Source organism: Varanus komodoensis, unplaced genomic scaffold (assembly GCF_004798865.1).
Source record: "Varanus komodoensis strain SLA01 unplaced genomic scaffold, ASM479886v1 scaffold21, whole genome shotgun sequence".
NCBI classification, from domain to species: domain Eukaryota; kingdom Metazoa; phylum Chordata; class Lepidosauria; order Squamata; family Varanidae; genus Varanus; species Varanus komodoensis.
The window spans coordinates 13792108-13932750 of NW_025335589.1; the positions used below are offsets into that span (position 1 = coordinate 13792108).

General features: G+C 41.2%; 1 protein-coding gene across 1 annotated transcript; it reads left to right on the forward strand.

The window, feature by feature from the left end:
* Positions 1-21046: 21046 nt before the first annotated feature.
* CPE (carboxypeptidase E) lies at positions 21047-90700 on the forward strand. Its single transcript, XM_044430809.1, has 9 exons — positions 21047-21377; positions 70719-70915; positions 73891-74058; positions 77181-77298; positions 77902-78084; positions 82619-82758; positions 86437-86536; positions 88282-88400; positions 89860-90700. Exons 1-9 carry the CDS (start codon positions 21047-21049, stop codon positions 89956-89958), a joined length of 1455 nt encoding a protein of 484 aa, XP_044286744.1. The 3' UTR covers positions 89959-90700.
* The last annotated feature ends 49943 nt before the right edge of the window (positions 90701-140643 follow it).

Consider the following 140643-nt stretch of genomic DNA (forward strand, 5'->3'; position numbering starts at 1 on the left):
CCCAGGGCCTTCAGGAATCCATCCGGATCCATCCAGCTCCGGGGGCGGACCCCCACAATCGGGTCCGCACCCTTGCAGAGGGAGAGGTTGCTCTCAAGCACAAACCTCACCAGGAAGTGATCTGACCATGACAGGGGAGTCAAGCATAAATTCCTCACCCTCAGACCACCCTCCTCCTGCCCCGTCGAGAAAACCAGGTCTAGATTGTGTCCACGTCCATGGGTCAGGCCGGAGACATGTTGAGACAGCCCCATGGCTGTCATGGAGGCCATGAAGTCCTGAGCCACCCCGGTCAGACCAGTCTCTGCATGGAGATTGAAGTCCCCCAGGACCAACATCCTGGGAGTCCTCAACACCAGGTCTGAGACGGTCTCCGTCAGCTCAGGCAGGGAGACTGTTGGGCAGAAGGGTGCACAGTACACCAACAGAATCCCCAATCTGTGTCGGTCGCCCAACACCAAGTAGAGGCACTCCAGCCCTGGTCTCAAAGGGACCGGAAGTCCCATGAGAGAGATGGAGGCTCGGTAGACCAAAGCGACCCCCCCTCCCCTCCCCTCCTGGCGTGAACAGTGCTGAACCAGATACCCGGGCGGGCACACTTGGGAGAGGGCAACATCCCCCCCCCTCCCGCCCAGGTCTCTGTTATGCAAGCCAGGTCGCCCTCCTCATCCACAATCAAGTCATGGATGAGGGAAGATTTATTATTGACCGACCTGGCATTGAGCAGCAGCACTGTCAGGCCTGAGGGGCGGTTGACAAGACTACCTGGCACCCTCTGGCTGGGGGCAAAACCAGAAGGAGGGATAGGTGTCAACCATCTGTCCCTCCTTCTTCTACGTGGACACGTTAAGCCCCCACCGCTGTTACGTCCATTGCCCAAGACCACCCCAGTGGCGGCGCCCCGTGCTCCCCAGGAAACATAAACGTTGACATGGCCAGGGACGACTCCATAAAAACCAGATTAAAATAGAATAAAATTATAAAAACAATTAAAAACTCCCCCTTCCCTAACGTTCCTAATGGCAGGTGGGCCAATTGCAACAAAGCCCCTGGCCAGCCCAGCCCCCCACTCGGCCCCCGCTTGGCTCCCAAATGGCGGCCACCACCCTTTGGCTGTCACCCTTCGGCCGCCAGCCCGAGGCCGCCGGCCCCGGCCGCCGCCGGCGCTTTAAGGCCGCAGGGCCCTCCCAAAGTCCCGCCCTGTCCCGCACTCCTCTCACCCGTGTGAGGGGGTGGGCAGAACTGGGTCCTGGGTCCTGGCCGGTGCTCCTGGGCCGATGGTGCTGGCCTCCATAGGGTGGCGCGGCGCGGCAGCCGGCGGGCGCGTGCAGCTGGTGGTGTGCATGATGTAGTTACTTCAGTTACATTTTTAAAATCTTCACCTTTTTATCGTCTGTTAAACTATATTAGCTTCATAATTGAGAGCTATTTCATTCCCATTCCTTTTGTCTCACTGACTTCTGTGGGAGACCCTGCCAGTTTTGTTCCCTGCCACTTCAGGTATCTTACTGGTGCGATTTTTATTAGGCATCCTAATATAGGGCATTGATCTTGCCAAATGTCACACTGGGAAAAAATGCATATTTGGTTTGCTTCCCATGGTTTTCAATAGGAAAAAAACAGGTGCTCCTGCTTGTAGCTTTCAAAATTTGCATCTAATTAGGATAACATGCTATGGCATCATACTATGCACACATGGTACTAGAGCTACCAAATTTGAGGCACATAATGTTAAGTGCCCCTATTTTATGGGCAAGTTAAGAAAGCACAGAAATCATCTGAATACCTCTTCCCCCCTCTCTGTAATCTTTCTGCTTCTTTGTGCAGGCTTTTCCAGCAGGTTCCCATTTTAAATAAAAGAGATGGACATACTTGGTGGGTGTGTGGTGACATCAACGCTATTCAGCATGCATGGTACATTTTCCAGAGTAGCATGTTTGGGATCCAGAATATGCCAGAAGACTAAATTCTGGTGAATGCACTATTTTGGAAACTGTTGTGCAAGATGTAGCAGAAGACTCTGCACATTCTGGCATACCACGAGCTTGCATCTTGAAATTTTGTTGCATAAGATCAAGTGGTGCCTTGTACAGGGACATAGGCTAGTATGGTTTCTGGAGACTTTGTGCCTGAAATTGTGCAACAACTTGTGCGAACAGAAGCAAAGGACTGGTTTGCCTTTTCTCTTGCAAGGATCTAGTGTTCAGAAAATTCCTTTGATGCACCAAGGAGCACATCTAGAACCAACTTTACATGCTTGAGTACTTTGTAAAGAATATTTTGAAGTATGGCTTGCTTCTTATGAAACTCTTAAAGCACCTATATACTGAGAGATGTCAGGCATTTTGCATATTTGTTAAAGTTTTCCATAATCCTAATAATGCTATTTGGAAGCTTTGTCTAGCTTTGTTTTCTTGTGTTCTTCATTGTGGCCTCTGTGCATCACACATATGGGGGTGCTGCGCCTGCGCAGTGCCTAGGCTGGAAAGATTGAAAGCTAATGGTTTTGGCGGGAAAAACTCCGCTCCCCCTCCCCTTGGTAGTATATATAGAGCGGAGTGTCCGCCATTTTTCTCCAGTCTTTTGCGACCGCCGTTCGCTGTGCCTCGTGCCTGTTCGTCTCTCGCTTGACTCAGTATTGTTCATTACTTACTGTTTATCTTATTACTCTTATTCCAAGTTATTATTCCCTCGTTCCAGTTTATATCTTCTTTTTCTCTTTACTTGTTCCTATAAAAAAAAACAAACCAAAAATATATTACTTTTCCCTGTTTTCTATATTCCATTTCTTCCTTTTCTGCGATGGCGCAGCGAGCGGCCTTCCGCAAATGTGCAGAATGTGGGTCCAAAATGTCTCCGGCGCACCCACATGACTTGTGCCTCAGCAAAGGAGGGAAGAAGGATGGTTCTGACCCTACTATGACTACCCGAGGAGTTGGGAGGACTACCATTCCTTTGGATTTCGTCCTCACCCATGGGATCACTCTTTGCCTTCTGTTCATGAGGACCTGCCGTCTACTTCCCAGCATGTAGAGTCCGAGCGTCCCACTTCTCCAGGGACCTCCTCATTGGAACCATACCATCCCGGACCTGACTCAGACTTGGATGCTGACTCTACCTCCCCAGACGGCATGATTACATCGCAAGGTCCATCATCGCCTGAAGAACCCCACATTTCATTCGGGGAGCTTATGTCTAGACTTGTTCGGTTGCTCAAGATCGAGGTGCAACATCAGCCAGATCTGAGCACAGACAAGTTCTACGACATTGTCCGGAGAGAACAATCACCAGCAATCGTCTTGCCGCTTATTACAACTCTGCGGCAGGCGACGATGCAACCCTGGGACTTGCCTTCTCAAACTCAACCTACGGTGAGAAGATATGAGTCCATGTATCGGGTCCGAGAGAGTGACATCCCCTTTCTGCTTCACCACCCTAAGCCAAACTCTGTGGTGGTCAAATCATCTCAGGGAAGGGAAGCTAGAGGCCATACCACCCCCAGAAATAAGGAGGGGCGCAAGATTGATACCCTGGCGCACAGGGTCTATGCAGCTGCAGGACTCGGGCTTCGGATGTCCAACTATGAAGCCACCCTCGCTTGGTATCAATTCTTTATTATGCAGAGGCTGAATAATATCATCGCCCCCCTGCCTGAGCAACAAAGGGACCTTGCCAGAACCTTCATTAAAGAGGGGATGCAAGTTGCTATTCAGCAGTTATCCACAGCATGCCACCATGTGGATATGGACTCGAGAGCGCTTGTGGGAGCTGTCTCACTGAGAAGGCATGTCTGGTTGCAAAACTGCAACTTCCCCAATGAAATGAAGTGTCAAATAGAGGAAATGCCTTTTGACGGCTCTGGGCTTTTTCACTCCCGCACTGATCACAAGTTAAAGTCAATCCATGACTCCCAGATGATGGCTAGATGCATGGAACTGCCCGGATAAAACAAATGTAAGTGGTCATGGTCACGCCCATCCTGCCGCTATCAGCTGCCGCAGTGACAGTACCAACAGAGGCCACAACGCAGAAGATAACAACCTCATCAGCGTTTTCCACAAAATTGTCGGCATTTCGATACCGTGAAGCGTCAATGCTGATGGGACGTGCGAACCTCTCCTCCACCTCCATACCCACCCTTCCCCCTCCCTTTTGGAGAATGGTTGCAAGGCTGCTTCCCCATTTGGGAGTCCAGGATCGGTGGGTCCTGTCAATTATCCAGCTCGGATACAGAATAGAATTCGATACCGTTCCTCCGTCGAGCCTGATTCGATTTACACCGCGCTCCCCGGTGTTAGTGAGTGAAGTGCGACAACTGCTTCATAAGGGAGCGATTCGACGGGTTCCAGTTCAGAGGGACTGCACGGATTCTACTCTAGATATTTTATGGTTTCAAAACGAGACGGTGGTCTTGTCCGATTTTGGACCTCCGGAATATCAACAAATTTATCAAACCAAAGAAATTTCAGATGACTACCCTCCAAAATATTCTTCCGCTGCTGAGGAGAGAGGATTGGTTTGCCTCCCTTGACTTGAAGGATGCCTATTACCATATTTCGATTCACCAAAGTCATAGGTGTCTTCTACGTTTCACTGTCGGAATTGACATTTATGAGTTTAATGTCCTTCCATTTGGCTTGGCCATGGCTCCGAGAGTCTTCATGAAATGTATGGCTCCAGTCTGTGTTCATCTTCGACTAAACGGCATCCAAGTCTACCCTTACCTGGGTGACTGGCTTGTAGTGTCACAGACCCGTGAAACCCTTCTGTCAGCTGTTCATGCTGTTTGTACATTATTGGACAACCTTGGACTTTGCATTAACAGTGAAAAATCATCCCTTGTTCCTACACAGGTGATAGACTTCATCGGAGCTTGACTCGATTCTACGGTGGTGAGGGCTTTCCTCCCCCAGGCTTGTCAAGACAACTTCCGTGCCTGCATCTCTTGGATTCGATGAGACTGCGTAGTCAAAGCGCTTTCCATACAAAGACTTTTGGGTCACATGGCAGCCACAGTCGCCATTGTCCCACATGCCAGGTTGAAGTTTCGTCCACTTCAACTCTGGTTCAACAAGAACTTTCGTCCACAAAGAGATTCACCGAACAAACTTCTTCGTGTACCCCGCGCCGTTTTACAGACATTGACTTGGTGGGTATCCCCACCCAATCTGAATGTGGGAACCCCATTCATTACCCCTCACCTGGCGAGGACTCTATACACCAATGCTTTGTTGGTTGGGTGGGGCGTGGTATGCACAGGGCTTCGATCCCACGGCATGTGGAACTGCCAGGAATCGCTGAGCCACATAAATTACCTCGAGCTGTTAGCGATTTTCAAAGCTATGGTCCTTTGAAACCGTTCTTCACCAACGAGTGATACAGCTCACATCAGACAGCATAGTGGCGGTATTCTATATCAACAAACAGGGTGGCACAAAATCCACCGCCCTGGCCTGCCTGTCCATGGACATTTGGGAGTGGTGTATCCCGAGAGGCATAACCCTTAGCCAGTCCATTTGGCCAGGACCGACAATGAAGAGGTGGACTCCTTGAGCAGACATATGTCGATCACCCACGAACGAGAACTAAACCACCAAGTTGCACCCAGTTGTTCCAACTGTGGGGACATTCGGACATAGATCTCTTTGCTACCCACAGAAACAAAGTGTGCAAAAGGTTCTGCTCCAGGGCGGGAATAGGACTGGGATCGATGGGAGATGCCCTTATGATTACATGGACAAATCTCAGGTTCTACGCATTCCCACCTATTCCTCTGCTGACCAAAGTCGGCTCGAAGATCATGCAAGACGATGCCACGGGAATACTCATAGCACCTTGGTGGCCTCGTCAAGCATGGTTCTCCACTCTCCTTCGGATCTCGAAGGGCAATTTCCTTCACCTTCCACTCACACAAGATTTGCTAACCCAACAAAATGGGGCCGTCCGTCACTCGGACCTGTCGTCATTGAACCTCACTGCGTGGAGGATTCATTGACTCAGGGGACTGTTTCGGAACAGAGATCTACTAGATCACTAGGTACCTCAACTCATGATCGGTCTGACCCCCTCACTGACTTGGTACTGATGGGGATATTGTCGGGACTGAATTCTTTGGATCCAGAGGTTGTAAGGATTCTCGAGTCTGCACTAAGACCATCCACCCGAAAGTCCTACGTGGCGAAGTGGTGCCGTTTTTCATCCTTCGTGCAATCTAGCTCATTTAACCCGCTTACGGCGTCGGTTGAGAACTTTCTTCAGTTTTTGCTGCACCTGCATCGCTCGGGACTGAAACCCTCCTTAATTAAGGTTTATGTAGCTGCAGTTTCACATTATCATGGTGTAGTACAAGGGCTGTTGGTGTTTTCACAGCCGCTTATTAGGAAATTTATATATATATATATATATATATATATATATATATATATATATTAAAATTTTTAAACTAACACTAAAAAAAAATCAAACATCACAAACATTAACATTGGATTCACTGGGTCAATCTCCTACTACATATTTTTTAACATTCTAATATCAAATTCCAATTAGTTTATCATAGTTTGAAAAACATCTCTAAATTTACGCCAAGTCCCGTTTCTCCAGCCAATTATAAAAAGAGTCCCAAGTTCGATAGAAATCAGTATCCTCTTTCTCCTTCAGCGATAAAGTCAGTCTATCCATTTCTGCACAGTCCAAGATCTTTCTTAGAATCAATCCATCGGTGGGCAGCTCCTCACTTTTCCAATATTGAGCAAATGCAATCCTCGCCGCTGTAATTAGATGCAACATCAAATAGATTTCCTGTCTGTTAACATCTTCCAGTATAATGCCTAACAAGAAAACTTCGGGTTTAAAAGCAAAGGGTTTTCGTAATATTTCCTCCATCCTATTAGGAAATTTCTTCAAGGCCTGCAGAATCTCCTCCCGTCTATTCGGCCATTTATGCCAACGTGGAATCTCTCGGTTGTCCTACAGGCGTTTACAAAACCACCGTTCGAACCGTTAGCCACTGTCGATTTACACCTTGTTTCATGGAAAACGGCTTTTTTAGTTGCAGTTTCTTCAGCTCATAGAGCCAGTGAACTTTGTGCTTTTCGAATCGATCCACCTTATTTAAACTTCCATAAGGAAAAGGTGGTCCTGAGGATGGACCCTACTTTTTTGCCTAAAGTTGCCACACCATTTCACCTGAACCAAGACATTGTATTGCTTGCCTTTTTCCCGTCGCCATCGAACCCGGTTGAGAGGTCCTTGCACACCTTAGATGTTAGATGATGCCTGGCTTTTTATAGATCGCGCACGGAATATGTTCGACGTTCCAATAAACTTTTTGTAAAGTATTCTGAGCAAGATCAAGGATCGCCTGTTTCTTCTCAGAGGCTGTCGAAATGGATCGTTCAAACAATTTCGTTGGCGTACCAACTCTCAAATCTGGACTTACCTGTTGTTCCAAGGGGCCATTCCACTAGAGCAGTCTCAGCTTCCTCTGCGTTCGCTGCGGGTGTCCCGATCCAGGATGTCTGTAAGGTAGCAACTTGGGCTACGCCTTGTACTTTCGCGAAGCACTATCGTCTTGATGTGCGTGTCAGATGAGACTGCTCATTCGGGAGGGCTGTCCTTTCTGCCATCCTTCAATAGCGACACCTCCCACCACTGTTTCTGGTAAGCTTGCTATTCGCCCATGTGTGTGATGCACAGAGGCCACGACGAAGAAAAGCAGGTTGCTTACCTGTAACTGATGTTCTTCGAGTGGCCATCTGTGCAGTCACACAACCCACCCGCTGGCCCTGCTCGGTGTCGGTGAGTGGTCTCATTGTTGGTACCATATAATACTGCTTTGGTACCTCGTACTTGTAACATTGGTGGTACCGAAAGGGAATGTGTCGGTACATGCTAGGTTGTTATGCCGTCTTCTTCCATGAGATGGCGAACGTACGGTCTCCAAAGACTGGAGAAAATAGCGGACACTCTGCTCTATATATACTACCAAGGGGAGGGGGAGCAGAGTTTTTCCCACCAAAACCGTTAGCTTTCAATCTTTCCGGCCTAGGCACTGTGCAGGCGCAGCACCCCCATATGTGTGACTGCACAGATGGCCACTTGAAGAACATCAGTTACAGGTAAGCAACCTGCTTTTCTCTCCCCCACCACACACACGTGCACGCGCACACTTTTCTATCCTGTCCCAGTAAAGAAAACTTTGTCCATCAGTAAAGGGAAACCTTTTCCTTTCAGACTGGAAGGGGGTGAGGCAATTAGGCTGCTTGTGTATCATTTCAGAACAATCCCACATGCCATTGCAACCAGACCTCAGACTGAACTCTCCTGTCCAAAGTTAAAACTTGCTTTCTAACTAGCTCCTTCTGTCCCCTTTCCATTATAGATCCTCTTCAGAACCTTCTTGGCAAGTACATAGTGAACACTCATCCTTCTTAATGAAACACATAATGCAGCAGAAGCTATCCGTGCACCTGTCTGATGCATGTGTCTATGCATGCATCACCAAGTCTCAGTGCACATCCAAGCCTCCACTGAACATGATGGATAGAGATAGGGATTGTGCATCCTTTTTAGGAAACACTAGCATCATAGAAAAGAGTACAAAGTAGCGTTGAATCATGGCCAGAGAGAACAGGAACGTTTTGTGGCTGCTAACCATCCTGGTCCAGCAATGCTGTTTATAAAAGGCACTTCCAGACTAACAAATGGAAATCTTTCCTGTACAAGCATGTCCACGCATACCCATTCTCAACTCTCCATATGAAATGGATAGTGTAAACCCATCACTTTAAAAATCAACACAGAACATTGGAATCAAAAGGTAATATGAGAATCAGGCCTCAGTTTAGTGTTAAATGTTACCCAAACAGGAACTGAGAAGTGGATGTTGAGGAAGGAAGACAGATAGAAAGGGCAGCCCTAAGTGGAAGTATTATTTTATTGCAGTAATGGCCTGCCTTTTTCCCTCTTGTGTTCAAGGCAGCTTATACAGTCCTCCTCCACTCTTCATTTTTTCCTCACAACAACCCTGTGAAATAAGCTGAGAGTGAGTGACTGGCCCAAAGCCAGCCAGTGCACTCCAGTGTGAAATTGTTGCGGTCTATCTCTAAAAGATAAACCTTGCAGGTCCCTTGGTTTGGATTCTCTTAACCACAGTATTGGCCCATAATACTTCATCTTATCAGAAAGAGATATATGTTACCTTTGTCAACATTGCTGACTAGGTTTGTATGACATACGAATCCATTGATGGCTGTCCTAACCAAATAGTTTGGCTTGTCTTTCAAACCCAGAAGAATTCCCACAGGATGGCTTGATTGAATGTATCAAGCCATCCTAACAACCCATGGCTTGTTCCTGTACCATGACAGGCTGTTGTGTCATCTGAACCCAGGCGATCAGCAACTTGCTTGGCAAGAACAGCAGAAACCCCCTTGCCATTCTTGCCAAGCATTTCCAGGTAGTCCACAAGTTCCCAACTAGCATTTGGGAGTAGCTGACACTGGCTGGATGTCTTGAACTCAATTACAAGCCATATAATTGCTCATCACAATCTTTGGTGCCTGTAACTCCTCCTCCCTGGGGAAAGCTAGCCTGAGAGCTAACCTTTGGAACCCCCATTTTGGCAGCCACTGACCGCTTTGTCAATATACCAGAGTGGAACATTGGGGAGCTGGCTGTGGCTGGCAAATCATTAAAAACCCTGCAGTAAGTGTGGAAATTTGAAGCCATCACTGGGGCAGAGTTCTTTTTTTTAATTTTATTTTCTTAACATAAACAAGTACATAAGAAATATGAAACAGGCAAACTAAAATAAACAAAGCAAACTACAATAAACAAAGTTGCCAAGGGACTTCTAAACAAATAAAGTTTATATATTCAAACCCTCAAATACACTCTGTGAGAGTTTATCAAAAAAGAAATCATTAATTTATACAACAGCAAATTTTCCAATCATCTCAAATCCTCTACTGCTTTTTTTCTTTTCCAAACTTCCCTCAAATCCCATTAGTCATGCTGAGCATCATAAAATTTCCATTTATCATTAAATTCTAATGATCTTCTGTTTACACAGTTAACTTCGTCATCACCGCTAGTCTATTTTTCCATTCTTCAGTTACGGGAGGCTCTAATGATTTCCATTTAGAAGCAATTGTGATTCTTGTTGCAGTTATCATATACTTAAATAACTCCGACATATTATTTGAAAAGATCTCAGGAACTATATTCAAAAGCATATTCTTAGGACTCACAGGAAACTTAATTTTAAATTTTTTTCTGCAATTCCACATGTATCTGTTTCCAAAATCTTTTAGTTATTTCACAAGTCCACCACATGTAATAAAAAGTCCCATCCACCCTATTATATTTCCAGCATTTTCTATTCTAATTCCTATCTATTTTTTCAATATCTTTTGGAATAACGTACCACTGACAGCATCTTATACCAGTGTTCTCTCAATGCTTGACTAGCACTAAATTTAATACCTTTCTTCCAAAGAGCTTCCCACTGACTAGGTGAGGCAGGGCCATGTTCTTTGCGGTACTAGCTGCCAAAGTGCAGCAGGTTTCCATCGCTTGCCATGGTCCCAAAGAAGCTCCCAACAGTTTTCCTTCCCCTTTGCTTTCTCTTGTCAGTTGTAAAAAGGCATGCTGTCAAGGGATATCACAGGCATGAGTGCCCTTTGCTTGTGAAAAGGGGATAGAGTGAGTTACATCCCCTCTGTGGCAACATTCTCCTCCTTTTTACCCAGTCTTCAGGGTGATGGACATCTTGCACTTCCTCGGAGACTCTAGGTGCTCGAGAAAGGGCAAACGTGTGCCCCAGGCCCCTTTTCTGGGGAAAAGGAGTTTTGATAACTTGCTCTGGGTCCCTTAAAAAGGAAGTTTTGACACAGCAAAGGAGAAGATGGTGTTGACTGTACAGAATATTACCTAGCTTAACACAATTTTCTCAGAGAGAATGTATGACTAGCTTGGTTTATATTACAATAGGGTTGTGCAAGGTATACACTTCCAAACAACTTCTAAAGAGATGGATTCTATAACAATAGACCCAGAAGATGTATTTTAGGGTGCTTCTAGATGCAGGAATCCAAGCCTATCCAATCAGAAGGCACTGTGCAGCTATAGCGGGGTGGTCCAACACGTGGACTGCAGGCCATATACGGCCCCCAAGGCCTTGGCTACAGAACGGCTCAGAGCCCTCCCATCCCCCCCGCCCGCCCCAGTGGAAGGCTTCATTTTCTGGGTCCCTCATGAAGGTGGGGGAAGCGGCATAGCCTTTATTGCTTATGCTGCATGGCACAGAAAGTAACATACAAGCCCTAGCGATTAATTCTGGATTTCTCTATACATGAGAGTCTATAGTGCAGCAGTGTTTTGCTTTCCTGGTTTGTACTGCAACTTCCATAACCCCTAGCTAGCCAGTTGGCAAATATTTTGTAAGTGTTTGCTGAATATATCAGGAATACAGAAGCAGTTATAATGCATGGAATGGCAATGATCTCTCTCAACCCACTGCTCACTCTTGGAGTACTATTTGCACCATTTCCAGCCAACCAAGCACACAACACATGGGTATAGTTGTGACTTCAGTGACCTTTCCCTCCATGAGGAGGATTCTCTCCCGTTGTCTCCACCACCACAAGCCCAGCATGAAGGCTGGCTTTATTCATGAATAATCCATACTAACCCACTTTTTGAAGAGTAAAGGAAACTGTCCATAAATGTGGAAGCCTTTAAATTCTTGTGGCTGCAGAATGCAAGAGCTAATAATCAGGTGGATGTTTTCTTGCTCAGGAATATACAGTTAAGCATTGCTTGCAGCTCCTCCTGACCTTCAGGTTCTCTTGCTGGGAGCATGGCTTGAGGGTGATGTTTTGAATCATCAAATGGAGGGTATAGCCAAGAAGTTCAAAGACTGTGAAGGGCAGCAATCAAAAAACTGGAAAGCTCTTCAGATGTAAGGACGTTTCACTGGAAAACAAGGACAAGATCATCCACATTGTTGTATTCTCAATCACTGTGCACTGATGTAAAAACTGGACAGTGAAGAATGTCAACAGGAAGAAAATTGATGTATGCAAATGTCAGGGAATCTTGGTCAGTAGACATGGGAATGTAAACTTGGATCCACAGGGAGATACCTTTGCCTCGAACCTCAGCAGTTTTATTGGTGAGAACAACCCACATAAACTCCTCTGCAGTGTACTAACCTAACCTACTGGGCAGAGCTGCACCAACCAGCTACCAAATTCCAGAACATATAAAGAGTGTTTTATAGGTTTTGAGTCACCTTCAAAAGAACAGGGTTGATGATGAGTAAATAATAAGTACATAATGTATTCATACTCAAAACAGTGTGAGAAATCTGCAGAGGGGACATAACACAATAGTACAGCAAATAGCAGTGATTACAGGATGTTGGCATGACAATCAGAAAGGCAGATGAATCATTACAGGTGTGAACTTGAACATCTAAGCAAGTCTGATTACAACATGACATCAGAGCAGCTTTGCCACTGCTAGCCGGAGAATGCATTGCCAGTAGCTATCCTTTGGAGCTGCATTCTGCAGAGGAGTAACTTTGCAACTAAATGTAGTAGCCACCTTGAGCAGAGAGTTTCAGGCTCTTAAAAGAACAGATAACCAATAATGCTTCAGGGAACAAAAAGGGAGCCTGGCTTGGAATTCTGGTTCTTTCTGGACAAGAGAAGCAGGGGTGCTGCAGGTTTGGTTTTATATGACAGAGGCACATATAAGCAACCTTTCCCTATAAGGATTTATTTGGATTTTCCCGATACAAAACATGATGCTGGAGAACTTTGTAAATATCCTGGGCTGAGAGAAGGTGAACAAGTGGGTCCCAGATCAAATCAAGCCAGACTTTGCTCTGGAGGCAAAAGTCATGAAACTCAGTTTGTTGTCCTTTGGATACAAGTTGAGAAGTCAATCATGCTGGGGAAAGTTGTGCAAAAAGAAGGGAAGACAAAATATGAGATGGAGCAATTTCATAGGGGAAGGCACAACCTTTTGTTTACAAGAACTGAACAGGGTTGTCAAGGGCAGGGAAGTTTGGAAGGCATTCATTCAGAGGGTCCCCACAAGTCAAAGATGATTTTACAGCCCTTAACTGCAAAAATATTTCAAGGGTTTTGTTGTTGGAATACTGGTCTGTATTACTTAATCTTACCAGAAGGTGGCATACTTTTTCCAGCATTTTTGGATTACATTTGCGTCTCTATGTGTTTAAATTATGTATTTCCCAACTAAGCTAATACATGTAGCTGTGTAAAAAGAAGGGACCTGTGCAATTATTAAGTCCAAGGTCTAAAATTATCTAGCTGCAATTTTCTTTCTTTGCCCCAAAACAGCTTCCAGCAAAAGCTATTTCTGTAAAAGTTGGGCATCAGTTCTGAACTGCAATTGGGATGGGTGTGTAATCCTTTGCCTCATTACTGTTCGGATGTATTGAACCACTAATTGCTACTGTACATTGGAATAAATGCTAGTGGCCATGGAAAACTACTACTATGAGGCCGAAAATACATATTTAGCTTCATCTGCTTGAAAACAAAATGCTTCTAATTACCACACAAACAATATTGCCAGCCTGTAGAACTGAGCCTCTAGACACTAGGGCCTGGTTGTGCATTATGCTTCCCAAACTATACAAAAGCAACTTCCCACATATGTTCCCCAGCAACTGGTGTACATAGGCATACTGCCTCTGATATTGGAGGCACAATAGAGCCATCGAAATTAGCATCCATTGATAGCTGTATCCTTCATGAATGTGTCCAATTCCCTCATAAAGCTATCTCATTTAACTTAATTTCCAGAACTTGTAAATCTCATAGCTTAACCATGTGCTGTGGGAAGATGTCCTTCCTTTTTATCCTTCCAGAATCTTTGTGCAATCTCCTTTGTGGCATGTCCCCAGGTTCTACTACTATAAAAAAGAGAGAAGAATGTCTCCTTATCCATTTTCTCTAGACCATTCATAATTTAGAGACTTCCTTCATATCTTACCTTATTTACACTTTTCCTATGCAAAACAACCCAGAGAAAGGTTGAAGAAAGGTGCTCAGCAATCCATCCTTTCCAGTGGGGTCCCCCCACCCCCAGATTTCTGTTTTCGATCTCTGGGGGAAGAAAACATTAGTTTCATCAACAGTCACAGCTGGGCTTATATGCCCACTTTCTTCTTGACAAGAATAATGTGCAGCCAGGTACTTATATATCCAGGAAGCAGAACTTTAGAATATACTTAAAGCACTAACTATGTAGTAAAGTATAACCTTTAAAGCAGTGTTTTCAAGATCACTTGGTATGGATTGGTTTCCACTAGAAGAATATAAATCAGGAGTGGACAAAAAATAGACTGGGTTCTGCTACTAGTTCTCTGAGAGATCTCAGTTTTTAAAATAAGAACTACATTTACTAAAGTTAGGCTGCTCAACTGAAGAAGCTTGGAGTAATAAGAAATGTACTTCGGTGTGCAGGGGCTGTGAGCTCCATTTAGTTCTTGTATTGAAAACAGTTCCCATGAATAAAGAAATGCCTATGAGTTCTTTAATTCTGACTTCATCTCTTTTGCAATCTGCTCCAGCCAGATTGGGGCTTTAGTAAAACACACACACACACACACACAAACTGAAGACAATCTGGAGGTCTGCTCGCCCCCATGTAAATATATATTAGGGAAATGTAATGTTCATCATTTCTCTGTGTGTATGAAATCATAAGTTTCCAAGTGTAAGTTTATCTAATAAAAAATCCTGTTTACTTTTAGATACCATTATATTTCCAAGTACATCATCCCAAATAAATATTACAGTGTATTAAAGCAAAAGCAAACTGCTCTTGAAGAAATAAATGTCTAAAACATTTTTGGGTGCAAAGGGCTTATTGTATGATTATTTAGATTATGTCCGTTGCTGGATTTGTTGTTGTTGTTGTTCTGTACAAGTTCATAGCATGTAATCTTGTATACCGTGGGTGAACAGTTGGTGGTTCTCCAGATGCTTTGGTTCACAATTACCATTATCCCAAGCCACCATAACCAGGGGTAAAGGGTGACTGGAGATGTAGGCCAATACATAGGGAAGGACTGCTCATCTATCCTACTATATTTTCTGCAGAGTGGTGCAGAGACCAAAACAGCAGTGAGTACCAGTCAAGATGCAATCTAATGCTCTCTAGGACCATAGGATGTTTACAATCTCCTTGCCTGAAGATGCAGAGTGAGAAGCCTGCCTTGAGAAGATCCAACCTCCAAAACTGTTTCATATCCACTGCAGAAGCCTCCAATATCTTTACAGGCAAAAAGGGGTGTCAGAAGGAGAACTGGAGGAAGACTTGGATCCACTGTTTCCAAAGCTTTCCCATCCTTCTGGCATGACCCTAAACTGGCAGTCAGTCTACACTTGGCAGAATGGGAGGAAAACAGCCTGGAAAGTGAAAAACAACAACCGTGAAATGTCACTTATCCCCCTTCTGCCTTGCTGGCAGGAGCCTGGCAAGACTTCAGATATGGTGGATACACTGTCTCTGGTTCTCTCTCCCTCCCCTGCTCTGCCCCTTAGTTTGTATTCGCATGCTGTATGATAAACTTCCTGCCACTGAATTGTCAATAATTCAGCTAGCAGAAAAGCCTAGTCCATTCCTTGCACATAACCAGCAAAAAGAGGGCATTTGTGGGATATTTTTAGTACGAAGAATGAATGGAATCCCAGAAAGATTATTTTGCTCCAATCTGGCCGGGCATTATCTTTATGCATGATGAGGTTAATATTGCAAATAAATTTACACATGCATCTACAAAAGACAAATTAGCATTGATTTGATTTAATGTGCACACTGTACATGTACAGTAGACATCTACAAATATATTTAGATATGTTAACATTTATATTTGTTAAATAAGTCTGGCACCAAGACTGAGTTGTCCATCTATAATTGTTTAAAATTGCATCCCTCTGAAACACTTAATAGCAAGCTTACAGGAGGAGCATTCTCCTCAAGTGAATAAACAATTAATTCATTCTTACTCACAAATCAGGGAGAAACAGTTCTCAGGGAAAAACAACTGGAGTTTCACAATTAGGCAGCTATCCACTTACCCAGGAGTAAACCTCTTTGAATTCAATGGGACTTATTTCTGAGTAGACCTGGGAATGAGCTGTAAATCACCTATGTAAAGCACTTGAAACCCATCTTTTAGTTATGTATGTATGTATTTCCTATACTACCCAATAGCTGAAGCTTTTGCGGTAGTTTACAGCATTTCATAAAAGCAATACAAAAATACCATTAAAACTTAATAAAATACATTTGAAAACCTCTGAGACAACCTACAATGAAGTGTAGCCCTGTAAGAGTTGTCTTGGATATCTAAGTATTCAAGAGGTCATTTTGGAGGTTATAGATGGAGGGCCACCACAAAGAGTTGGCAGTCAGAGGAAGGCCCCAGATGTTGAATGTGGTCTCCACATAGGTACATCTCCACAAGGAAGATTGCTTGGGTGAAGCAGCCTCATTCATAGTTGTGGGAACTTCAGTTATGTCACTGTAATCCCTCCAGAAACGGTTACCATGAGGTGTTTTACAGAGGGTGGAGTCAATGGTACCCACTTAATCCCAAGGTATTATTTCCTTATCATTATGCTGAGATAATTCCTATTTGTAGCTACTTGGAACTCTAGAACAACTCTAGGTTGTTCTCTGGTTCCCAAAATAATGGAGCCAAAATTACTTGTAATGGTGTTCCGGACAGCAGTTGTTGTGCATAAAGGGGGCTAATGATGTGGTTTGAACTAATTACAGGGAGACTTTCTACATTGGCATCACTAGCAATGAACAAGTGAAGAGATTCTCTTCAATCTAACCATATGAAGAATGGCTTTCAAACAATAATAGTTACCCTGTGGAATGCCATCATGTATAAGTGCTTCTTAGCAGCTGCTTCCTAGGAATTGGAACCTGTGATGTGACTCTGCGAGCATTTCTAAATGAACGGTCATGCCACTACCACGCAGAAAGTGGTATAGCTATTCCATATTTTGTTTCCTTGACAGAGTTCTGTAAAGTAAGGGAAGAGTAAGGGAAAATATGGGAGAGCCACACACGGAAGATGATAGTTCTGCCCTCTCCCTGTAAAATTCCATGAATGAGACAAAGAGATGGTGCCATAAAAACCTCATTTGTATGGATCCCTGGGCCAATTTGACATGACAGCAGCAGCTTTGCTTGCTTCTTCTTGTGTCAGTGCCATCCATGTATAATGTGTGGGCTGAGGATGCCTGGTTTTAATATTAGGAGGAGTGTGCAGCTATAGGGACTGAACTCCTTCTAAACTTATTTCTCTTTGGCTGCTTGCTTAAATTCAGTTTTATACCTCCAGTAATGTGAGCTGGAGTTGAGGGGGGGGGCACAAAAACAATATAAGGGGAGGTTCTGCTCCCCCTACCTGCATACCTGCAACATCAGATGACTCCACCCCTTATTTACACATCAATGGGACACATGATCAAATCGATGTGGCTACCATAATTTATTGTTAAGTTGCATCATTTGCACTCTGGGCCTTTCTTAAGACAACTTGAGTTCCCATTCCCCTAACTCCATACCAGTGCATTTTTCTTTAGTTGGAAAAATAGAAATTCATTTAAAAAAACCATATTTTACATCAGCATTTAATACAGCAGTATTAAAAAGTGTCTCAAACTGAAAGGCCAAACATTGCCATTGCAAAATATAGCATCCCTTCCACACTTGGGAGTTTCTTTTCACATTTGGTCAACTAATGTAGCATTAAATACCCATTTAATGTCTGTGACTGTGCCAGTAAGAATTAAGTGCAGTTTTGGCAGGGGCAAAGCTCCATCACCCTGCTCTGCAGCTAGGCTATCAGCCAAGTTATTGACTAATAACTTGGAGTTTGGGGAAAAGCAGTTAGTGGCCAGTGAATTACTTTTGCAAGTTGAACAACAGGACAATAGCAACAATTCTGTTTACTTAACAGTGTTCCATTAAATAACGTGCCATGCAATCTCAAAGTATTGAAATATTTCCCAGTTTTTAGGATTGCTGACCTTGGAAGGAAAAGGAAACTTCATTTATTAAAAAAAATCCTGCCTTTTGGTCTAATTCTGTCACTGAGGCATACAGATAGTAGATAAAGCAATTTACATACATTTGGGAGATAATAAAGCATGGTGGAACAAAACAAGTTTTTAGTTGGTGTCTGAATGCCATTGTGGAGGAGGCTGGCTGAATCTCCTGGGGCAGAGAATTCTGCTGCCTGGGTGTCAAATCAGAGGAGACCCTGAAGGGTGGCTCCAGGTTTGAGGGTGCCAGATAAAGTGACCTCCAGTGGGTTTGGCCCTGCTAAGGGTCTGCACCCCAGCAGGCAATCATTTTCAAGACCCTCCTGGAGTTGTTCTTCCTTCCAGCATTGCAACCTGTTCACTGCCTCTCATTCTGACCCAGCAGTGTCGGTAGTAAGGAGGAGGGGCAATGGAAGCCAGAGGCTGCTGGTTTGGCCTGACAGCTGGAGGAGGAACAGCAACTGGTGGCAATGGCATTGAAAAGGGAGACGTGTGGAGAAAGCAGGGCCATTGAAAGCACCTTGTGTAGCTGGGAACTGGCACTGGTGATCTCCCCTCCCCTTCCCAATCTCCTTCTGCTTCAGTTATTCTAATCAAATGTACATGACAGTGAGAAGGTAGAGAGGGCTGGCTGAACTTGTTTTGCCCAAAGACTTCCAAAAACCTTGACTCAAAACTGCTCTCTCCTACTCTGAAGGTGGCTTGAGGCTGCCATTTGACTCTCTTACAATGCCCTGGAGCAGTGAACATAGTGTCACCCAAGGCTGCTGTGAGAAAGAAGGTGGCAGCTGACACACTCAGGTGGCTGACCAGGCTGGAGGGCAGGTGTCCATACTTGGTTGTTCTACGTTACCAGATTTGGACACCAGGCTTGAAGACTTTCTCCTGCTTACTCACAAGTCCCATCTCTGATGGTCCCAGGATAGGGAGCAGGTTCTTCCCCTGGTGCTCTGAGTGGGTGGGCAGGATCAGTATCTTGTTGCCAAGCCATTTGGGGCTTCAAAGGGAATAAGGTGTAACCAGCATTTTGAAATGGGTGAGGAAACAGGGCTGAAGGCAGGGAAGCCAATACAGTGAGCTACATATCCCAAAACCCAGCTACAGTCAAAGCTCCAGTTGCTGTATTTCTACTAAATGAAGTTTCTGAACACTTTTAAAGAGCAATCTCATGTAGAGCAGGAACATCCAGCCTCAATGTAAGTAAAACATGTATGACCACAAAGGCAGATCTGCCCTTTTCTTTTACAACAAAGTACTCATGGCTACAGCCAGCCACCACCAGCCTATCCAGAAGCAAAGCACTTATCTGGATAGAGTCCAGGAATACACCTAGGTTAGGACTATGATTCATCAAAGAGAATTCAGTGCATCCAGTGCTGTACCCCATTCCTGAATCAGCAATGCTACTGGCCAGGACCATTTCTTTCTTGCTTAGTTGAAAAATAGTTCTTTGTCCTCACTGATGTGACTTCCTCCAGGTGTGAGGTATGACCCTTGAATCCATTGCCTTCTCTAAATATGGTCTTTGCACACCTGTCTGTAAGCATCACCACCAGAGTGACCAACTTTTGCTGTGAATTTCATTCCAGAAGTATAACAAGAGATGAATCAAGAATCCCTTTCAGTTGGAGTCTTTTGATTCATTCTATGTTGTGAAAATAAATGTGCCAGTGAATGTGCAAATGAGTCAGAGATTGCTTATCCGGGAATAATTGTGTAAGCCGCTTTACCATGAATCAAGTCCCTCCCTTTTACCCACGAATGTCAGAAGACTGCTATCTTGGGTAAAGAATAGGAAACCTAGATGGATCTTGTATGACCACAGAGTAAGAAAAGTGAATGTTTTATATGTTAGCCCCCAATCACCATGTCGGGCTTTGCTTTTCCCATGTAGGACCTTGCTTTTATTATCTGTTAGATTTTTATCTCACTGTTTCTCATAATTTCCTTGAATATGCAGCTACTTTTTTTAAAAAAAGAACATATGCCTATGCATGCTTGCTCCTTACTGTTTTCAGAGGGGCTTTATTCCTGCGTAAATATATTTAAGATTACAGCTGTAGCTTCTTAGGCTGCAAACTTATACCAATTTATCTGGAATAAAGCTTCAATGAAATTGACCTCTGTGTAGCCATATGTAGAACAACAATGTTAATTTTGCTCTTGTTAATGTTGACGGTTTTTATTGCTATCTTGTTTGGAGTATTATATATTTGTATTTTATTTTAAAAGGCACGGAACACTTCACAGCAGTGCTGAGTATAGATGCCAAAACAAGCAAAATAGGAATAAAGAAAAGTGTCTTTGTGTAAAGGCAAAGGTCTTGTGACATGTTCAAGACGAACAGAGGTGTGGTCTGCGTTTTGTAGGCAAAAGCCAATTTCATCAGTCTGTTGGGCATGTGCTGAGTGCCTTAGTCACAACTGACGCACCCAACAGGTGGGCAACTGAAGGGAACGGGAATCGCACACTTCCGAAAGGCGGCGTGCTGCGGCCCCGGCCCTCACGTTCCTGTGTGGCGCCAGTGGCACCTTAACATGGTGGGCGGCGAGGGGAGGGGGTGCTCAGTGACGCAAGGAGCCCGAAGGGGCGCGCTCGGTGAGCCAAACACGTGGGCGCCCACGCGGCCGCCAGGTCGACCGTCCATGGAAGAACGTCACCCCACCGTCCCCTGCGTGGAAGTGGTACATCCTGCGTCTCCCCTTGGCGCTGGGAAGAGTAGTGCAGCCTGCGGAGCGAGCGAGCGAGCGAGCATCTGGCTTCGCCGCCTCTTCCTGGATGGAGCAGGTTTAGCCGCCGCCTGCGCAGGAGGAGGAGGAGGAGGAGGAGGAGGAGGAGGTGAGCGCAGAGCGGTGAAGGGGCGAAGGCGCGCGCCCGAGCCCAGCCTGCCTTGACCCAGCGGGCAGCAGCGAGGGCGGCGGAGAGGCGGCGGAGGCATGGCCGGGCGAGGACGGCTCTGGGCGCTGCTGCTGGCGCTCTGCGGCGTGCTGGGCGCCCTGTGCTTGCAGGGCTCGCGGGCGGACGAGCCCGAAGCGGCGGCGGCGGCGGCTGCAGCGGGCGGCGGCGGCGCGAACCGGCGGCGGCGCCTGAGCCAGGCGGACGGCATCTCTTTCGAGTATCACCGCTACCCGGAGCTGCGGGAGGCGCTGGTGTCGGTGTGGCTGCAGTGCTCGGACATCAGCAGAATCTACACGGTGGGCCGGAGCTTCGAGGGCAGAGAGCTGCTGGTCATCGAGATCTCCGACAACCCCGGCGAGCATGAGCCTGGTAAGGAGCCGGGGAGGAGGGCGAGGGCATCGATCGCGGAGCGCCACTCCAGTTGGCGGCACCTTTGCAGCAGGGCGGCTTCCACGGAGCGACACCGCTGCCGCCCCCTCTCCCTGGCGCCGGGGCTAAGGCACCATCTAGGGCCACGAAGGAAAGCCTCCCGCCCCACCCCGCCAGCTTTTCTTTCACCCTTCCAGGAGGCAATCCTATCGAAGGCTAATCGTCTTTAATGCATTACTCTCCTCCTGCAGGCACGCGCGCTTCCCACGTAATCAGGGACGGACAGGAGGAATTAGTAGTAGGTCTCAGCGGGATTGCAAGTGGATCAGCAAGGATCCCTCCCTACTCTTAAATTATTTAGTAATAGCTGCAACAGAATGACTGTCTGTGCCTTGCCTTGAATTATACTGCTGAAATGAAGAAGAAAAGCTTTAAAAGTAATTGGGATTTCGTGGGTGGAAGAATCGTGCACTCCGTTCAGTTCTGGTACTCAGAACGCATTCCTGGGCTTTCACGCTCTGGGAGGTAGGGAGGAGATCTAACAGCTGAAATCTGCCACTCTTGATGTAGATCACCTTTATGGTAGTGGACTGGGGAGGGGGGGAGGTCTTATTTCAGGGTTCAGAATAAGCTAGAATAAGGCAGCTATGATAGTGAAAATTATGCTCCATCTTAGGGCCACAGGAACATATTTGAGCGCTCTGAATACATTTGTATAGCTCTGTATAAACTGACATGTGTTGGGGTTGGTGGTGATCTTCCATGTTAACATGCTCTAGGAACGGTGGTGTAGTGGCAAAGGTAGAAGGGGAGGTCCCTTCATGAGAGTCAGAGTCGCACCTGAAAGCCACGCCCACAGCAATGCCACACCTGAAGCAACACCAGTTTCCAAAGTTATGCAGCCTGTCATTGTAGAATAAGAATGAGCTTGGTCACTTTGTCTGAATTTCTTTTGAATAAGGAATGCAAGATGGGGGTATCTGCTTTTGAGGTAAATCAATGACAGCTTCTAGAAGATATTTGTGAGTGTCTTTCTTATGATGAAAGAATGATTTTTAAACCTGCATGCGTACTCTGCTCTCCAGACAAGAAGCTCCCAGAGTGCCTTATGTGGAATTAATATGGCAGTTCCTGCCCACAGGCTTACTCTAAAATCATGACGTACAAGACGGAAGGAATAGGGAAGGAAAAAGAAAAAAAGGAAACTCAGGCATTAATTACCCACACTTACAGAAACATACTTAATTATATTCTCCCAAGAATAGCTGTCTGGCTTGAGAGTCACTGTTTGGTTTCTTCTAATGTTCTGTGGCCTCTGACTTTGCATGTGCATGTGTGTGGGAGACCTTCTATGAGTCCAAAATCCACAACTCTGACACAGTGGCAGCTGCCAGCCATGAACCAGCAAAATGTAGTCTCTTGAGAGACAGTGTAGGAGTGGTGCTGACCCTGGCTTCAGGGATCCAGCAGTCCCCTAAGGGCCCCCTCCAAATAAGCGGGTGACTCCCCTGAGATCCCTCTCCACTATACCCTTGCTTAGGCACCTGGTTAGCTATAGCCATATTTTTGAGGCATTCTGTGGTGGGTTGAGTTGGCCATGGGAAAGCAGAGAGTGCATGCTGAACTCAGCAGGGATTTACTTTTGACACGTCTTGAAAAACCTTCCTAGTCTTAAAGAGACTGACGATGGTGAGGAACTCCTGGAAGCATCTTTCTTCTCGAGTGGGGCACATGAACACTGGGAGCTGTTCAACCAGGCTCCTTACAGACTGCCTGGCAACCATGTTCTATCTTCTGCCTTACTTGAGGATCTAGTAGGCTTTAATAGGGATGGAGCTGCACTTACAGCAAGAAATAGACATGACTGGTGGCTCCAGCACATTCTCTCTCTTTCTCCAGGAATGTGATATGGCTCCTACCTAGTAAAGTCCTTCTTTATCACAGGGGCTTCACACCTCAACCATATATCTGAAACTGCTTGCACACGTAGGCAGATTAGGTGATGAGTAGGACCTCCATGTCAATGCCACCACTGTCCAAGGTGGAGCATTAAAAGTACTGGCCAAAGTATTTGCCATATCATCTTGCTGGCATACTGGGGGAAAGTTTCATGGATTTACGTTCAGTATTTCTTAATTAAGATGATTTGTAGACTGCTTTTCTATTAAGAAGGACCTTGACTGCATTATAATTGCATCGTGGTATCCTTCACTGTGTGAAAATGCATTCCTTTCAACAGGGCAGGGGGAGGCAAAGGGAGTGAGAACTTAGAGAACTTAGAGAAGTGTAATAATTCAGATCTGTTATTGGGAAATCCAGGTGTTTGGCAGTATAGAAATGTTTGGATGATATGAGGGCATAGAGACTTCTGCTATGGTGGGAAAAAGTGTAATACGTTCTACAGTGTCTTGGTCTTGCTGGTTGAATAAGAAGGATTATAAAAATAACACTTGGGAGGGATCAGCTCTGTTTTTATGAGAATAAAGATGTAATCTTATGCATGTTTAGACAGTAAAAAGCCTTACAGTCAGCATTCTCTACCCAGTGCTCAGGATTATACTTTCTTAAGTAGCATAGTGGGTATGATAATTTGGAAATTAGAGTGTAATGACAAATATAACTTTCATTGGTTTTAAAAACTTAGAGCACGGTCCCCTGGAAATTGCTCCTCTGTGTTCCCTCTTGAGTTGTATAAAGGATAGATGTGCTCTGGCTTAACTCTTATTCACTTCAGAAAGACTTTTAAGGTCCTAGATGGTCATATTTTTTGGCCTTCCATAGTTATATGTGCTGGAAATTAATGGGGCTTTAAACTGCATAACTGTATTATAGAGTTCAGCTTTGTTTTCTAATAGTTGCCAAGCTCTCTGGGCAGAGACTCTTCATAACATCTGAGCAAAGTTTATGTATTTATTCATTGAATGTATATCCTATCTTTAAATGGTGATCAAGATGGCTAGCAGTGACAGAATACAACTTTATGTTTAAGACATGAAAGAAAATCAATTCAGAACACATCCATAAAAAAGAAATTAAACAGCAGTTAAAATACACTGTCCATTATTAATGCTATTCATTCTATGAGATCTATTTAGAGCCTTTTAGAGCCCGCCCTTCTCTGTTATCCCTTGAACTAGCATGACTTGTCAGGAGTAGTGAATTTCTGTGAAGGTCATAGAAAGGAAAAAGGGAATTCTAGGTCATGTTAATAGTGAATGGCAAAATACTTAATTCATGAGTTTTTCTGCTCAAATGGATTGCCCCTGGAAACACCACATTCCTATTCTGAAAGTGTTGGATGCTGCTCCTGGAACAGAATTGGCAGGGCTGACCATGTGCAGTTAGCCACTGTTGGATTCTGCCCAATGGGTAATAGGTCTGGAGTGGGGGTTGTGAATGGAAATATAGCTTAGTCACAGAGTACATGCTTTGCATACAAAAGGTGCCAAGTCCAATCCTTGGCATCTCCAGGAAGGGCTGGAAAAATTCCTGCCTGAAGCCCCAGGGTGCTGCTGCTAATCAGCTAGGCAACAAAACCAAGCTGGAAGGACCAGCGGTCTGCCTTAGTATAAGGTGGCTTTTTTGGTGTCTTGATCTTGCTGTCTTTGTAATCATTAAGTTTTATGTTGATGTAACTGATATTTTACAGAAACATTTTCAAATGGCAACCAAACAATCTTGGGCAGGAAAGGTCTTTCAAAACAAAAACAACATGGTTGGTGTTCAGCATTTTAAAACTGTTTGCAGCTCTGAGGATCTCAGGAACAGAAAAAGGCTGTAACTTTGTAACATTACCAAATATTAGCTGTTTTTACTTGCCCCCAAACAGAAAGGGCATGCTTGCATTATGTCAGGGCTTGCAAATGAAATGAAATAAAAATCATGCAGCCTAAATCATGGTTTTAATGGTACTGATAGACAATTCTCAAAAACATGAACAGGATGGCACTAGTATACATAAATCTGAATAAGGTCCAGGAGCTGCTGTGCTTTGTGTGAGTGTCTGCTTAAAGCTACAGAACATAACCTGCCAGTTGCTCTCCGTTGCCTGGAAAGCTCACAGCTGATGGGTGCAAGCCCTGTTGATGTTAGCGTGACTGATTTCTGAGCGATCATGTATGCAATTGCTGTAAGCCTTCCAGAGTTTCATTTTTGTTCTTCTTAGGAAAACCCTGGCCCAGCCTAAGACTCAGCTATGTGCACTATCAAGCCAAAATAGTTCTTAGCTGCCAGCGTAGTTTAATCATTGTTTTGTTTTAACATCTTTGAAAGTTCCTAAAGTTGGCTTCCTTCTGAGCTGATTTGATTCTAATTTGTCCAGGTTTTTGCTTTGCTGGGAACTTGGTGTCTTTTTGCTGAGAGGTCAGTAAGTAAACCTCGGGTTTCCTGGGTAGAGATGTGATCCTGGGAATGCCTTGCAAAATGGAGGAAAAGCAGTTGGGATGACAGCATGGCTGCCATGCATGTTGTGTGTGCTAAGAACCAAGGAGGACCTAGCAGTGAAGGGAACCTGCTTGGGACAACTTGCTTGTGAAACCCAGGTGGAGTGAAGAGGGATTAGATAAGTAGGGTGGGGTGGAGAAGCAGACAAAATGTTTAGGACTGCTCTCCCAAACAGGCACTGTTAGCTAGGTCTGATGGAAGCTGTAGATCAAAGCATTTTGGAAGCCTGAACTAGAGAGAAATTTCCTGTCTGAAGGAGTGGTTTGAACTCATCCCTTTTACTGACCAGAGAAAGCTGAACTGGTAGAGACACCTGCCAGGAGAATCCCTTCTTGCATCAGGTAGCCCCACTGAGCTATTCCAAGAGAGGCTGAAGTCAGATAGGGAAGTCAGTTTCCATAGAGCTTGCTCCAGCTGCACCCATAAAGGTAGAAGAATTGATTTTGTTGCAAGCTAAGCAGTTATAACCCACTTAGTTCTTACAGTAACTATATCTTGTAATTAAATGTCTGTGTATGTGCACATGTGTGCATATGCATATAGGAAAGAGAAGCTAGTCAATAGAACAGTGTTCTGTAGAACACTGTTAAGTTTGTTAGTGTGTTAAAGTAACAAATTCAGTGAGCTTTTGCAGTTGTATATAATACAAATGTCTTCTGTCTGGGTGCATATTTAGCAAAGCTTATATTTCATGGAAAAGCTTTATATACACAGGTTTTTGTACTTCTTAATCATCTTGAAAGTCAATACAGTCCTTGCTCTTCTGTTTGATTTATTGTGGAATGCCACTTGTAAAATATTGTGCCCTTTGCAGATTTTGGAGACAGTTTGGTGCAAGGATAAAGACAACCTAAAGCTAAAATAGTTAACGCTTATGTCAGTCTTCCTCAGCCTGGTGCTTCCTAGGTGTTTTGGATTTCAGTCCCCATCAGCCCCAGGCAATGGTTAAGAACAGTTGTAGTCTATCATGTTGAGGGGCACCAGGTTGGAGAAGACTGGTTTATATCATATGCCTCACCTTGTAAATCAGGGCACCCAAGGGCACTTTGTAACAAGCTTGTCAACTTGAACTCTGCTGACTCCCCCCCCCCCCAAAAAAGAGCATTTGATAGGGCCTTGCAAATGAAGGGTCAGAATCTTGTAGACAAGAGTTCGCTTGATTTTTACTGGCTGGGGTCATCAAGGGACTGAACAGAGATAAATTAGGACAAATCTGTTTAAACCTAAACAAGAAATCAACCTGAATTTTTGTTTTGAATGGCATTCTAATCCTAAAATGTTCTACCATTGTACCAGTCTTGAGTGCAAACATAAGGTTACCCCTAGGCTGGCAAATTTTCTATACTGGGACACTGCTCTGTAACAACTTCCTCAGATAATTGGCCATGTTGGCTGGGAAATGCTGGAAATTTTAGACCAGCAGATATCTTGAAGGAACCAAATTAGGGAAGGCTGGTGTCTAACCACTATTAGCTGGATCACCATGTCCTTCTAAGGGCTTTGACTGGTAACTGGCATGAATTAAAAGAAGGTTTTTTAAAAAGGATTTTTATTTTTTTTAATACTCCATAATGTATACATTAGAGTGAAAAAGAACTCATTAGGAAAATCTGATTTTTCAAGTGAAGCTTTTAAAAGGATGTTGGCAAATGTTGGAAACAATTTTGTGCAAGAAAAACAAACAAACAAACAAAGAGTGACCTTTTTTTTGCTTGCCTTGCCAGGCAAATCTTGTAGATCTGCTAAACATTACTAATGGCAGAATGCCAGCTTTTATATGGCCAAAAAGCTTTGAATATATATTAAATACTAGTAAAATATACTATATTATTTGTGGAAAACATAAGCATCGTAAAACATTACAGATTCCTATGTAAAATTTATGTACAGTTTCTTTACTAGGATGAAGGAAAAAGAGAAAACGACTGAGCAGTGAAGGCCTCTGATCATGAGATCTTCTTTATTACAATTAGCCAAGTCTGTGATGCTGAAGCTCATTTTGACCACTAGTATGAAATGGTGGAGGGAGCCAGACTCCCACAGCCTGACACCCTCCAAATCCGTTAGCCTACAACTCCCAGCTTCTTCCAGTCCCCTTTCTTCATGGGCATATTGTGGAGTCTTAAAGCTGCGGCATAAGATTGCAGTTCCTCAAGCAGTAATCCATGTGCATGTGTGGTTACTATGGTTGTAGCCTTTTTTTAAGGCACTTCAGTGATTGAGTGTAAATGGGCACCCAAGCAGAAGGAGACTAGAACCTACCAGAACCATTCTTGGTACATCTTCTGTGACTCACTGAAGTCGAACCTCGACATTTGCAGGGGTTAGGGGCTCAGGACCCCCATGAAAGTAGAAGAACCATGAATATTTCTACCACCCTGCCCACCTTAATTCTGAATGCTGTTGACCATTCATGCCCTGGATTGCTTCTCCCTCCCTAACTGGGAGATACATACACCTACCACTTAATTGAAAAAAAAAAACATTTTTCATTAAAAAATACTACTCACCTTATGCCTATGTGAGGATAGGCTAATAGCCAATTCCATGAAACACAAGATATACTGCTCACTAAGGGCTAAAGAGTGTGAGTATGGATGGCTAGTTCTGAGACAAAGAATGTAGGATCCCCGAACAGAGAGCGTACTCTTCAGTTGTCTTTACCTTTTCTAGGCTACACATCTGGGATTTTCCACAGTAAGCTGCAAAACTCCAAAAAAATAAAAAAATAAAAAAAATCCGTTTAGGTATTGATGGCAAACTCATGAATAGTCAAATCCACAATAGTTAAGCTCCCAAAAGTCAAGTTTTGACTGTATTTATGAATGTAATGGCTTGTAGCTCACTTTTCTCCATCTAGCCTCAGAAAGTCTGTATGCCAACAGAAATCCTGCATTGCTTTGGCCTGGTACTTGGCTTCAACAACAGTGAAAATGAGATATGCTGAAGGTTTGCTGTGCGGTGTTTCTGAATGTTTCAGCAGATGCTTATTTGCAAAATGAATTTGTCTTGCTTCGTCTTGCTCCTGATATAAAAAGGTGACGTTGCACAAGAGCCATTTTTTTTTTTTTTTAGTTCTGCAGTCTGAGCTTGGTCAAACAAGTTGACAATTGCAACAGGGACATATGTCATTTCAGGGAAAACAGGCACCCAAGGATAATCCTCTGACACATCTGCCCCCCAACTCCCCCCCCCCACACACAAAGTGTTCTGGATTCTACAGACAGCACCCCACCCGTTTTGCAATCAGCTGCTCAGCTTTTTCATCAATACTGCTTTAGCAACAGTATTGCTTGCTAATAGATCTTTGAATCAGACTTGCCTTTCAGAAGTATTCGCTTTCTTTACCTTACTTTCTCATTAGTCTTCCCCCCACTTGCTTTTCATTTGCTTTTCATACTCTTTCTACCTATTGTGTACAGTAATTCCCAAATAAGAAAGTGTTTTTATCCTCAAGCTGTGCATTGAAAGTGGTAGTGTCTGAGCGAAAAGAGCATGCTTCTCCATGTACCCTGCCAAATTCTAAAGGGCAGACTCCTCATCCCAAGGCTCCAAACAGACCTTCTTTTCTCAATAGCTCAGTTGAATTCTTCACACAGGCTGTAGTTTTCCCACTGAAGGTTTTATTTTATTATTTAAGGAATTTACACCCTCCTTTGCCAACTCTGACTTTGTTTAGCAGATTTTTACTTCCCGTTGGGGTCAATAAAAGGTAACCCCCACACACAAACCCTTTCTATGTTTTTTTAAAGGAGTGGGTGTATTACCTATACTTGAAGATAAGTACCAGTTTCATTTACAAAAAAGATCTAGAATATTTTGGAAGTGCACCAGATATTGTGATTTTAAAGGAAGGTATGTCAAAATATAACCAAGCTAGAAAAGAACTGACTAAGAAATGAGGAAAGAGACTGCTATGCTAAATCATTGTTTAAGTATATTTTAAAAAATACTTATGGGTTCATCCAAAGGTTTTATCTCTTGCGCTTAAAAAAAAAAGTTGGATGAAAAACAGAGATGCTTGAATCTGTGGAAATTGCAAGGCTAAAACATATATTCAAGATGTTCACAGAAAATGTCTATTAAGCAAGTCATGACATTGTAAATGTATCTATTATTGCAAAATATGGAATTTCTACTTCAGTTGTGATTGTGTTGCTGGGTCTAAAATGGTGTCTCTCAGTGTAGGTGAGATAATCTGGAAGACAATGGTTAATTGGATATTAAAAAGAAATATTTTTTGAAAAAGTCCATCAAATGCTCATGTATAAACTTAGCAGCCATAGGATAAATGGATGAGACCTGCTCAGTAACCGGTTAAAGAACAAGCATAGAGTAAGAATACATGAGTAGCTCTGAGACTGGAGAGATGCAAGCCGTGAGGTCTCTCAAGGATCTATTTTGAAACTAGACATTTTTAACTTGCGCATGAATGATCTGACTGTAGGTTGAGTTGTGGCCAGGCTTTTTGGTGATCAAATTACTGAGCATGTTAAAAACCACAAGGAATTTTGAAGCGTTCCAAAGAGATCTCTCCAAGCTAGGGAAATTGGCATTGAAATGACAAATGTGGTTTACTCATAAGTGCAGTGTGATGCCATTGGGGCAAAATGTGTCATGTGGTCAGCACAGGAAAGGGACCTTGAGGTTGTGCTTGATGGCTCTGTGGGAGCGTTGATCCAGTGTAGTGGCTGTGCCAAGGGTGAATTCTGTGTTTGAGTTCTGTGTTTTTGTGATTAGAAAAGGATTTGAAAATAAAATTGCTAGTATCATGACGGGTTAATGCAAATCTGTGGTGTGGCAACACTTGGAATACCATGCACAGTTGTGAAAGCTGGAGCAACTTCCATATCAGGATGTTTAGGACTTTTTAGCTTTTTCAATTAGATGAGGAAAAGTAAAGACTACATGGCAGAGGATGTATACAATTATTCAAAGCATGGAGAAACTATATAGGGAGACATTTATCTCTATTTCACATAGTAGTAAAACTTGTTGTCATTCAATGAAACTGAACAGTGGGAAATTCAGGACAGACGTTTTCACGTAGTCCATAGGTAAACTATGGTATTTGCTACCACAGGACGTACCAACTTGGGAAAGGAGTCCCTGCAGATTTTACTCTGCTAGCCAAATGCCTATAGGGGGCAATGTCTATCTCCGCTTCTATGGCCATGAGCCAGCACTGTCCAAACACATTCAAGTGATCATGTGGCCAGCATGACGTCATGGGGCGCTGTTTCTTCCTCACCAAAGTGGTACTACTCACATCACATGCTTTCAGGTTGCTAGATAGCAAGCGCTTGGGACTAGGCAGCAGGCCTCACCCCGTTGCTTGGCTTCGAACTGCTGTCCTTTTGTTTGGCAGCCTGGCAGCTCATAGTTTTAAAAGGGGCTTAATGAAATTCAAGTATCAATGGCTACTGATCATTTTGGCTATGTATTTCTACCTGTATCAGAGGCAATTTTTCTCTCAGTTCCCATTACTTGGGTGCTGGTACACTCATGTCCTGTTTGTAGACTTTGCATATGCATTTGGTTTGCACACACATTGCTGAACTCATTAGGCCTTTTGCCTGATCCACAAGGATTTTATTGATATGATTCACAAGGTTTTTATTAATATATTTCTGTTCTTTTCCTTCTTCTTTTCCTAATATTCACAGTTGTGTTTGGTAGGCTCGAACGATTTCAGATGAGAAATTGTAGTACTGTGACTGAAGTTTCCATTCTGTGTGTGCTGCATGGTAAGGCTGCATGATAGGCATTTATCTGACTCTAGGTTCCTGAAGATCAGTAATGCTGGTGTGCATTGTTGCCACAAATTACTCTTGTTTATATGCGACAAAGAAGCATGGTCAATTCATAGAAGGATTCTTCTAGCAAGATAGTAAGGCTCAGATTCTTCATAAGGCAATACAGGACCAGTAGGACACCTTTGGTGTTCCCAGTCACTCCATCCTCCCCATCTGGCTTTGAGCCAGAAAGATCAAGGAATGGAGAGTTGGATGCATGGAGGGTAAACTGTAAGCAAACACAATGTACATTAAGGTATTTGTTTCCCATTCCCTGGATTTGTGGAGCTTGAACTAACATGATATAGTCTTAACACTAGACTTAAGCTACAGGTTTTTTGATAATTGCATTTACTATTGTCTGGGTAGATATTTTGATGCTGCAGTGAAATAGCATGATAAAACATGCAGTATCCAATAGTTAGAATTTATAGGTTTAATAAAACAGAAATGGCTAATTCTTAGCCTACAACTCCCTCCCCAGTGGCTGCACTGGCTAGGGCTGATGAGAGCTATAGGTCAAAACATATGAAGGTTGCACAACCCTGTAATAAAAGGGTTACTTTAAATTAAAAGAACTCTTTATACCCAAGATAGAGTACCTAATTTGTACATATGTAAAGAATGTTTCCCCAGTACAGCTTTCTGTACTGAACACTGCCCAGGTGGAGCAGCACTGAAACAACATAGAACATAGCTATTCTTCTTAAAACACTTGGCTCTTGGGCTATGCTTGTATTGGTTTTATATCTTGGAGAATCTCTGGAGGTTATGTACCAGCTAAAGAGTTGAATTTAGAGACCTGATATACTGTTTTTGTATTTCCTGTGATTTCCCACAACAGCATGTTGTAAAAACATTATTGGATGTTTTTGGAATCAGTGTGCTCAGTGCCAGAAGGCAAACAGAGTGGGGGAATAAGAGGAGAAGATATGGAGAGCAAGATGAAGGTACATGTGGGACACAGTAGTGGAAGCGGGAGGACTGGAAATAATGTATCTGGTGTTAGCTTGCATACTTTTTCAAGTATTCGAAGTCTCTTTCACTACTTTTATGTCATTAAAGAGTTTTCCGAAATGGAAATACCTTGTTGAATGAATATCATGAATAGAAACCAACAAAAGAAGCAGTGTAACTTTCTTTGTGTATGCAAGTATGTTGCATGTATGTAGCAGTAATACATCAATGCCTTCCTCCTAAACTGATGTACAGCACCGACCTGTGTGGAGAAAATAGAGCAAATACCTTGCTATGGTGTTAGTGTATCTCCATTTTAACGCCTCATTGCCCATTCAGGTGCATCTTCTCCAAGTGCAATTTTGTTCCCCCTTCTTTGTGTGAATTTTAAATGCTGCACCTTGCGACGATGGCTACCCCGACACCATAGCACTGAGTCATGCAGAAGTTCTGGGTCTACTGGTGCACTATTGTTGGTTGCAAGCTTTACTCTTGCAGGATAGTTGTTGATTCTCCCTTTGCTTGCTTATTTGGTGGTACAATGACACAAGTTTGAATCTATCTATAAAATATGTTCGTTATTGAACTATTGAAGGGATTCACGAAACATTAATACAGCCCTAACATCTTTTCTTAGATACTGGGAACCCATAATTAAGTGTGAATGCTGTGTATCTTTCTGAAACTGCTTATCTTCACATGTATCATTCCAGGGATTCTTTTGTAAGTAAAAGTATCAGTATTGAATGTACTTTTCACAGCAGTACATTGAAGTGTTACATTTCAAAACATGTACTGTATCTTCTTAAGTATTAAAATAAAAATGTTCAAAACATTTTCAACTGAGATTGGCTTTTGATAAATAGTTCTGTACTCATTTGTTCAGGACTCCTAAGGACTGCAAGTTTGGGTTGATCATAAATGCTATGGGGTCAGTGTTTTTTTTTAAACTTCTATGAACTTATGTTTTTTTTCCACTTGAGCCTTGGATGGTGCTGTTTTGGCTGCTTAGGGATGCTTGCAGAATGAATTTGCACTCCAGGTATAGGATGAGTTGTTGGTTCTTTTTGTTACTGGTTTGTTTAGGAGTCGTGCTAACAGAGGGGAGCAAAGCAGTGTGCACTGGGGTTTCATTCACAATAAGCCAGGGTTCTCAGGGATTCTCGTTTCCTGTTCCATTGCTCATAAAAGGAAGGAAAAGGTACACTTTTGAATTGATGACCGATCACTTCAGCTAAAACACAGCACAACAAACAACATATTTGCTGTTATGATGGGACACAGGGTAGAAAAGGAAGGTAACATTACATTTGGATTAGGTTACTGAGGTAGCATAATACAAATTTATTATATTCGTCCACTGTTTTGAGAGATGGATCACCTGTGTTTCATTTTATGGGAGAATTTACAGCATTTACTGAATCCTGGTCTTCTGCTCTGCCCTTTCAGGTTTGAGAAGCCCAGTATAAACTGTACAGAATATTCTTTCTCTTCTTTATGATTTTTTGACAGATGCTGTCTGTTCAGCTGCATCTTGTATTCAAACAAGCCATGCAATATGAAAATTGATAACTATACAAATCCTTAGCTAGAAAGATGAACTCAGGCTTTGTTCTTTGTGCTAGAATCTGAGACAAAGAATATCACTTGCATCATCCCTTAATACAAAAGAAAATATACCTGCTTGCATTGGAACCCTGGCAGAGAGTTTGGGCTCATGCAGGCCCATTTGATTGGCAAATGGGAGAACTGTCTGAAATAGACGTTGCTATGGTTGCAGAGAGGATTAGCAGGCTGAAACTGCCTCCATTGGTCTGCATCTAGCACAAATAGCTTGTCTGAGTAGCATTAAAATGTTGTCTCCTGCTGCTTTATATGCCAAGACCATCTGGCATAGGTAGTATTTAAAGGTGCAGGCCATATTTTGAAAAACAGAACAAAACCGAACTGGATAGGTTGCTTTTATTAGCATTGAAGATTAGGAGGTTAGCAAGTTTTTGAAGAAGCTGATGATGCTTTAAAATAATAAAGGTATGGTCAATAATGAAACATGATGTAGGGTATAGGGAGCACATTTTTATATACACTAAGTGCACATGCCTGCACTCGAACTGCCGCCTATGTAATCCTTTAGTGTTCAAAATGCGAGTAAAGGAAATCTAGACAGAAAGGAATAAAAAGATACAGATATGTGTGATCCACTAACAACTTTACTAGATGCTGTTAGATTTCATTGTGGGAGTTGCTGTCCTCTCAAGAGGATAAGGTTCATTTAAAAGGTCCATATTATTCTTTAGCTCTTATGTACATAAGTTACTTGTGGATTTCCGCAGGGTTTTTCTCCTCAGTGATTTATGCCATAATATTACATTATTCCTAAGAATTTTGAAATAGACAAATGGTTCCAGTAATACCCTATTTTAAACAAATGCAGTTCCCATCAGATAATGCATAAGAAATGTTCTGCTAGGGCCAAACATTGTACTGTATATCATTTGCTAGGTTATTTTCATGAGGCTAGTATGCATGTAAGACAATGGAGAAGTTGGCCCTCTGCATTGAACCTAAGTCTGCTTCAGTTCAAATGCTGGTGAGAGCTGTACACAGAACCATTATGTAGTACAGCAGGAATGCTATTCTTATTTTGCTAACATTGTACTTTATGCTCACTTAAGAGATTTTAGCTAAAGTTGTTCCAAGTGCTTTGCAAAATGTAAGTAGTTTGTTGATTGTGTTGACAGGGTGGTTGCATCATGAAGAAGGGATCTTATCTGATTCCGTAATTCATATATTTCTAAGCCTTCCTATTAGAGCTTTGGATTTGATGGTTTTATACTTAAGTATATGGAAACATGAGAAAAAGTCAGCTATTTTTATTCTTTCCACAGTAGTGGTGGTTCTGTTTGTCTTCAGTCAACATTATAAATAGTTATTAAATGCTTATGTACTTGTACTCAGACTTAACTTTTTCCATGCAGACTCCTATGTAAGTGCATATTAGTTGAACAATTTCAGCTAATATAGATCTATTTTTATCTATAGAAATGGCAGAAAAAACCCAGTCTACAAGAATGCAGTTGTGAATTTGACACTATGCACTGATAACTGCAGTGATCCATCTGATTATGGACACAGAAAAAGTGCACCTGTAATCACAGAAATAGTTGCTAGCTGTCATCTTGTACTATACTGCTAACTAACTTCTTTGTACAATCGTTTACAGGATCACATGATGAAAACAAGCAGAACTTGTCCTTGTGTGCTTCTTTTAGGTTTAATTCAAAAAGAAATTTAAAAAAGAAACTAAAAAGGACAAATATATATAGTATGTGACACACAAGAAACCAGATGCAAATGCACAGGTATAAAACGAGATTCCTGGCTATGAAGGAATATATACAAGAACAACTAGTGATTTCTTTTTAACTGCCAGCTTTGTCTGCAGTCAAAGACTTTTTGAAGACTGGAAGACGAATGCCAGAGTGCCATATAAAGAGAAGCTTGATGTTTGAAGTAAGCCACATAATTACATCAACTTGTCAACAAATAAGTTGGCCCAAATGAACTGGAAAAGTAGGGAGGGTGGCTGTTTGCCTGCAGCTGTAGACATTTTTTTAAAGTAAACTCCAGCCCTACTTTGAATTAAACAGAGAGTGTTCTAATTTATTTTGTGTGATGGCTGCCTTTTAAGATTTATAATACCAGTGGAAACATATATGTAAATGACTACTGAACCAGCAATCTCATTTCTGTTTCTTTCTTACAAATGAATATCTTTCAGCGGAGGTTCTGTTGGTATTGCCACCAAGCCTGGCAAGACTTATCTACCTGATAGGAATTTCTTGACCGTGTCATCATATGGCCTATCAAGTGCAGAGATTGCTCTAAAGCCCTTATAAGAATATTATGAGTAGGCTGGATGGGATTTGTGGCGATACTTGATTAAGTTCATATTAAGCAATAAAGAAGCATGGTTTTCCATTTGCCCAAGTAATTTGTGTTATTCATGCAGTGTCCATTTTTACAGGTGTAGATCAAAGCTATCTGTTAGGGCTGCAACTCAACTAGCGGGGGTGAAGCCGTTGCTCAGTGCTACAGCCTGTGATTTGCAAGCAGAAGAGCTGTGCTGACCACCATTAGAGAGCAATTGGAATGGCTCCCTGGAGCACTGGGCAGACCAGCACCTTGCTCAGGCAGGGGCCAGCTTACCACTCCAAAGAGCCATGACAGCAGTCTCCCTTGCTACAGCAGGAGAATGGGCTGGCATGGCTCTTTGGAGCAGCTGTCTTGCTTCGCCTTATTCTCAGGTGCTCAGAGCAAGGCGCAGGGTGAACAACAGCTGTCACTCCAGAAAGCAGTGCCAGCTACTCTCCTACTGAAGCCACCAGGCAGTGGCCAGTGGGTTCTCCAGAATGGCTTCCCATGCCCTGTGTCTCAGTCTGAGACGTCTTCAGAATGAGACTTGGGGTGGCATGGCATGAGGCCCTCCCAGCAGTTGGCAGCAGAGGGCATGTAACCCTCCTGACAGTGAGTGGGTGCAATTTGGGGACTTGACCTGCTTCATGGGCCTGAACTGTTTCCAGTTAATGTACAGAATACTGATCTTGAACGAATGCTTTGACTTGGCAAAGGCAGCTTCATTTCTTCAAAAAAATTTTAATAAGTGAATCATATTAGCTTATAAGGGTATAATCCTATGCATATCCAGGTGAAAACAGTTTCTACAACTCCCAGTTTTTCATGGTGTCTGCCAGTGCTGGGAATTACAGCACTTTTAGGGAATTGTAGTAGGGTGGAGGCAATACAATGGCACCCTGAGTTGCTTTGAATTCTATCTAGGGCTGAAAAGCAGCATACTAAATTTAGAAATAAGTCAATCATGCTAGTTTTAATTTTAGTTTTTATTTAAACTTTAAAAATGACAACCAAGTTTCTACTGATATGACAACATCCTCTTCATGATGTGAATTGCTTCAGGGAGTGTTTTGTCTGTATCTCCGCCCAGCTAAGTACAACACTAAGGGTGGCCCTACAATCTTGAACTGCAGTCTTTCACCCAAGCCACATTAATCTCATTGCTGTGTAGTGATGCATTCCTTCCATTTTGTTCTGATGCTTTCCCAAGTCATGATCTTCAGTTCTGGGAACATCAGTTATTTATTTATTATTTATTTCATTCTACTTCTATGCTGCCCCATAACCTAGGGCAGTGATGGCGAACCTTTTAGAGACTGAGTGCCCAAACTGCAAGCCAAACCCCACTTATTTATTGCAATGCTGCAATAAAACCTGGAGTGAACACTGCAGTAAACGTGCAATAACACTGCAATAAAATGTGAAAACTGAGGTTTTCGTTTAGAAAAAACACCTCACAGTCAGTCCAAGCAAATATATATATATCCTGACCAGCCATGCGAAAACTCGGCCATGCGAAAGCTCAGACGAGTCGTGGCTAATGAGTTGCAGCTCATGATATCATCGCCTGGTGCTGCTTCTCCTTTCTGAGCATGCGCATGGCCCCTATGTGCAGTTATCCAATGCTCGGCTGCTGGGGCGATGCTGGGGCGACTTGGCTCGTGTGTCAACAGAGAGGGCTCTGTGTGCCAGCTGTAGCATGCGTGCCATATGTTCGCCACCACTGGCCTAACCCTACCCTGGTGCACTCCCCTAACCCTAATGTAGGGGTAAAATGTCATTCAAAGGGGTGATTTTGAAAAAGCCTTCCTTGATTAGCTTTTTCTGCACAGCTCATAATTTCTGCCCATTCTAAACACATCCCAACCATCAAAATCATGCCAGGACACCACGTTTTTCTAACCCTAACCCTACCCTGGTGCACACCCCTAACCCTAATATAGGGCTAAAATACCATTGAAAAGAGGGCGATTTTGCAAAAGCCTTCCTTGAGTAGCTTTTTCTGCACAGCTCATCATTTCTGCCCATTCTAAGCACATTCCAACCATCAAAAGCATGCCAGGACACCTTGTTTTTCTAACCCTAACCAGTGATGGTGAACCTTTAAGAGACCGAGTGCCCAAACTGCAACCCAAAACCCATTAATTTATCACAATGTGCCAACACTACAATAAAACCTGAAAACTGAGGTTTTAGTATAGAAAAAACACCTCACAGCCAGTCCAAGCAAATATATATATATCTTTGGCAGTGCACTGACCGGCCATGCGAAAGCTCGGACAAGTCGCGGCTAATGAGTTGAGGCTCGTGACATCATTGCCTGGCGTTGTTACTCCTTTCTGAGCATGTGCATGGCCCCTTTGTGCGCTGTTATCTGATGTTCGGCTGCTGGGGTGATGCTAGGGCAACTTGGCTTGTGTACCAACAGAGAGGGCTCTCCGTCCCTGCTGTGGCACACGTTCCATAGGTTCGCCACCACTGACCTAGGGTTTCTGTGCCATAACTCCAAGTCTTAGCGCTATGTGATGAAACTTCTACCAGCTTATAGTTGGGAATTTGGACATTCCACAAAGCAATTACACATAAATATTTCCATTGCAATCCAACCTTGTCCCATGTTTGCTCAGACTGCTTTAACTTCACTTTCAGCATCATGTCATTTGGTCTTTGAACCCACAAACTTTTGGAATTCAGACAACTTCCCTGCTACCAAATATCTGAAATGTGGAATGGGACTTTGCAGAAGTACATCAAGAATTCTTTGAAATATATCTGAAATATTATATTACAAAATATTGGAGGATATATTTACCCCTTCTATATATTAGTTATTCTTACCCACCACTTGTGCCAGGTTACTCTGTGCTGGTAGTGAACGTGTAATTCTGACAAGTTTAAAATCCTCATTGCAGTCTTCATCTGTTCAAAGTATATTTTTAAACAGGAGGAGAAAAGCTTTGAACCTACTCTTTGTATGCATTTCTTCTGTACCATAAGCATTTGCATTGCTGTTGCAAGGTTAGTTGTTTGATTCCTTTGCTTCTTTTTTCTTTTTATGCCTCAGATCATAGACTCTTGTCTGCTTTTTAAATTTCCATATGCAGAATATAGGGAAAGAAGAAGAAAGGGTTGTTTTTTGTGGTTCCAAGTAAAACACAGGCTCTAAATTCTGTTTCGAACAGCCCAACTTTACATTTTGCTATATTTAATATGGAACACAGACAAAGCATGGCCTTTTCCAAATTATTCCAATAAATAAGCTGTTAGATTAACAAACAATAGCAAGAAATAGACATGGTCATTGGCTGAGAATGCTGGGAGTTGTAGGACTTTTTCTGCCTAAATCAGCAGAGGATTGCATTCTTTTGAAATTCTCTGGAGAATACTGGGGGAATGAGAGAAATATTTACATGAAACTAGATGTTCTGAGGCATTATTCATAGCTCTCAGTCAATATGCAGCATCAATTACACTTCTTACTAGGTAGGAAGGAAGGTCTGAAGCAAGCATAACAGTCTTTGAAAATCTTCTGCACACTTTGTAATAAAGGCAACAAATTGCAGTGTCCCTTTAAGTTTCCTAGAGGCATCCCAGAGGTGCAAGATAAAATGTGTGAATTGTAGAAGAAGGCCCATGCTAGTTACTATTGATTTGGTATTTTAAAATGTCAATGAAATGACACTGGTTTTTGTGTTTATGGCTCCCAGAGAGAATGTGAAATGAGATGGAAGTGAATCTCTTTGATCTGCTGCAAATGAGGAACTGTGTGATCTTGTATAAGTGATCCCAGTTCCCTTTCATCCTTCCTCATCTTTCAGAGGTCTTCAAGAGATCTAAAGTTACACTGTCATAGAATCTTTGGATGTTCCCTTTCCCCACCCCTCACACCTCTTATTTCAGACCCAGGATGGTGGGGCTAGAGTGGAATTGGAGAAGAGGAAGGAAATGAAGGAAATAAGCAGCACACTTGGGACTTCACAGCCTTAAAATGCATGTCTGGAGGAATCTCTCTGTTCAGTGATTCTCCACTGTAAAACTCCCTGCATAGAATTGCACCATCAGGGCAGGACTTTGGAGCAGAAATCCAGGGTTCCATTCAGAGAAATATGCAATGAAACTGCTTCTAAAGGTGTAAGAGCCTCTGATTTCTATATTCTAGCAAGAAAAGAGAAAGTTACATGTAAACATTACTTTAAGTCACAGTCAATATTGCACATTAGGATCAATGGTGAATTGTGGTTCGATTATGTTGAAGTTGTCTAGCTTTAAGACTTCTAATAATATTCCATTTTCAATGTATCTAAGGGATGTTGGAGGAATTGCATACATATGGTAGTGGAACTGATGTGCCGATCCATCTCCAACCAGCTTGAAGCAATACATCTGAGACTGGAAGCAAAACTAATTGATCACTTAGGTGGTGGAAGAGATATGCTAGGATGTCTAAAAATGAGATAGATGAAAGGATGGGTGAATTGGGTTTATTCAGAGCAGTGTATATGGATAATATTGTAAAATTCTTTATGAAAAAACCCAGATCCTTCTCACATGAAGCAGAAATGTGGGGACTTTGTGAGCTAAAGAAAATGGATGGCTTTCAGGCAAATGCCCTGTGCAGAAAAAATGCTAAAGTTTGTTAAACAGATGAGTGATCAGCAACAAGATGCCCTTCTCCGGGAACCCTCTGTGAATGATATTAGGAGTGTGAGTACCCGGAGGAGGGCTTTCTTTGCGGTGACGCCCCATCTATGGAATGCGCTCCCCAGAGAGGTCCACCTGGTGCTGTCGTTATTTGTTTTTCGGCGCCAGCCTAAGACCTTTTTATTTAAAACTTATTTTAATTGTTAATTTATTGGCATTTATAGGATTTTAAATCTTTTAAGCCGAGATGCACCAGGTTGTAATATTTTTATTGTATAATTGTTATATTTGTATATTTTGTTTTTGTTGTGAGCCGCCCCAAGGCTTTGTTGCGATGGGGGCGGCATAAAAAATGTTTTAAATAAATAAATAAATAAATAAATAAATAAATAAGAGATTGGGAAATGCATCTCGAATTGACAGGGAGAGACCCTATCTTAGTGAAAGATAGATTATAAGGTCCTAGATTCAATCTCTGGACCAATATACAATGCAGCTTCATATGCTGAGTTGCCCTCAACCCAGTGGAGATTATGGGAGATGTAATAGAGATACATGGTGACATAAGAAAAGCCATGTTGGAACAAATCAAAGGTTTGTCTAGTTTAGCACTCCATACACATGGTAGCAAAGCAGCTGCCCACAAACTCCCACAAGCAGGCGGGGTGCAAGACCTCCCCCTGCCCAAGCTCCTCAGCAACTGGTGTATATAGGCGTGCCACTTCTGGTAAAGGAGCTGGCAGAGAGCTCGCAAGGCTAGTAGATACTGATAGCCTCCTCCCACATTAATTTGTCCAAACCCTTGTTCAAGCCACCCAGATTGGTGGCCATCGCCACATCCTGTGGCAGTGAATTCCATAGTTTTACTATACACTGCCTGCAGTACTTACCTTTATGTGTCCTAAACCTCTCACCAGTGAGCTTCATGGGGTGATCCCAGGTTCGAGTGTTATGGGAGAGGCAGAAAAATGTCTCCCTTTCTACTTTCTCCACACCATGTAATACTTTGTGTTACATGAATACATGTATCCTTATTAACCAAGGGTGGGCAACACGTCAGAATATGTGGAAGGTCACAAATTCTCGTTAATTCTAGTCAACATAATGATGAGGGATGAGAGAAGTTGTAGACCAAAATATCAGGAGGGTTACAAGTTGCCCACGCCTGTTCTGAGCAGTAAAATGGGCTACTTATCTGAAAGACACACTGGAAAGATGAGCTCATGCAAAAAATATAACAGATTGACATGAGGAGATTGTGATTCAGTGAGACTGAAATTGGGTACATGAATAAAGAACAGCATGTTTTCTTTAACTCTCAAGCTTTTTCTTCTTTTTAAAAATGATGCAAGTTAAATGCGAGTGGGCTTCAAACAGTGCCCAAAACCAGCATGGATCAAAAACCTGGTACCATTATAAAATTTCTATTGTGAGGTTTTTAATTTCAGATTGATCCTTTACATTAAATAGTCATGACTCTTGGCAGTATTTTGATGGACTTCAGAAGAATTGCTTGATGAATGATTATCCACATGAATAAAGTTTTGAAGTATCAAGCCTTTTGAGAGACTCTATTGAGCTTTATTCATTCTGGACTTGCATAGTCTGTCCTCCATTTCCAGCAAGGAGAAAAAGAAATAGAGCAATTTTAGCAGGGATGGAGAAAGGGAAGGGGAAGGAACAGAAAGCCAGGCAAACCACTACTGGCTCATATTGGCCAGGGCAGGAGGTGTTATGAGTGTGTGCACGCATGTGTATATTCAGCAGTGAAGAATTTACCTCTGCTAGCTCCAGGGCAGTGCAGGTAATGGTCTGGTCCTGGGACCTCTTGGATGAGTGGAATAACTTTGAATCCAGAGGTTCCAAGAAGAATACCTCTGGGATGTCCCTTGGGGGGCAGGTGCTACCCTGCCTGCTGGTAAAACTCATTGCTGAGGGTAGAGGGGCATATCCATCCCATTTTAACCAGCAACTAGTGGATCAGGGGATTATGATTGAATTATATGTTTATTTACACAAATTGGTTTCCATAGCTTTAGTTACTACTACAAAATAACCAGTTTAATGTTTAAACTTGTGGCTTTCTGTGTTTCCTATTCTTTCCTCACTCGCTAAGCTCCATTATATTTTAGATAGCAAACCTTTTGAGTGCAATTGCAAAGTTGGCAGTTGCTTTCATTGAAAATAATCAAACCAGTTGAGTTCTGTTTAATCAGCCTTGTGCAAATTTCAGTAAAGCTGCAGTTCTTGGCCATTAAAAAAACAAATATCTTACCAAAGCGTGCATTTTTCCTGTGCCGTAACATTTTTTAAACTGACTAGTTCTTCAGAATAAAGACTCTACATTTATTACAGATTTCTACAGAATTATGTAAGAATTCATATGACCACTGTTTATATCCCAGAGAAGGATCATTCATACCTAATTCATGCCCTTAAAAACAAGCTAACTAACATGGAGAAGCTGGCTTTTGGTCCTGTTCTAAATAAAAATGATTGGACACTAAGGAACCTTGTTTTGCTCATGAAAAGATACGGTCCATCATTTCCACTGGCAGTTTTCTTCGCTGTATTTCACATTATTCCAGTTGGACTGGGCACCTCGAAGATCCATTCTCTAGTCCCACTCAGCCACGAAGTACACTGAGTGACTTTGAGCATTTCATGGACTCTCAGCCTAATCTACCTCACGGGGTTGCTGTTGTTGTGAGGATAAATGTAGCTATGTAAACTGCCTTGGGCTCCCTGTGAGAAGAAAATAGGCAGGATACAAATGTAATGTAATAATATTCTGGTTTCACCTAACTCTTAACAACCCTAACCATCACCATCTACCTATTTTAAATGCTTTGATATAATTAGTCCAAGCTGTATACCCCATTAAATTCAACATAACCTGCTTACCTCTGAATGTTCATAACTGCAGGACATGGAATGGTGGGCTCAGAAGCCAGATTCTGGGTGTTCATTGGGAAAAACTTCCTGACAGAGCAGTAATGGAATCAATTACCTAGTAATGTTGTGGGCTCTCATACACTGGAGACATTCAAGAGGCAGTTGGACAACCATCTGTCAGGGATGCTTTAACTCAGAGTCCTGCACTGAGCAGGGGGTTGGACTTGATGGCCTTATAGGCCCCTTCCAACTCTACTATCCAGTGTTCCATTGAAATAAATAGAGCTTACAGGTGCTTAACTTGGCTGGATCTTTTCGTATATTTTGTGTTAGACAATACAGTAGTTAGAGTGAAATCTGATGCATGTATGCTCAGAACTTTTACTGAGTTTATATACCAGGCTTCTCCAATCTGGTAGTCTCCATATATGTTGGACTACAACTCTCACCACCCTAAACTATGGCTATAATGAGCTTATTGTGCGCATCTGTAAGGCACAAGGTTGGGTCCCGTGTTTTTTTTGTAAAAAAAAAAAAAAAAAAAAGGTGCCGGAACTTATGTCTTGGAGTCACACTTTTACACTAAAAAAGATTTTCAATTCACCAACTTTTTTTTGAAATAAAGAACTTATTTACCTTTTGCACGTAGCCAGTCACTCTACACACAAATAAACATAATGGTTGCCACCGGCAGTAAGCACTCAGCACGCGACCACACACACCAATCCCAAGCCTAGCAGCGCCCTCACAATCAGCATGGACACACAAGCAGCCCGCAGGCGATTCAAAATCACTTCGTAAAATCCATTGGAAAAATCCGTCAAAAAAAGGTGCCGGAATGCTGTTCCGGTGCATTCTATGACAAAAAAAGCCCTGTTTGGGTCAAATACAGTCAAAATTACATTTAATATACACCGTGTTACTTATACACATGCTCCTCTGGGGGGCAGCTTTAACTCTATACTTTCTTTTTTTAATCCTTTTGTATTTAAAACATACTTAACTGTACTGTTTTCCAGAGTGTATTTCTGGTAATGACTTATTCATATAAAGGACCCCCAGATTTTTAGACTACCAATGATGTGAGGAAGTAAGACATTTTATTTAAAATACATATGAAGATGTATCCATTTCCCAAATATTGTGGTAAACCAATACTTCGGATAAAGGTGTTCTGCTATATTATTTCCTTTTAATTATATATAATTTTAATATTAATCACTTGAAAAAATTGGACATTATAAGTTGCAGTACTGATATGTAGGAATATGTCTGTTCTACTGAGCCTGTCTAAATCAATTTGTCATAGGAATTCAACCTTTCTGTTGAACAGAGCAATGTGTGATTTCATTCAGTCAGGCATATCCATGTCGGTGGTCAAAAACATGTCTGTCTATGGAAAAAAATGTTTCAATGACTCATGCTGTATCTTGAAAGATATATTGTTTTGGCTTTTGCTTGCTGATTATGGGTTCTGTCAAAAATTAATTCTACTGTATTGTTGAAATGAATGGGAATTGCCTTAGTTATGACTCCTTTAACATTTTAATGGGCCTGCTATTAAATAAAATTCTGAGGCGAGGCCTTGATATGCAGTATCCAGTGGGGCAGCTAGCACTTATGTAACATTAGCATAAGTGACCTCTTGCTTAATGCTAACAGCATAAGCCAGTCTGACAGCCTTTGGGGGAGAACCATTGTGCCTCCTTCCATTACAGAACCTCTTGTGTCAGCACTGTGTCAGCTGTGTATGCACAGCAGTGCTGCTGGATGTTGCCCTGTGTTTTTACCATGCTTCTGCTGGTGTGCAAAGCATTTGAAGTAAAGCTTGGCTGAAAATGTCCCACCACTTTTGCAGAGACATTATCCTCCTATGAAAATTGGGAAACCTTTTTTGTTTCTACTTCTAGGGGATGAATTTCTTAATTTATTTTGAGAGGGGATAGGCTTACAACAGAGGTGGCCAGGGTGTACAGCGTTTTTAGCTGTACTGAAGAAGGTTGCCCCTGTTTTAAGCACCTGTCTGGCAGCATTCTTCCTGTAGCATGGCCCAAAGGGGACACTGCTGTGACATGACTGCCCTTATGAATGACACTTGCTCTCTCTAATCTGAGAACAGTTGGGGCAGTTTGTAGTAATTACCAAGCAAGTGTCTCCTTCCCTCACTATCACTATTATTTTACGTTATAGGTAACTAATGGTGCACTTGGAGTCCTAATGATCAAAAGGCTTCGTGCAGCTTCTACCACCTTCCACTCCTTAATGGATTTTCTTTAATATGAAAAAAGAGAGTGGGAAGACATGGGAGAGCTACAAATTGAAAATGACTTCATTGGGAACCCATTGTAAGCTGTCCAGAGACCCACAATGTATTGGACAGGGTAAAAATACCCAAACAAACAAATGTAAAATTCCATTAGTGAAGCAGGATAACTGCACAATAAAAGCCTTATCTGGAAGCATTCCCACTACCATGTTTGCTCTTTTTTGAAACCTGTTCCTCCACTGGCCACTAGCAATTGGATGACTGCTTGGTACAGACAAGGGACAGGTACTAACTACTTGTGTACTTTCTGTGCAGGGTATAGAATAGTCTCTGTGGAAGCTACTAAACTGCAGGAGATCAACTGCAAATGCACAAAAAAATCTTTGTAAAACTTGACATATTGAAAGTGTAATAGCAAAATTGTTTCCTGTGGCGGTAACATTCCAGATTAAAGATTGTCTTGAAGGGGGTGTGTGTGTGTGTTTTGTCCTAGTGTTTTCCATTCATTATGCTTTCCTTGACTGCAAGGGACCATGACTCCTCTCCCTGTCAACTGTAGGCAAGGACTTGCTGGTACAATTCTCCAGGCGCTGTATAACTTGCAGCTCATTAGCTTCTCTAAGAGAGGACTTGAACTCTCTTTGAATGAGTTATTTCCACATTGGCTTGTCTGCTAGGGAATCCTTACCTATCTACCTTGGATGTTATGAAGATGCATTTGCAGAATGGAGAACAGGCCCTCTGAAGCTAAAACTTATCCTGATCCCAGACCATTAAGGGCTTTTTAAACATTAACCCCATGCATTTTGAAGTGAGCCTGGAAACAAGTAAATAAATATTGTAGTTGGTATAAGATTGCCAGATTCCAGCCCACACAATATTCCAGCAACTGCATTTTGCACCTGTTGCAGTTTCTGGTCTTTTCTTTAAGGGAAATCTGCATAGAGAGTATTCAGCCTAGAAGTAAAACTAGAGCATGCATGGGTGACTAAGGGTGTTCAGTCAGACTTCTCCATCATGGCATATGGGGAGCTGATGTGGCCCAAGGAGCAAAACTTTGTGTGTCAGCTTAGCCATGAAACACTGAGAAATGATTCATTCCTGTGAAAATGAATTTTCATTCTATGGAACTGCAGCTGTGAATTGGAGAAATCAGGAAAGATGTAAAATTGGAGAATGGGGAAATCTTGATTATCACCAGTTTATTCAGAGGCAGATTCTGAAGTAATTGACAAAAATGAAACAACAGTCAGTTGAATCACACCTAAGAATTATGCATAATTCTGTAATGACAAGGTATTAGTTAAAGTGTGGGAAATGGACATGAAGCAAGACTGGTATACAAAATAAATTATCTGCTAAACAACCTTTTAAGCTCCAGATATTTTGTCTGGATCTCAGTGAGCTACATACGAAGCATACGCATTTTATATTTTTGCTTTTGAACTCAGTGCTAATGGTGATAAGGTCAGGGGAAGGAAAAGCCTCAATGGTCTGAATTCAAAAGGTTCAGTTTGCTTCCCTGATTTAATCACAGAAAAGCAAGACAAGGAAGAAATAATAAAGTAAAACTAAATACTTCAGTAGGGCCTTAGTTGATTTCCAGAGGCAAAGTGTGACAAATTGCTGGAAAATAGTTGCATCGCTTGGGAACAGAATACCAATTGGTCAATTTCTAAAGCTTTCTTGTATAGAGAAACAAGAAGAACAGAGATGTTAAAGGCTCCCCATGCATCTTAAATACACTTTACTACAAAATGGATGGCCACCTAGTTTTAAAACACTGTGAAGTTTTGTTGGATTGACATAAAAAGAAATGAGGAATTCTACTGGGAGTAGTAATAGTTGCTATGAGAAGAATTGTGATTTAAGTAACGAGAAGCATTTTACAAAGTATGTTCTATCCTAATGATTTTAGTGGATGTCATTTGAAAGGAAGATCAAATGTTTTCTGTCTGAAGAAAAGTTTTATTTTGAAGGTGCTGGCTAGTGTTTCTTTTCAAGGAAAAGAACAGCATGTAGATGCTGTTTCAGTGGTCTGTGACCAACTCCTGTCCAACTGAGAGAACACTGAAAGCTCCACTCCTCCCCTCTTTGCCTTGCATTGGCACTAATCCTCCTAGTCCATTGTTGATTCCATGGGAAAGATCCACAAGGTTGGCTCCTGACTACTTGGCTGAGCCATTTAAAAGTTCTCTTAGCTATGCCGGAACTTGTTTTAGATATGTTTTCCTTGCAAGGTGGGACACCTTCTCAAGGGCATTGTAATTGCCCACAGACTTATCATAGTCATGTTGGCCTTTGGTGTTGATAACTGTATACTGTGACACAAGAAATTTGCATAAGAAAGACTACATTTGCAACTCCAAGCTCATTTGTAGAGGAACTAGAAATCAGAAGCTTCATTTCTAGTTAATGTTGAGGGAGGCATGAATAAATACCATGTCTGTAACTTTTTGTTGTTTGGTAATGCTTAGTTTATGTGGCCTCTGAGAGGCTATAATGTATCTGCGCACCTGAAGCCTTACTTTGTTGCTGGTAAAGACCTGTATAGTCATTGTCAAGAGACATTCTGAAGTGAGGAAGAGAAACAATCACTTTGAATATTTATAGTTGGAGTCTGTCTTGATCATTTATTTCTGATGGGATGGTAATACTGGCTTGACGGAAGGAAGCCACCAGAGAAGGACAGTTGCTGTGTCCAAGGAAAAAGGTCTGCTGGTTGGTATGCAGTGAATAGCTAAGACTTGAACATGAAGATATTTCTCCTTTGTGGGAGAATTATACATGGCAGATGAATGATCAGGAGTGCTAAGCAGGTGGCTGTTTTAATCCCAGGCAACTGTTTTAAGAGCTTGCCAGATTAAGGTTATACAAACAAGCAATAAAACCCCAGAGAAATGGTCCAGGCAGCCAGAAATACAAAAGGAGAAGCTTTAGGAGTCAGACGAAGATGGTACATGAGGGCTGGGCCTGCTTGTGATGGTGTTTGGCTGTGGTGGAGGTTTAGGAAATTTGGTTTGAGGCAAAATAAATCATTAGGAGCTTGTAATAACAACTGTCTCTCTTGAGTTTTTAAGAATCATCACAAAGCATTCTTTTGAAAAGCCGCAAAGTAAATATTAGTATTCCTTAGTGTATGAAGTATCCCTTTAATATATTATTTAGTCATTCATCCTGGGTCTAATGCTGGAACTCATCTCATGCCTAAGCCTCTTATACCAAGTTCCTAAGGGGTTTTAAAGCATTCTGAGACAACTGGTGGGAGCAGAAAAGCGTCTGCTTGAGATACAGTGGAAGAAATTCCTTAGGCCATGAAATGCATGCATTTGATGGAAATAATAAGCCCTGCTTAGCTCCAGGCCACAAAAGAGTTAATGTGCAAGGGTACTCTGAATTCTGAACATGCAAGTGTGGGCCCATTAAAACGTTTCACAGCTCTCCTCCCCTTACTCTTCCCTCATCACCCCCCATCCAGTGGTTCTGTGGGGCCAGTTCTGGGACAGCTTCTGCAGCCCCTCAGCTTCAGCTCAGATATGCCTGGCTTGGTCAGAGGAATACTAATGGGTCTGCCTGAGTTTGGCTGCATGGAGCAGGCATTGGGCAGAGTGGCTACTGCCATTTCTGCACAAGCTGGGAAATACGTGGCTCATTTATTTATTTCCTTTCTATACAGCCCAGTTGCTGAAGCTCTCTGGGTGGTTTACAGCAGTTCATAAAAACAATTCCTGAGCATTAGGCACCCAGCAGTATTATTCTGTATCGACACACCTAGAATACTTAGGTCCCACATTATAGCCCCAAAGAGGCACTTAAAGCAACTCAAATGTTTCTCACATTCACATCTGGGATCAAGAACAAAAATAAAGTGGTGCCAGGATTATTCTAATAGCCTTTTGTGCCCTTGTGACTGCTCTCCACTGGTGCCACTTTAGTTGCCACCTGCTATGCAGCTGCTACGGCTGAGAACTTCTGAAGGGTGGGTATGGGGCCGAACAACTTCCATTGGGCCACTCCATGGGGGACGGATGGCACTTGCTGACACTGACTTGGCAGTTGCTTAGCAAAAACTCCTGCAGAACCCCGAAAAGCCAAGTTTCATTGAACTGAGGCTTGCCTTTTTCCTTTTACATTAATGTCAGAATGCATACCCTGATCCTGATCATGGCCCCTCCATTCTGAGAAGGAAGGGTTAGATTTCCTGGAGGGTGGCAGTCACAGCCTAAACTGGAGGGACCCATGCTTACTCTGGAAGGAAAGCAAGAAAAGCCTCAGTGGCATGCTTAGTGTGTTCTGTAGTTTCACTTGTACACGCTTAGTGTGTTTCAAAGCGCTGAGTGCATGACTTGGCTCTATGGAACTCCCTACAGGGGCTGGGAGGGACCTCACATGACATGAACAAATGACGTTTATGGGTCTCCTGTGAGGGTTGGAACCAGGTTCAGAGGGCAAATGGCTCACAGTACATCTTGACTGAGGACAACTTCTCCCCCCACCCTCAGCTTAAAAGCAGTGGGAAGGGTAAGAGGATGCACATTATAGTGCACACATCCTCTGAGGGAGCTTCACCCCCAAACCACAGACACACATTTAGGACTTGGGCTGAAGGCAGTCAAGGAGATGGCCGGTTGGAAGGCAGGACGTGCTGCAACGGAGCAAAGCTCAGGGAGCCAAGGTTCTGTTTAGATGCCAGGAAGCACTAGTTAGAACCCCGAGGGTGTGGAATGGGCTTCCACAGGAGGTGGTTGAGGCCCCATTGGTGAGGGTGTTCAAAGATAGGCTGGACATGCACATGGTGGGCATGTTGTGAACGGAGTTGGCTGGTGCTGGTGGTCAGACTAGATGGCCCGGGAGACCCCTTCTGACTCGCTCTGTTTCTATGTTTCCATCTGGCCTAACTTTAGTTCCCAGCCAGTTGAGGCCATGTGGCATGAACTGCTTGCCTGCTGCTGAGATTTACTGTCTGCACACAGGCAGTGAATCACGAGCAGTCCTTGCTTCATACCATCTTGGATCATGGCATGCTTTTTGGGGGGCAAGTTTCTTTTGAGATATCTTGGCATTCTTCCACTGTGGAATCGCTTTCTCCTAACACCTTACCAAGTGCAACTGCATGCATGGATCCACTTATTCACAGCGGGTATGATGGAACATAACTTTCACCCTGGTAGTGAGGCACTTCAGCGTGAGGCAATGAGTGAGGCAATTTCAATGTGTGAAGCATATCTCAAGTGCACCTGTGCTGCTCTTTATCACTTTGAAATATTCAAATCACTGGAGGCAAGAAGTTTGGTTTTTGAATGAATTATTCATGCAGAAAACATCTGTGTTGTGTTACTTTTAGTACATTAGCACATCAGCTTGAATTAGTGTCATGGTCCTTCTAGTTTTGGCTTCATACAGTTCTTATACTTTAATACTACTTAGGGTGTCTGTCTGTCTGTAATTTGTAATTGATATGTCATAAATCAAGCTTACCGCAAACATCTTCTACTAATAATGAATAAACAAGGCTATAGGAAACACACTGTTCATTGGTTACCTGTGCTGGCATTGGTGGGCCATACTTCCAAATAACTGTGGTTAGGTTTGTGATTCTGCTTTCCTTTATTAACTACACTTTCAGTTGTTCTAATCAGTCTTCTTCCAGTCTGTGTCAACTCTTCATGTGTTATTCATAAGACTAATCTATCTTGTTTCATCATTAATGTGTGATTTAAAAGCATGCATGCAAATTCACATATAACTGTGTGTGCTTATGTTTATACTTTTTGAACTCATTTTTCATAAAATATGCATTTGTAAACATATTTTATTTAAATGTAATCAATTTCTAAATTAATTTTTATCCTAAAATGTGCATTTTAAAATGCAACTTGGTAGGTTTTGGAAGCTGAAAACTGCATTGTAATATTTGAAGAGGGGTGAAGATCAGGTAATTATACTTTGATCCACATGCTGCTTCATGAATGAGGAACTACTGAGGGCCACATTCATTTGTGGATAATAGTTGGCAGCTGGAACTATGTGTGGAGCCACTTCTCTCTTTATGGTGCTGCTTTTTCCCTCTTTCCCTCCTCCTTCCCAAGCAGCAGGGTGCCAGGGAAGAGACAAATTGCTCTTGCAAGAAGACTGAACTGATCACATGAAGGTGGCATTTGATATAAGGCTGAGAACTGCAGCTTGCCCACCCCTAACCTAGACCCTTCCATTAGAAAGCTCTTAGAACTTCCTTCAGGGTTCGTACATCTGCTGTGTGAATTGTGTGACTTTTCAAAGAATATGATGACATGCTTCTGCAACAAATTTCCCTTGAGCTGTATGCATTCTCAAATCCTGAATAAGGAATTCTCAGAAGCATATGCAAGAACATGGCTTGACCTTGTACACTTGTCTGGAGGAGTAAGGTAGCAGCAGGATGGGCTTAACACATTTTAAAGTAATTTCTCCATACCATTTAAAGAGCCTCCCTGCTGTCCTCATTCATCTAGCTGTACAACTGTGTGCGTGTTATAAATCAGAAATCCTAAAATAATCTTAGCTAGATGACACCTTCTGCTCTTCCTTACACATCCTGACTCTTTCAGCTTGGAACTGCCTGGTTAAATACATGTGAGCAGCAAATAGGTACATTTTGGCTATATAGCTCACTCACACTTTCTGTACCAAATAAACAGCAGCTGAATCATCATAGAACTTTTCTCCTAACTCCCACCCATGTGCTTTTACAGTATTAAGTTGTATCAGTTTCCATACTGTGCACAGGAAAATGTATCACCATTGATTGATAGAAACTTGTAATGAGCCTTTTTCAATGACAATATGAGCTGAGGGACATAAGCAGAAGCCAAGGTTTCCATGAGCATGGCATATTATCTCCCCAAAATGGATGTACTTTCTTATCTGTGGTCATTTCTGGTTTCTCTTCTGCCTTGTAGTGGGAAAAATATGTGTGAGGAGAACCACACTGTGCAGCCTGTATTTAGTTTTGGCCTGCAGTCACTATGCAACTAGAGGAACAGGAAGAGGAGGAAGGGTTGCCAAAGAGTTCAGTTCCACTGAACCAATATTCAGGTAATCACACATCAGTTGTCACGGTCTTCACTAGCTTGCCTGTCCCAGGCTGCACCCACCACAAAGACGGGAATATGGAGGGCTGCATCAGTCAACAAGAATCATAATGGTGGAAAAAGCAACATAGGGGAGTGTAAACGTATTGGGAGATATGGGGAGGTACTTTAGTCCATCCCCTGCTCAGTGCAGGATCTGCAATGTAGAATTGTGACCACAACATCCCCGACACATGGCTAGCCGGACTCTGCTGAAATGCCACCAGTGAAGGAGAGCCCCCCACCTCACAAGCCAGTCTGTTCTGCTGTCAAACTGCTCTTGCCATCTGTGCCTTTCTTCAGTTTAACCTTGTAATTTTTGAGCATTCATTCTCATCTTACATCAAGGCTCTTGAGTCTGCTCATACATTTGTTGCTGTCACCTGGCAACCCACATTTTATTTGTTTATTACATTTGCATCCCACCTTTTTCCAGCAAGGAACCTAGGACAGCTTACATTCTCCTCATTTCCTTTTTACCCTCACAATCACCCTGTGAAGTAGATTAGGTTGAAAGCCAGTGCCTGAGAGTCACCTAGTGAGCTTCATGTCTGAAGGAGGCCTGGAGATGTGTCCTGGCTTGAAGGGACTTCAAATCTACTAGTTTTGCATTGCTGAGTACTCAGAATATAGTACTCAGAATATATAGAAAAACAAAACGCTTAGTTGGATTTTTATCTCTAGGACTCTCAGGATTCTTGGCCCTCTTATTTCTTTCAGTAGTAAGGAGTGGAATGACTAATGAGCAACTATATATTAATGGTGATTAATATTACTGCCTTTGAAGTCAATATAACATTTCGACCAACCCTAGGCATGGGTCATTTATCACCAAAATGGGCGATTTAGATATTCTCTCTCATCCCATTCTCATCAGTCTAAAATTTATACATGTAACCAAACTTCCTTTCTTCTGTATTATCATTGGGCATGAGTGATAATACATGTATCTGCATGAGAAAAAGCAGATACACATCAAAACATATTTTTTGCAGCTGCTGTAGTAGAATGGGACATCAAATATAAATGTCTGAACTAGGAAAGATATAACACTACAGCAGGAGTAATGTTCTTAAATTTGTGTTTAAAAGCTGAAAATTTATTGCTTAGTAAAAATAGTGTTTTTTTCTAAACAGTGTTTAATAGAAATGTTGGTATACTGGAAAGCATCAGCAATGTTGCAATGTGGAGGAAGTGCTTTATTACCCCTCTCTGAGTGATCCACTGATTTCTTTACAGTTCTTGAAGACTCTTCAGATTCACTTGTGTTTGTAGCTGAAGCACATTACATCTGGAATTTATAGTGTTCACAAACTGTAATCAATTGATCACTGAGTGGTATTCATCCAATATTTTATTCAACAATGTAAATCCAACTGGAGAGAAAATAATATTGAAGGGTTTAGTGAGGTTATAGGCTGTCTTTTTCACAAAAGATGGATCACAAGAATGTATATTTTTCTGTTGTGATTGTCGTGCCTCTTTGATACTTGAGCTTTTCGATAGTGAAAAACATGCTTTTAAAAAAAACAGGCTTTTCTTTGGAAGGATTGTGTTTGATGGTGGTAGTAATGGTTTCTTCACTGATTTTATTATGATTTTGTTATGTTTCTTATAAACTGATTCTAGAGTCCCTTGAAGCAATAAAGTACAGTTTAAATATTTAAACCAATACAAAATGATACAAAGATAGTTTTGCAAAAAAAGGGAAAAGGCTATGTGATGAAGTAGAAGGCATGTTTGTATATATACATCCAATGAAGTGTATATTTATGACCAATACATGTGGTATAATAAAAGTTACTGTGTAGGTTAGAAATATCATAAATTAAAAATAATAATGAGGCAGAGAAGAATGTGTGTGCTACGGAACTGCATCACTTGCTTTGATATGGTTATTTAATCAACTGCATACATTTTCCTGTAGTTGATCAAAGCAGCTGTTTTAATTTGTAGCACCTCTCCTCTTCACAGGATGCCACATATTAATTCTTTCGTAAGTAGTCATTGCCTTGATCCTCCAGTAAAAAAGAAATGATGTTAACTGCTACATTAAGGATCATCAGTTTTAGTCTCATGATTCAAAGTTCCATCCTTGCTGCTTGGTCTACTGATTGTCAGAAAGCATGGGGAAGTAGCATCTGTTACATCAGAACCTTCTGGCTGGCCATTTTAGGGATTTGGGCATGGTAGGGCCCAGGCCCAGAACCCTTTGCTTGCATAGCGGATGGTTCCTCCAGAAAAAACAGTTGCCAGCGAGGGCTTGGGAATTAAAAAATAGGGAGGAGAAGAGGTGTTTGCTTGCACATGTATTGACACACACATTGAAGTATTAGGGACTGAATTCTCCCTGATGTCTGTTCACTGCTCTCTGGATGAATCTTAGTGTTCTCACTAGTTTTTAGGGTGGTTGAGAGACATTTTTTGCTTGCTTCTAACAGCAGTGACAGGGGCACAGGGGACAATGGAAAAAGTAAGGAAAATCAGGGAAGAAGGGAAGACAGGTGAGAAGTTCAGTTAGTTTGTTGGACTTTGGCTAGACTCCAGAATCACTACCTAACATGTATGGCAGAAGGCAAGGAATCTGCAAGATGGCTTGACTGCAGGGATGGAGATGAGGAGGGAAGGAGGATGTACTTAGCTTATGAAATTGATGAAGAAGGGCAATATGAGACCAAGAACCTTCAGGATCAGGAGATGCTGCAATGCTGCACTGTTTTAAATTTGGATCTCGTCTGAGAGAAATGTCATTCACAGGCATTACTCAAGAGTATTGAATGCCATGAAGACTGAAGCACAGGTTTCAGACTGGTGCTGAGAAAGGGTGTGGTCAGAAATGTACTTTTTCATTTATGGTGTACTGTACAAAAGTGTGCATTTTCCAAAAAAGTAACATTTCCCAAGGACCTAATTTTGCAAGTAATTAATGAATTATCCCATTCCACTGGGCTCAGTGGTGCTCTTCCCTCATTAAATAACTATGACATAGACTCTTGGGATTGGGTAGAAAGCTCTTGCTGTTTATTTTGTAACAGCAGTGAAGGCTATTGTGACTAGTAAGTGGCACGCAATAGCTACAGCTCTATGAGACATATTTTATATGGTGAAATTGATTCATCCATGCTTAATGAGTGAAGCCAGAAACATTCATTTGCATTCCAGTTCATGAATTATGTAAATAACCTACATTTGTTTGTTTGTAAGAGATCCAAATACCATTTGTTTTCATATTTGTTAATTACTGATTTTAAAATAACTTTGAAATAACTTATTTCAAAGTAATTTTTGTTGTAAGGCCACCTGCATCTCTTTCAATTTCCCTTTGTGTAAAACCATTAATAATTCTTAATAAATAATTACTCTGAATTAATAGTTACTTTTTTCTTTTTAGTTGTTTTGGTTGGTTGTAGTAGACAACCTTCTTACACATAATGATTTGTATGGAAATGGTTGTCTTAAGTTGTTTATGTCATGTATGTTGCTTGATAAAACTATATTAAATTGCATGTGGATAATTTAACATCTATTGAAAAAATCTAGTATTAGCTATCTTCATAAGGCTTTCATAAATATATGCTTCACTTTTCACTTCTGGCGTATTCTTTCTGCAGCAATGGTATTATAGAAATTACTTAAACATGACACTTAACTTATCTGGCCATGGCATAAATAGCTTCTGCTTGCACTTAGGTTTACACATTAGTGCTGTTTGCCTTCTGGTCCCTGATGTTTTCCACCCACGAAGTTTCCGGAGATGAATCACAGAGATTAGCTTTCCCCTTCTGTTCAGTGCTAAATTGTAATTGACAAAAATCTGTTCAGTAACATAAAGTTTTATTGAAGTCTCTGGTGAATTATCTTCTTTTACCTATGACGTGCATGCTCAGTCTTGTTCCATTTTTTAAAAAGTCTCTCTGGAGGAAGGAAAAAAAAAATCCCTAGTCAACTTCCTTCTGAAAAGGAACTGAAGGGCAATTCAAAGGCATTTTAGAAAGGTGCTGGGAATACTGCGATGGACATTAAGGGGGGTGGGCATAGCTCTGCAGCTGAGCACATGTGTTGCATGTTTAAGGCTCTACTGTAATCCCTGATCTCTGCAGTTGAAAGACATTGGATAGGAGGGCTGGGAAAATTGCTGGGAGACCTTGATGTTTTTAGTGATGTTCTACAACTGGAATGTTCAGCCCAGAAATAAAAGTTTCAAGGGGACTGGAATGGCCCACTTAGTAACATTTCCCAAGGACTGAAGTTAAAGCAAGGTTTTCCAGGGGCCTGAGAAGTGACATACCATTGTTACCAGAATTAGATAACCACCAGAGCCCAGAAACTAGGGAGACTGGGGGAACATTGTGGGGTATGGGAGGCTGAAGGTAAACAGATTTGGTTTGACTTGGAAAGGTACTTCTCAAATCTGGGGTGATTGGATGAATAGCTTGGCCTATTTTTACCTGGTTTGCAATTAAGACTTCAGTGTTACCCTGAAACAGGAGAGGATCCAGTTCATATGAATTAGAGGGCAAATGTTGTTACATTCCACTGTACGGAAGTAGCACCTGGCACTGCCCTTTTAGGACAGTATGAATATTTCTCTGTAAAATAGCTGGTTGTGCATAGTATTATGGGGAGAAGAGTTTTAGCTTAGTTCACTTTCTTCCTGCGGTCCTAAGCTTTCCCCATACATTAAGCTTTTATGTAATGGTGGATTCATGTGCTTCTTACCTCCATCTGAAGAAGGGTTGTACCATGTGTTGGTTCTGCACATTGGAGCCTTCACACAGGCACTCCTATGTGTGTTTCCTAAAGTTGAATCCAGTAGGCTTACTCCCACATGAGAATGCCACAGGTGACAGATGTGTTGTGCCTAAAGATCGCCTGGCTCCTCAAGGGCCTCTCTGAAATTTAAAAGTCCTCTGAGGCCCTTTTCTGGGGTCCCATGCCAGGTAGTGTGGTGGGTGTATGTAGAGGAAAGGACCTTTTCCATGATTGCATGCTGGATACGGAAGGAGGCTTGCCAGAGAGACTCATCTTGTTCCTACTTTGATCCATTTTCTGTACCAAGGAAAGGCCTGTTTATATTCCCAGTCCTTTTCATCTGTTCCGGCTCTAGTTTACTTATCTTTACCATCATTTTCATGTAGCTTTTATATGCCTTTCCCCTGTTGCATGAATTTTACATTTGTGTTAGCTCTTGTAAGCTGCCCTTGCCCTGAGGACGTGTTTATCAGGAGACGCATGCATGCTTAAAATAGGAACATAAAATAGGTCCCGCTGTGTGGACTGGGACATATTTTCAGAAAAGTGTGCATCCATAGAATTATGATGAATAATTTCTATTGAACATAGTGGCACTACTGGGTGGACATGCAGTGTAACACATTGCAATTGTTTGCTTGCTGATTTATTTTGATTTGTATCCTACTCTTCTATCAAAAAATGGCATTCATGTCAGAGTAATGTGTTAGTAAAAAACTGCCAAGTGCTTTAAGAAGCAAGGCCACAGGATCAATAAGCTGGGTCAGCAAAGCCCAAAAAAATCATAAGGTCTCAACTTAACTTTTTGTGTTACATATCTGGAATAGCAGTACTTACTTTTGCAAGAATGTAGTTCTAATATACAAGAAAATATGTATTTAAAATATATAGTGTGCCTAAAGTTTTTTTTTAAAATAATACTATTAGGACAAGATTTTTCTGTTTTCTTTTTTTCTATGTATTTGTTCATAACAAGATAGATGGGACATAACCATAAGAAATAGTTACTGGTAAAACATTTTTTAAAAAACATGACATCCTTTTTTGGTGTGGGCATTCTCCTTTCTCTGGTGGGCCTTTATAAATTAGGCAGTGTTATAGTATTTTAAAAACAATGTCCTTGAAGAGATTTAGAAGAATTCTCTGTGCATTTGTTTGCCTCATTGCGACAGTCCACCATAGTTTATTTCTCTTCAGTGCTGAATGCAGGCCAGTTGGAATTGGGAGGCTTTGCAGTCCTGGCTACTTTTCCTGGCTGTGCATGTGTGGCGAGAGAGACTTGTGATTAAGAGTGTGCACACATGTGCAAGAAAGAGAAGAACAGATCTGGTAGTTCCTGCCTCATTCTAGGTTGCACTTTGCTTTCTCTGGAATGTCTTGCAGACCAAAGATTTTTCCACCTTCTACAACCTGCATACAAAAATAGAATTTATTTTGTGGGGAAGTAAGAGTTGTAGAAAAAAGCAGCATAGGTTATCAGTTGAGGAAGTGGGATAGTAGGAAAACTTCACATAATGGACCAGGGGAGTTTTATCTTAGCATCAGTTGAGCAGCTTGAACACACAAGGAACGTTTGAAGGCTGTGGGTCAGAGAGAGGAGGCATTTGAAGGAGGAGGTCAAGTGAGATGAATTTTCTCAGGGTGAATGAAACTTACCAGCCAAATCTTTGGCTTGTTGTTGTTGTTAGTTGCAAAGTCGTGTCTGACCCATTGTGACCCCATGGACAGCATTCCTCCAGGCCTTCCCCTGGAGTCTACAGGGTCCTAATTCTTAAATAAACATGCATACACCATGATTATGTTCCACGTCATACTTATAGTTGCTTTTCCTTTGATTAGTTTTTCTGCAAGCTAGGCAATTTTTCTCTACGCTGAAAAAACATCTTAGTCATCATTCTTTCTCTGGTCAGTTAGGATGTGCTAATTATAGGAATTATGCCAAGTTAGCATGTGTGAAGTCTAATTTTGCTTTTCTTGTCACTTTATTTCATTGATATGCATTTAATGGTATACATTACTATACCATCCAATAGCTGAAGTTCTCTGGGCAGCTTACAAAGATTAAAACCTTAGAATCGGTTGTAAAACAACGTACATGCAAAGCTATAAACACAGTGTTGTACAGTCAACAACAATAATTCAGGGTCTGATTAAAACTTCATCCTATGCTGCCAAATGCTTTAAAATGCTGATGTAATTCCTGCCCAAAGCCAGGTGGGGTGGGATGGAAGTGTTTGGTGATGGGGAAATACACCCAGATGGGCTTCCTTTTTTAATTATTATTTCAGGACTAGTTCCAAGGTTGAACCCCAGAGCAAAAAAGGCTTCTGACCACTTGCTTGCTTGCTAGTTGTGAAGTCGTGTCCGACCCATCATGACCCCATGGACAACACTCCTCCAGGCCTTCCTATCCTCCACTATCCCCCGGAGTCCACTTAAGCTCACACCAAGTGCTTCAGTGACTCCATCTAGCCATCTTATCCTCTGCCATCCCCTTCTTCTTTTGCCGTCAGTTGTTCCCAGCATTAAGGGTTTTGTCCAGTGAGTCCTTCCTTCTCATTAGGTGGCCAAAATATTTGAGTTTCATCTTCAGTATCTGGCCTTCTAAAGAGCAGTCAGGGTTGATCTCCTCTAAGATTGACTGACTTGATCTCCATGCGGAGGTCTCCTTCAAAGGCGTCAATTCTTCGGTGCTCAACCTTCCAACTTTCATAGTCATACATTGCAACTGAGAAAACCATAGCCTTGACTATGCGACCACTAATGAATCCTCATGTAAACTAAGTCCTGGATAACAGGAAAGGCTTTGAAAAGTGGTATCTTTTTGGTTACTATATGGGTTTGTCTTTTTTCAATTCATAACTAACAATCTTTAGCAGCTGCTATTTGGAGAGTGGTTAATTGGAAGGCAGCATTTCATATTGCCAGAAGCTTTCTAGCACCCATCTTTGAAACAACATAGAGGCCTATAAAAGTGTGTGAACGTTAACTGCTGAAACCATTGTGATGCAACTGAAGAGAAGAAGGGAAAGTGAGAAAATGGCAACAGTCTTAAGTTTAGAAGAGGTGCTTTTGGGTCTGGAATTTTTGTTTGTTTTGCTTATGTAAGGATTTACTGTGTTTTTCAGCAGATGGCTTGATTCCTGAAGACAGCATATGGAAAAGATGGAAATCCAAATTCACAAATTGAACAGTTGTTCAAGATCAATTGTTAAAAGTGAAGCAGGGAGGGCAGCAACCTTTTTTGCGAGCAGAGAGAAGAAAAATTCACGTTCCGCTTAGTAAAATACTGAAATACTAGAAAGATTTTGAGGGAAAAATAAAGTAACTCCCTCTTATTCCAGCCCTTTAGTAGCTCTCTTAAAGTTAAGCATTCCCTCACCCCCGCACAGTACACCATAATGTTTTCTGTTCCAGAGCCACACCTTGCTGCATGAAGCCACATTATCACAGCAGATTAACACTTGTAATGTTACTTCACCTCTTTATGCTTTCCTGCCCAAAATAAATTCGCAGAGGAAGAGTAGGAAATGGGATTTAATAGTCACAGACCTAAATCCAAGCGGTGGGGGGAAGAGGGGCAGTCACCCTTCCCCAGCAGGCAATTTACGCACACAGCAGCTGTGTAAAAGGCTCCCCTCTTCACCTGCTCCTGGATCCCAGACTGGATAGTCACTGTGACAAACACTGAGACAGACACTCTGTTATTCATGTGTTTGTTTTTCCTTAATCAATCAAACACGTTTGATTGTAAAAGTTTCCATTTTACATTAGGAGAGCCTCCTGCAAACATTGGCTATAATGTATAACCAAAGTTAATTGGTGTTATTAATGTTCATGTCCCATTTACTCGAACTTGGTTATTTTCCTAGATTCTTCATTTACCAGGCTCACTCTGTCTCACCCAATACCTCAAAATTATAACAATATTACATTATTAAAAATCCCATCATACCGAGCAAGGCAAGACAGTTCAAATTTACCTTGGATAGCCTTCATGTTCAAGATAATCTGACTAGTTGTGTGCCACAAGTGGTGTTTATACTTACAAAAGCTGAATACACAACCAAATGCTACAGTGTTTTATTTAAAAAATAAAAAACTAAAAAGCTCTCTCAGTACATGTTAGGCATCATTTTAACTGGTGTGTGTTGGATATATATTATACCCTCTTGTGTTCAGGGAATGCTCCTTGTATATTTGCATTCTATAATTGACTGGGTCATTTGAAGAATTCATCAAGTAGAGTGCATGTCTAGTTATACGAAAAACAATTGTCAAGAGAAAGGGAATGTAAAGGAAAGTCAAGCAAAACAGCAAACATTTTAGTCCACTTTATTGAGTTTAAACCTGTTCATCTTGATCCAGGCTAGGGTTGTTTCTGAGTACCTGTTAAGGAAATTCACTTCATCCTAGTTCTAAGGAAATGTAATTGGAGGACATCTGTCTTACAGGAGACACCACAAATTGCCAGACAGTCTTTCCCAACTTTTTCCAGTGGATGTTAATCAACATGGTAGAATGCATGAAAATATTAGGGCCTAGTTAGGTCCTAATTTGTCAGTTCCCCCTCTTGGATGCACACCCTTGGATGTGAGGGGCTTTCAGAGAGGTCAAACTTTCTTACTGGGCTAGTCTCCTAGAAAGGTCACACAAACTGGAGACACGAAACTAAGATGCATCCACCCTCTTCAGGGATACTGGTCACATCAGCAGAAGAGAATGGGTATCTCTGATGGTGATGGGGGCAGATAAATGTCTGAAGAGCAACTGTTGGGCAACAGTGGTAGTTGAAGGTGACACTGGTAGAGGATCTCTCCAGACAGTGGCAGTGAAGCTCAAACTAACACTTGCTGGTACTGTACAGATGAAGGCAATGGTAAACCACTTCTGAATTTTCTTACCTTGAAAATCCTATGTGGAAGCAACCTAAAATGAAAGAAGAGATAGTGCTAGAATATGGAACTCCCAGGTTAGAAGATGTTCAACCAGATATTGAAGAAAAGCAAAGGACAAGTGCAAATAATGCTGTTGCTAATGACACAAGCAGATCAGAGCCAAAAGAAAGTCTAGTGGCTGGCATGCACAGAGGTGAAGGGAAAGTCCGATACTGCAAAGTACATGCAATTGGAACATGGAAGATGAGAGATATTGATCAAGGCAAACTGGAAACTGCAAAGCAAGAAATAGAATGGTTAAACATTGGATTACTGGGTGTGAGTGAACCAGAATGCACTGGAATGGGACTTTTTCAGTCAGACAAACAGTGTTTACTCTGGAAGTGAAAAACTCAGAAGAAATGGGGTGGCCCCAGTACTGAGGCAAGTTGTAGCACAGGCAGTAAGGAGCTCTAATGCAAAGTCTGACTGAATCAGAATTCAAACAGAACTCTCCAAAATCCTATCAATATAACCATCATTCAAGTCTGTGTTTCAACAAATTTGATAAGCATTCCCTGTACCACCTCACTAAAATCATTAATAAAAATGTCAAGGAGCCCTGGGCTTGGACTGAGCCCAAGTCCAGCTCATCCAGAGGGTACCAGGCATGAGAAGGATGCTTGACCCTATGACTTCTCCCCTTCTAAAGAGCTCTGTTTGCTGGTAAGGTTGAATTATGAATGTGACTTAGCAGCTTGCAGCAGAGAAAGAGATGAGAAGCAGGGCTCCCTTTGGCTCCTTTTCTCCTTGAACTGTTTCCATTCCAGCTGGTCTTATAGGAACTTTGTTACAATGCCTTCTTTACTTATTGGCAGAAAACAGCAGTGACTCCTGATAAAAGAGAAAGTAGAACATGCAGAAGCAGCTGAGCCCTATGAAAACAAAAGTAATGACCCAGAAGAATTACAGGAATTTACTGACAACAGTCAAGAAATTGTAATTGTAAAATATTTTTCATACCTTCATTGCTCAGTCATCAATACAGAGATTGGTGCCAAGAATTTATAAGAAGACTTGGACTTCCTGTAGGGTAGCAATGAAAAAACGAGAAAAGATCATCAAGTGGAAGGACAGTTCACTGGAGACAAAGGCCAAGATCATCCTCTCTATTGCATTCCCAATTATTATGTATGGGATTGAAAGCTGGACAGGGAAGAAAGCTGACTGGGATAAAATGGACGCATTCTAAATATGATGCTTGAAGAGAGCTTTGCAAATACCCTGAACTGACAAGAAGATAAATAAGTGGGTCCTAGATCAAGCCAGAACTTTCCTTGGAAGCTAAAATTGCAAACTTAGGCCATCATACCTAGCGTACATCATAAGAAGTCAAGAGTTCCTGGAGAAGACAATCATGCTGGGGAAAAGTTGGGGAAGAGATAGTTTGACTGATGGACTGATTGGAAGGCATTCATTTATAGGGGTGCTTTAGTGAGTGAGCCAGGCACTTACTCCTTGCTGACTTCACCAGCATTCAACACTGGATTCTGAAGAAGAGGAAGGAGGAGGCAGCAGTGAGGGGGGAGGTTCAAAGGGGGCTTCAGAAGCCTTTGAAGCTCCATCAAGGCTGCTTCCTGCAATTTCCCAGGCAGCCTCTGAGAGCAGGCCTGTTTGGAAGAGGCAGGAGGAGTTTTAGGAGGGAGAACAGGGGACTGTTCTTCTCCTTGATCCTGTGATGAGGTGTCAGAACAGGGGAGCTACCTTACTTACGTAAGATGGCTTGCATAGATGTTGCTGGCTGGCTCTTCACCAGCAGGAGCCACCCTGAAGGTGGAATTGCAGCCTTACTAAGGCTGAAGGACTGAGAAGTTTCCAGTTGTTCATCTTTCTTTACATGAGCAGCTGCTTATCTTTACAGCTTAACAGAAGGCTATTAGGGTTGTCTTGTTAGCTGTGCAGTATCAATAAAGGTCTGCATTGTAAAGGCATTGTTTTGGGAGCCTGAAGGCAAGGAGGGAAGGGCATATGATGGCACATAATAACAACTGCTCAGTTGGTTTGGCACAAAGAAATCCTGGATCAATGACAATTTGGGCTTGGCAATCTTTCATGCCCCCATCAGCCTCTTTGTGCAGAGAAATATATATATATATATAAAATGGAGAATCTTTGCCATGAATAAGCATAAAAATGAAACATTTTCAAATAAAAAGAATCAATAGTTCTTTTCTTAGCTTCTTTCCCTCCCCTGCACCCTGGTAGCACAAGGGCTCAGAAATCGCTACAGTACATAAACCCTGCACAACATAGGTTTGACTTACAGGAACTGTTCTAGGGAGTTTGCAAGGCCCACTTTTTGCAACCCCTTCTAACACCTAATCAGTGATCAGAGTGATTGTAGTTTTGGTCTCAGAGCAAATCATACAGCATCTGCATTCAATTCTTCAGGATTGGGCTGGGTCAGTGTCTGGATGGGAGATGTCTGGACAGTCCTCTGGATCTCAGTAGAAGTTTAATTGTAGAAGAAATATTGGATATAAGTGTAATTTAAAATGATATTTAAGTGGGGCTGGCCCAAAAAGTTTTGTTTCCTGATAAATAATATGGCACCCTCTGCCGTTCATGTTCAAAAGATGACTAGGCTGTTTCTTCAACACTGGCAATGGAACAGCATAGGTTCAGGGGCACAGGCAATTCACTTGGCCCACTGCTCTTCCCTTCAACATGTTTCTGCTGTTTCCCAGCATCTCTGTCTGAGACAACCACTTCAGCTAAGTGCAGAGATGGCCCTGACTAGAAGGTACCATGTTTCCTTGGCAACAGGGACATGTGGTGAATTTGGTGGCTATATTCCTGCTCATTTGGAGCCATCCATCCATCCAGCCATTCTTTGCAGCTCACCGTGCCTGAAAGCCAAGGTAGGCCATAGTTTAAAAAGAGCTAGAAGCTATGCCTTTTCATTTGTGCTTTAGAGATGGTGCTGAAAACCCAGTACAGATCTCCTCCCACCCAACCTGCATGCTTACAATTTTATTGTAAATTAATGATCCCATAATACATTTGGGGTGGGAACGATAGGAATTGTATTTCAACTTTGGGTTAGGGAAGGCTGCTCTGTGTATTAAGCAAGGAAGATTTTGCATAGTAATAGGCTTTTGTTAATTCAGTGGAGCTATTACTCTAAAGATTTGAATGCATTTTGTACTGGAAGCAGCTGCACCATCAGCTGTTGTGCACTGCCTAGTTAGTTTTGTAATTTCCCATTTATCCAGATCATGAATAAGGAATGAAATGGAACTGTCGAACCCAATCCTATTGAATTGATGGATAGTTGGTGGAAATGAAAGTCTGTTTCCCATCTGTAGAAGAGATAATAAAAAGCCAAATAACAAATTCTGGCAAGATATCAGAAAAAAATTCCTAACAGTTAGAGCAAGATGACAGTCAAACAAGTTGCCTAGAGAGGTTGTAGGCGTCTCCATACTTGAGGCATTCAAGATGAAACTTGAATGCCTCAAGCCATAGGAGTGGGATGGTGTAGGTGACCTGCAACAGCAGGCAGTTGGACCCAATGGCCTTCTTGGCCCTTTCAACTCTACTATTCTATGATTCTGTGATACACGTAGATACTTTTCATCAGTATGGGTAGTTCCCTCATTAACAAAGCTTACATTCCAGCTTGTGCTGCCAACAAAAGTTAAGCAGGACCAAGGAAGCCCACCTTTGTATCAGGTAGAGTGACCTATTTCTGTGGGACTCAAGAAGACATCCTGAACAACCATGAAGTCCACTTCTCCAGTATGTCAGGAGGCAGCAGCCAAGTGGCTTCATTTTGGAGGATTCCAACTCCATTCATAAGAAAGTGCATAGAAACCTCCTGTGATTAGGAATCCTGGTAAAACAGAATCAACTGAATGTAAGGCAGAATCCCTGCATAGGTCTGTAGTAGATGGAGAGAAATAACTTGTTCAGAGGGATATCTATGCTGCTTTTTATATCCCCTTTAAAAGGAAATGTCAGTGCTTCAGAAGGATAATTGAATCACATATTTTAAAAGAATCTTAAACAGATAATCTTTGAGGGCTATATGCCCCGGGGAGTAGTCTTTTGGGAGTCATATGCCAGGAGTGAATGTGGCCAGAATCAACAGTGGTTAGGACTGCCATCCTTTTCTTCTTCTTTTGGACAGAACTCTCTTTTTCCCTCCTCCCCTCCATGATATGATAAGAAGACATTGCTTTTGCCAGTAGCCTAAACTGCTTGTTTGCTGAATAAGCCACATACTGCATGCAGTTGGACTAACAGCTGCAGGTTGCTCATCCCTGAATTAAAATAATATCCAAAGGAAGTGTTTTAAACGACCATAACCATATTGAGAATGAGGAGCTGTCTCATAACACTACAGAAGATACTAAGTAGGTGCCTCTGACAACTGTGCCTCCATTCTGCATTGTGTATTCATTGCAAATGCTTTGTGCATCTAGGAAAAACATCCATTATCCCTACAATAGAAATACAAGTTTGAGGAAAGTCTTGTGAATTGTCTTCAGCAACTGAATAAGAAATAAGTAAGATTCTCTTATTGGAAACTTGGATAGAGATTTGCCCCACTTATCTGTGATTTGCTGGGAAGTCATGAAGGGATAACAGTAGCTGCATATGGACTATTCTTTGAGAGCAGGAATGGAGTGCTACTCCAACAGATCAACTGGGGTTTGGTTCCTGTAGCTTCCTATAGTAGCATGCAATTCTATCAGAGCTTGTTCAGCATCATTAACAGGATTGCTTCGGTGCTAGTCAGCATGCAAGAGCACATGACCCAAGAGCTAAATAGCACATTGTGGAGAACCTAGTGGTGGGCAGTCTGGGAAAGGGAACCAGCGTATCCTGAAGATCAGGTGATAATACAGAGACCTTGACTTTGAGGCTCAGCATTTTGGTGATGAAAAACAATGTCTTGATTCATCACATAAGAAGAAAACAGGGAATCTTTTTCTTAGTTTGTTTGCTTTTTTTAGGGTGTGAGATATTCAGTGGATGACAGTCATATCAGTGTTAGGAATCTGGTAGATCTTCTGATTGTCACCTTTTAAGATCTTCTAGCTTATTGTGTGGATCAGATTAGTACTGCTGAAAAATAAAGGCATCTATGTATGTCCCCCCCCCCCCATAAAAGTAGTTCTCAGACTGCTGTCAATATTTATGGAAGTTATTTCTGATAACTCTGTTTACTAACATATGCAGTTATCCAGTTAAACCTTATTTAGCTCAAATAAACACAGTGGAACCACATCAAAATTAAATGGAGGCTATTCTTGCTTTGTGAACTGAGCTGCATATATAAACTGTACGTTTTCACCTACTCATTCACTATTAAAACAGCTCAAATCACTGATGTCCTATGTGCCAGAAAGCAATTTTAAGCATAAGTTTCCAGTTGATTGAAAATGGGATCAGTTTCAGTTTTACCCTTAGTGTCTTTTTCACATGGGCAAAACCAACCCATTTCACTGTCCAAGATCCTTTCTCTAAGTGATCCCTGTAGAATTCTCTGATTGAAGCAAAAAAAAACAAAAAAACAGAAGTTAGACTTCAAATATGTTCAGATTAATGCATTTCCTATTGCTTATGGTATTCATATTTAGAAAATGGTGTAGCTGCAAGAACAGTGTTTGGGTTGTAATATTTAAACTTGACAGGCAAATGGAAATTGTTAGAAACACCAAAGTCTATTAACACAGGAATAACACAAGGGTTCCTCTTAATGAACATGAGAGCATGGAAATATTAGAAAAGAGAATTTGTTCCATGTTTTATGTAAACCACTGCTCATAAAACATCTCACAGTTCTAAACCTTTCTTTGTAGACTATAGTGTTCGTTCTTTTGGCATGAAAGTGTTACAAACCTATTCAAGGTTGGTTGATTCCTGATATTTAGGATGCTTCCAGAGGACACTTTTTATGGTGCCATCACAATGCCTCATTCATGGGTTGTTATGGGGACATAATTTCCTTCCAGTTACACCCCCCCCCATTTTTCCATTGCTTCTCTCTTTGTTCTCACTACATGAAACCTGTTAAGATAAAGAGACAGAAGTGCTGCACAATGCATCTTAATTCATGGCACTATGAGCCTACCATCTGGAAGCATCTCAAATCAAGGAGAATCTAACCTTTCATCAAACCCAATATTTTATGCACTTATCATGTGTCCATGAGTGATTTTAAAGAAGTAAAAGTTCTGAAATCATAAATGAAATACTCATCATTCTTCCTTCACAAAAGTGCTGTTCAACCTGAAGATGTCCAACTTTCAAGAGCAGATACTGTTTTGATGGATAGATAGAAGACATGCACATATATGAGCATGTCTGTCAGCATCTCTCTCTTGATCTCTCTCACAGACAGATGACAGACAGACCCACACATACACGCATGCACACACACAACTGCCCTAGACCCACAGCTGATATTTCAGATATTCTGTCTGATTGTTCACCTGAAATCAGTGGGCCTTGCTCCCAAGCAATGCATCTACTCTGATAAGAAGTTTTCAGTAAAATCACAGTAACCACTTGGGACTTTCTGCATTAGAAGCATGTGCTGTACCACCAAAGCACAACCCTTTCCCTCCCTTCTTAAGCTCCCAAGTGCCTTGTCCTGTACTCCGAATAAGTTGTCATTTTTGCATCTCTTTATTTCCCTAAAATAACTTTCTGTGTGACTGGGACCAGGCTGACAAATGGGCTCTTTCTCCCTCTGTGAAGGTTATCGGGGAAAAGACCTTATCATCATTTGCACATAGTCCAGCTTCCAAACAGTTCAGGAGTAACTCCACTCTTAGGAAGATAATTGTTCTTTAAGTCCAAGTTAGCAAAGCATTATAGCTTGATGTCTTTAGATATATTTTCCATAGCTTAACTTAGAAATGGAGTGTTAGCTGTTACCACAGACACATTTCAAATCACTGGCAGATTTATAGTGCTTTCCTGCATGAATTTATCAGATTTGTGGTCTTACATCATTTAAGTTATACTTTTTGAGCAGTTTTTGCTTGAATATGTTTTTGCCTTTAGCTATATATCAAGTAAATCATAACTGACTGTGCTGGCACAAAGGAGACTACATTTCTGGATAGAGCGAATGGGATAAGCATATGAAATTAGCAGAATAAAACATAAGTTAATGTGTTTTGGGGTTGGAGGAAATACTATAAGGGACACTGTTTGACTTCGAAATGGTATGGCATTGCATCCTGCAAATAAGCTATGCAGCATGGGATGTTCATAGAGCAATCTATGGTGCACTTGACAGATTATTTGGTTGACCATGGACTGTTCTCTCCTTCACCGTTGATCTTTCTACAGGTATTCCAGGGGACTTCATGGCAGGATCTGTATTATCTTTTCTCCCCTCTGCAACTGGAGCAACTACTTCTGTTGCAGTCACCATAGTCTTTTCTCCTTTTATTGATTCCCCCCACCCCCAGAGATCACTTTTTGTGATCTCTGAAGTGACAGCCGCTGAAAGTCCTTTCAAGGTATCCAAGCAACATAGTTCAGCTGTCACTGGATCAAAATCTTTTTATTATTATTTGTATGTATTTACTAAATACTCTAGATTTCAAGTAATGAACTGCTGGTTCTTGGTATCTTCCATATTTTCAGGTGTTTTCTTTGTGTTTTAGGGGAGCCAGAATTCAAATTTGTTGGGAACATGCATGGAAATGAAGCTGTTGGAAGGGAGCTTCTCATCTTCTTGGCTCAGTACTTGTGCAATGAATATCAGAAGGGAAATGAAACAATAATCAATTTGATCCACAGCACACGGATCCACATCATGCCATCCCTGAATCCAGATGGTTTTGAGAAGGCAGCATCACAGGTATAGAAAGCATGTCTATATAAGCAAATATTTGCATCAAAACAATCTGCTCAGGAAACCACACATTTTCAGCAGTGTGTGTATAAACTATATTTCTCCAGGGGAGGAGGGCTCAAAACAGTGGGACTGAACTGAATAATTTGCAGAAAGTGGTAACTAAAATAATCATTGCCTCAGGGTGTAGTTGCTCTTTTAAGGATGGGGTGAGGGAAATGATTGGTGGCCTGTATGAGTAAATACTTGAAGGAACTGCATTAAAACCTGCCACAGCTAAAAAGAGTTTTGGAAAGATTAAGGTATCATATGTAATTAAGTGATATTAAAGGTGCGTCTGCTATGGAAAATAGCAGTCATGATTCTACTATTGACCCCGGAAAGGTCTCCTGCAGATTAAGGCTTATCATGGCATCACAGTGCATAGCATCTTTCCTCGCCCTTCTCTACCACTTTTCCATCATCATCATCAGCAGCAGGGCATTATGTAGAGTGGATATGGGGAAGTACAATACATCTCAATGTTACGGTATAGAGTATTTACTAGTCAGTGCTATGGTTAGTGAGGAGCCATTTCTGAAGGTAATGCATTTCGTGTACTTACACTAATTATCAGTCTGTTAGTGGACAAAACAGGACAAAGAAATGACTGTGGAACATTACTGATTTACCAGATGTATCGATGTGGGATCATGTCCTGTTGAAGTGATGGCCAATATGAGATGTCTAAACCACCCACTTGTGTTGTTCACATCTATTGCAATTGCAAGAAAAAGAAAAGGAAAAAGGGGAAACTGCATGAATGCATTTTGTACAAAGTAGGTCTTCACATGCATGGAACAATTCTAACCACGCAAGTGAAGCGTTTTGTTTTCAGATCATTTCTGTGAAGAGTTAGAATTGGTTACACTGGTGTGAATGCTATGTCACAATACAGTTTGTTTTTATTTATGTGTGTGTGTGTGTGTGCGCGCGCGCACGCGTGCGTGCATTTCCAATTTGGTCCACATCTTTGTTGAATTTGTAAACCAAAATGGACAAAGAGGGCTTTTCTCCCATGAATGCCTTAACAGAGTAGCACTAGGTAAATGATTTCAAGAGAAACCATGCTGGGTGAAACCAGATGCCCATTTAGTTTGGCTTTCTGGATTGGGGGCCAGTCACCTGCCTGTAGGAAGCCTAAAACAGGCCATGAGTACAATATCACCCTACTAATGTTTCCCAGGAAATCATACACAGTAGGCTCTCAGATTATTCTCTGGTGAAAGATCACTTATGTCTAGATGGGCTACTGCACCGAAACATAACGTGCACCAAGAACAAGGAACCTAACCATCCAGATGCTGTTGAACTTTAACTTCCATCCCTGATCATTGGCCATATTGACAATGATCTATTGAAATTGCAGTTCAACAACATATGGAGGCCACAGGTTTCCCAGCTCTGATGTATATAATGAGCCTTTGTCACTGTCTTCCTGCTTGATATTTATTCATTTCCTCTAATAGACTGTTAGCATTCTACGTGTAATGATATGTGTAAAATATATTAGTTTTCCACCTATCCTCTTTCTGCTCCAGATACATTATATATGTATTTACTCAGTCAACCTAAAATCACTTGCTTAAAGTGAGCCCCAGTTTGGCCTTTGTTTTACTACTAAGCTGAAAGGCCAATTAATTATTGATAAGGGATGTTCAATGTCAGAGCACCCTCTAGTGGTTTTCTTATAAATGTTTTTCTTATAAATGACTTCCGCCTAAACTTGGATTAGCCCAAAGGAAATTACCTTTTTATTTATCTTGCATTTCTTAGTTTGGGAATCAACATTGCCGTCAGACTGTAAGTCCCAAGTAGTTGATGTGTTGGTCTGCCTGTCTGCCTGACATTTTACACCAAAACATTATTTCTAAATTTCAGGGGTTCTACTACCACAAGAAGAGGCAAATACCAGAATATCTGGTTTTTTAATCTACACAACTTTCTTTATTATTGATCTTACTTTTGATATAGCCAGTAGGTTTCTTGGTGTATGTTGCTTGGGGCAATTCTTCCTATTAGGGACCGGTTTACACACATGTCTTCATCACTCTTTGACTTGTACATATAAATTAGCCATTGCAGATTAATCATCATGCATAGAACTTGCTTGTAACCAAAGTCAACTTAAAAAAAATACTATCAATGGTTAAGCATCAGCTTGGATCCAAACTCAGTCCCACTGAGATCCATTAAAATCAATGGGACATATTCATTATGACGCACTGAAATTTCATTAATTATATCCAGCCCTGGCTATCCACTGGCAGAATGGTCTTCCTCTGCCCCCTAAGCCCTCACAATTTGCTTTGAAGGTAGAGGCAAACTTTGGAGCAGATTTGGGGGTGGGGTCAGTAGAAAAAAAAGAAAGGGAAGCTCCATTTCATGAGTAGAAGCTTGCTCACACAATATTGATGTCATAAATATCAGTGGATATCTTCCAAGCAACACACAAACCCTTTTCAACTGTTTCAAAATTATTTGCAACAACACATAAGGAGGTAGAGACCAAAAATGAGCATGCTAGCTCTGTTCTCTTCTGTCTCCATTCTCATTGTCCTCCCACTAATTAGACTGCACATCTGAAACAAGCAGCCTTTTCTTTCCATGGAGTGATGCTACATGATGCAGAATATTCAGTTTTAGAATTCCTGAAGAGGCCTTAAATCGAGATCCAGAACCTCAAGCCTAAATCATCAAATGGTGGAACAGCCCTAAAAGTTGGAATACCTCTGAAAAGCAGGTGCTCATGATTAAAAATAATTGGTTAAAGTTTCCACCCTGCCACAGGTTTGAACTCACCTGATCTCCCCCCCTCCCCCAGCTGCTTTCAGACAATACAAGTGCTGGGCCATTTCTCTGAACCATTGTGGGAATTCTATTGTGCTATTCAGTGGTAATGTCAGAACTGTTCTCTAAGAAAATTTCCTGTTTGCATTTAGCCAGGTGAACTCAAAGACTGGTTTGTTGGCCGAAGTAATGCACAAGGGATAGACCTAAACCGAAACTTCCCTGATCTGGATAGAATAGTCTATGTCAATGAGAAAGAAGGTGGTCCAAACAATCACTTACTGAAAAACCTGAAGAAAGCTGTGGATCAGAACTCAAAGGTAGTAAAAAAAGTTTGTATTTTCTAATGCTGTGCCAAAGGTCTGCTCAGTGTTTCATTGTTTGCTACTTCGCTGAAACTTGGGTACATTTGGGGACTGAGGGTGGAACGTGAAAGAATTTCTGTAAAATTTGGTGGTGATAGGTGGTACTCAGCATGTTATAAATTTTACTGCATGAGTCGCCCAGAGGACTTCATTCACTAAGCTCAAAAAAGAAAGACACACCAGAAAGACATTCAGTGATACAGTTCTGAATCTAAAGCTGTACAAAAATGCTGATATTAGTGGAAAATGTGTTCAAGAAAGGCATCTGGATATTTGTGCAGTGCAAACAAACAAACTTTATTTTTGCAAGCTAATGTGGAAATGGAACAGAATGAACCAGTGCTTGAAAAAGCATGAACACTATAGAAAGCCAAACAGATTAATTTGTCCATCTTTAAACTGACTGATGTGAATATGTTTTTGAAGAGCGTGATTAGTATTTCTCTGCTAGAGTGCTATCAAAGGGGTATACTTAGCCTTCAGTGCATGACAGTGATTGATTTTATTATCTGCAGGCTATTTTTCCATTAGTTGACTTACAATGCAAAATAAAAATCTAATACAATAATAAATCTTCAAATAAAAACTGAGGCCACACAGAAAAGCAGAATAATATGAGAGTGAGACTCAAAGAGCAGAAGCAGTGATATAAAATCACTCAAGGCCAAAAGACCGACAAAATGAAGGTCTAGGTCAACATGAAATGAAAGCAGGGGGGTGGGCAGGAACCACTTTCAAGGTGAGGGAGTTCTATAGTTTGAGTGTTACTTCAGAGGAGACCTTTTCCAAATCACCACCAGCTGGTAGAACAGAGCTAGGCTTTGCTGGATAGCCTCAGCCAACGGGACAGGCTCATGAGTTTAAAATGTATGGTGGAAAGATCTATGGCTTCTTTTGAGTCATGTTATAGGCAGTATCCAACAAATGCTCATAAAACTTGCAGAACCACATACCAATCACTTTGCCAGTGATTGTGCTTTCTGGCGAGAAATGTTACAGTTTCTGTGGTACAAGCCACTGCATTCTAAATGTTAGGAAAACACGATTTCCCAGCAGCAAACGCTTTTTCTTGGAGAAAAACTTCTGGTTCTTATTCAACAAATGAGTAACAACTTTGCAAGGGAAATAAGTAGAAAGGTCCTAAGAGCCAGAAAGGTAGAAAAGTGAGTGGCTTGCATTTCAGCTTTTCATCGTTTCTGCTGTGAAATGCAAAATGGGGTCTGTGGTAAAATCGGTGAGTTCAAACAATTACTGTAGCTGAGTTGATGAACGATGCCATCACTGAGGTGCATGAATCTCTGTAGTTTATCAGGATGAACGGACCCAAATCAGTATATTGCTAATTAAAATTGTGACTGAAATCACCAAGAAAAAAAGGTCAGTGTAAATCATTGATTTAAATCAAATTTCTCATTTCATCATTCATATAATTCCAGAACAAAATAGTTTTGCTAGCTAGTTGCTTGAAGAATGAAAGCATATCCATTTGCAAATGAATGAAGTGTTTATATGACCTAGAGGCATATAGCCAAACTGTTTAGTCATGTAACCCATATATATACCTCATGCACTGAAGAGTTGTATCTGTTTGAAAGCAAAGAAGCTATTTGGCTCTCTCACTATGTATGCAAAGACACAAAACAAATTGTGTCGATTAAGGCTAGGAGCCAGGCAATCATGGAACCTGTTCTGTGAACTCCAGGGGGCGCTAACTTCGGTTTCTTCCCATATGCCATAGCTTGCTGTTTATACACAAAACCAGGCTTTGTGTGATGGACTTGGTGTAAACGCTTTGTTTTTATTCAGTTCAGATTTCATTTAAAACCAAGTTACATTTCAGAAGGAACACTTGGGGGCAATCTTATGCATGGATTGTAGGATTGTACCCTGAATATAACTTAATGTTAAAATATTATTTAAAAATAAGTGGTTTGATTCTTTTAAAAACATTTAAATTAACTTTGTTAAAGTTGTGGTGGAAAAGGCAGGTGCACAGTCCCTCTTGCTCCTACTTCCCTATTTTTCAGAAGGATAGTCTGCTAGTGAGACCAAATTACTTTGTGAATCCTTCCTGAACAGTATGATCCAAGCAGATATGGTGGTGTTCCTGTGGCTCAATTCTGGAAACACAGGCTTTCACTGAACACCTAAAAAAAAGTGTCAGAGAAAGATGCAATTTGGAAAAGAGAAACAATAGGCAAAGGATGTGTGCTTAATCCTTCCTCTTCCCAATGTTTCTCCCCTTCATTCCCCTACCTCGTGTTTCCCCATCTGCAGTCTCAGATGTGTGTTTGCCCTGATTGTGCCTGGATGGAAAAGGAAGTGTGGGATGGGAGGGAGGGAAAGTGTAAATTTAAAAACGCTTCTCCCACTCATCTTTTCTCCACTGCGTCCTGTGATGACCTATGTCTCTTCAGCATCTCAGTGAAGAACCTTCTGGACTGTACTCAGCCCAGGCTGACTGTAGCTGTTTTCTGGGCAGAAAGGCATTTCAGAGGGCTTCCTGTCTAAGTGGAGCATTGCTTAATCAACAACAGCTTCTTGAAATCTGGTGTTCCCTTCCTCTGGTTGGTCCTCTGACCCTTATTTTGTTCTGATCCCAGTTTCTGCCCCATTCTAGACCACTGCTTCCGTCCTAACCCTGAAACTCCCCAGCATCTTTGCCTGTTGTTACTTAGATACTAATTGGAGAACTTGGCCTTTGTAGCATATCTTGTTTGTCCCAGAGGCAGAAAGTGGGGTAAGGCAGAGAAATGTTTTTAGGTTGCTTTATACACATATTAAGGCAAACAATATTTGATAGAATCTATATTCATTGGGGAGCTATCAACCTGTAAAATGCACATTTCCACAAACATTTCTGTCTTGTATCCATACATTATGTCAGGCAATTTGATGGGTACATGCTGAAGATAAAGTATGTTCAGTAGGCCTACCTCATTTTCAGAATAGTTCATCCCAGTGTGAAGTCATAGAAGTTGATGGAGCTATCCTAGGTTGATACTGCTCTAAACAAATAAAAGTGGTGCTTATTACATAGTATTAGCCTACAATATGATTTTTCCACCCTTCTGTAGCTTGCACCTGAAACAAAAGCTGTGATTCACTGGATTATGGATATTTCCTTTGTGCTGTCAGCCAATCTTCACGGTGGGGATCTTGTAGCCAATTACCCTTATGATGAGACACGCACTGGTATGTACAATACAGTAATTCATTCATGTCAAGGGCATAATGTTAGGGAAGGTTCCATTTCTATTTTCAATACTTGTGTGCAAAGTCTTTAGAAAGGCATTTCTGTATGCCCATGACAGCTGATGGAGATGCCAATTGGGCAAGGAAGCGGAGGGGAAAATTCCTGTCTTTCAATAGGTGCATTTCCTGCAGCTCGGCAGGTGGATTATATTGTGATCTAGAGACCCATACCTATGTGCTGCAATGAAAAATCCTTAAAGTGATACATGATTAACGGAAATAACAGTAACCTTTGGTCCATTTCAGGTATCTGTTCTTAAGATGTATTATTTCAGGGAGGAAGAGAGCTATTTCCAAGAAAAATTCATCTTGAGGCATTCACAAATTCGTTTTGAATTCATCTTGGCATCAGAAGTGATAACAAGTCATCTTGTTCTTATCACTTCTGTGATTATTTTAGGCAAAAACAGTACATGCAGTCTTCTTTATTTGAAACATTCTCTTCATAATACTTTACACACCAGCAAAAATAACAGACATACTGTTTCTCATGTGTCCTCCCTGTTCAACACATGTCTTTGTTTTTTTTTTTTTTTCCCTTAGGCAGAGCTCATGAATACAGCCCTAGCCCAGATGATGCTATTTTTCAAAGCTTAGCTCGAAGTTATTCATCCTTTAATCCAGCCATGTCTGATCCAAACAGGCCACCATGTCGCAAGAATGATGACGATAGCAGCTTCATAGATGGGACAACCAATGGTGGTGCTTGGTATAGTGTTCCAGGAGGTTTGTATCAATGCACTGCAACATTAAAGATTTCATTTTTTCTTAGACGATTGTGGCTGCTACAACTACATAGTTTTATAGTAATACACAGAGCACTGCACAGAACAAGAAATAACACAATCCTTGCTCGGAGGACTCTTAATAGCAGCAGCCCAGCTTTGCTTCAGGCAGTCAAGTAAGGAGGGGAAAGCTTGCCCGTACCGGTAAACATCAGGATGCAGCAGTCAGATCTGTGCAAGTGGCTGCAGACTGGCCAGATGCCCGCAACATGGACACAGATTAGTGGCATCATCAGGCACTGCTAGTGAGTCAGCAGCAGTACACTTGTGCAGTGCAGACTGAGGCATCTCCTGCCTTCCTGGTTGCTTTCTAACGTTTGCTAATTCAAACAGCCTTCTCATCCCCAGCACCCCTACCTCTGCATGAATGGCCCAGACGCCCTTCAGCAAATCAACTTGCCAGCCACAACTGGTCCCTTAGTTGCAATTAAAATGTGCAATATCTACAGCTGTCTTCATTTTACCAGTCTCAATGATCACAATGGATTATTGTTCCAACAATACTATACTTAGCTCTTCAGGGATGAGCAATATCTTTGGAGATGAATGTGTCTTCTGAAAGTTCAGCTTTTGAGCATGATGAGAGAAGCAGCCCACAAGTGATAAATGATCTAAACTACTGGCAGCTGGTGGGAGTCCTGCTGTCCATTTCCGTTGGGTTGTTGCCTGTCTTGCTTTGACTTATTTCTTCAGATAGTATTATTGCATCAGATAGTAACCTGATAGTTTGGCTAGCCACAGGTCAAGATATTCATGAACATAGTCCCTGCAACAAAAAAGTTAATATATGTGCAGACATAGGGCAGACATAGAATAGAGCAGAGAAGAGAGAAAGACCAATAATGTCGCTATTGAATAAATATAAGTTTGGAGAGATTGTCCGTGGTAGAGGGCAGGCCAGCCTGATGCCTTCCAAATGTTTTGGACTTGACCAAGTATCAGGAATGCTGGGAGTTGCATTCCAAAATATTTAGAGGGCATGAGATTGTGGGAGGCTGGCACAAGATGACTAAATACGAAGGAGGAGAGGTCTTTTGTGCTTGGAAAGAATTAAGCAAAAGATCATATTTCAACAAGTGCATCTATCCCCCCTCACCATTGCTTGTACGGACTGAAGTTCTCTTTTAATTATCTGCTGTTGAAGAAGCAGAGCACTGGTTTCCTTTCCACTGATCACCCTGCCTGTTCAGATGAATGTGTCTTAAATAATCATTCATACCTCACATTTTGGCCATACCTTGGTGCATCTTCCTATGCCTTTAAATGTCCCTGAACATCGCTAGCCCCTATCCTCTGGAAGCCTCTAAAAGTTGGGGATTAAGGCACACTAATCTGATTCTCCTGTCAGCACAGAAATAGCATCTTCAAGAAGATTGCCTTGACCTGCTGCCAGACTGTGGGTCAGTGACTCTAACCCTGCACAATTGCTGCTGCAGTCCCAGTGAAATCAGGAAGAACTGAGCATCCTAATGGGGTCCAGAGACTGCAGCCTTTTCTTTTGACATGAGCTGGAATTGTAGCCAGGAACTCTCGCAGATTTTACTCATTTGAATTCAGGCCATATTGCTGAACATTGAACCAGCATTAAGGACACAAGTTTTATTAGGGAAAGTGGACACTTGCTGTGCACCTACCACAGACAGAGGAGTGAGACATCTTTCAGTCAATGCTGTGGCACATTATGAAACTAGCAGTGTTTGATAAAGCCAGATAGACTTAACACTTATCCAGAATATGCTTGGATGGAATGATCTTGCCAGTACCATATTCTTTTCAAGTTTTATTCCAAAACAGCAAAATTTAGCACTGATTATTTGTGTAGTGTACTTATTATGAAACGCTGGTGCTTTCATGTGCAGACAAGTTCATCGCATCATAAGGGTTTGCAGGCTAAAGCCTTTTGTCCAATGCACCAGTCTTTAAGGTGCCCTGAGATTTTTGGTTGGCTAAAAATCTATAAGATTTAGCCCTTATGAAAGAATGATGTGCGTGTATCACTTTACTAAAGGTTTTCTCTGCTATGAAGTGTTATCCTAATGATTAAACAATAGCACTGGTTCCACAAATTACTGCTTGTGTGAGTGGTTTTGTTATGTGATCCATGCAATGAAGGAAAAACTCATTCTTTTCATGAACATTTGCAACAGCTATGTTATTTCATTGGAAGCGCTTGACATTCTGGCAGACCGAAGGTGTCCAAAGTGATCAATTCAGAATGCTTACAGCTGAACTCTATGCATAGTTGTTAGCTTTCACATAACTGATAAGCTCTTTGATGAGAAAGGGAAGAGCCTAAATTTAGGCCTGCTTGGCCTCCTTCCTTCCTTGCTGGCTTCTTCTATCTTCCTCTACTTTCAAAGAAAGGCATGGAATTGTGTGCCAAGGTACACAGTATGTGAAGCATTCTAATCCAGCCCTGGAAATTACACACTCAAACAAGTTCATAACATTTTGTGCATTTAGTTCCTGATGCAGAAGTGGGTGCAAGCTCAGAATCCTCCTTACCTTCATTCATCCTCTCCATTTTAATTAGGGAACCTATGTTTTTGATTGATTTATAATGCCTTAAACCCATGAGGCCACAAGTTGTACCATCAAACATATTGTAACATGAACTCTATCAATCTTAAGTATCCTTCCAATCCTTAGCACTGTTAAATTGCCTTTGTTTGAATTGCACTATTAGAAAGAAATGGCTGCTTCAGATTATTTCATAAGGGCTCACAGAAGGTTTTGCCATTATTTGGCTTTCACATGTTTTATTGTACATATAAATAACACAGTTCCTTTTTCATCTGGAAATAAAAGAACTACACCTGGAAGCTGTTTTTGGCTTCTAAAAATAGGACTGCGCAAGCCAAGTTTATCCCAATGGAATATACAAACCAGATGCAATATCAGATTTGGTATGGTCTTTAGACGTAGCTGTGGCTGCCAAGACCTTCATGTATGAAGTTAGCCATTTCAGTTCATTATGTATCGGGCTGTGGTCCAAGAAATGGTAAGCCACCCTGAAAGTGCTCTAAATGGAAGGGTGGTACAAATTTTCCAAACAAGACATAAATGAATATTGACCCTGATTTTCCTATAACATATTTCTGTTTTTCCTGGTTGACTTCAGTGAATCACTTTAGTATAAGAAGAAAAAGCTTGCCCAGTTAGAGATGTAAAATTTCCAGAAATTTTAAATGCATGGAAAAAGCCCATATTCTTTTTTTTAATTTCCTTGAGAGAAATGGAAATTTGGGGGAAAATATATGCCGTACTTATTTTCTTATCTGTTCTTAAGTAATAGTTTAGAAACATTAAATGTAATTTATACATTTCCTGTATTTATTACATTTAATTTATGCATACAAGTAAGTTTTATTCAAATACTGTTTACTCCTAAAGCCAATATTGGAGATGGAGCAGGAAGCTGCTGCACTCTACGGTACAAAGCATGTCTTGAATTTTGGCAGTCAAGAAAAGAGGTAACACAAGAATTATCAATATTACTTGGACTTAGAAACAGTCTGCACAGTCAGCATGATTCAGAAACAGAAAGAACATTACCCAGAAAATCCCTCATGTGGCCATCGGATGACTACAGACACGGGGTCAATTCATACCACATAGCCTGTCAGCCATTGGTTATTTTAACCCACAATGTGCTCTGCTGTGTGATATTTTGAATATACCCCCATTGGGGGTTGCCATGTTGTGCAAACCCAGACACTGAGAGTTGTTTGAGAGTTAAACGATTGTCACTAAGCCCTACAACAAACAGAGGGTTATACTAAGTTCATTGAACCCTCAAATAATTCTCAGTGACCAGTTGCACATGACAGCTTCAATTCCTGAGTGAGGGCTAAGTATTCAAAATGTCACATGGCACACTCCATGGGCTAAACAACCCACAGTAAGCTGACCCTGTTGTGTGAACAAGCCAATGATCCCCCTTTCAAACTGTTTCCAGTGCTCTTAAAAAGAAATAATTTCTTTCTCTGCCATGACAGAAATCTGGCTCCAATATACAAGGACTGTACAAAATTTCCCGTTTTTCCAGTACAGTTTTAAAGAACTATACATAGTTCTTTAAAACAACTTTGAGGGAGTAAATTGTAGCAATACACACACTATTGTAAAAAGCGTTTACTCATTTAAAAAATGAAAATAGTTCATGAGAGAGTTTCTTCACTCCCAATAGTTGCCCCCCAAAATTTCCAAGCTGCTCACCAGAAAAGTTGAAACAAAACACAGTTTCAGTTATTCCCATTTTTATTCTGAGCAGTCACATATCTTTGCTCAGGGTTGGTATAGTTCTCTCCTGGGCACATTAATCTGTGTCTCCCTGAGAATGGCTTTGAATGTTTATGCTATTTTTAGAAATGTATCGACTGTTGCTGGAAAGTGAGGAGACTTAAAAATGCATTGTAGGACACAAAGGTGCTTTGGTGTCACGTGAAAATGACTTAAATCTGTTCCCATTGCAGGTATGCAGGACTTCAACTACCTCAGCAGCAACTGTTTTGAAATCACCATAGAACTTAGCTGTGAAAAATTCCCTCCTGAGGAAACCCTGAAAAGTTATTGGGAGAATAACAAGAATTCACTTATCAATTACATTGAGCAGGTAAAATAAAAGTGCTGCTTTCTAGTGGCCAGAGCCAGCTATTCAAGCTAGTATATAGCACCTGTCCCAACCTGGTGTTGTCCAGGTGTTTGGACCTCAATTCTCATCAGGCCCAGCCAGCATGACTGACAGCCAGAAATTCTGGGGGCTGTAGCCCAAAATATCTGAAGGATGTCAAGTTGGGGAAGGCTGGTATGTGCAGTCATTGTTTGGAGAAAACCCTCTTTTAGGATATAGCCTTCACACACGAGGTTGGAATGGAGATGGGTTTGTTAGCTCCATTCCCTGCACATACCAGCCTTCCCCCATATGTCCGTCTGCAGCAGGGACCTCCCTTTAGCAGTTGAGGCCCATCACATAATTTAGAATCCTGGACAACCATGGAGATCCTGCATGGATTGAGGATGGTCCATGTTGCAGACAATTGCCTTCTACATACAGAAAGCTAGAAGGTTGTGATGGGGGTGGGGTGGAACTCGCATGTTTCCCTGCTGCTGCTTCTCAGTTGTAGTCCTGCTAAGTTTATTTTGATGCCTGAAGAGGGTTAGGATGATTTAAAGGATGCTTATAAATGGAATTACCTTCAATGTTAAAGGTTAACCACAATAAAATGGCAGGGTAACATCACCATGTGGTAATGTTTTTGCTCTCATATACAGTGTAAATTCACCCATAGGAATTTTAGCATGTAATAATAAAGTATATTGCTTAAGGATGGCATGAATTACCCTGCTAGAAACAACATTATGAGATCTAATCTAGACTTTGTATTTGTAGATGTTTTTATTTGAAAAAGAGGCATAATGAAAGATTCTTGGTTTGTTTTATTTTGTAGTTTAATTACAAGCTAGAGAAATTCTGAAAAATTCCACTCTGATGCACTCAGAGTTGCTTGCTAAATAAACCCCTAAGTGAAATAAAAACATCAATTTAGGATTAATTTATTCTAAGAGAAAATGCCAAAGTTTGCTAAATAAAGGTTTCCATTGGCTAAGCCATAGATTCAGTTTATGTAAGACAAAAATGCAGAACATGGCAGATTTTTCCTCCTTTGCTACAAGATAGCTTTCTTACTTATCCTAGGTTACCTTTTCAGAATCCTCACCTGTTGTGAGCCACTAAGGTAAACCAGTGCTCATTAGTACTAGCTAAGCAAAGGGGGAAAACAATGATCTTTCCAAATTTCAGCTGCAAATTGCCACTTTCCGCATTTGTCTTGCAAGTGTTAATCTGCTTCTGTTTCAAAAGACTGGTAGGAGTCAGTATTCAACAGAGCAGTCATACCCTTTCGAAGTTGCTGGATCGGAGACTGTCTTGTGAAGTTCTGTCATTTAAAAATAGCTTACCGCAGTACCCTGTTCTTGATTCTCATATATCTGTGCCAAAAATGTACTGCGGGAAGGTAGAATGATGAATGGCTGTTCCAGTCCAGTATATTCATTAGGGTATCAAGCTTTAATCAAATTGCCATCTGGTTCAGATGCCTGTAGATTGTTTGTAGGACTGTGCAAGAGCTACTGTCAGGCTTGCAAACCTGGCAGGACTGTCTGAAGGCACATACAATATGAACTAGCAAGGCCATGTGGAGGTTATGCTGATAGTCACTGCAGTCACTCAACTGGTGGCTACTGCATGTAAAAACCAGGTATGGGGAAGGTGGCTCCTAAAGGTGGTTGCCGTGATTCATCCTCTACAATTAATCTTAATCCCTATGAGCATTGCGGATGACCCCTCCTGGAAGGATCCCTTCCAGAACAATGTTAAATGCTACCCCCATTAAGCATGGACTGCCTAATTCTGAGATTCAAGCTGCTCTACAATACTCTTGCTCATCTGAGCCAGTCAGCACAGGATGACCAATTAGTTCAGGATGTGCCTGTGAGAGGTCTTGCTCGTTATGTGCTGTTGTATGTGACCTTATCAAGATCCTTTGTGCCTCAGATGCTGGAAATGTGCCGCTTTACAAGTGCTGAACCTTTGCAAGTCTGTTATCCCACTGCTTAGGACATCAGTCTTGGAAAATCTAAGCTGATGGACTTGGCTCTGCACTCAAGTCACTGTGTGGGTCCTGGTCCACCCTCTTGGGACCTGATGACCAGTGAACTCCTTTCTTGTTCCTCCAGGCAGATAATGACTGGATCAATTGCTCTACCCTCTCCAGCTGGAAAATCCCTGGTTGAAATTCAGATCAGCCATTAACAGATGAAGTAAAGCTCAGGGGTGGGCCACTTCAGCAGGTCTAGTAGGGACAATTCTTCCTGCTGCCGCCAGAATTTTTGTTGCTGTGGGATCAGTTTTGCATGGCTGTACCAAAAACAGCGATTTTCCTTTAAACCTAAGGAGCACAATTTTGCCTGAAAACAAACTGTGTGATCTCCTTTGGAAAAAAGCAACATGGCTCCTTCTTTGCTGCTGCTACAATGCTGTGGTGGGCCAGTGGAGGGCATAACTGTGGATCATATATTGCTTGGTCTTGGTCAAGTCATAGCCATGTTCAGACAGTTTGTTTATTTAAGGTTTTTATAGACTGTTCTCTCGGCACATGCTCTCCGAATGGCTTATAGAAGTTTAACAAATATTAAAACAACATAACACGACTATCGCTGAAATCCATATCCAAATAATCACCAAAGCACAAGGGAATTATGACCATGAATGAAAAAAAATAAAGTAATAAGTGACATATTAAACCACAGCAACCAATTTAGATAAAAACCAATATAAAATCATGACCACTAATCAATTAAAATGACGGGAGAATAAAAGGTGCTGAAGTGTATAAACTGGTGCTGAAATGTATAAACTGTTGGTCTCAGGTGCACCTCCTTAAAGACCTGGTTCCAGAAACAGGGAGCCACTACTAAAAAGACACTTCCCCTCTAAGCTGCCTTCCTTGCTTCCTTTAAAGATGGCTCTTGAAGAGAGCTTCCATTGGTGATCTTAGGGTCCAGGTAGGTGTCTATGGAAGGAAGCATTCCTTAAGCTGTCCAGGATCTAAACCATTTAGGGCTTTATACATTCATATGAGCACCTTGAAGTGAGCCCAGATGTCAACTGGTAGCCAGTGCACGTGATAAAGAACAGGGCTTATATGCTTGCATCAGCGCATCCCAGTCAACGGATGAGCTGTCCTGTTCTTTATCAACTGAATTTTCCAGAATGTTTTCAAGAGCAGCCCCATGTAAAGCACATCACAGTAATCTAGAAGTGAGGTTACCAGTGCATGGATTACCATTGCTAGGTGCTTCCTGTTCAGCTAGGGATGCAGCTGATATAACAGCTGCAGTTGATGAAAGATGCTGCTGGCCACGAACACCTGGCATTCCAGGAACAACTTTGGATCCAGGAGCAGTTACGTTTCAATGTAATCAGCTGAAATAAAAAATGAGCACATACAGACCCTTAGCATAAAATTCATTTTGATGACAAAATTAGCCCTAGTTTCCTATGTCATCCAGACCTGGAGATTAACGTTACCAGTTTCAGAACTGGCTAGGATATGAAACTTCCTATAATGTCAAGGTTTCATTTAAATCAAGTCACTTTCTTTCAGACTGACTCTATCATCTTTAACATGGGGGTAATACCTCATAGGTTAAAAAGAACATTTAGTCAATGTAATGTAATGTAATGTAATGTAATGTAATGTAAACAGATACAAAAAAATTATTTCCTCAGATTCATCGAGGGGTAAAAGGATTTGTAAGGGATCTTCAGGGTAACCCTATTGCTAATGCCACCATTTCTGTGGAGGGGATAGACCATGATATTACATCTGGTAAGTAATATGCAATACATTTAAAAATATGTAGTTCATATGTAATACGTTTAAACAGATGATGGAGGGTGCTGTTCGTGAAAAGTCAGATTAGTGTCAGCCCCTGCTAATGGGAAGAGAGGAGAGGATATTCACAGATGCCCCATTTCCCATTATCCCCTTCACAACTTTCCATGCTTTTCCAGAGGGCCTTGTAGTCCTTCAGAGTAGATTTGGGGAGGTATCAATTGCCCTGCCTGTTTCTGTTAGTGGAGCTCTCTTGCTGGATCAAAGGACCTTCTAGAAATAATGCAGTGCAATGCAACATGTGTGTCAGTAACAGAATTAAACTGTGAAGTTGCAGTTTTGTTTCCCCAAGTGTCAATAAGTAAACAGAGAACTTTGACTTACCAGATATTAACTCTACCAGTGATAGTCCACAATTACCATTTATTGGATTGCTTGACATTTTCTCATTTTCTTTAACTTAAAGGAGGGAGAAGAAGAGAGGGAGAGAAGGTGGGGAAGGGGGCCACAATAGAATTGTATAAAATTGTGCATGCTGTGGAGAAAGTGTACTCCTCTTTTGTAAGGTTGTAACCCAGTGTGATCATCCCATGATGCTGAATAGTGAGAGATTCAGGACATATAAAAGGAAGTACTTCTTCACACAGCACATAGTTAAATTTGATACCATAAGGTGTCGTAAAGGCCACCAAATAAGATGGATTTTAAAAAGAATTAAACAAATTCATGGTGTATCCATGGCTACTGGTTATGATGGCTATGTGTTGCCTCTGGTATCATATGAATTTTTTCTTGAGATTGCACACTGGCCTTCTCTAGCTTCCATCAGTAACTCCATAGTGCAAATAGGAGTTTTTGGTTGTCTTAATAAAACTTGACTCTTTGCATGTACCAAAGACGATTTCATAGATAATGAAATCGTTCCAATAGGGCTTTGTTCCAAGCCCTACTGCATCTTCCAAGGAAATTTTGTTTTTCTGAAGGTAATTTTACTGTTTAGAGTTTGACGTATGTGTTGATATTTTTAAAATTATTTGGTCACAGATACCCTCATTCCAGTTTTAAAATTAGAATTTCATTTCACCAGACTGTATGCAAACATACAGTTCTTTACTCCCTGTAGAATACAGTCAGCAAATAGGTTTGGAGGATCCCTTGTTTTGGTAGAGAGGCTGTTTTCATACATTTATACATGTTTTCTTAGAAGTATGTCCCAGTCTAAGCAGTGGGACTACTTGCAAATAAGAACACGTTGAATTTCTGCCTTAATTTGATTCTCCCTTACTAACAAGTCATTTATACCATGAATAGCTTTGAGGCAAGTTGGATTTTGCAAAATAGGATTAACCTGATTATACTTCTATAGCACAAGCCTGCCTTAAAACAGGACAGGAGATGGAATAGGTTTCTGACTCCCACTTACATAATAATAGTAACAATAAGAGGGTTCCCCCCTCCTTTCCCAAATTAGCCTGTTGTAATCACTGATCTGTCCTAACTCAGATGACTTGTTTTTGTATAAACAGCACATTCCACTGCATGAGTTCTGGTGTTCAATAAATAATTATCTTCAGCCCTTAAAGCACAATCTTGCAACTAGTTTATCCCCAGAGGCTGTTTTTTGCACCTGGCTCCAAATGGAGAACCTACTAACAACTAGAGTAGATTATGCTTGACTGAAGACTTCCTGTACCAGCTCTGCAATGTTTGAAAGACTGTTATACGCTGTTTTTCTTTAGCCAAGGATGGTGATTATTGGCGATTGCTTGTCCCTGGAAATTATAAAGTCACAGCCTCAGCACCAGGTTATCTAGCAATAACTAAAAAAGTGGCAGTTCCCTTCAGTCCTGCTGTCAAGGTAAGTACTTGTACATTGCCTTAAAATACACACCAGTGTTTTTATGTTAAATATGTTTTGTGTAATGCAGAATTTTTCTTTGTAGAAAAATTCACCAGCATTCTGTGTGATGCTGCTTGACTTTGAAAGCCTTTTAATGTTCTTGAAGTGGTTGGTCTGAGCATCACATAGAAGGAGGGCTGTAGCTCTGTCCGTTGCATAGAAGAGGTCTCAAGTTCATTTCTTCACGTGTTCACTGAAAAGGATCTTAGGCAACAAGGCAGCAAGACCTCTGTCAGAATTCTTGGAGAACTGCTGCCAGTCCAAATGAGCAATTATAAACTATATGGAGAGCCAGTGTGGTATGGTGATTAGAGAATTTGAGTGGGACTCCAGAGATCCATATTCTAGTCCCCACCTGGCCATGAAGCTCATGGGGTAACTTAGGGCCAGTCACTGTCTCTCAGTCCATAGGGTCGTTGTGAGGATAAAATGGAGCTGAAGAGGACCATGTGAACCACTCTGGGTTCTTTTCAAGAGGAAAAAAGGTGGGATCTAAATGTAGCAGCATTGTAATAGTAGTAAAAAATAATATGATGGACCAAAGGTCTAATTCAGTACAAGGCAGCTTTATATATTCAATATACAAAGCGCCTACTTTATTTTTTAATTTATTTAATTTATGTTATGTCTATACCACCCAACAGCAAAAGCTTTCTGGTTCACAGCAATTAATCAAATATAACAAAACCATTCTAAAAATTAAGGGAATCACAATTATCTACCATAGGGACAACACCCAGCCGTTAAAACAATTCTAGGCTTTCAAAGTGGTTTAATAGAGGGTTCCTTGATAGTCTCCCATTCAGGTAACAACTAGGACCACATTTGCTTAGTTTCAGATGATGCCCTAGGATTTTACTTGAATGCCACCTTGGAAAAATGTTATGCATGTTGCATGAGATAAAATGTGACTAGATTTCAGTTGGTAGTCCCTTAATTTTGTTTCTGTTTGCTCTGATCACAAAACACTGAACTGTAGTTTCAAGGTCAAACTTGAATTGCTAACTCATTTGGTTCTGTGGAAGCAGTCCCACTGTGTGAACCAAGTCAATGTGAGAAAGCATCCTTATGATACAGTCCTGTGTATATTTGTTCAGAAGTAGGTCTTGCTGTGCTCAGTTGGGCTTATGCACACATAAGTAAACATACACTGTAGTTCTGATCATTTTATTGGAAAAACCCTTAATTGGGTTGTATGCAGATTTATTCATACTTAGAATAGTAGATCAACTGAAATCAGTGGAACTTCAATTAGTGGAAGTTCACACTCATTTCAATGGGTCTTTTCTAAGTGTGATCAAGTTTGGTTCCAGCCTGGCTTCAATATTCCAAATCTAATGATTTCAAGATGTCAGTTTAGCTGGAAATCCGATGTATTCAAAAGTCTTTTTTTTGTCTAATTGTTTTTCTTGCCTAGGTTGATTTTGATCTGGAGTCATTGTCTGAAAGAAAAGAAGAGGAGAAGGAAGAGTTAATGGAGTGGTGGAAGATGATGTCAGAAACTTTAAATTTTTAAGCAGAAGCTCTGAATTTACAGCTTTTAATCTATTATGTGTTGACTTAGTATGATGTAATGTGGGAAGTCCCTATATTTTAGATTTTGTGTAGCTTGCAATATTTAACTTCAGTTGTTTTGAATCTTTTTTTTTAAAAAAACCAATAATCTACATTATATTAAAACCAATTACTAGGTGCTTTCCCATCATCATTCACTACATATACATGGGGAAAGAATATCTGAATGAATGTAACATCCTCCTAACTCAGATACGAATGTGTGTTTTTCACTTACAAATCCTGTATTGTGTAGGTTAAGCACATTTAAAATAACCCTAGAGTAATTAGCAGTCCCTTGCTGCTGCTGTTGCCGCCACAAATATTTGCAAATACAGATGATACTCTCTCATTTCTTTTAAGATAATAGCACTGAAACTGTAAGAATTTGATGTTGTAAGTAATGCTTTACTACAATTAAAATTTGTGTCTCTGGAAGAGCCATGCAAAATGCAAATCAGAAGTACTTGGGTTTCATCTACTTACATGGAAATAACTTTCATCATTCTTAGTTGAAAGCTCAGAGGAAATAAAACATTTCTCCTTGTTCTGACCAGTGATGTTCCCAAGTAACTTGGCAATCAGATTAAACATTCTCAGTGGATAAAGAATTGCCATCTAGTGAGTGCATGCCATCTAGGTTTCTTGTGCTTGCAGTGTATTCTTTCTACTATCCTGTTTGTCAGCAGTTGTGTGTGTATTTAGTAAACATGAGTTGCATGAGAAGCTTTCGGTCTAATTTGCAAAAAGAAAAAAATTGTTTACCCCAAAACTAGTTCAACCCACTGTATCTTTAATAAGGGACTAGAAATTCAAGGTGTGCTCTACATTCCTAAAATTCCAATTTGACATAACTCTTCTCAGAAACAAGTGGCACTGAATACAGTGAGACTTTCTTCCCGGTCACTGAATATGGCTTTTCAAAGTGGCTTGAAGACATGCTGAAAATAATGTTTTAGCTTGACACTAAAGATTTCACCCAAATGAGTTTCCAGAAGATGAGGATTATGCAGGTCAGCACTTGCAGTTTAGGAGGGCGATCCTTTTTGCAATCAGTGCTGGTCTGTACAGGTTTAGCAGGTTCAGTACAAGTTGCAAAGCTCATATTTTACCAACACAAAATCGTAGGCCAATATCTCTGTAACAGCAAGCATCTCTGTTTTTGGTGTTGTATTTCCTAGTAGTACTGTTGTTGCTTCTTAGTCACAGCAAGAAGCACCCTTCCTCAACTAATATTGTTGTTAGTTAGCACAGCAGCTACAATAATACCAAAGCTTTAGATTACATTTCAAATCCTATGTAACTACTTCCTGTCTGGAGAGATAATTGGGAATAACCTCAAGAGTGGGTATGACTGGGCATTTGCTATGGACCCACTGAGAAGTTGCTCCTCCTCTTTACTGTGGTGGCTTGTTGGGTCACCTGCTGCTTGCCCAGATGCTTTCACTGGTGAGAAGGCGGAACAGTAAGTACCAAGGAGGAGAAGGAGCAATAGCAGTTGGTGATGATGGTGTTAAGGGGAGATTCACCGAGGACATCTTGATCAAAGGTCCTCAAAAGCCTGGAGCTGGCGCTAGTGATAGTAAGGGTTAAGCTGAATTTCATTTTTAAAAAATCCTTTATTTTAATATAGAAGCACAGTTTGGGAGTCAAAAGGCCATTTTACTCTCTGAACACATGCCTTTAGTGATCCATGCCTTTAGTGATCCATCATAAATACTTGTGTACATACTTTGCATCACACTGTAAAATAGCCTAAAGATGAAAATACATTAGCCACATTTTAATGCTGAAGCTAAAGTTACTGTGTTGAAGCAGAGCTGGTAAGGTATGAGATCATATCCTGACATTTATTAGAAAAAATTCTAGCAGTTCCTGAGTAGCCATGAGGAGGGATCGCCATTTAAAGTCATTGAATGCAATGATGCATTTTCCCAGTGTGAATTGACCCTGGAAATGGAAGCTTCGAATAAAGTGGGACTGAACAGTTTGTCATCCGCCAGCTTTTGGCCTAAAATTCCCTTCAGTGACAGTACAGCCAATGATGGATATAATGGGAGATGTGATCCTTCAGATGTCTCAGCCCAAACTGCTCACACTTGATGTGGTATAACTCCTGTCTTACATCCAGTTTCACTGTACAGTTAATTATGTGGGAAATGCTAGCACAGATATTACCTCCTGCTGTATTCCAAAATGCATTTCTAATTTAACTTGTAGCTTGTGTATATCCTTACCTCCTGTTCATACTGAGGCAATGAAACAGAACTGTCTCATAAAAAGCCTCTTTGTTTTTCCTGGTTCTAAAGTCCACTGAAAGATTTTGAAACAATTGACCACTATTGCAATCCAAGAAACCGCAGAGGATATAGTAAGTAGCTCAGGTTAAGCATACACTTTGAATGCAGTAGGTTCCAGGTTCAGTTCTGACTCCAATATCTCCTTTTCAGGGGTGAGGAACATGCAGCTATCCAGATATTGCTGGACTAAGGGAAGAATGAGACTTTCACTTTTGTTCACAAAATGTGAGCATGCCTTGCGGGAAGCTCCAAACATGAGCATCATCTTGTGCCCACAGAAAATCTCAAATCATTGAACGTGTGTGCATGTTTGTCTCGTTCCTGATTACAAGTTGGATTTGTGCAGCTACCCTCACTAGATAAATTTCTGTAAATGAAGACTTTCCTCTATAGGGAAAATTTGTGCAGATTTCAGAAAAATCGTGCAAAAAGATCATTTGACCACTGCTCAGTTTGTGCAAAGCTTCCATCTGCACAAATCAACAGTTTCAAACATGAACAAGAATGAGAAGTGAGTCAGAGGATTCTAGCACTCTCAAACATGGCTTATTTGCATGTCATTGTGTTGAACTGCAATTCTAATCATCCTTCACCATTGGCAATGCTAGCTAGATCTTACAGGAGTTGCAGTTCAACAGAATCCAGAGGGCTCCATTGTCCCTGCATTTAATGGATACTGGGCAGCAGGGTTTGGAATGACCTTGCTCTGTGTGCAGCATTGGACAAGATGTACCAAAACTCCTGATTAAAGCAGCTTTCCATGTTCTAAGTAAAAAAAATAAAAATAAAAATCAACAAACCACGTCATCAGGTCTTTCAATTTAAAAATTAAATTACATGTTGAAAATGTGCAGTGCCTTAAAACAGCTTTTGGTACAAGTTTTTGAGTATCATGTGGAGCTAAGGTATTAAAAAACAGCTTATACAAGAAAAAGGTCTAGTTAAACTGTAAGGCAAGTGACTAATTTGAAACAATGCTTTGCACACACATTTCTCAGTAAGTAGGTTGGGCCCATCATATCTAAAAACTTGTTTTTCTTCACCATATTTTAAGATCAACCCACAGTGCCTAGTTGGGTATACCATCTTTTACATCAAGACCCTATCACAAGGGTGAGAAGAAATCCTCATTTAGTGGATGCTCATCAGAACCTCTGCCATCAAAGCAAGCCTATCTTATCTCTCTTTAAAAAATACTTCTATCAAAGGACAAAACAACCTGACACTAGATTGGAAGTTGCATTGGCAGAAAGTCAGTCTGTGCTAGCCAGAGTAGAGGGTTGGATCCTTCAGCTATTACTACACAAGAAAAGGATATTATAATTCTTAACCCAGTATGCCACTGCCAACAAAAATACAAACATTTGGATTCTAAAAAGCCATGATTTTATAAGTGTGGGTTAGGAACCTTTTGCAAATAGCTTGTAAATACATCTGGGATTAATCAAAAGAACAGAACATGTAATTGATTTTAAATCTCATTCTTTATCCTAGCCAGGATAGTCCATGAGATGGAAAGATGTACTTACACCCCCTGGTTTCAGCAAGCTATCTTTTCAGCTTCAGTTTGCCAAATGTAAAATGGGAGTAATTATATTCATTTTAATAGGAATTGTTTCAATGATGACAGATAAAGTTATATCGCTTTGTGCTGCACAATTAAAATGCTATATTTCATAACAAGACTTCAGTCTGCATCCCATTTACTCTGGAATGGTCCTGTTAAAGGCCTTGTGGTAATTCCAACCCAAATAACGTGTAGATTACTCTACAAATCATTTCATGTGCAGTTATGCCAATTTTTTTCTCCTACTAAACAAAAAGCTTTTGCCCTGATCCAATGCTATTTGCACTTTAAAAAGATCTTTTCAAAGCCACAGTTTAAGAAGGATGTAGACAAATTGGAACAGGTTCTAAGGAGGGCAATAAAGACTTGCATGAGTATAGAAAACTAGCTCTATGAGGAAAGGTTGAAAGAACTGGGTATATTTAAGGCAAGGGAAAGCAGACGAAATTGAGGAGAGATAGTTCTCAAATATCAGGAGGACTGTTATACAGAAGGGACTAAAACATTTGTTCTCTACTGCCCCAAAGGGAAGGGCTAGGTGGGATTCACTTCAACTGAACAAGAAATGTTTTAATGGCACCAGACAATGGAACTAGTTACATGAAGGAGGAGGGCGTTTCACCATGGAAGTCTTCAGGCAGAGGCCAAGAATGCTGTAGCTTGATTTCCTGCATCAAATGGAACCATAGACTAGAAACAAGATGCTACCTTAAACTGAGGTGGACCCTTTGTCTACCACTAGTGTCAACACTGACTGGCAATGGCTCTCCAGGATTTCAGGCAGAATTAATTCCTTGCCCCACCTGGAGATGCTGAGCATTGAACCTGAAACCTCCTGCATATCAACATACCCTCTGCCACTGATTTATGGATGCTTCCCAAGACCTTACCCTCTAATTATGCTTGACTAATTGTGCCAGTGTGTGGATGGGCATGCACGTTTGAATGCATGCCCCATTGAAAACAATGTCGTATGAACTTGTAGCACCAGAGGTGCATTCTGAAGTGGATTTGGTGGACCATTCAGTTTACTCTTGTAGTTCCTGATGCTAAATGCAGAAGCCTGTTTCTGTGCTCGGATGCCTACAGGTTGGGCCTGTTCAGCTGGATTGTGGCCACTGCAAATGATCTTGAAATAAATATAACTGTGAAATTATCTCACCTCAGTTTTTTGAATCAGAACGGGGGCTATGAACCTGAAAGAAACAGGGCAGAATCTTATGTCTGTTTAGACAGAAGAAGTTCTACAGCTTCCAGCATTCCCTGGCTAGTGCCTTAATGTAACATGGTTGAAAATCAATTTAGGTCATCTAACTGCTGCAGATTAAATTTGGCAGATTACAACTGTGCCTAGCATCCTTCCCCAAAAATCATGAGTGGGCAGTTTTTGCAAGCAAGGTGGGGGTGTCAGAATGCTTTTGGCTTGCCCTTCATGAAACAACTCAGGGCTGGAACGCATACTTTGCATGCATTTGGTAAGATTTCTAGTTAAAAAGATTTGCTGGCTCAGGTAGCAGATGGCGAGAAAGAACTTTTCCAGAACCGCCAGAGACTTAGCCTGTAGACAATGCCAGGCTAAGATGGTAGTAAGTTGATCTGGTTGCGTGCCATGCCATTACTCACAGAAACCACTTGTGTAAGCAGCCATTTGTAAAAAGAAGTGGACAGTATCCAAAGTGACACATGAAAGTCACCAAACACTGTCCTTTAGATATTGGTTTGCACATGAAAAAGTTAAAATATAGGTCCAACTCAAACATTGACTCCCAAAAAACAGTGGCATCAGTTCATCAAAAATCAAAGAAGGACAGCCGCTCAGTGTTGTGAGGCAGTCAGCACAGCTCTCTCAATGTTTACTGAATTACATAGTCTAACGAGGACAAAAATCTGTAATGAGCAGGTCTGCCTCAGCAAAGGTGAAATCAAACGTGCGTGTTTCCTTGTGAAGCACTGTTCCAACTTTGTATGAGTCAATGCAAATTCTTCCATAGTCCTTTAAGGAAAAGGTCATAGCCTCAGTCCTACCTGCTTTGGAAGACAAGTGAGACAACAGACAGCTGAAGCAACAAGGGCAGCAGTGCTAACAATCTTCACCAGTGCAAGGATGTATATGCCACTTGTTCCTGCTGATATTCATTGAGTTGATATGGCTTTAGGTTTACAGTAAATTAAAGGAGCCGTTAATCACCTGCAAAAGGAAGGTTCTTGATTTTCAAAAGCACCCTGTTGGAGGGAAGCCATACAGTCTTGAACATTAAAATGCAAAGCTGGAGCAGGAGCTTTCAACCAGACTTATTTTTTACCTGCTTCTGTGTTTCCCTGGCCCACATGTAGAAAATTGACGTACCACCTCTGAGTTCTGAGAAACAAATAATTTCCTTGAAACTTCAGAATTGAGCACCAAGAGAGATCCTGCCATGTTTTCTTCAGCAACCTTAGCAATGACTACCCTTTAGGGTATTTTATAATACCTTACTTTAGGACAGTAACCATCTGCATAATATTCTGTTCATATTTTATTTTATTTTTTATTTTATGTATTTGTAACAACATCCAAAAGTATACAGTTTGAAAGGACTCTTTTTTCATAGCAAAGAAAATAGAATTTGGAAAGCACTTTGAATAAGGTCACTTTGACTATTTACTAGTGAGGTGGGTACTGTTAAAAGGTGCCAATGCAAATCTGACTTCACAAAGAAAGTATTCACTGCCTCAAGTTATCTAAATTCCTTCTTACTGCCAAACTACAAGGTCCAGGCAAGGAAACACACACACATAGTAGGCCTGATCACTGTAGGTATTAGCAAAATATGGTCTCCCAATATATGAAAGAAAATTTTGGTACTGAGACATTCAAAATGACTGAGGTGCGCCAATACAATCAAGGTAAGCAGTGAAAATATTATAGTTGGGCAGGTTCACAGAACACAGTCAGACCATTGTGGGTTATTTAAGCCAGAATAAGCGATGGTGCATTCTGTCCGTGTGTCCTGACCCAAGGTTGTGCTGTGCTGAGCAAACAGTTTAGACCTCACACAGACCTGCCACTATAGCTCGCTGGGTTCACACATCATGGCAAACAACTCTGTGCTGTTTCCATTGTGTGAGGGCATTTGCACAAAGGCAGAAATTGCATGATTCCCTATAAAACATAGTTCCTCTGCTCCCTGTTCCATCCTCCTGACCCCACCATGCATCTGGGCATCCACCATGAACAAAATTTGAACCCTTTCCTTATTTTTGCCCATGGCTGCAGCAGCCTCATCCCAATTGGTCCACTAAGATTTTGAGGTGGGTTCTCTCTCTTGTCCCTCCGGAGTGTGCCTACAACTCTGCAATGTTTCCTAGCCACTCCAACAACTAAGTAATTTCTATTCAGTCATAATAAACACTTCTGCTGCTGTTCCCCCCATGCTTTTGCCTGCTTTCTCCCTGTTTCCAAAGCAAATAGGGGAGGGGCACATCACCTGGCCAACAGAAATAAAACAAGTGATGACGTGTGTTGCTAGGGTGCCGAGGTGGTAGAGATGGATGGTTGAGCAGACACTTCTGCAGCCACTCTTTCTATAGGACTCTATGGTGTTTCCATACCAAGAGTGGTAGAATGGAGATCCTGGGTCTGGATGACCAGAGCAGTAGAGCTGAAGCATGGAAATGTTAGAACAGACCACAGATTCTCTCTGTGGTTTCAGGAAACTAAACGTCCCATGCAGAAGCACCTTAACTGGATCCAGATGACACGACAGACCAACAAAGGTAAGAAATCACCAGAGCTTCTTGTGACATGTGAACCTGGCCACTGTGTCAGGTGGAGCAAGTGAACCAGATAACCACGGAGGCTTCATTCAGTCATGTGTCATGGAAGCCTTTTCCCATGGTGAAATCCATGATCATTGCTGCTTGTGTCTGAATACATCAGCCATACAAGAATGTAAAAGCCAAGCTGGATCAGACCAAAGGTCCATCTAGTCTACCATTCTGCGCACATGGTGGCAAGCCAGCTGCCCACAGGAGCTGCCCAGAGGATCCCTCAAGCAGGATGAGTGCGAGGCCTCTGCTGTCCATGCTCCTCAGCAAAGTGTATGCAGCTGCATGTCACCTCTGAGGAAGGAGGTAGCACACAGCCTGCAAGGCAAGTAGCCACTGATAGCTTTTCTTCCATGACTCTGTCCAGTTGATTACTCCAGAAATCATTTCACAGGCAGTTATGCCATCTGGATTGGCCACCATCAATACTCCCAGTGGCTTTCAAGTGGTTTACCCAGAATAGATGTTAAGCTAACTGATTTGTAATTTTCCAACTCTCCCCTGGATCCCTTTTTAAGAATTGGTATTGCACTGGCCATTTTCCAATTCTCTGGTACAAGGGATGTTTTTAGGGGCATTTTAAATATTTTGGCAAGAGAGTCAGCAATATTCATGCTTTATTTCTTGAAGGACTCTAGAATGGATGCCATCTGGACCAGGTGATTTGCTGACTCTATCTGTCCATCTAGACAGGACCAAGCAGATGAAAGTCCCCTCGGTTGTCTGGGTGGGCACCCTGGGGCCTGCAGGCACCTCCAGGCACCTTTCTTGGCACCACCAAGGTACTGTACTTCTTCCACTTTAAAAAAAGATTGGCATGTGTTCTTGCTGGCAGCAAGAATTGGTGTGAAACAACTTTCTGTTTATGTTGAAAACTGTGAGGTCAAAGGAGCTGTTTAGTATGTTGGTGCTCAGACTCCACCTCTGCCTCATATTTGGTCTTGTGCAGGGGCTGCTTGTCCTTTGCCACACCAACCCTGGCAGCCATTTTGTGGTGGTGCCCAGAACAGTTTCTCAAATTGTCAAATGTTCTTGCATCCCCAAAAGGTTGCCCACCATCATTCTACTCCCTTCTAACTCTCTTATTCTAGACATATGCCCAGAAACTTCCAGGAAGTCACCTTAATCCCATGAGAAGCCCCAGGATTTGACCCATCACAGTTGCTTGATAGAAACTTCCCCCCTCCTGTTAAAGCTAATGGGAAGCTAAAGAAATATTGACATGAACCAGAAATCATCCCCTTGCGCTCCTCCACACAAGACATTTGTTTGGTGCTTGTGATTTCTGGAAGTTTTCCCTTAAAAAAATAAAAATCCGAGGCGTCTGCCCAGTTTCAAGACATTTTTTCAGGGAGTAGTCTGGAATTAATTGGTACAGGGGCCTAGCACATCTTTGCAATTCTGTTCTATTTCACAGTGCCACCTTGTGTATAGTAATGGGACATTTAGAAAGGCAGAGAGGAAATCCTGCCCTAACCCTTAAATAAAGGAAAAAAAGGATAGAAAAATGCAATGAGAATTCCTCAGTAAAGTGTTGTGTTAAATGCCTCATGTAGCCCACATACCCAAAATCCAATCACATGTTGCCTGGCTGACTGGTGCGAACCAACAGTGCATCCCCAATTCCTTACCCCTTAGGATTGCTCTGTCTGTTACTTTCACCATATTTGTAGAAAGCAGCAATATTTAGGCTGCAGGATGGATGAAATATAAAATATTTGAACATGAATACAAATAAATTTGGCCACTGCACTTTTGCAACCAACATCTCTTCCTCTCCTCAGTATGTGTTCTTCATTTTCTTAGCATCTCCCCATTTAATCCACTTTCATTGAAACTTTTTGTGAATTGAACTATATTTCCAGTGAGAAAGCAAATAATCTAAACTTAGCTGTGGTTTATAACACTGAAAAGAACATTATGTCCAGAGTTGAAAATTACCTAAGTGCCCTTTCCCCTCCATGGAGAAAATCAGACAGACTTCTCAGCACAGACATTTTCGGTGAGCAGACTGAGTCTGAATTGGTACAACCTGGAAACAGATTTATGACTCCGTTTGCTGTTTGTGAGCAGCAGTTCTCAGCCTCAGTCAGTCAAGAGCCAAGGAATTTTACTAAGAGGAGGCATTTAGCTCATCTTTTTAGATAGTTATTTTCACCTGCCAGTTGCTTTATTATATGCTGATGACCACTAGATGGCGATGTAAGATTGTGCACAAAGGTAGTTCGAGCACCCAATTACAGTGATGTCTTCAATAAACTTTTCACAGAAGGTATCGGGTCGTTCGCACCCACACTGTGATCTGGGAATTAAGTAATGCCATCACTTCCAGGTTTATCTACTCCTTATGAACAGGACTAAATGTGTAATAAGCCCGAGACATGTTTCTATCCCCATTAAGCTAGAACAGAGAGACAGGGCAGATGAAGGTGTAAAACTGAAAATGCTTTTGAAATCTGTGATCGATTGTTAACCACTGTTCTCCTTAAAGTCCTCAGGACACTACCTGTCCTTACCCTTAGACAGAAATCTTGTCTTGAGTCAGAGCGATCTGCCCGCCAACGGGGCCAAATGCAAGTGCTTCAAATGTGAGGCCAAGAAGGTCACGATCCTATGCCTGCTTATTCAAAAGCAGGTCCTCTCTGCCTGAACATGCAGAGGGTTCTGCCCTTAGTCAGCCTGGGGCAGGGAGCTTTTCATTTCTGCTATTCACTTGATGGCAGGTTTTCACTTTCGGGAAATGATGGGCCATGAATCAGCAGCATATTGGAAGAATGCAGTTGGAAAGTTGCAGTGAGAAAATGTCTAAACTCTTTTCTTTGATTAGCAAAGGGAAGCAGACATGCCCTGATATTACAGTTTACTTATAAAGAATTTTGGTTTTATGTGGGGAAATAACAGGCTAGCTGTTCTCCAGCTCTGTCGAGTACAACTCCCATCATCCCCAGCCAGCATGGCCATTGGGAAATGGCAAATTGACTCATCTAGAGGGCACTATCTTGGGGAAGACCAGAGTAAGAAAGGGCCATGCACATCAACTGGTATTTTCACTCCTCTTCCTCCTAGTCGTTGCTATTATTATGATTATTTTCATTGCTATATTGTCCTAAAGTTCTCTCTCCTAATGCTCCTATGCCTCTTATTAATAATAATTGAAGTAGGACTAGAAATAGTAAATAGCACTTTCATTGCTACTTCTAGTATTATTAATAATAGTACTAAAACTGAAAATGCTACTGTTACTGCTATAGCTGAGTATTGGTTTACTATAACAATAGAAGTATCAGCTGAAGTGTATGCTCATGGTAATCTTTCTGTCTCATCTCATCTCTTTTCTCTCATCTTTCAACAATCACAAACTGGCTGAAAAAGAACACTGTGAATCAAAGGTCCCTTGTTAAGGGACAGACCAGCATGATCATATATATTATGCCAGTACTTTTCCATCTCCACTGACTGCCGGGCCATTCTGACCCCGCATCAGAGGGGTGATATTAATATTCAAATTCCTAAATGGCTGGGGGCAAGCTTACCTTAAGAAACATCTCATCCCATATAGATCTGCCAGCCTCTAGGGGTGTTTTCCATGCTCCTTCTCTTGGAGTCCTCATCAAGTTCCAAGGGACGTGAGAGGGGTTTTCCATTATGGTCTTGCTTTCTGTGAACCACCCAGAGAGCTTTGGCTACTGAGTGGTATAGAAATACTTAAATATGTAGCTATACATACTGTATAAGCTAGCATACACAAATTGTATAGAAATGTACTTCCTATTTCATCCTCTTTTTTAGTGATGCAGTTCCTCTTTTTCTGGCAATGTGTAAATGCAACCTCTCCCCTCTGTCCTAGTCTCTCCTCCCTGGAGTGGAGAACAAGGCTTGTATTTGCTGACATATTTGCCTGTGTGCACATGTGCTATCCATGCAATTTTGCTGCAAGTCTTTCATGGTATAGACCAAATGGGACCTTCAAAGGCTTGTTATATATGATGCTAAATTGTGATAAAGTGTTAATAAAAGTTTAAGAATGGATTGCCAAAACAGGAGGATTAAAACTAATAATTTTGATATTTTCACTGATGGCATCATTCCAGAATACCAGATTCACAATCCAATTCTGTGCATGTTTGCTTAGGATCACTGTTTTTGGTGGGATTGACCTCTAAGGAAGTTGACTTAAACATCCATCTTATATGTGTGCTATAAACTAACTGCACACATGCGCACGTGCACGCACACACACACAAATATTCACTCAGCAGTAAGTTCCATTGTATCCAAAGGGGCTTATTCCAAGGTACATGTTCCACATATTGTATCCTAAATGACTGAACATATCGGACTGGATCAGATAAGATGCCTCTGAAATGAGCAAGCTGAAAATAACAACACTTGGAAATAGAAGAAGGGGATAAAATGGGGCTGTGAAGACTTGAGAACTGTTTTGCACAAAACTCAGCTCTTTCACAGAATGGAGAAAGTCAGTCTTGAACTGCAGTCAGAACTTGAGGAGTAAGAGCTCTGAGTCTGTACAATTCTACATTGCAAGGAAACTGGGCTGCAGAAGCTCTCGTTTTGCATGCTGACATAAAGCTGAGATTTGTAATCTGTCCAGCACTAGGATTACAAGTGCCTCCTATTATATTTAGAGGCATTCCTCATTCTATGTGTTTTCCAGTGTGTCCTGCTCTCTTTTCCAGACTTCCTAAAATATAATGAACAACCCTTCTTTCAGAAAATGACAGATGCTCTGCAGCCTCAGCACACCTCCCCTTCCAATTCTTGCTGCTTTAAGATTGCTCTGGGGACTCTACTGAGCTAGTTCCCGGATTTGTAGGGTTGCCTTGCACCCAGACTGGATGCGTCAAGGGATGCTCAACTGCTGCCACTCCTTGTTGCTTCCTCTGCTCTTCCTGGCTACCAGCAACCTTTGCCTGGGTCATGAAGCATTGTCGCTGCCCACAGGTCTCTCCACTCCTGCTGGACTACTGACAACAGGGATGGTGAAACACACTGCAGGAGAGCATCTTCTCACTCATCACATTAGTTTGATGAGAACCAGAAGAAAGGAGAAACAATGAAGGCAAGGTTGGTCCCTCACCGTGCTCAGCCCCACTGGCCTGCCTGAGACTAGATAAGATGATAAAGTCATGACTGTGTTTTAACTACCAGCTCCTCAAAATTTAAAGGGCAGCACTGGGAAGGTGCTGTCAGGATTGGATGGCACCAGCAGTGTGTTGCCAGGAAGGTTGTGTGCCTGTTCCATTGTGGCTTTTCTCCCCACATTTCTGTCTCTTTCTTGTATTCTTGAAATAGTTGTGCAGCTGGCAGTCTTCAGTTGGTGGGGTTGGGAAATTTAGAGGTAGAAAACTGGCAGGCAGGCAGGGAAGAGCTCCTGTGTCCCAAGGCCATTGTCACTGAACCTGGTTGGTAAACTTTAAATGTGCCTTTCTTTGAACCTATTTGGGGCATGAATTGCTTTTTTGGAGACTGAACATTCTACTTTCAATGTCCTGTTTTTGTATTGGGGCATGGTTGCTACTACATATCTGGTGATGTTGATGTTTACGATGCTGATGCTGTTTATCTTTTATTCCTTGTTAAGCCATCTTGCATGCAATTTGTATAAAGAAGACATAGAACATTCAAAATAAACAAAGTAAGCAAGCTTCTGAGCCTGTGTCAAGGACAGACCTCTCTCTAAACAGCTTGTAGGCAACTTGGAGCAAGTTGGATTCCCCAAGTTGTGTCCATAGGTAAGAGCTGATCTGGCTCTAAATTGCATGAGGCCAACCTGGAACTGAAATCACTCAGTTTCTCAGTTATACATTTTCAAAGATTCAAAATTTGTTACATATATTATATATCATATAAACCTTGCACAGGAAAGATTTGCCTTTGTTACATACATTAATTCATTCTTGCTTCAGAAGAGAAAGGCATTCTGCACATCCTCAGATCCACTCTGCTCTTGCTGAGAAGTAAAGGTGACAATCCAGATGTAAGGATAGTTGCTACTAAGCGATATGGAAGGCCCTATGCAAGAAATGCCTTTGTTGCAAAGAAGGGCCAGAGAGGCAAGCAGGGAAAGCGAGACATTGAATCGAATGGTACTTTCTCTTCTAATCGAGGGCAAAATGCTTCTGCCTCTTCATTTCTTTGCTGGCAAAACCTTTATGGAGGACAGGACAGCAAACTTGACCAAAGGCCAAATCTACTGACTGTGTCCGCTTGGCCATCAATGCTTTGTATAGAACCGTGCTGGCTAGACCTGCTGCTCATACCTCTCTTTCCCTTGCCATCTCCTACAAGCAAGCAGAAAATAGCGCAGACAGCTCTTCCTGCAGTCTCTCATTTGATAAAGGAGTCTGTCTGGGCTCCTGTCCATAGTTCCCTGGCTTCCTTCCTGCGCCAGTGTCGCTTGGCTGAGCCAGAAGTGTGGCTAGAGGAAGTCTCTCCCATTCTCTCTCTCCCCCCACCCCACCCACCATGTCAGGAAGCTTCACGTGTTTCTTCAGCACTGCCATATAATACATCGTATGACTCCATTTTGCCATGTGAACGCACACCGTTTCCAAAGCAGCAACTTTTATTCTCCCGGTATTTTAACAATTAATTGGTTTTATCCTTGTTTTTACTACTATTTTAGATGCAGTGTGCTGTGTGTTGTGTTACGATTTTGTTCTTGGTTTTCTGTTCCGTGTAAGCCATCCAGAGACTTTTTAGTAATGGATGGCACAGAAAAATTTTAAATAAATTTAAAAAAATAAACTTTCACTGAGCTTAACTGCACTGAAACTGAGGCTCATTCAGCGTCCATGCATGACAATTTACAGAGGGTGTTTCTTCTCTTATGCTGAGGATACAGTTGTAGAAATATTTACTCAGAAGGAAGTCTCACTGTACAACTTTTTTCCAGGGTACTTTGTATGCAGTTGAATACTGCACTCCTAAGCACACTAAAATAGGAGTAAGTTTATTTCAATTTGCAGCTGGACAGGTTTCGTGCAGTCATAAAAATAATGTGCAGTGGAAACTAAATTTTCATGCAGTTGGGAATGTACACATTCATCTTTTTATTGTTTCCCATTAGAGAAATTCTGGGAGGTGCTCACATATTGGGGATGGCGTTGGCAGCGGGCTGCACTGGATTCTTGTGTAGTTGAAAAAAAGTGGTTAGAATAAACTTGAAAACTGTACAATTAAATAGGCATAGAATTGCCCTGCAAAGAAGAATTAGCAGGAGTGAAACAATACATTGTAATGGAAGAGCTGTAAAAGTGAACATTACTGAAAGCACTCTCTTCACCTTCAAATATTTTATTCAGAAAGTTTAACATCACCAAAAAGTCGCAGTTCTTTGATGGTTGATGCAAAGTATCTTTCTGCATACACCATGCATAGTGTTCTTCACAATCAACTGAATAGCTGCATCCAGGTCTATTAATCTTGTCAGTTCATTTGTTGATTTCAGCTATGTCTGGAACTTTAATTAGCCACTCATTAATAGTTGGCTTGATAGGATTTCCCCAATATTGAGTCAATGCCATCTTAGATGCCAATGTTTTCAGGAGATAATCTAGTGTGAAACAGGGGCCTTTTGTGGGAAGCACTTGTCTGCACTACAGAAGAATGTAAGATTCCTCAGGAACCCAGGAAAATTCGGAGAAGTGTTCATGGCAGAGTGTAGTTTCATTAAAAATAACTTTGAAAATAAGTGTAGGGAACTTTATAAATGAGTATTTAAAATGAGACCATCAGAATCTTTCCTAGCTGCCTGATCAGGGTTTGTACAGTCCAAAGTAAAACCTTGGTTGGAATTATTCCAGATTTGGGTCTGTTTGAAATACTAGAAGAGCATGGAGGTGGAGCTCTAAGTATCCCAGTGTGCCTTGTTCTTCCCACCAGGTGGAGGCAGAGAGAAATGAACGTGCTCTTGAGCTAAAAGGGAACAGCATTCCTCTGAGCTTTGAGCTCAAGGCTAATTAGCTGATTTAAAGTTTTCTAGGGACTCTAGTTATAAAACTCAAAAAGAAGGAATGATGGTAGAAAAGAAACTTCATTTCAAATAGAAAATGATGGCTGCTGTACAATGTAGGTTTCTTTCAAGTTTGCTGCTGCTCATTTTTTTCTTCAAGCTTTTACATTGTTTTCTAAATTTGGCAGAGAGCTTGGTAAAAGCTGCCATAATATTTAATTTAACAGGATCAGTGGTTTACACAAGACTGTTCAGACAATCATTGTGTTCAATTGGTTGATCGTTATAACAAGTTTTCTATAGAAAAATTTCTCTCATGAAGACTCAAGAACAGCAGTTTTAACATAGTTAGTCTGACTTTGCTGTGAGTTTGTTCAATTAGCCCCATCAAGTGAACATAGCAGAATTTAATTTTGTTGTGGTGGTTCCAGAAAGATCTTTCCCCAGGAGAAACCACACAGGGGTGGCCATGTAGAGAGAATTAGGGGAGAAATCTTTTTTCCTACCTCCACCAGGGCTCTTTGGAAGCTCCCTCAATGGAAACCGCTGGTACAGGGAACCCGCCTTTTCTACGGCTGCCGACTGCCTGCTGCCAGTCTAACTAGCCATCTCTACCTCCTGCTTGCAGATGCCAGCCTCTGCCAAGGAGGCCCAGTTAGGAAATGCCTCAAGCATGCTGCTTGCACTCCTGCTATGGTAGCCACATGAATTGCAAGGGAAGGGAAGGGGAGGGGAGGGGGCTTGTACATAAAATATACATAAAAGTTGCACATGCTAATTTGTATGTATAGATGTAAAATTAAAATAATCATAATTTAAATAGAAATGCCCAGGCAACCTGGGTGCCTTGCTTAGTCGGCTGCCCAGGCACTGTTGGTGGGCTGCTTCAAGATTCAGCTCTTCCTTCCAATGGTCTTTATCATTATTCTGGACCTGGGCTGGAGAGTCCTTCGAAAGAGAGGTTGCCTTCAAATAGAAGACAGCTTTATATTGAAGATGACAACCTAGTTTGCAGTCCAACTTTCATGGCTCAGCAAGCTGTATCTACTAGTAGCAGTAGCAAAGCATGAGTTATTTGCACTGCACACATCTGATCATATCCCCCATCCCTAGCAGAACCCAGCAATATTATCCTAGAGTAAATTGATGGGATGATAGCAGCAACCCCCCTTCCTTCAACTGACCTTTAACAAATGCATGTCCACTCGCCCAAATATGGAGACTATTCTCACTACATCGTACTTGGCACATGTAAAAACTTACTACACAAAGGATTGTCTGGGGGACTCAAAATGGTGGGAAACAGTTGTCCCTGACCCCCTTTTTTGGCATGGATAAAATGTCTTCAGTAGTAACACAATCCCTAGCATTAACAGGACAATCTGCACTCCAACCTGTGAACATTGCTGTCTGGATGGTTGCTATGGGGGTGTTAGGAATTATATAGAAACAAAAGGCAAATTAGTACTAGGGAAACTTCAGAAGTCATAAGCGATACATAAGTGTCACCTCATGATCCTACCTGAATCTACCCATCAGTTAAGAGCTTCTTTATAGGCCTTTCTTTGGGTGCCACTGCCTTTGGAGTTGGGAATGCTACTCCTGAAAATGGATCTTTACTATAGTGGGACCATCATTATGGAGTTACCTCTTTAGATATGTTTATCTGGTGCCTTCCTTATCTTTTAGTTTCAAGGCAAAGTCTCCTAGGTTTTTAATTCTATATGATGGGGTTTATGTGACTAGATTGATTGATCCCAGAGCCAAAGCTCTCTGGGCGGTTTACACAGTCCAGAAAAACAGCTGATAAAAGTACAAGAAAACCATCATAAAATCAGAAAAAATATTTAAAAGGTTTAAAAGAGCTAAACACAGATAATAAAAACAGACAATAAAAAACAGACAATAACAGACAATTGATCGATCGATAGAGAGACTTTGCAAAACACCCGGTGATTCCCCTGAGCCCCTTCATGGCTGAGTAAGTCTTTTAAAGCCTCAGAAAGAAGGCTGAAAAGGTGACAGATTTGGTGTCAGTTGGGCCACAGTGGGGAAGTTTTTCCATAGATGGAATGGTTATAATAATAACTATTATTTATTAATATTAAAGAAATCAATAAATTAAAATGAATAGATTCACTGCTGTTTTCATAAATTTTGAGTTACAAAAGTAGGAATGGTCTTCAGTTTGTCAATTTATTTATTTACTTTTAATGGTCTTAATGTTTCAGATGGCTTTTAGTGTTATGATTTCATTTAGCTGCCTTGAGGTTTATTTGAAGGAAGGGATAACTATAAGAGAACTGAACAGATGCTTGAATGTATGCTTTAATAGCTCCTGCCATTATTTGCAATGCTGGTGGCTCCTTTCTACCATGACTCTTTCTTCAAGGTGAGAAGTATGCATGGGTTCTCAGTAAACTCTTCCTCCCTGTCCAGGTACAGTTTAGCTTGGGGGTGAGAAGGACAGAAGGTGCCCTCAAAATGATGGATCCGTGGAAAAAGGCTTTGATTCTCCACCCAATTATTTTAATGTGGAAAGAAGAGATATTGAGTGTTGCTTTGGCACCAAATATTATTCTTACACTTCCATGAATATGGAATGAATATTAAACTCCCATCACAAACCATTAAAACACACTATGCAAGATATAGTATCCGGCAACTTATCTTAACTGTCCAGGTGTTATTTTAGTGCATTCTGTCTCTGATTCAGCCTTTCGGTATCTTTACCACTAGTGAAATTTCTTTCACTGTTTATTATTTCCGCCCCATCAACCCATCTGCTTATTTTAGCTACTGGTTCCTTCCTCTTTTCTGGCTTCTGGATAGAACTTACCAAGGTCATAGGTTTACATTTCAGCTTTGTTTGTACAGTATAAGAATGTAGGCAAGAGCTTTTAATTCATTTCTTTCTTCTTTATGGGTTCACCATAGCTTTTGAAGACATCAGGGAGAAAAGACTGTTTCCTTCCTCAAGCTCTGCTTGTCATGCAAGAACTAGAAGGGCACTGACGTTCCTAAACAAGTAGCTTACTTGACTTTTTAAATGTTAATTAGAATTAATATTACTATTAATTCATATTTAATATTCATTAGGTTGCTAGCATTAATTAGTGCTAGGCTTGCCTTAAAAATCTGCAGTGACACATAATTCATTTGTTCAGTTATAAAGCAACAACTTCAGATCTATATCAATTTATCAGTAATTTCTGGCTTTCCTAGGTAGATCATGGACCCATCTGGGATTGTTTGCCATGGCAAATCTCTCTCTGTGAAACAGATCTTTCCAACTGCCATCTTGCCTAATGGTATTGAGCACTGGAATATAGCATACATTAGGGGTCAACACAGCCTTCCCTCTCTCTGCACCTCAGCAGTGCAGAAAACACTTTCCAAAGTCTGTGGTCCCAGTGTAGGACACCAGAAGCAAGCACACCTTGATTACATTCAGTGAAGGTGCTGCACAGGTAGGTGGTGAATGTTCTTGTGACTGAAAATCAGCATGAATTTGGTAAAAGGCAAAGTTTCCCTTTGTTTGGTACCATGGGATTCAAGATATGTGGTTGGGGTCTTGTCACGGCTTCCAAGACAGGACTGGGAACCAAATGGCATTAGGGGTCAAGTGGAGGTCCAACCAGAGACTTTTCAACATGAGGTTATTAAACTGCTGCATTTTCCTTTGATTTCATCACAGTATTGAGATACAGGCACTATATGGGAGTGTTTCCTGCTTTTTGTAATATAACCTCTAGGTGGCACTGTGGTATAGTGGAATAGCTCAAGTACGCATGTGGAAAGTGTTTCCTTTCACTTTGAGAAATAATGCCCCTTTCCCCACTCTAAAGTTTTACAAACAGATGTAAAACGGGAGGGTCATGATGCTGTTTAAAGAACCCACAAACAACTATGAGTAGGGAATGACAAACACATGTATAATTGCCCCATGAAGAAAATGTCCATAGGTCAGACCTGAGAGACAAAGCCAGGAGTCACAACCAAGGGAGTACACAAGCATTTCATGGTCAAGAAATCTGCTTAGACAATGCCTCAGTCCTAATAGGGAGCCTTTGATAGCCCATCCCATCCCATCCCATCCTATCCCATCCCATCCCATCCCATCCTGAAGGGTCCAGTGTCCAACTGGAGTGGCAGAGCCAGTCTAGAGTCTGAGAATGCTTCACTTCCAAGAGGGTGATCCAAGCTGCAATTCCAGTAGCCCATATGTGTGATTGCACATGGAGCTGTTCCTGGTTCCACCTATCCTTGACTCCTGACATATCTCAAGAACTGCTTAACTTAAAATAAATGTAAATTATAGTCACAGCATGAGATTAGGTTCACCTGATAAGAATGTTCTAATGCATCCAAACAAATTAATGTGAATGGAGATCATTGCCAAATCTCTGCTTTCCCACATGACATGCAGTTTCCCCTAGGTATCCTATATCACGAATAAGAACTTATTACACATATACATTTGAGTTACCAATTTGATTGAGTAAACTCAGTATCTATGACAATCTGCTTGGAAATGGCCCTTGCTTTTTGCCAAAACCTACCCTGCCTTTTGGCATGTTGTGTCAAGCAAAGCACCAGTGGATTATCCTGTGAGTAATGGATGGGTCCCTGCAGATTGCGTGTTCAGTCAGGCATTGATTCTGATTCCCCTGTGAGCACACCTTTTGTGCATGAGTGAGTAACAGTGAAGTGGGAGGAAGAAGGTAAGCAAGACAAACCCCCACTCCTTCAAAGCAGGTAGGAGGTATTCTGCAATGCTATTTTAATTTTTAAAGATATGAGTATGTAGGGAGTTTGCTCGAAAGGATCACACAGCACTTCATGGGCTACTCTTTGAAACCCACCACATATACATTCCTTTTAACTTTAACCACTGTAATTAATAGATCTTCCTGGGAAATTTGGAGGCTGGGGTGTGGGCAGGATAAAGAAAAGGGAGAGAAAATAATCATGATGTCAAGAAAGAGTTCAAGGATGCTATTAAGACTAAGTCATTGGCCAGGACAAAAGTAAGGATGCTGGTGCCTCTTCAAAATTTTAATCCCTTGAATATAAATCTGTTTTGAGAAGTTGAAACGTGAAAACATCACGTTGTGCTGGAACTCAGGCCAACCTCAGTTAACAGACTCTCAAGGAACCTCACCCATTACTTCTCTGTCCCCTGTGACTTTCATTCTTGGGCTCAGTACATTGCTATTTCCAAAAACTTACGTAAGCAGCACTGCACTTTGTAGTTTGTCTCTCATGGCCTGTTTTTCAGCTTCTAATCTGTTTACTATTGTAGGATGAACCTTACGTATGAAAAGACATTGCTTTGCTGGTGTTCAGTGTTGTGTAACAGACAGTATTTTGTATGCCGGAAAGGCAAGGCTTATGATGTCATCATCACTATATAAACCTCCTGTGTTTTTTCCCCAGTTTCCTGCACCTTTTTTCTTACTTCAGGATGTTAATTTAAAAGGAAAGGAAGAAAAAATCCCATTTCTACCATGTTAGTCATGTGTTTATCCCCAATTAAACACTTCCAGGCTACACATCTGATCCAAAACAAACATTTTGTGTTTTGACATTTCATGGCTGGTAGTGGTCAGCCATTTGTCTCTCCCGTCCAGAATGGATGCCAAGATGAACTGAACTTAGCTACAGGTCTTGTGTAGGGTGCCACATGCTGTTGTGCTGTTGCAGTATCAATTTTGTGTAGGCCTAACATAGGGAATCTTCCACCTCTGAGCCCAATAAAACCTTTCAGACCTAACGATGAGCATCCCCCTAAACCAGGCACGGTTCATTTCAGCCATCCCATTCTCCAGGCCACTGTACAGCCTTGCTGTGCCTCACGCCTTCTTTGTCATCTTGACTTCTTGCCTTCCTTCCTGTTTTCCCCGCCTGTCCTCCCAGCTGCTTTTCTGACTGCTACTGTGAGATGGTAAGCACTTAGAAGCATTAAAGGTGATTGCGCAGTTCTGGAAGCTCATCCTCAGCAGGGATCTTTCCTAGTCCTTGGTTGCTACCTCTCTGAAGCACTCCATTCAGCATTCCTCATTTGTTAGACCTCAAGAGCACCAGGTTTTTTCCAAACCCAGTGCACAATTTTGGCTAGCTTATGGATAATTTTTTTAATAGTTTATAAGCATGAATGAAAATGATTAGTCTGTAAGTGCTTAGCTGCCGTACTGTTTGATTGGGTTTCGGTAACCTGAGAACCCATATTCAAAGGTTGAGTGTTGGTTGTTGTTGAAGCTTAGGTTTTTGTTCAGACATGGGCTATTACATTGCTTCAATTCAGCCAGGGTAGCAAACAACGGTGAAGAATCCACAGTTCACAACCCAACAACAAAGCATGGGTTATTCATAGTTAACAATCCATGATTTGTTAACATAACTGGGTTCGGACAACCCAAAACACCACAGGTCAACAACAACCCACATTCAAGCCATACTCAGCCCTTGAATATGGGTTATCATGGTACCTGAAACCAGTCTTGTATTCTTTTTAATATATAAAATCATACGTAGATATATTTAAAACTGCAGATGGTCTTTACAGGACATTGTGTTTTGATAATGAAGGCATGTTCCTGATTATGCACTCTCCACTTGTTACTCAAAGTTAAGAAAAGGCAGGCATATAAAGTTTTATTCTCAAAGATTAAAGCAAACAGTTTTCACATGTGTGGGAATTTTAGTGATCTTGTGAATTCACCATTTTAGAAAAAGGGATTCCTCCCTGTTTTGAACATAATTTCTGGTTCTTCTTCCATTGAAATTTGCTTAGAGTATTTTCCCTTCTGTGTTCTTCTGGTCAAATTAGTGGGGGAAAGCCCTCTAAAGCACTGTGAGGAATAGTATCTGTTTTTCATACTTATTCTGATGAACCTCCATGTCAGTCAGGAAAAACTGCATGCTCAAGTGGAAAGTTTCGGCTTCATGACTATGGGATTGTCACTGATCCTGGAGTCCCTAAAAACATCACACTAACAATAGAACACCTAAAATTAGAATACACACAAACAATGACATTGAACAGGGTGACACTTCAGCTATTTTTAGTCCTTTGCATTCTGAAAGATAAGCAAACCTGGAGCTGCTATGCCTTTGGTGTCTTATAACAAGCTTAAGGCCAATTTGACCTGTTTATAAAGCTTTACAACATGAGCCTATTGCTTTTGCCAGAATGGCCATTAAGGTGTTAGGAAGTTGAATAGGTTGCCACAGAAAAGAAAATGTAGGCAATAGGCAAATCATGTGTACAATTTCACCGGCATTCTGGAGACTAAGGTAGCTTACTGGAATATTTCTTTTACATTTATCAGAAAGGTTAAAAAGAGATGGAGGAATGGATATAGAATTCAACATATGAATGTTTTGAGGATGAATCAATATGCTATGTTGTTAACTATGCTATTTAGAATTTTCCTCTCTCTGTATGGCAGCTATTATTTTCCAGCTAACCTATACACTTTTGTCTGGTATCTACTTTGTCTGCTATTATGCATACATTCAGTAAGCACAGCTTTAATTATAGTTGTAAAGAATTGGGACACATTGAAAAAAAATCCAAGGGAGAGCTTGTCATCAGGAAAGAAAAGTTTGTGTTGGTAGAATATAGCTTTTTGGAAGAATTAATAGTTTAAAACCCCATACTTATTTGCTAATAAGTGAAAGGTCAGGGTTCAATAAATTTAATTGTGACAAAGATTTAGCACTCAGGTTTGAGATGGTCATTACTTAAGTGAGGCTCAGCCTTAAATGTGAAATGAGAGCAAGTTGTACAGGAAAGAAAATGGTACCCCATTCTGGGCTCGTGTTCTGGGAAAGAGTGACATAATATTGGCAATAAGAAAAGGAAAGGGAATTCACACCCATCCTCCTAATCCAGCCATAGAAACTGAACACACCTGCCAATGAAAGAGTAATATGAAAGACTGAAAATGTGAGGGAACTTAAATTAATAGGTGTTAGAACAAGGTGGAAATAAGAGAGTGAGAAGAGGGGGAGATAAATAGGGAGTAGGGAAGGAGAAAGTACAAGAAGGAGAATGCAGTGGGAATTATCTGGGTTATGGAACAATGATTGCTGATCTTCAACAATTTTGAGGACAGTAGTGTGGTATTGGCAGTGTTAACCTTTGTGCAAAATTGGTTCATTCCAGCTTAAATGCCATTAGTACACCATGTCTTGTCTTCTTGTTAAAAAGCTATTTCTCCCTCAAGTATAGCTATTTGGGCCATTTGCTGCCACATATTCACTAGCAGAAGGAACCTGTGATAAGCACACAGCTACCCAGAGAAGATTAGCAGCAGTACTTGCTCCATATGCCTCTTAGGACTTTGGTCATAGGTTTTTGAACACGACTTCAAAATGGTCAGGAGTCCCTGTGAGCCTTGTATATGTCTGATGTTGCTTTTAGGTCATGGGGCATAGTTCCCTCCTTTTCATCTTCCTTTCACCCAATTGAATCAGGGCACTTTCAGATGGCTTAGGACTTGTATTTAGACATTAAAGTAATAGTTGATAATTCATTGTGTTTGATCATTCATTGTAATAAATCATTGATAATTCATTGTACACTCTTCTGACTGTCAGTTCTGATGAACAGGGTTTGCAGGGTTCTGTAGTATTTAAAAAACCTCCAGGCCCCTCCAGACAGTAAGGCAAAAAGCCACTTCTCTCTACCTCTGCCTCTGTGTGTGTCCATGTGTGTGTCACAGGCATACCTATCTGCTGCAGTCTTTCTTCATCTCTTATAAAAACCAACCCACCATTACACACACACACACACTTTTGAAATATCTGCTGCTGAACAGCTAAAGCTCCATCTGAAAGCCGGAATCTTCATTCATGCTGTACTGTACATGTAGCTGTCATGATCTTATAGTGACATCAGATTTGCTGACATGCCAGGAATGCTGGATGAGAGACAGTGACCGCACTGTCCATCATTAAGTCTGAATCAATGTAGCTTTGGCTCATCATACTCCTAGTTCCAAAGGCAAGGTCACTGGCTTGAAGCTTTCCATGGACATTTCTGCTTCTGATTAATTAGCTGTCTTATGAGATATGCATTTCCATTTCATTTTCTGTTGGCTGAGGACTAGTCCCCATGCCCATTTCTGAGGCAGAAATGACACCACACCAGCCCATGGTGGCAATCCAGTAAACCACACAACTTGCTTCATGTAACCCTTAGTGTGTTTGGATGCATGAATGGAAAAACAGCCTCTCCAGCTGCAGGCACAAAATAGATTTTAGAGAAAATTTGGCTTGCATGCACTGTATTACATGGCATGGGGAAATGTTATTCAAAGAAGAGTCAGAGGTTCCCTGGGCTTCAGTATATCCTTGCATAGGTCTTGTGGAGCTCTGGATTATTGACCATGTTTTTTCTTCTGTCCACATCTACATCAGGGATGTGACAAATTATCGAAAGGGGAAAAGCACAGCAATATGAGCCTCAGTCCTACTCAAATGAATTACTCTTGTCTGAGCTTGATCCAGCTGGGTCAAACCCAAACAGCTCATAGCTAATCTCATTTGTTCTCTCGAGTCTTTGAGGTCAAAGGCTTCTATATATGAGTTGGCTAGGCTATACTCTGAAGAGGTACAGAGCTATTCTCAAGAGGGGAAAGTATATGGACTCTCTATTGATAGTAAAATTGACTGTACAAATCCAGTATTAGGGTCAACTGTACAACAACAAAATTGTACAAAGAAAATACCTAGTGGAAGTCATTAAGCATGATGCCATTTAATTTAAGAAATTATGCAAGATCTTTCCTTTTTCAGTGATGGCAAATAATTGAATGTAAGTCACTGAGCCAACAACCTGCAAAAGGTACAGTATAAAAACCCTATATGGATGGCATGTAGGATCCAACTGACCCCAGTGTTCTGAAAGCATAAACATATTCTGGCATTAGTGTAGATGCAAGATAATTACAATAGTTCTGTAAGTATAACCACGGAGCAAGAATGAGATGTGTGATACTCAGAGACCTTGCAACCATAACACACTACCTGGACAGCCTGTGCACAGCCCCTATATTTCATAACTGCATGAGTGGAACAGGAAAATGACCGTGTGAAGGACTTCATGCCTGCAATTTTCCTTCACCTTTCAGAGATGACACTTGCCCCTTCTCTTGCTGTCAGCAAACCCTACTAGTTCTGAGGCTGCCTGTCTTGAAGTGCAAGGCAAGCTGACCATGTACCTAGACCAGGGGTAGGCAATGTTTTTGGACTCGTGGGCACATTTTTTTGGATGTGAAGATGCATTTGTTTCATGCCCATTTGTGCTCTTGAGCCTTTGTTTCCTGGGGTTTTCACTTTACTTGCAATCTTTAATGGGATCTCACTCCCCCCACTTGGATTTTCACTTTTCTTGATCCTGCCCCCTCTGATGTGCTCATTTCTCCATCCCCAGAATTCCCTGTCTTCACTACCTATCCTTTCTTCTTTGGTCTCCCCATTTCTCATACCTACTTCTGCTTCCTCTTTCTCTTCCAGATGTTCTCACTACCATTATGGCTCCCCCACAGCACTGAGACCACCTGCTGCACTTCGTCTCCACCCCTGCTAAAGTCATAGCCAGATTGCTGCCGTCTGCTTCATTTCCCCATCTCATACAGCCTGCTTCCCTCTGCTGCTGCCACCGCCTGCTCTCCTGCCCCCCACAGCCACCATTTCTTCCACACTGCTGACCCCCACTTGCTTCCTGGCACCACAGAAGTAGGAAAAGCCAGTGACAGGGCAAAAGTGGGGTTGGTTTTCATGAGGGAAAAAGAGGATGGAGGCCTTGGTGGTTATAGCCTGGGTCTTGCTGGGGTTTTATAAACCTGAGGGGTGCTACAGAACCCTAACACCATTTGCGGTGCTGTTAAGGGAGGCATTCATCTATAATGACCACAAAATAACAAGAACAAAATTGTTTTTTTCACCCATTGTGCCCTTTCTCACATGAAATTGCCAGAAAAGTCCTCAGTTAAGCATTTGTTGACATGATGAGTAGCTGAAAACTCCAAACAACATTTGGCAGTGTCATATTCCCCCCACCCTCAAGCACCTTATGTGCATAGTTTTTCTGTTATTCATTCAATTCCAATAGGAGGGTGAAATGGACTCCAAAAATTGCATGAGTAAAAGGAAGGATTTTCCACTACATTAAATGGAGGAAAGGGAGGCTGAAGCATCTCATGGCAATTCACATCTCATAGCTGAGGACTTACCTGGAACATGAATTGTGAAAAATAGAAGTTCTAGCTTTTTTTTTTTTTTTAAGTGCCATCGCAGTGTTCGGCCCCACTTGTCAGAGAAGGGTTAAGTACCAGACTCATGATACAAGGAAAAATCAGTTGAATGTGTTGTGTATCTACTCTCTTAAGGTTTCTATTATCAGTTAAAGTGAAAGTGTTTAGCTGTCCTCAGCTATGTGTTAGTAATATGCTTTTTTAACACTGCGTACCTTGTAATTTGTTCCAGAAAAGCCTACAACAGGCCTTCCGACATATTACATTGGTGCTGAGACACACAAAGGCTGTTCTGTACATCTTTCCTGCTTTCATCATGTGTGAATATTGCTTATGTTGACAGAGCATAAAAGAGTAATCAAAAAGAGTGAGAACTTGTGCAGATTTTACGTTCAAAAACTGATGGAATACAGAGCTGGTTTCAGCCTCACTTCTGAAAATGTTCTCAGTCCCACTTTGTATCTTAGACTGGTCACCCTCCACCAAAAAAGATAAGAAAAGAAAAGAAATAAGTCTTTATTTTTAATGATTATTTCAGAGCTTTACTCAAAAGGCTAAGGAGAGAGACCTTGGCAAGGCAGAACTACAATGTTATAGATTATACATAAGGGAGCATGAGGCACATCACTTTGTTGATGACATGCTGATGAAAGGCTCTAAGAGATTTCTGGAAGTCAAACAACCTGGGGATGGGAGACAAGAGCCCATTTTGTTAGAGTAATAAGTTGCAATTGCTTACAATGGCACAGAAATGAATCTATTTCTTTTCATTCCAGCAAACATCTGAGATGTATCTACAGATGTCCTCTAAATCAATCTTCCTCAACCTGATGCCCTCCAGAAGGCTTGGATTCCTAATTCCTGTCAACCTAAGCAAACATGGCCAATGATCAGGGATGGTGAGAATTGTAGTCCAAGATACCTGGAGGGGAGACAATGCAGTTCTGTGTACATGACTAGGGATGTTGGAGAAACCTTAAGTAATTTCAAATGAGTTCAGGTTTCTATGGATCTGATCTGCAGATTCCCCACCAGACCAACTTTTCCTGGGTCACATGGATTCTGTGGATTTGTAGATCCTTTTTAAAACTTTCTATAATTTCATTCAAATGTAGTCAAAGAAAAATATTAAAAATAAAAAGAGTGAAAATATGAATTTAGCCCCATAGAATAAAACATAAAAAAGCGTATTAGGCAGGGATTTGTATATTTTCAGGGGATTCATGCTTTTGTGCAATCACAAATTTGCACAAATGTGTATGAATGCATTTATACAAAATCCAGTTCCCTCAGTGAAGGGACTATGGAACAAAAGGAGCCTGACAATTCACAAAATGCAAATAGAATGTACATAATGAAGTCCATAAATCCCTACCTGTGGATAAGTTCCACTGAACTCAGTGGGCTTTATGTCTGAGAATGTGTGTGTGTGTGTGTGTAGTGACATATAAGGTTCATGTTCATGCTAACAATGCAAAAACTTGCCTAAATCCCTCCCTCCCTCCCTCTTTCTTTCTTTCTTTCTTTCTTGTTATTTTTATATCCTTTATAAGCCATTGTGTTTCCATTTTGTGTTTAAATGACTATCATAGCACATGGGCTATGAGTTGAGAGTCTTAGACTTGGTTGCAATGCTTTCTATAATACATAATGTACACCATATATATAATAGACAACAATGTATAAGAAACAAAAGGCCTACTTATCTCAGTTTTGATCCTGCAAGGGCCTGCATCCCATCCAGGCAAGCATTAACAGCCAGCACTGTTGGTGTTCACTCTTGTTTTCAACCAGGAAGGCCAGAGGTTCAATCATCTGTAACTTGTACTCTCTGACATAAAAGACAAAAACTGAAGTTGATAAGATAAAAATGACTAAGCTGCACGAGAAAGTAGGGCCTTTCCCCCAACACAAACACTTCTGTAGCCAACACAACATTCTGGGCTTTTCTTTGTAAAATGTTCCACATCTCCTTAATCATCCCTAGACTGAAAAGACAAGGAAGGCCTTTGTTTCCATTTAACAAATACTATAGCCCTGTAATTAAATAAATAAAAAATGCCCACCTCTCTCTTCATTAGCAGCATCCTCTTTCCACAAATATGTCTTGGATACACATGGCATCATGACAGTTCCCTTCTCCATCTACAGCTGAGGAAGAAAAATAAATATTAAATACTCTGCCAGTGTTTACTTGATATAGGTACTTTGGACATATCCTGTGTAGATAATGAGTGATAATGCAACATCCTCCATTGTTTAGAAATAAACTTAAAACATGCTGATGGCAACTGTGACAGCATGAGTCTTTTAAAATGCTTGTTCAGACACTTCTACTTTGTACTGAGTCCTGTTCTCAATTTTAAGTATCCAACCTACTTCCCCAAGCATCATATTGCTGGCTATCTCATTAAACTCATACTACAATAACCTGCAATGGGCCTAGAGGCAAGATCTTTCACTCTAAGTGCTACTACTTTTTACAATTACCTAGAAGTAAGTCCCATTGATCCCACTGGGTCGTATTTCTGAGTAAAGATATACAGGATTGTACTGATCTCTACCTGAGGATGAGTCCCACTGAATTTAGTGGGATTTACTTCTGAGGAAGCATCTAGGAATATGGCAGGATACTGAAACAACGTGTGCAGGACAGTCCATATGGACTATTTGACATCAAAATATAAGACAGCTTTGATAACGTTGATCCCTTCCCAGTCGTGTGCTGACACTCCCTCCCTTTTTTTGAATTTTGTGTACTACTGGGAACAGCTGTAGATCTGATGTGTAAGATGAAGCCTTGCTGAAATGTGATTCACATCAGTGATCAAACAGATACTAGCTTGGCTGAGAGATGGGCCAGGAAGCCCTTTAAATCTGTCATTTTACTATTGTGGCAGGCAGTATATAGCTATTTTTTAAAAAACGTTGTTGTTATCCCATTCTTCTTCCAAGGAGCTGAGGAAGTGTCCATGTGCTTCTTCCTCTCTTAATTTTATCCCCACAACAACCCTCTGAAGTGGCTTTGGCTGATAGCTGGTTACTTGAAGGTCACCCAAGAAGCATTGAGATCAAAGTCAAAGGGGATTTGAGCCTCTTCTGTGTAAATCAGACACTTCAACTACCACATCACACTGACTCTGCTAGTTAAGGTTATGTTCACATCTGGAAAAGAAATCCACATTTGTAATGCCAAGCAGTGTCTCAACAGAAGACATTAAAAAGCCTAATTTCAGGAATCGTTGTTATAAATCATGATGCCAAACACTTTTAAGGTGAGAGTGTTTTATCTTTTATTACAGAGGGGGGCAGATGTCTAATTTCCACATTCCCAGAGCCAGGTTTTTAATGAACATGGTAAGAAATAAGCATTATATTTAGGCTGCAAACAGAACAATATTCCATTAAACATGAGAAAGGTGTTGTGCGAGCTGACACCCAGTGTTGGGGGTGGGTGCACTGATACAAGTAGGCTGCTTTAGATTGGCCATGTTTTACACTGGGTAGTCCTCTGTTTGAACAGCTGCCTTCTGTTTGGAAGACATCCTCCATATGAAGATCTATCTACTCGGTTTCAGGATAAAGAATCATCAGAAGGAATAGCTGAGCCCCAATGTAGCACCAAGTCAGGCAGACTGAACAAGGCACAAGGTCAGCTGGTCACAGTCTTCCCCATTATGGTGACATATATGCAATTTCTATGCAAAATAATAATGTCAAAATGCAATCCATATGTATATATTAGCATATGCAAATCATATATAAACCAGTGGCCTCCGTTTGGTAAAGGCCCCCTCTGCCTTTCTGGAGATGCATGAGGCCAGCCACCCTACCTGTTTCCCGGAATGTATTGTGCGTGGGCCTAAGTGGGCTCCCAGTTCGGTCAGTCAAAAGGCTTGTGCAGCTATTTGGTCTTTTAGTTCCTAATGTTTTTTTCCCTAGAAAAGGAAAAAAAGATGGAAGAAATGATGAGAAACACAGGAAGGTTACAAGGGGAAGATGCTGTTGTCTGATTCCTTCCCGCCATAAAGCCCTGTGGATGAGGCCAGGTGATTGCACCTCATCTGGAAACATCCTAAAATTCCAAGTGGGGTAGATGAGACATAACTTCCAACTTTGTGGCAGCCGTTGCATGAAGAAAAGCTGGAGGCATGAGGGCTGCGGGGGATCCCTACAGAACAGGCATCATCATCACACCTTCTTTGGCTTTCCTGAGTTTTGCAGATTTGAATTAAGACCTGGTATGGATCCAGAGAACCATGAAACTAATTCTGCAAGCCCAAGGGGCCTGGGACTTGTTCTCCTTGAATACCCTATGCATACAAACACATGGCTCATCTGAAGCTGAAAGGAACTACAAAAGCAGGTTAAGCTATGGGTCTGTGCTTGTGCGAGAGAATAGCCCTAAATTAGCTCTTCTTTTCCAGCCACAGTGTTGCTGCCATCAAATTAATGTCAAGTTGTCAGCAATGTGTTATTTCCCTCCACCCTCTGCCATTGTCTTGTTACCAAGGCTATCCCCCCATGATGCTATTTTAAATTTAATAACTATGCTCACTTTTAGGAGAACTGTCATTCTCCTAGGAAAACAAAGACGGATGAAACAAAAGCCCCCCAAAACTGTACGAAGTAGATCGGGACTGTGTCCATTGTCCCTGCCCCTGAATTTAAGGAGTTGACCTGAAGGTTGGAACATAGGCTGCATCAGGAGTATAGAAACTCTGCCCTATCATTTGATACTTTCCTGGTTCCAGGATGTTTCTTCATCCCACCCCCCAAAAGGTTGAAATGCCTATACTCAACTTTTCTACATGAAGTATTTGTTGTCTGTTCCAGCTTCCTTACTCACATTTGTTCAGAGGCTCTTTAAGAAAACTTTAGGATCTTCAAGCTTCACTTCTGTTTTTTTTTTTTTTTCCAGAATGCTTTCCCATTTTTGTTTCTGTATTTTTTAGAATGGAGAAAATGGCACGGTTTCTGCTTATGTATTCAAACTATTCTGCTAAAACACAGATCCATGTAGAGGTTATATAATGGAAAAGCAGGAAAGGAAGAGCTTTTTGTGTATTGCTTGAATTTCAGTGCTATGAAAAATAGATGCAGTATTTAACAGCCACATTTAGAAAACCCCAAAGCTAGTAGTAATCACAGCTTTAACATACATATGCTGGTATTTTTTCCCTGTTCTGTTTTGTCTTCTACCTTGCCCACCTTCAGCTCCTTGGGCTGAAAGAGGATCAACACCTCTAGCTTAGATACACATCACTTGTACACATGTATTTATAAACAGGCTGTTAGCAACTTAGCTAGTTGGTCCTCAATTGCATGGAGAGAGCCTCTGGACAAACTGTGTTCTGACAATTGGTTCCAGGGAGAGAAGTTGTGAGACAGCAGGGAAAGTACACTCCCTCCTCTGTGTGCTGAGTCTACCCCATGTTGGATGGTATGAAAAGCACTAAAGAAAGTAGAGGATCTTTTGCTGCCAATGGAAAATGAGAGCACCAAGAAGGAAATGGCTTTCACATGAAACTGGCTAACTTTATCTGGTTAAGGGCAAGACCACTACTGTTCATTAGGCATTGGAAAAGAAGTTAGAAAGAACACAGACCTTTCTTGTAGTTCTAATCAAGCAGGGATGACTGTTGGTTAATGGAACACCGTCCCCATAATAAAAGCATTTGTCCTTTCAGCTTTGTTGTTAGCTTTTAATAGACTGTGCACTTTGATGCACAGATATCAATCCATTTACTTGTTATTGGCAAGGAGAACTTTCTGAGCCTTATGTTGGCATGTGTGGTCCTAACTTTGCTATTTATAGACTTATAGACATTAAAATGGTTCCCTATTCTCTCCAGTAGGCACATTTTCTCTGTGTCCTTTTAAAGAGCAAGCCAGCATCCACACTCCTGACAAACCTCTCCTATCCACCCAGATGTACTTTGCCTGCAGTGTTCAGCTCTGTATCCTGGGCCTCTGTGTCTGCTTCAGCAATTTCCTCTGTGTGCTGTCATTAAGCATTTCTCCTACTGTGTTTTATATATGAAATCTAGAACTGCTGTATTGCTGTAGTTCTTCTTTTACATCCACATTCTTTATTTAGAGCATTTTCATTCTACTCTTCAGCTGAAAAAACTCCTAGAAAGGTTTATATAAGAGCAATAAAAGCAAGACAGACACTTCCTGCAGATGAACAATTTAAGAGAGGTAATTTAAAAGGATTAAGAGATGAGGAGGGAAGAGGAGGAGAAGCAAACTCAGGTACAACTTGATATATAGTAGTTCTTACAATGGAAACAGGGAGAGAGGGAGCCCCAAAAGGAGAGCTAGAATAGTGGCCATGGTTACTACTTTGCCATCTATTGCTATGGACCAATGCTTGATCCTGGCCATGCTTGATCAAGGTCAAACTTCATGAGCCTAATTCTATGCTTTTTCTTTCTTAGAATTAAGCACAAGGAACCTGATCTGACAATAGCATGGGGAAAGCATTTAGCATTTGCAAATTGTGGGTGGATGGCGGGAGTTGGGGTGTAGGTTGGGATTGCTGAGGATAGCAAAGGGTTAAATCCCACTGCTCCTAATGCTGGAGTCCTAATTCAACTCTTATTTTATGTGGATGCCAGTTGGGCACAGTGAGTGACAGGATAGCTTCAGTTGTGTGGACTCCATGTCTCTATTCCAGTGAGTACTTACATCTGGACTTAAGTCCACCACACTTCCACTGGCAGCCATTCAGCTTCAAGGTAGTGGTGAAGCTTCAAGTAGACACAGCACAGAATACAGATTACACCCCATATCCATATTGCTTAAATAATGCATCTGTTAAAGGCATAGCCTGGATTTTCTGGATTTTTGGTGCTGGGGTGAACACAAGCAAAGCACATTATGGGAAAGAGTTTATGGTAACTGAATTAACACTGACACAGTGAAGCCCTTGTAAGTTGTTTTGCTTTGTGCCTATGGTCACTAAATTTGTAAGTGAATGTTCTTAAGTTCTGTCTATATGCCTTAAGAAAGATCTAGAATGATCAATAAATGTTTTAGTGGAATGTGTATGGAGTATCATTCCAGTGATATTGGTTGTGTGACTAAAGACTGAGCTGGCCTGCTTGAATTTTTGCATTTTTGTTTCATCTGGTGGTATAACCTTGTAAGTCTAGCAAACTACAAGAAAGCCAAAGGTGCAAAGGAGTTTGCTGTTATGAAAAGATTTGTGCTAGGGGAGTTACCCAAATCTGGAAAGCCTCCTAAGTCAATGAGTTTCCCTGGAGTGGCTGACCAATAACAAACCAATTGAAACAGCTCTTTGGAAAGAGGAAGTTTATTCCACGAATAAAGGGGGCTGCACACACATGAGCAAAGCAAGGCTATCTGCAACACTCACCCAAACAACGTGGGTTTCTAACTTTTACACTGCTGGTTAAACATTCTGTCCCTCTCCTCTTCTCTGCCCATTGTTCTAATGGCCTGTTCTTACTCTAGTCTAGTCTGGCTCCAACTAGCTTCATCTGTCATAACTTCACCTCCCTTGGTATTTGGGAGGGGTCGCTGCCTTAGTTTACATAGAAGTAGCTGTCATTGTATACAGGACAAGTTGGAGTGCCTCTTGAGGTTCATGATTAGGGCGTATCAAGGTCAGGCAGATCCCAGCTCTGTGTCATGTCTAGGACCTGCTAAATACAGTTTTTATTATTTATTTATTTGATTCATATCCTTTTTTTCCTTAACAACTCAAAGTGCCTTACAGCATTTTCCTCCTCCTGCTCTCAGTCTGCTTCCCACAACAATCCTGTGAAGCTGGTTGAGCGGAGAGGCTGTGACTGGCCCAAAGTCACCCAGTTGGCCCCATGGTGGAACAGGGACTGTAACCCAGATGACCTGAGTCCCAGTCCCATACTTTTAACCACTACTCCACACTGGCTCATGTTGTTCTGGGAAGCCTTTCTTGTGAACCTGACAAATTTATAATGTTATCTTATTGTTTCTACATTTTTATTTCAACTTTGTACTGTTCACTGCTCCAGAATCTGCATTGATGTAGAATGCTATACATCAAAGATTGTAAATAAAATTAAAACAATTAAATGAAGGACCATTGTCAAGGATCTTGCATCAGACCCAGCCTGAAATTAAATTTCAAGATGGAATTTTTGAACGATTATGTCGTATAGGGAAAGTGTAGAGATATTTCTTCCACACACAGGGAAGCATTAGAAGAAGATGACAAATGGGAAATTGCCATGACTAGACCATGAAAAATAACGGACAATGGGGGAGTGGGGAACTGAAGCCTTGTGGGATTTGTTTTGCCTTTCACACAAACTCTGAGATCCACAAACTGAAACTAGACACAAAAGACCTAAACTTAGACCTGGTTTTCATGTAATGGCTTGTAAGCAAGTTGCTGCTGCTTTCCATGATCAACTTCTGACTGGCCTACTTGTAGGCTGTTGCATATGTGAAGCCACAGACTATGGTTAACCAGTGACTACTTCTTAGATTGACTTTGGGTTGTTTAACCCATGAATAATAATAGTATCTGGGTTTGCACACCATCCAACAACTTCTGATTGATCTGATTATGTAAAGTGGAAGGTTGAATTTGCAAGGTGGAAATTCCTTGCCTGTTGAATGGCCACACAACCTGGAAAACTGAGCATTAATTAATCCAAGATTTACCATTGTTACCTGTAAACAGGGTCTTGGTATTAAAGAATCTGGGTCCAGGCATCTGTACTCAGTACCAGAATGAATGGAGCTCCCACTCCATCCACATAAAAACTCATTCCTGGTTGCTCTGTCCAATCCTGTTTTCTTAATTCCTTAAGATTAAGTTTGGGAAAAGTGGTCATTGGGTGGTTTCACCTTCAGTTACTCCAAGCATCTCTCTAACATGTCATGAAAGGATGGAAATTTCCCACCTGGGAGTAAGAAACCTACTTCAAATCATCCAGGGATTGACCCATAGGTTCCAATCTTCCTTCTGCCTACCTTTGGCTTAATAACATCAGTGGATTGACCATCTTAGGACTGGAGACACATTTATTGAGTTGTAAGGGCAACAAGACATTCTGGAAACTTCTGTGAGGAAATAGTAATGATTTCTGAGCTTACATAATCCAGAAGATCTAGGATAGTTTATAACACAGGTATTTATTAACATGCAAATGCATACTTTAAGTGACTGTCACAGGCATTTCCTTGGGCCAAGAACAGAAAACACTAATGTCCGTGAAATGGTGACGCAGTAGCTAATTCTCCTAATAGTTCAGGCATTTTAAGGCTGTGTAACTCAATACTGGTGGGCACAGACATGCTCGTACTATTAAGCAGGAATACTGAAAAATGCAATGAAAGACAGCACTCCTCACACACCAAGGAGAACTGATGCATCCCATACAAAGAATGTCTTCACAGAAATAATAAATACAGCATATACAATAACAGTGTGTAATCAAGGACTAAATTATTATGAGAGTAGTGTAAGGAAGCAGGGATCTGGTCAGTTTCTCATTTTCCTAAACTTAATTTTCTTCTTTTCAGAGGGTTGAACTGTGTTCAGCTGAACTGTAATTGTCCATAGTATACACCCACATCCTTCCATCATCTCTGCTCTCAGGTTCAATAGCTTGCCTAAGACCTGTTTTGCCCCTGTCAATTTCAAATGAACAGTTCTCTATTGCACCACCTTTAATTCATCTCAAATCTCTTGTGTGTCTCCAGTGTTTGCTTAGGGTAATATCTATTGTATAGACTGATCTAACTAGAAAATATTCAATATTTTCAATATTTTTAATTTCAATATTTCAATATTCAAAACCTACCTATCCTAGCTAGGTTTTGAAATCAGGTTTGTAATGGTGGCTATTAACCACAATTTTGAGCCAATAAGCCTAATATTAGTATTCCCTGGGGTGCTCAGTGACATAGTAGCCTTAAAACCATTGATTCATGTCTACGTTATATTGCAATAGCTCACAATAATGCTGTTTAGGAAACAGTGGCCCATAATGAGTAAGCGATACTCATGCTCTCCAAGTGTTGGCTGTCCTTGACATTCTGACAGTCCAGGAGTTAGTGCGGAAGTGCAGATGGAGCCGTCTGTATTGGCCCCTTTAGACTTAATTTGTTTCAAACAGCAGGAAACTAATGGCTGGTGCCAAAATCTGAAAGACTCAGTTCATGTGCAACAGGAAAAATCACAAACTAAAGAGAACTGCTTTAGACTCACCAGCCACAATCAGGAATGTGTGATTGCATGTTCCATAAGCCACAAATTTTCTTTATAACTTTTTCTCCCAAAGTAAAGCAGTAGAATTTTCCAGGAAACTGTGTGACCAACTTTTTAAAAATCCCTTTGATTTATCATCTGGACTTAAATGTTACTAGGAATAACTGAAAAATGATCAGGGATTAAAAGGATGAAAAATAAAGCATTTGGGTGGTACCCTTTATTCCCAAAGTAATTATCATACGCTCCATCCATGTCTTCCTGAAACCAGCTGGAGTTTTTCCATGTCTTCAGCAGACATTTCTAGCCTTATGAGGCTGAAGCAAAATAATAAATCTTTTTTAATAACAATGAAACTCGTTTACAGCATCTATAAGATCATGTGAAATGAATGACAGAGCCAAAGAGATTTGGCACCAAAGTCTATTGCCAGACTTTGGACCAATGAAATAATTTTCAGGCACTAAATTCAGTGCCTAAATTTAGTACCTAAACTCAGGACTGTTCAGTGTTCTGTTTTATTAAATGCTTGTCTTTATGTGCATTTTGTTTTTGCTGACTAAAGGCACAGTCCCAGCTGCCTTAAAGTTCATAACAACCTATTGATATATCATATTACAGTATGGGATATTTAAAGTCAACCAAAAGGAAGCATCAAACTTCTAAAAGAGAACAAATTATTCAGCATAAAGCATCTATCAATATTGGTCCGGTTTTGTATTTACTTTGTTGTTCACTTTCTCCATGATACAGGAATGGCATACATATTTTATGCAGTATGTTGATCCAGATGAATATTTGTGGTTTGTGTAAAATGTTCTTCAGGAAGAAATAGCAATATACCTTACCAAGCATGGGTGAAACTATCGGTCTTTTAAACATGGGATTTATGGAGCAACACCCTGCCTCTTTCATGGAATTTTACGATGGATCTACACAATATCATCTTCCACTCCTGTGTTTATCCAATTTTTTCTTACTGGAGAAAATCTGTTGAGGATTAAAAGCCTACATAATGCCTACAAGAGCTATACAACGTCTTCTGATTACTAGTGCTGGGAGTTTTCTGTCTGAGAGCAGTCTGTGAGTGTTAATTAGAAATTGGCCAATACCTCACGGTGTAAATAAATTTCAAGAAGTAAAGACAGAGGTCATTATATGCCACTGTAAAATGGATGCTCAGTAATGCCTGAATTTATTGGATCCAGGGATCAATATTTATTTATTTATTTTATGTAGCAATATTTATGAATTGCCTGAGAAAAGCCTAAGTGGTGTATAAAACAAATCTTCATATGGAAGACAAGAATAGCTTCCTGGGAATGCTTTTTAGAAAATGCATGGTTTCAGTAAGAGCCAAAAACTCAGAAAGCTTGGTACCTGCTTGATTTGTAGCAATAGGGCATTTCATATGAAAGATTCAATAGGAAACATCCCTTCAATATGGAGGACATGAAGTTTCCAAAATGCATTTGGCTTCAATAAATGTCAGTGCTTGTGAGAACTGATTTCTCTTTTATTCTGGTAAATAAACATCAGCCTTGTGGAAAGTGCAGGAAGGAAGCGCATGCAAACGTCTTTAGTGCCTGTGGACCACATGCCCTGCAGATGTGTTGGACTGCAAGTCCCATAATTCCCCACAATTCCCTTTGGCCATCCAGAGTGGGATTTGTGAGTTTATTTATTATTTTATTTATTCCTTATTTGCGGTATTTTTCCGCTGCTCCTCAGCCAACAAAATTCCCCAAGTGGCTTACGTATAACCAATCAATCAGTCTGCCCACAGGCTTATGATCTTAATAAGTTGACATCCAGCACATCTGGAGCTCACCAGGTTGCGAAAGGCTGCTTTACAGTATGAGGGGGCGAGAACAGCAGAAGAATGTTGACTAACCTCTTGTCATCAGGAAAGAAGAAACCTCTCTAAGGATAGCTCAGGCAAGCTTTGGATTCCACCATGGCAGCAGATTCTGAGGCTGGCATTATGCTGACAAATTGCCCATGTGTTCAAAGCCAAATAAAACTTCCAGAATGGAGAGTTCATGTGCTCTTTTACTCTTAATGTACTTTTTTACTCTTGGCTGGGTCTTTTAAAATTGATTTAAAGTTTTCCTTTAATGTTCATGTGTGTTATTTTAAATCATTTTAAGTCTTAATTTTTTATCTATTGTATTTTATTGTTTTTAAAGTTTGTTGTAAACTGCTCAGACAGCTTTGGCTATGGGCGGCATAGAAACAAGCAAAGTAGCAACACTGACAAACACATACAAAGGGTCCATGAAAAAAACTGCCCCCATAAGAGTATTATACATTGGTAATGCCCTCTTGTTATTTATCCATCCATCCATCCATTTAATCATCTCCTACCTTTTAGAAAACTTTGTCACAAGGTGGCTTACAAAAAGTGGAAAATTGTATAACTATACCAACAATGAAACAGCAGCTAATTGCAAATGTTAAAATTGCATGGCTATAAGAGTAGTATTAACTAGTCCATTTGCACAAATAAAAACTAATAATCAAAGGCCTTCCTGCTAGGAATATTTTCCGGGCAGAAGGAGGGGCACAGTTTTGTAGTCTGATGACCTGATATTGTTCATTCTTCATATTTCTCCACCTTAATTTTTATTTTTATTAATAACAATACCAATGCAAAATATATCAACAACAACAACAAAAACAAGCCTAGAAACACAACTGGTGAACCACCCCTCCCCCGGGACCTTGGCTACATAATAATTCATTATTAATTTGCTGCTTCTTCTTCGCTCTCTCTTCTATGCTTCCCTTCCTGCTTCTAAATATAACCTTCTAAACCTGAATTGTTGAACAGTGTTGGATTAAGTGTGTTGACTGGTCAGTCCCATTCAGTTAATGATCTTCCACCTTTTCTTTTTCTTGCTGCTCACCTGGAAAAGGCCAATAGCTCCTGATAAGTGAGCTTGACTTTCAGGACCATACTCCCCCTTCCATTTCTTGATCATGGAATCCTCACATGCACGTATGCCCATTCTCTGCACCCTAATATAATTAGGTCAACTTCCCACCACTCATTAATTGACAAGACTAAGAGACCTGACTAAATCTATGACTTTCTACCAAGCACCAACACCTGCCTTCAAGATTTTGTGAAAGTCTTTTCTGAAAGTAGCCTTGGTCTCTGTTTATACTCCTTTTGTTTCCCCAGAAACCACACCTTCTCTTTGTTTTCTAAAAAAGTATGATACTTTAAGATACACAGCGCACATTGGACTATGTGTAATCTTCAAAGCGGTCCCAATGGCAGCTGCTCCTGGAACTCCTGGCTGGTTGAAGTTTTTCTGGAATGTTTCTGGAATCATTTCTGCCCGAAACACCAGTAAGTCACTGCTAGTGTCAACAACCCTGGGTTAGATAAATCAGTGCTCTGACTCACTATATGACAGTTCTCTTATGCTTCATAGTGTAGCCTGGGAATGACTGAGTCCCTAAACCCCTTATGCTCTTGTTCAGTGTATGTCCTCCCACAGCCTGGACATGCCTGAACTCCCTACTTTGGATCCAGCATAACACTGAGAACATGAGTTTATTTGCTCAACTGACTAATGGTCGGTAAAATGAGGTCAAACTCAAAGACCTCCTTTGCTCTGTTTGTTAGACAGCAAGAAATACATCTCTCTGGGGTAGATGAGGCATCTTGGAAGCAGCTCAAATGGGAATATAAGCAAACCATTAAGAAATAGGTGTACTCCCCCCCCCCAAATGGTTCATTTTGTTCTCTAGCTCCTCACCTCAGAACCATTTAAAAAGTACTTCATTATGGTTGGTGTTCCATGTGGCAGGCCATAACTTTTGTGCTATGCCATATTGTATCATGTGAATCAGTTCAATCAGTGCAGTGTGTGTTTAGCCATGATGATTTATGGCATGTGCCTGTTGCCATTTTGAATATGCAAATCCTTGTGGGAGTTGCAGTGGTTTGTCCAAACCCAGCGGCACGGCTTGCTGGAGGGGGAAGCAACCCATTAGTAATATTGCAACAGACCATGGGTTATAGGAAGATGGTTTCTCCCTTCAACAAACCATGCTGCCCTTATTTGGACAACACAGCAAAGCTGGGTTTGAATAGACCTCCTGACTCTCATGAGTACTGGAGCTTGTGGTGATGGTGAACCAGGCCACTTCATTAGTGAACTCCTACTCAGCAGCACTTCTTGCTTACCATAGACTTTTTAGAATATGGTGCTCTGCCATTCCCCACAAGCAAAATAAAAATAATAAAATGGCTTTACTCAAAGGAAATGTTATGATTCACCAGTTGATTGTGGGTTACAGAAGATCATACAGAACAATATAATTGGAAAGAAAGCCATGGATTGTTAGTTGGTTAAAGTGTGTGTGCATGTGTGAGTGTGTGTAACTTATACTTTTAACTGTTCTGATCTTTCTTTTTACCCAAATTGATACTAAATTGATAACTCAGCAAATCCTGTTCCTTTTATGCAACAGAATAAGGCTTTGTCTTTTAAGTACTGACTAATTCATCTTTGGTAAGGAACTTTAGATTTTGAATATATTCCTATTCAGACTTTGGATAGGAAGGAACATGTTATAGAATGGAGCAAACTTTAATTATTTACTTGTATAGGAATCAGTGCAAGCTTATGCATTATTTAATCTTAATGATACCCTTGACAAATGACACCCTTTAGCAGAATTTGGCCTGACTTCAGAGGAGCTAAGTAGCTGAGGGTTCCATTATCTTTTGCACCTTGTATTGTATTTCCTATTCTGTGCTAATGCCTTGTTGTTCTCAGATGAAATAACCACCTGCAGCTTCAGACTGAGCAAAAAGTTTGTGGCAGTCATGCTATATCTAACCCCTAAAGCAATAATATTTTTGAACCATCTCCTCTTGATCTGCTTTTTAGATTTTTCATGGTCTGCAGAATAACCTAATGGGACAGGATCATGACTTTGAAAGTGCAGTATAGTCTGTGCTAACGTCCCTTGAAATAGTGTGAGGAATATCCTTCCTTCCTATTTCCTCATGGAAAAAAAGCTGTTATTGCAGATAAGGGGTTGTAGTCTCACCAAAAATCTTGCCACTTTGACATGGCCTCCATTGTTAGAGATTTTTTTAGGGAGGTTGGCTACTATCATGTGTTAATTTACCTTTATTAAGCTCTCCTTGAGTTGTATGGATTTATTTTTTAAGTCTTCAAATATTGTTTCCTTACCTAATGTTGTTTTCTTACCTAGCAACCATTCTTTGTCCTGTGACAATTATATTGCAATATCAATTTTAATCTTCTACTACTTAGGTTAGAATATTGCAGGGCAACAAACCTGCTCAAATAATAATAGTGATTGCTAAAATCATCTGAATGTCAAAGAAAATTACCTAACACCTTCATGTCCATATGCAAATCTCTAGCTATTGGAAGAGCTGCTCCGAAGTCATGAGGCATCCACACAAACATACTATACCTAAGCAACAACACCTTGACAAACAGTGCCTCTTTTGTCAGATAGGGAAAGCACATGGTGGTTGACATACAGACAGGATGCACAAATCGGAAAGTGTACTGTATGGCCAGGTAAGGAAACAGAGGTTGGGAAAATCTGATGAAAAGAAGAGGAACTAAAGCAAAGGGGCCCTGAGGAAATGAGAATGGAGAAATAAGAGTAGGGTAGGCAGTGGTTTAAAAAGCAGGTTCCTGAGTGAAGAAAGACCAAGGAAGATGTGGCACTGTGGAACAACTTTGCTCAGGGTGTAAGGACAAGGACAGTGGCCCTCTTATTTGCAACAACAGTATGGTTTCAATGTTATGGGAAAGTGCAACAGTCAGGACTGTCCTCAAGGGCAACTCATTTGCCCAACCATCGTGGGAGAAGTACATGAGGACCCTGGGGAATGTAGGAAGTTGCCTTACCCTGAGTCACACTGCTGGTCCATGTTTCTTTATGGTGAGCCAGGGTGAGAGAAAAAGAGATGGTGGGGGATGAGAACTGAGATAAGAAAAAGGCTTTTCCTTTCATGAACTAGGTTTCTGTTGATACTGAAATCTGCAGGTCCAAAGGCAATTGTTTAGTATGTTGGAGTTCAGAACTCATCTTGGCTTCGGACAGTCTTTTGGGCAATTGCCTTGTCCTCTGTAACTATCCAGGACCAATACTGAGGTGATGTCTGGGACAGCTTCACCAATTGCCAAATGTGTCTGCAGGCCCCAGAAGGTTGCTTGCCCCTTGACTAGTGGAACTTGTGTGTAGCTAAACTACCCACATCTGAACCTAGGGTATTCAGAGTCCTATGAACTGTCAGGAAACTAGCATGGCTTATTTCAGTTGTTGATGCTGCAATGCAGTTCAGGGAGACAGATAAGGCAAGGTTCAGTCAAGCATACAATTCCCTGGTATAACATGTGAAGGAGACCAAAGTGCCACCCTAATTTGTACTTTGCCCCACTCAGAGTCCTCAAATCATTTTGAAGATAGTAACAATGTCTACATATAAGAATTACTTGTATTCACAAATCTGGTTGCAGGAAAATACTGATTTGATTACACAGAATATATTTCATTGAGACACGTCTAAACATGGGTGCAGATGCATACAAAACTGTAACCTCTGTTGCAGAGGAATATGTTTTGCTTGGCCTACCTACACAAAATTCTATGCAGAGAGATGTCGGTAGCAAAATTAATTATTTTCCTGAATTGTTGCCTGGATGTGCAACCTAGCCTAGAAACAGAGCTTTCAGAGCTGGGCTGGTGTTTCTTTCCTTCCACTCTTTTCACAGGTAGCTTCAGAGTCACTGTTTTATTTCTTTCAGTTCACATCTTTAAACAAGCTACCCTTGTTTGGCCTTCACCATTGCTTTGAAAGCTTTTCTGTATGCTTCCTAGTGATGCCGTGTGAAATTAATAAAATATGTCAAGTTCTTTGTCTTAGCAAGCCAAAAATCTAACTCAAACCATTTGCCCTCGCAGTAATAAAATACAGTTGCATGATAGTACTGCGAATGCTTCCTTGTGATAACTTTGGCCCTTGTCCTGGGAGCTACTGAGTGTTTCCAAAGGCACCAAGTATCTCTGCACTCCACTTAAATACAAAGTATTACCATGGTGATTGTTAGCTTAGCCATTGGATGGGTGTCCAGAAGCACTGCTTATCAGGCTGTGGGAAGGAGATGGCCTGAAATTTTAAGGAGATCAGTCACGGCCCACAAGACTCACACCAAGCCCTTGCACATTGCAGCAAAGTGGACTGGCCTCATAAATTGGACAGCTGAGGAATAAGTTCCCTCCAGGGATAGTTCTCCTCCAAACTATCAATATTGTGTGGAGACAGAGTAGACTGCTCAGAAGCAGGTGCAGGCAGGAGGAAATTCTGGGCAAAGTTGCTTCTGCCCCAACTCCACTCTCCTGGAGACCCCATTTCAAAGGATGTGGGTTGCTCTTCCAATTCTCTCCCTCCCTGCTGCTGTCACCCCCTTATTTACATATGGTGTAGGGTTGCTTGACTCTTGTGAAAAGTGGTGCTGGGCTTTGCGTGGCTCCACTCTGCTGGTTGGTAAAGCAGCTAAGAAAGCAGAGAAGGCAAGGACTGGGAAAGAGCGTGCGGTATAAGCTAACCTGAGCCTGCAGTTGTACCCCACGTCAAGTGGAATCATCTCACTCAGCTAGCATGGCAGCTGGCTCAGCCAATTTGAGGGCACATCACCAGTAAGAGGACCGCAGTGGTAAGGGGCCAGGGAAGGGCCCCCGTGCAGCCTGACTGACTGGAGAATCTGCCACAATCACCATGTGTGGAAATGAGGTCTACTGAAATGGTGCACAGCTTCCATCTTGGTTCTCAGAGCAGCATTTTGCTTTTGCAGTGTCAACTCCTCCTGGGACCTCTGGATTGCTGCCAGGCTACAGGGCTTAGAAGTTCTGCTCAGTGGCTGGTGGCCAGTGCTACCACTAGAAGGACTGCAGTGTCTTAAATTGGATGGAGTGGCTTCACACACAAGAGCAAGTTCCCCAAGTCACACTTTTTCCAGCAAAATGTTGCCAACAGGGGTTGAAGGGGATTCTACAGTAAGGACAATGTTGGTGGGTGAGGTTCTGCTCTCTTCCCTTGCACAATTACAAGTACATAGAGGAAAATGCCTGAAAGGGGCTGTAATGACCCACCAACTGGTGTTCAAATTACAGAGGGGAAGAAGGGAAGGTCCTTTACTGATATGCTCTCTGTTGTTTCAGAAAGTAACCAGGGGGCTGATATTGCTGAATTGGGGTTCAGGGAGCAATGTGGATTTCATTAACATCTATACCTTCCCTCCCCCCAGTAATTCAAGCACTGCCAGGAATGCAGCTGTGTGGGATGAGGGTGTCTTGGATAATTGGTTGTTTGAAGGAAGTGAAGAGGAAACTTCACCAAAGAGACAGAAGTTTGGCAAAGAATCCTCATCCGAACTCATGTGAAAAATTCCTTATGGTAGTGGCTTCCAGCAACATGCCCTCCCACTGCCCTGTGACAACTGGCTGAGAGGGACTTTCTTAGGTGCCTCCTGCTCCAAGGGACGAGGCTAGCAGGGCTGTAGAGCCAGTCAAGTGTTCCTGGGTATTTGTTAGCTGCATTTTCTGGCTTGCAAAGCATATTTGATGTGAAGTGGAGAGGTTAGAAATCTAAAAAAGGCTTAATCAGTACCAAATCCAATCCAAGAAAAGCATGACACCAGATCAAATAGTAAAGCAAGAACTATGACCTTGACGAAGTCTACCCCTAGCCTTATGGGAACGATGCAAAGTACTTTTCTCATCGTTAATTGAGGTAGGCTTATCCTATACATGTTTAGACGACAACTCCCAGTATGCTCCAGTTGTAGGCCTCCTTTCAGTCTAAACTTGCATAGATTGCACTTTAGATGTTTCCAACTGTCTGGTCTCTGTGGATAATGGGGCATTTTTTTATCCTGCAGCTTGGGAGTTGTAGGCCTTTTCAGTCTAAACTCGCATATGATCGCACCCTTAGTAGCTGGTTAGTGCCATCAAGAAAGTGCAGGATTCAGTAGCAGTAAATAAAGCATCCTGCAAAAAGCATGTAACACTGAGGAAAAGAAGTGTATTTTATGTCTTATTGTGAATGTCTGCACAATGGTGATTATGGAAAAAGAAATGAATGAAAACAATGTAGAAATGTTTTGAGTTTATGGTTAGAAGCAAGAGGCCAAAGTAAGCATGCAATCAACCGCATCATAATTTAGCAGGAAAAGTGATGTCTAAGGAATAATTATTCCAATGTATTCCTTCTCTCTTAATAGTAGAACCAAATGGAAGTTGATTGACAGGAGATTCAGGACAGATGAAAGAATTGCAGAGTTAACCTCTGGAATTCACCGCTGCTACACGCTGTCAAATCATCTTCAGATTGTGGCAACCTTATGAATGAATGCTCTCAAAAAGATCCTGTCCTTGACAGCCCTGCTCAGTTCTTGTAAACTCAGGCTGTGGCCTCCTTTATGAAATGGATCCATCTCATAGTTGCTCTTCCTCTTCTTCTGCTTTCAACCTTCCCTGGCATGATCACCCTTTCCAGTGAGTTTTACCTTCTCATGATGTGTGCAAAAGTATGGCAGCTTCAGTTTTGTTATTTTTCCTTCTGGAACAAGTTCTGGCTTGATTCGATCTAGAACCCACTTAGTCATCTCTCTGTCAGTCCAGAGTATTCACAAAGAGTTCCTCAACCCCATGTTTGCACACGTGCTTTGAATTCATTCCTATAAGATGATAACTCGCTTAGATGAACCAATTCCTGAAGGAAAGGGCTACCAATGGATACTAGTTACAGATGACTAAATGTTTTATGTTTTGTAACCTGCTTTGAGTAGCTCCTTTTTGGAGGAGAAAAATGAAGTGTCCATTTCTTAAATAATGTAAAAATACTGAAGGTGGACACTTGCATGTCTTTGAATCATTGGGAACCAACGGTAAGAGATAGCTATTGCTGTCATGTCTTGTTTGTTGATATTCCAAGAGGAATGCGGTTGTCCATTCTGCGGAAACAACCAGTCTGCTGATCCTGATAGACCTTTGGTTTGATCCAGAAGGGCTCTTTCTTCATTACTACAGAATATAAGCCTCAAGGTTTATAAATATTTGTAACTTTTTGCTAGCCACATGATCAGAACAAGGATCTGATGTCATGATGTTTACTTGCCTTTGTAAGTTTCCTACATGACATTTTGCTTAGATTTAAAAGAACCTTGGTCAAGCTGTTTCAGCTTTATTGCCATATATTGCTTTTTGCAGCTTTGGGTGTTGTCTGTGTACTATACTGTGCAGATATTTATGTACTTTGATCAGTTTGGTAAAACGTGTGACTATTGTGTGTGTAAGAGAGGGGGAGAGAGAGAGCAGGAAAAGGAAGTTTCATTACACATGATGGACTATGGTTTTGGCATAGAACTAACATCACATTTCTAGTTCTCAGTTGTAAAAAAGGAAAGGCAATATCATCAAATAGCTGAGCTCATTTGGACTGAGCTCCTATTGGTTAGCATGTGGAATTTCCTAACTTTCCAGATCTTCTTGGTTTAGGTATTCTAATTGCTCACCTTTGCACACCTGTTGCTCATCAGTATTCTGTAAATGTTGGTCACATTCTTCTCTACTGCTCCAATTAGGTGTCTTTTCCATATTTTGCAAAAACCATGTCACTGGAATAAATTATAGAAATTATCTATAATTATCTATGATTGTCTCCTGTTTTGTCTAAATTATTATTTTCTTAAAATGTGCTCTGGAAAGGACATTGGTGTGGCTGAGAGTAGGTGGTGCCAACTTTTCTGTCAGGATTTCTGCATTTTTAATAGATGCTTGATAGACTGAAATTTAGCTGGTAATGCTTTCCTCATGTTCATCTCCATGCCAGGAGAAGGTCCAATTCTTAAATAGATGTCTACCTGTTAGAACCATAATAAGAGAGGCAAGAAGAGTTGATAACCACATCAAGAAGCAACTACAAATAAATTGATAAGTAGTAAACAGAGCTTATTTCTCTCTTACCTTATCTAAGCTGCATATTTATTGCCACCCACCCAGTTCTTCACTGGGAATCTGCGGCACGCACATTTAAAAGAAATAACTTTTCCTAGCTCCACACTTAAGGCTTGTCCAGATTCTTGCTTCTCTTGCTGCTATAGAAATCTTTGATTTGATTAAGCAGAAGACTGACGTTCTGCACAGCTGTCTGGATACTTCTCAAACCTTCAGGGCTACTACTGGCAAAACCAAACTAACTTGAAAAGGGCCAGGCTCTTTTTCATGGAGTTGCCAACTTTTTCTTGGCAGGGCTGCTGTGCAGAAAGGTGCAGTTTAACAGCTGTGTGGTTGTAGAAATTGTGCCACTGTATCTTCCACTCCCACTATTTCATCTTCTTGCCAGAGACAGCTTCACCTATGCTGAATGTCTGCTTGTTGTGCAAAGCTGTTAAAGGCACAAGATCTGCCAAAGCAAATGTTGTCAAGTCTGCTAAGCAATGCCCGAGAACATCTAGGAAGTTTCCATAGAATATATGGAACAACTGAAGAGTTGCTGGATGATCTGAAGCCTAATAAATTGTAAAATGCAAATGGAGTCTTTGTTGTTGTTGTTGTTAGTCGCGAAGTCGTGTCCAACCCATCACGACCCCATGGACTACATTTCTCCAGGCCTTCCTGTCCTCCACCATCCCCCGGAGTCCACTCAAGCTCACACCAACTGCTTCAGTGACTCCATCAAGCCACCTCATTCTCTGCCTTCTCCTTCTTCTTTTGCCAGCTATTGTTCCCAGCATTAGGCTCTTCTCCAGGGAGTCCTTCCTTCTCATTAGGTGGCCAAAGTATTTAAGTTTCATCTTCAGTATCTGGCCTTCAAAAGAGCAGTCTGGGTTGATCTCCTCTAGGACTGACTGGTTTGATCACCTTGCCATCCAAGGGACTTGCAGGAGTCTCCTCCAGCTCCACAATTCAAAGGCCTCAATTCTTCAGCGCTCAGCCTTCCTTATGGTCCAGCTTTCACAGCCATACATTGCAACTGGGAAAACCATAACTTTGACTATACGCACTTTTGTTGGCAGGGTGATGTCTCTGCTTTTTAGTATGCTATCTAGATTTGCCATAGCTTTCCTCCCAAGGAGCAAGCATCTTTTAATTTCTTGGCTGCAGTCCCCATCTGCGGTGATCTTGGAGCCCAGGAAAATAAAATCTGTCACTACCTCCATTTGTTCCCCATCTATTTGCCAGGAAGTGAGAGGACCAGATGCCATGATCTTAGTTTTCTTAATGTTGAGTTTCAAGCCGACTTCTGCACTCTCCTCCTTCACCCACATCAAGAGGCTCTTTAGTTCCTCTTCACTTTCTGCCATGAGAGTGGTATCATCTGCATATCTGAGGTTGTTGATATTTCTTCCGGCAATCTTAATTCCAACTGGTGATTCATCTAGCCCCACCTTTCTCACGATGTGCTCTGCATCTAAGTTAAATAGGCAGGGCGACAGTATACAGCCTTGCCGAACTCCTTTCTCAATTTTGAATCAACCAGTGGTTCCGTGTCCAGTTCTCACTGTTGCTTCTTGACCCACATATAGGTTTCTCAAGAGACAAATAAGATGATCTGGTACTCCCATCTCTTTAAGAACTTGCCACAAGTTGTTGTGATCCACACAATCAAAGGCACCATTTTAGTAACTGCTGGCAAAAGTCAAGCTTGTAAGCAAAAGCCATAGACCATTCTTACTGAATTTTCTTAAAAGCTCACTCAGTTTCACTGCCAGTTCATTTCACATTTGGTGGCAAATGAATATAGGGAAGTATGAACAGTTGTAGGATAATAAGCAACAGTCATTCACAAGCTTAGTCAATCCATTGGCTCAGTTTAGGGATTCTTTGTATGTGACTTTTAACTTGCCACTTTACCAAGGTGTCTACTTCTAGATCTTTGTGGGATTAAGACCAGCTCAGTTACACATGTTTTCCACCCTGGGGTTTTTCTTTCTCTGTCTTTCTATATGTCCCATTACAAAGGCACAAGGTGGTGCTGCAGTATAGCAAAACTGCAAAAATCACAAGTTCATTCCAGCAGTTTCAACAAAACAACATCTTGGAAGGAAAGGAGAGGTTCTGAAGGATAAGATTCCATATAGCACCTGAAAACCTCCATGAGGAATCATGAGCACGCAATAAGTTCCCTGATAAAGAAGCCTTTATCTTTTTATTTGTACTGAAATATCAGCAGCAAGTGTCCCAAGCACTCACCACATTTCTATTTTCTGTGCTGCTTTAAGAAGGAGTGTAAGCAACACAACTACAAGGATGCAAAAGAGTTCTTGAGTCTTTGTATCTGATCTTCTGTTGGAAACTTTGAAGATCCTGGTGTTTGCCTCCTTGCCCAGTTCAAGTGAAGTTCAGATAGAGCTAACAACCATGGGTTCTTGTCTGCTTGTTTCTGTTTTGCTTCAGTGTCTACCAGGCAACAATACAGCTACATATAAT

Coding starts and splice junctions, on each gene's coding strand:
- CPE (XM_044430809.1), top strand. CDS start 21,047: ATGGCCGGGCGAGGACGGCTCTGGGCGCTGCTGCTGGCGCTCTGCGGC. Junction 21,378..70,718: donor CCCCGGCGAGCATGAGCCTG/GTAAGGAGCCGG, acceptor TTTGTGTTTTAG/GGGAGCCAGAATTCAAATTT. Junction 78,085..82,618: donor TTGGTATAGTGTTCCAGGAG/GTTTGTATCAAT, acceptor TTCCCATTGCAG/GTATGCAGGACTTCAACTAC.